Genomic DNA, 144,179 nt, shown 5'->3' on the forward strand with positions numbered 1-144,179 from the left:
TTGGGAATTTAATACTATAATGTTGACATATTGTTTTTAATCACAGATCTGCTCCTGATCCACCACTATTTATTTGGCTTTCAGGAGCTAAAAAATTAAATAATAGTTTTGGTACATCATTCAGTCTTTCATTAAGTTAGGAGATAAGAAATTCAGCAGATAAATGACTGACATGTAAACAGGAAGTTCATCAATCTCATGTCTTCTTTTTCATTTTGCTCCGGGGGAAATTTAGCTGTATATAAAATATGAAAGTTCGCAGATATCAGCTCAATTCAGCAAACTGGACGGACTGCTGATACTTAAATATCAATCTGCAATTGAATTAAATCAATATTTCAACAAGAACAAAAGCAATTGCAGTCTACTTTGGCTTTTCCAAAAGGTGAAGAGGCTTAGAAAAGGTAAACATGTTGAAATGCAGCAATGAAATCCTGTACAACTCTTGAGCCATAAAACCAGAAATATTTTTTCTTTTCTTTTTTCAAAGAGAGCATTAGTGTTGCACAATATTAGTGTCTGTAAAAGTCCAAAAATGATCAAACAAAATGATGTACAAGGATGATCATATCAAAGATGTACAGTCCACTTGCAGAGAATCATGCAACACTAGGATGGAGTGCTGATGGTCGACTACCTCTTCAACCTTGGGATCATATTAATATTCTACATCTCTCTCAAGGCTCTGTACACAGAGGGGCAAAAACACATTTTTTTGTCCGTCCCCTTCTTTCTTGCTGTGCTCCGCTGGTCCCGACAGACATGTCCCAAAAATAAAAGCCACCCCCTGATGGACAGAGCACAAAGGGAGGACAAAAACATGTAGAGTGAGTAACAGCAAACAGCTAAAAAAGTTATGCACAATATGACTTTGCCACGATCTGATCTATTGTTGGCTATGCTTCAAAGTTTGCTTGGAAGTGGAACAGAAAGTATGTCAGAATATTTTTTTTGGACATCATTACATCAGCGTGGAACACATCGTATTTTGGGCAACGCGATCTTTTGGAAAATTCAATAATATGATAATATGAGCTTTGGCTTCGTGCTAAAACTTATGGGATATGAAAACTTCCAACGATTAATGATATGTAGTTATGTAGTTAGTTGTCTATTCTGAGCAGGAGGCTGAAATGAAAAGACCCTCAAACTTGCAAGTACAGCAGAGGTTTTGAAACAGAGATTTTAGGCAGGAAGACCTTCCTTGGGGCAGCTTATTTTGATGGCTGTCACACTGGAGGATTTTCTCTTTAATAAAATGCTCTTGCCACAAGCTTCAGGCTGTGTGTGGCCCCCTTTCTTATCTTTTGCCAGGGAGAAAGCTTTTCAGGTGCACCTGCACTTCAAGACTTGCATAAAAGAGCACACAAGGACAGCTTTGATGGGAAAAAAACACACAAGCTGGTAAAATGGGATGGATAGACCTTTTTGACATTGGACATATGCAAATTTTTACATGATGATGGCGCTAGTGGCGTCCAGTAAAGTTAAAGAAAAGTCACTACATGAGAACCAAATCTCATGATAAATGATAAATAGCTGCTTATTGGGCTAAACCAGGCCGGGCCTCAGGTCGGTAACTATTCTTATACTGTAGTCATACTATGACATTGGTCTTGAAATATTTGGCATGAAATAGAAACTAAGTACAGTTGTTACTAATTAAACTAATTAAAGGATCTGTTCTATTCGGGTACGGGTTGTTAATTAATGTGGCCAGTAACACCTGTGACGTCTGTTAAAATGGTCTTTGCTAATGGACTATTACTGTTTACAACTTTAGCAGTGGAAGTTCAGTTGTTTGCTTTGAGGCAATTATGAAACCCATAACAGAAGTTGTGCTTTATTTATCACAAAGCAGACTGACTGCGCTCATGCTTACAAGAATTTCCCAACTTTTTGGTCAGTTTTGTTTATCTCAAAGGCTAAGTGGCAAACTTTGCACTGGAAAAACAAAGCCAGTGCTAAAGTGCATTTCCTCTAAGGATATAAAAAAAGTTTTTGACCTCTGAGTATAGACTCTCCCATGACAACAACTGTAGAGGGTCTAAAGCTATTCATAACTCATCTATTGGGATTTTGTTAAGGCCTGTAGCTAGCTGCTGTTTTCTAGGCCTCACTTCTGCTAATTCGAGTCACCAAACCTCTTAAATGAGTTTGTGGTGTTGGTGCCACGTATTGGTCTACTGTGTAGTACAGGAGTCTGTGTGCCTGTGCTTGGATATAAAATCTACAAATGTAGCTTGATTAGCATTAGTCAGCATTAGCATTGTTAGCACTTTCCAAAAATTTAACAGCTAATCACATTTCTTAAAAAAGTTAGCAAAATGTGTTTGCAAACTGGTGAGAACCATCATGGTAGCTAGATCCATCAGTTCAGTAAAGAAATAACTAGTTTGGCCTTTAATGCATTATTAACTTTCTGTCAAAGAAAGTGTAAAACAGATTCAAGCTCAAGATGTTCCAGTTTCATATTTTTGGGCTGCACTTGGCATTTGTGTATTTACAGTTGGCCTGCTTTCAGCATCATAATTAACAGACAGATGTGAAAGCGGTATCTCAGTTATTTAATAAAACCCTTTTCAGACAGTGACCATATTGGGTTCATCAATCTCTTAGATTGGTACACGGTTGTGAGGTGATCTTGTGTGTTTAGACTTTCACCATAAGTAAACAGTGAAGATTACTGTACTTTTCAGTGTTTTTGGTCACAGGAATACTGTTACTATGGTGGGTGCTCATGTTAAACACGTCCACACTTGGTCAGTGTATATAAAAGACACGGGTGTCAAACGTAAAGCCCGGGGGCCAGAACTGGCCCATCTCCAAACCAGCCTACATGACTGTTTGGGAAAATGTGAAGGAGTATAAAGCAGTTTGAGATAAATAAGGACTTTGAACTGTGAATCATCAAAAGTTACTTCAGTAGAATTCATGAATATAAGCACTGCTTTGGGAAAACAGTATAACAGGGCTTCTTTAATAGTAAGGAGAGCATGTTTGAAAGCACCTTAAGTGAATTTCCCAAAATGTTGAATTACTCCTTTAAGAGACACTCTGGGCAACCGAAGTGTCAGAGAAGCCAAATAAATAAACTAAATAATTTGCAACACTACACTGAGCAGCAGCAAGTGCTAAAACTCTGAACTGGAAATCGTTTATGGCTATGACATTTCTTAAATCTGCTTTCATGGATTTAATTAAGTGCAACAATACCTTTCACTGGTTTCTGGCCACTTTCTGTCTGGAGCCACGTGTTTGTCGGTACAGGTTCATTCAGTCTGTCCATCAACACTGTATGTATGAGTGTGTGTGTGTGTGTTCTCTTCATGTCGTCATGTTTTACATTATTCTCCGTCTGTATAAGTCCACAGTAGCTCCGGGTCCGTCTCTGGGCGTCGGTAACAGGGAGAGGGGTTTCAAGGGGGTTTAAGGATCCATCACAAACACACTGTAGTCCAGGATGGTTGGGATTCAGAGGACTGTGAGTGTGTCTGTGTGTGTGTAAAAGTGTGTGTGGGAGGGGTAGTTTCTTTCTTGGCAGTGCAAGTTACCACCCTCACCAAATACATTGAATATAAAGCACTTATTGAGACATCCACAGCGGTCGCAACAGCGAGGGCTCAGCTACATTCTCCGTGCCAAATGTCTTCACGTCAACTTCGATTTGAAATCAAGTGTGCAATTACTGCTCAGCTGCTATGAGCTGAATGCAAATAGCCTTTGCACAAGCTTCCACAGAAAAAAAAAGTGCAACCAAAACACCTATCTGTCACACTCTGTGACTCTTAATAAATGTCATATGGAGTGCACTTGAAGTATAGTGGACTTGAAGGTGTGTTTGAAGGTCGCCATGCAGGGCCGTGCGAGGAGTAATGTAACGCCAGGAACTTTTCCTCGCATTGTCATTCAAAAGTGGGGAGCCGTTAGTCGCCGATGACTATTTGAACACTGCCGTATTTCCAGAGCAAACGAATAACGAGAAATGTCTTAATTCAAAGCAACGGTCATCACATCAAATCAAAAAGGAAGAGATCGAAGTCTTTCTCGGGTGGTAAATACAAGGTGTGGAAGGGGCGAAAATACAAAGTGTCTCGAGAGACTGTCCTTCATTCAACAAAAAATATTTAAAAAACGTCTTTTTCCATTGAATTTCTTCTCTTTGTCTTTCTCTCTCTCTCCTCTCTCCTTTCCATCCCGTACAAAGCTCGGGGACATGATTGTCGTCTTGCTTAGAGATTAGGCTTTTTTTCAACTGCTCGCACACTCTCGGCTCACTAATACAAAAAAAGGGAAGACACGCTTCCAGTCTTTAAGTGCAGTAAGCTGTAAAAGTCTCAAAGGAGCAGAAAGACAGAGAATCAGTTCAATATTTCCAGTTAGTTGTCCTTGTCGTTTGTCAAGTGGTTTGAGAACTGGGGCAAAACGCTTCGCTTGGTCCGCTCTTTGTAGAAGAAATGTGCCCTTCTGAGAACAGGTAACGCCATTTGTTTGATTTCCGTGCTCGAGGTGTTCTCCCCTGCGTTCGTCTTTTTTTTTTCTTCTTAAATACACAATGTACACAAGTGGCGGTTTCACAGTGGAAGCAGAAAAAGCCACAACCATGACTGCATGTTGTCCAAAACACAATAATTAGAAGAGTTCATGTCGCTTGAACACAGTGTATGAGTGTGTATATTTAACATGCTGTGTGCTATAAATGTCTACAGTGAGCCAAACAGCCATTGGTGGAGCGAGAAAGAGGGAGTGAGAGAGAGCGCGGGGGAATTGACAGCATGTTGTTGCAAGAGAGAGAGAGAGAGAGAGAGAGAGAGAGCAGGCATCCTCGAAAGGACAGAGGTAGGTTGGTTGTTTTTTTTTTTTTCAAACTCGGGGAACGGAGACGGAGGAGGACGGGCCTACACCGACGACTCCTCCGGGTTGGCGTCGGGTAGCACGCTTCTCTGCTGCAGGGTGCGTCTCAGCTCTTCCTTGAAGGGGCTGGAGTAGTCGTTCCCACCCATGCCGAGGCCTCCCAGCCCACCTCCCCCAGCACCAGTCCCGCTAGCCCTTTCCTCCCCTGCTGTGCTCAGGTTGAGGCGGATGTAGCCGTTGCTACCGGAGCCTCTGATGTTTGTGAGGCTGAGACGGCTGGGGGAGTGGATGGGCTGGCCGGGTATGGCGCTGGGCGACGCCGTGCTGCTGACACTGTTGGGCCCCAGGGCATGACCGGGAACGATCTTCAGGGAGCCGTCTGAATAATAGTAGTTGGCACCTGTCTCCCAGAAGCGGTCTTCATCCGTGGGCATCTTGCTAGGCACAAAGGTGGGCGGCTCCTTAGGCAGGGTGATGGGGTATACGAGGGTGCTCTCGAGAGGCTTCATGTCTACTCCCTTTCCCAGGGCCAGCTTCAGCCTCCTGCGCAGGTACAGAGCTACGACGAGAAGCAGCAGGCACGCTGCTCCGAGCGTGATGACCAGCACCCAGAAGAGGCCCATGCTGCTGTCCGGAGCCCGTGCTTCCATGAAGACTGGAGCGCTGGCTACCACTGCCACCTGGTAGCGTTCTGTCTGAAACTTGACTCCCTGCTCCTCAGAGTAGCAGATGTAGCGGCCCGCTTGCAACTGGCCCGCTTCAGGGATGATGAGAGCTTTGAGGGTCCGGTCGAAGCGCGGCCCTCCTGCCTCCGGATCACCCAGCTGAAGCTCACGGTCGTTGAGAACCCAACAAGGCTGAGCCAAGTTGGAGACCAGCTGGCAGGGCAGCACCATGTCAGAGCCCACCACAACGGTGACGTTCCTGAGACGGGAGTGCTCTGCGTAGGAGAGGTGGAGGAGGGGCAGAGGGTGCAGGGAAGAGGAGACAAGAGTGGGGGTTAAGTGTCATCCATAATAAATCCATTTCATATTCTGCACTAGCCAGCTCTCCTGTGCTTAATTCAATTTATTCAGCTCAGTTCAAATGTACTCGCTGAGTCCATTCCCTTTACTTGCTGCTGATTTGCTCCTACACTGACAATCAATTCCCACAAGGGGCCACTAGAGAGGTGTCAGCGCCACACTCACCAGGGCTGGGGATGGAAACCGGCTTATCAAACTTGGCTTTTCCCCGGTTGAACCTCTCCAGCATGAGGTCCTGTGAGAGGGAGGAGGTGGACCTGGAGAGAAGAGGGCAGAAAGCAGAGAGGAAGATTAATAATGTTGCAATAAGGAACCGAGAACATTTTAGTAGCGGAAGAAACATGCACAGAATAAGGGGAATCAATAAAAAATGCACAGAAAAATAGTTTTTCCAACACTTTAACAACAAAATGCATTTAATCAGACAGATATTTCAGTAGAAATAAAATAAAACTGTAACAGTACAGAAAGCCAAGGTTACCTCACAGCTTCAGGCTGAAAGTCTAAAAATTTTATTTTATAGGATTTATGCATTTCACTGGCAAATGAAGGAATCTCTGTAGTAATAGGATTCGTAGTAGTTTTTATTTTTATTTTTTTTATTTCTAGATCGATCAGTGTCAAAAACACTAAAGGATGTAAAAAGGCAGCAGTCATTAGAGCCCTGTATCGTTATTTCCAAGTTTCTTTAACTAAAGACGTGATGATTAAATAAAAGAAATCAGTGCAAGCAAACTCAACCACATCATAAAAACAAAGTTCTTTATAGTTCTGTTGAGTTCATATACACTGAGTTCTTTTGCCGACTCACAGTTACTGTGATGCATGATTACTAAGCAGTTTTTGAGTCTCTGGAGACTTTTTAGCTGCCGGTTCCTTGACAGATTCCTGATGAGAGGAGATGATTTGCAAGGTGCGCAGAGACACACTTGCAAATCTGGGACAAACACAGACTTAACACGACACGAGTACCCGAGGCGAGCTGAGATGAGAGGAAGTGTAACTGGCTGGTGTCAGATGCCGTACCGACTCGTCACAAAGGGATATAACCAGCTTGAACTTTTCTTAAGAGCGTAAATTAGAGCCATGTCACTAGTTGACTGGACTGGCGGTGCTGTTGAGATGAATCAGTGGAAAAAAGATATGATCGTTTTCCTTATTAATTATAATTTAGAGCAGTGAAGTGGAAGATAGATCCAATCATCATTAGATAATGATGATTGGATAAATGAAATCAGGCACTGGAATATTCCAATTAGTGAAACAGTTAAAGGGGTACATTTTGTTTCAGGGGTGATTCAGATGCTTGTCTAACATTTGTACATCAGCAGATTCCTTTAAAGCAAATAATTTTTTCAGTATAGTGTGGATGGATGGGTGTACATAGGTACTAGTCTCACCCTCGGTGGAGGTCGATGCGGACGCAGGCCCTACCCTCGCTGTCCCAGGCGCAGTAGGGATCCCGGGCGAGCAGACAGTCTGGCTGAGACTGATAGCGGCTGCAGTTGGCCAAGGGCAGCTGGAGAACCTCAGAACGAGATCCGATGTACAAGTACTTCTACAGAGAGGCAGAAAGAGAAGAAGAAGACAAAGTCCAGATCCAGAAGAAAGATAAACAGAGAGAGAGGGAGAGAGTGACTCAGTTAGGGGTTAGAGGAGATAATGGGATAATCACTCTCAATTACAATAACACTGACCCCCCCCTCCAAATCCAATCTGGTTTGCACTCTTTTCGCAAAATGCTGTTATAAAATGTCTGATCGCAGCTAAGCCAGCATTAATGAGATAAGCACGAAGCTTTAGGGAACGCCCTGTCGGAAGGCCATCGATCGACGGACGCGCTGCTGTAGAGCTGCGGGGACACAGCAGCCGTCAGCACACAGGCTCTGATGACAGCTCAGAGAAGCCGAGAAAACAGAAGGGCCAAGGGTTCAATTCCCCGCTGTGGTGAAGGATTGGAATGACTGTTATTTGGGAAGAGACTTTCAGATTCATCAGGCAACAAATCATCACAAGACAAAGCAGCACTGCCTCCACTGGATACCAATGAGCAAATGATGAGACAACAAAGAGGGAAAGCAGATTCAAAAAGCACACTGAAGGAATGTGATCACACGAAGAGAGAGCAACCAGACAGGAGATTCCCAAAACAAAAAGGAACTTTGTAGCCCCCATCCCCAAGAGACCATTAAGATTTCTCATCTCTCGCAAAGACAGAAAACAATACACCTAGGAGTGTGTGGTGCCATGGAAACAGATGAAAGTTCAAATTCAAATAGTAGAGTAAAAGATGAGGTGAATTAAATGTGGTCTGTTCTGACTTTCTTTATGTATCGAGACACCTGCTTTCCAAGTGTGCAACAGAACCAAATGTAGACGTCACTTCGCTAAAGGCGCTGCTAGAGTCTTTCTGCTTGGTCCATTCGGGGATACTGTGAAGACATAGCAGCCTGCTCTGAAGCAGAGGACACACTCCCTGGTTGTGGTGAAACACAGAAATATGTGCATGGGAGTCACAGTTAGAGCAGGTTGAAATCTATCAATGCTATGGAAAGATGCTTCTGTGCATCCTTTTTTCCCCTCCTTTGGGAACGCTGTCCCACAAATCAAAGTGACAACATATATTGTGTAAATTGCTGGAGTGTTTTCTACTTTATACAACAGCTTACCAATAAGCTATTTAAAAAATAGGGCCATTATACGACTTTATTCAAATGCTTGTTATGAAGTTGTTGCCTTGTTGAAGGACATCATAAGGCAGGCTTAGAGAACAACTCCATAAACAAGGATAATGATCAAAGAGTAGTTTGCATAGGTCGTGTCCTCATTTTGGTTGCTGCTGTATCGGCAAAATTTAGAATTTATTTTTTTGCTTTTTCCATTTTAATTCAGAGATGCTAATTGATACGATATGAAGAGATTCTAAAGAGACAGAAAAGGAAGCTACAGGTGGACTGAATACTAACTGTGAATACTGTCTTTCATTTGTGCTACTGCATCCAACACACTGGTCCTTGAAGGCATGTTTTTAATCTAAATCTGAGTCTGAACTAAATGAAAGCCGAGTGTTTTAAAGGGGCACCGGAGCGATTCGAGGTGTCAGCGTGTTCCAGCGAGCGCGCGGCATGTGGCAACACCTAAAAACATTTTTCCTCCACACCTTTCCAATTAAGGGGCTGTATCCTACATTAATATTAACGCCCACTTCACATACCGATGAGTTAACGGCTTGGGGCTGAGGAAGGTGTCAGATGCTTCGAGCAACACTCAAACTACCAGCATGTTTCATGCGTGCAACACGAGTGTAGTACTGTGAATGCCTTGCAGGAAACACAGTTTCACAGTGTGAGCGGCTATCGCTAACATAAATATGACTGCACAGCATTTAGTAACTCTTTTATTTTTAAGGGTTTAAGTAGGACTGGACACAGCTAAGCCAGAGATGGTCAAGATGTGATGTTTTATTCCTAGTTTGGGTTTCATGGGCACCGTGACTGCTCTTTGGCCATGCAGCCCCATACACAACAAAGTGTGGTGCATTGTGCATACTGATGTCTTTCCATCAGTTTTCTGCAACTTGAGTTGCAGTAGCTCGTCTGTTGGATTGGACCACAGGCGCCGGCCTTTGCTCCCCGTGTCTATCAGTGAGCCATTTGGATAGATACCTCACAAAAGCTGCAGTTCTGGAGATGTTTCATCCCAGTCGGGCAGCCATCACAGTCTGACCCTTGTCAAACTCAAATCTTTAAACTTGCACCTTTTTTCCTGCTTCTAACACGTTAACTTAGAAGACAAAGTGTTCCCTTGTTAATATATCTCACCCACAAACAGTTGCCATGGTTGTTGGGATTTTCCCTGTTTTCTCTGTGTGATTGTAGGGTCTTTATCTTACAATATAAAGCACATTGAGGAAACTGTTGTTGTGATTTGGCGTGAGTTCATCCCTTTTCTTCACTTCACATGTCAGCGGTCTCTCTGGGCTGTGTGAATGGACGTTCACGTGTAAAAACAGCAACAACTGAAACACATCCTGTTGTTGTTTTCTTACCTTGGCGTGGGAGATGGTCAGGCTGTCGACTGGCTGGGCCGTTTCAAACAGCTGGATCTCCTCTATCACGTGGGCCTCTGAACCCAGGATCACCACCCTCTGCAGCCAGCCCTCCGCTGCAGCACAGAGAGGAAGAAGACGAAGAAGATTTGAGCTCACTTTACTTCTGTCCTATTCACATGGCAGTTTTCAATCGAGTTTACTTTGGTGCACTTTTGTTGCAACACAGAACACCCAGCACACCTTTGACAGCAAAGCAGGGAATTTAAATATAAATCATACAATTTTGGCAAATATTTACAAAAATAAACCTGCGCCAGCGCTCCAGTTCATTTGTACCATAGCGATATGTTACAGTAAATTACCCCATGCACCTGTCACTGCATAGCCATCAGTTTAAATATTAATGATCAGCACACAATCACCTGTGACTGCACAACATTTGACATCCTAATATATTCACACACACACATACACGCACACGCACAGGAGCTCATTTAAATATTAATGATGAAATATGATAATGTACAGGCACTCCTTTGGTGCCAACAATTTAAATATTAAAGCACAAGCTGCAAAAATATAACCTATGCAGCAAACACTTTTTTCATGAACTATTGATTGCCAAAGACACAGTGAGTGTGTTGCTCAACTGCTCCTGGTTCATGCTGAGTGTCTGAAAAGCTAGCAAGGCAACAGTTAAGGTTTTATGGCATTTTTTTTCTTGCTGTGGCAAGAACCCCCCCCCCCCCCCAAAACAGGTAAAACTAAACTAACACCACTGATCATATGTCCTTGCCCCTCTGATGTGCTGAAGAGCCGGTATACAAATAGAGAGAGGCCGTAAATGGAGCAGCTGACCTCAGTGCAGCTCTAAGTGGTGTTATTAATTACACCTGGGCTTTTCCTGGTGTGACTCAAAACAAGGCCAGCTTCGCTACGGGCCACACATCAGCATCACGCCAAGGGTCAGACATGTATACAATACCGACATGCTTTAACTGAATACAAAATGCAAGGCCTGCATTATCTTCAAGTGTAACTTTGCGCATGTGAAGGTTTTGTTGACCAGTCAACAAAATTGTGCACTTTAACTACACTTTTAACTACAAAGTACGCGATCATAAGGCTGTTATATTGCAACATCCCCTTTTTATTTTTTTCATGGAGATGTTGGAAGTATCATAATTGTTTCGGCTGCTTTTACAGCCTCCTGTAGTTCTGGTTTAAACACTTCGATTCTGAGGTATGCTTCTTTCCAGTTGAGTAACTTTCTGCCTGTTTCCTGTCTGCTATTGTGTAGACTGTGTAAGAAAAAACCTGACACAAATATATTCTTTGAGAACTGATACTGTCTCGCAGCAAATGGATACACGGGCCTCTCTTTTCACTCAGTAATGAAGTTCTCAGTCCCACACCTCTCCCTCACGAGATTGCCTGCCTTCAGCATCAGCTTTCAGTTTGGTCCAATTTGGTGTTAGCTAGCATGTGAACCTGCAGGTGCAAAGCTGTCGTGCAAATCTGTTTGGTTTGGTGTTTGGTGCAAAGGCTGTGCAGAACATTTTTTTTGAAAACCTTAAGATATATGCAGGCTTTAAATTTTAAATTTAAAAATATTGGCTGGAAAAAAAAAGCAACAGAAGACGAGTAGAAAGTTCCCTCCAACAGAAAAACGTGCATCACTAATGCGCAAAGCCAGAGTGTCATCAATCGTTTTCATCGACATCAATTTGTGATTGAAAAGGTCACGAAAAGGAAATCTTCTTGCTGGAACATCCATCTGCCGTACTGAGCTCCAGCTCAGCAACAAACTACAGATGAATTTAAAAGACTGGAGGTGCTCCTGGCCCTTCAACACCTCGGGTAACAGCATTTGAAGAGGTTTTATTTTATTTTTTTTAAGTGGTGTGTGGGGAGCTGATGCTGGAGGAAGAGGAAGAGGAGATCCTGTGCTCCTTTCATGTAGGGCATTGTGAACAAGTTTAGATCCCTGGTGATGAAAGGTATTTCAGGCACAGCTGGTGGGGTGACCTTGATGTGTGTGTGTGTGTGTGTGTGCGTGCGTGTGTGTGTTACGTGCTGACATGCGCTTTCTTCTGTGGTCCTCTTGATTACGAGACTGTCACAGATAATGCGAAAAGCTAACCCAGCAGCCAGAGGGGGGCTTGAGAGATGGAAATACACATACAGGCATAGCAAGCAGAAGGCATATCACCGCACTCGCCTCTCACGCCGTCACAGACCAGTGTCGGCTAATCCCTCAATCCCACAGCCTGTTTTCCCCCCCGTTTAAAAACAGTGTTGTCAAGCACTTCTCCTCCTCTCTCTCTCTCTGTCTCTTTTTTTTCACATCAGCTGTCGCTATGCCGTCGCTAATAGCTAATCAAGCCCGCAGCCCAATTGGCACTGCGAGCGCACGTCTGCCAAGGGCCCCGTTGAGTTTGTGCCGTGAAGCACGACAAGCGGGGATGACTGCACTTGCCTCAGAGAGTGTGAGTGTGCATATCTGTGTGTGTCCATTAGTAAGGTGCTAGCGCCCGCGCGTGTGTGTGTTTGTGTCGCAGCAGCAGCGGCCATGTGTGTGTCCGGGCTGGCCTCACCGCCTGCCAGCAGAGAAGCCCCGAGTCCGCTGTTGTCACACTGTCAGTGTTGTCCCAGTCACTCTGTCTCTGCAGTGATCTGAATGATAAGTAGGGGAGTCTTTCCATTCATGAGATGGGCTGCATTCAAATTCACATTCCCTGGAATCCGCTATTAGATGTGTATTATCCAGGATTAAGGCTCCGGGAGGGCGGGCTGATTTCTGATCCAAAACAGGACACCTGCGTATGGGCCCAATGGCTACTGACTGGAGATATTAATTAAGTCGCGGGTGTGTAGACGTTTCCTTTGATGCATGAAGACGGATCTCAGCATGCAAATCTAGCCCCTAATTGAAACTCAGCTAAAGTCTGGCCAGATGGCATGTTGTTTTCGTGCTACCGTACCTTATGCCAGTACCTGTTCCTCTGTGCTGCCACGGCCCGTAAGCTCTTATCTCTATGACAAACACTCTATGCATGTCATATATTTTCACCGGCCCGCTGAGAACACCCCATCTCTACAGATGGGGGTCAAAAAAATAACAGAAACATCATAAATCATGAACACTGTGCAGTCTGCTTAAAGACGATGATTCAACTTTATCGCCTTTTTTCTTTTTGAAGCTCCAGAGCAAGATGCTCTCTTGGCCTCTAGCGCCGCAGTGAGCGGAGACGGGCGGCGAGCTGTGAATAGTCGTGTCAGTGGGAATGGAAGCAGCGACTGCAGTTGAAATGTCACAGCATTAGTTAGTTAAAGAGCAAAAATTAGCTGAAGTGACAGTTGAAGTGGAAGCGCTGAAAGCAGCCGAGAAGTCGCTGGAGGGGTAGGGGGCATTAAAAGACTTGAATTATTGCTTCAGTTTAAGTGTAGCAATGGAAGCAATCAGAAAAACAGTTGAGCAGTGGGAATAGAATAGGCTCTGAGGAGGGAGTGTACACGATTGGTGATGCGTTTTCCCCCCAATAAAAACATCAGTGTTTTAGCCAAACACCCATGCCAGCATCACGATTCATTACCTGTGCCGATGAAGAGCATGTTGTACGGCCTCTGGTCCAGGGCGCTGACACGATCCACCGCCAGCCTCGTGAAGTTGACGCCCTTGGTGAGCAGCAGGAGGCGGCCCAGAGCTTTGTCCTCCATCAGAGGGTGCTTCTTGGCAAAGTTGAGCGTGGCGTCAGGCAGCTGCAGGGAGCTGTTGTAGCCGTTCTCCCTGTCTGAGTTGGTTATACACTGCAGTAAAGAGAGAAAAGAAGGAGGGACAGGGGAGGGAAATGAAGCGGGGAAAGGAAGGGAGAAGGATATGAGGAGAAAGTAAGAGGGCCAGGAAGGAGAAAGAGGAAGAGGAGGAAACTTCTTAGCTGCAGCTGATACAGGTTGGCACGGTTAACTGGCTTACAAACCAGTGCCCTCCCTCCACCCCTTCCTCTTCTTCAGTTTTGCTTCGCACTGGCTCTCACCTCCGCCTGCTAACACCCCTTCCTCTCCTTCCTTTCCTGTGGCGCTGGATCATTATGTCCTTGGCCTCCAAGCTACGCCACATCACCCATTTTCCCTCCCTCCTTAACTATCCCATAGGGACTATTTTCCTGCTCTGTGAAGCTGTCTACAACTTGATCAAAAATTTAAACATTGACATGGGCAGTTTCTTACCGATCCCGGCCGCGGTGTGGGGACAGAACCCGTGTAGCGTCCCCACCTCTGGGACGCCTCTCTGTACTCCTTGTAGGACCCTTTGAACACCTCCTTCACGTTACTTATCTGGTACTGACACACAGCTGACACGTCCACGTCACCCCTGGAACATGGCAGCAACATGGGGGAATCGGTGATGTGTGGCAGTAATAATCGAGACAAATTACCTGTCGTACAAGTCAGCGAGACACACTCAACAGGATGTGAACATGTACGTTTAAAAATAGCAGAATCCAAAAATACCAGGCAATGAAGCGTGCTGCTTTTAAACGACCCTCCCGGTAATCACAATGTAGTAAATAGATATTAAATGTATGGTCTAAAACTGATTTGTTGACACATCTCCACTGTTTCCATGGTGAGGCACAAATTGATGCACATGTACGAGGGTTCCTTCATACGCCAGTGAAATCCATCAATTAGTGCCGTGACTCAGGAAATGCATTTCATTTAATGGTGAGGTCGGGGATTCGGGAGCTCTTCAAAAATTTTTTTTTCCCCAACACATTTTCAGACATCCAAGTGGGACTCAAATTGGGTATTGACGTCTGACACAGACACATTAAATTATACTTTTACTTGATATCTCACGAATATCTTTAATTTCCATGCTCATTCACCGGAATGAAACTACCCCCTCCACTCGTTTTTTAATTCCACTCTCAAACTGAGGCACTGACAGACAGGCATATAACTGTGAGCAATCTAAGGAGCTTGGAAAGAAAAGCGTCTGGACTTCTTTAAGTTTCCTTGAAGACGTTTCACCTCTCATCCGAGAAGCTTCTTCAGTTCTAAACAAATTTAAGCCCTGTGGGAGTGTCCCCAAAAGGGTCCTGCACCCCCTATTGATCCTCTACCTAATCACATGATCCAAGGTGTGAAAACGGCTACACTAATCCGGATCAATTTGAAAACAGCATTTTCGTTTAAAAACGCTCCACACTATTGTTTTCAAGCGTTTCCGACCAGTTGTTCATCCACACTGCAACCATCGAAAACGCTATGTTCCTGTATTACGCATGAGTGAAATGTAAGACAATTCAACCTGTGTCATTTCTGTCTGCTGTTTATTTACTTTCCGGCTCTTTGGAAAATGACTGAGTTTTTTTAATCGGCCAGACAATGAGGAGTTGTTGCTGCGAGTAAGACAAAAGTACAAAGTTGCAAAAGTGCTATCTGGAGCATGTACAAACTGATATTAATCTTTAATAGGGCTGTCAAAATTGAGAGCAAACAAAACAACTGCTGTATAATGCCCTCCGCTGTCTTTGTTTAATTGGTCACATGACTGCATCATTTGACTAGAATACGTCATCGTTTTCAAAAAGGCTCCAGGTGTCGCGGTCCACACTGCGACGTGAAAACGGCATTTTCAAATGTATCCGCTGTGGAGAGGTTTTTCAAAACGCTGCGTTTTCTTTGACCAAAAACGCCGTCTCAGTGTGGACGGAAGGCAAAAATGGAGAGAAAAACATGCGTTTCCAAACAAAAACGTATTAGTGTGGACATGGCCACAATCAAAGGTTTTGGGTGAACCCGCTGTGAAACCTGGCCCCACCCTATGATGCGATTTACTGAGGTCAAATGACCCAGGGTGCGAGTGGGCGTTAAGGCGCCAGAGAAGGGATCTCAAAACTGGATTATAGATGGCAGACAGTTGGTGTTGTAAGCCCCGCCCTCTGTTCAAAGATGGTCGTTCACAGTGGACATAGACGGCTTCTTTCACTCCTCTTTCAAACCATCTGTCGTCTCTGTCCAAAATGTGAACATCGGCATCCTCGAAAGAGTGACCTTTGACCTTTAGATGCAGAGCAAGTTTGAGCAAGTCAGAAAAGTCGCAAAGTCCGAATTTACAGCTATTGCTATTTAGCTTTAAACGCTCTCTCCATTTTTTCTTTGCAATGTGTGTTTTGTTTTCTGAAAGGCCGAGTTCATGAAGTCATATGATGCGATGTCCTCTTCCATTTCAGAACAGTGCTCCTCCTGTTAATGTGTGACAGAGCTGCGGGTTTATAAGGTCAACGTCACAACCAAAGGACAGCGCCGATGTCTTAGCGAGTTAAAACGCAGCCCTATTCAGTCACATTATGGCTTGAGCTCCCGAGTCATCATTTACATAATGTCCAATTATCTTAATGTTATCTCTATCAAAGCCAGGGGGCTTTAAGGAAACCCCAGCAAGTCACACACAGAAAGAACGAGGGGATTAGGCTCTTTTTTTTCTTTTCAAGCAGCAGAAGGAACTCCGAGCAAGAAACAAAGCTGGAAGTTCAAAGCCGGTTCAGTTTGCGATATGATATCTTACTGAAGAGCACAAAAGACTCACATCAAAGGGCGCTGCCTGGAGACAGAGAACGTTTCCAACTTTCTGAGGACAACCTTCCGCCCTCGCTCCAGTTTCTTTGTTGATTAGTAGCTCATTAACACGCTGCCGTGATGCCCAACAAACAGCCGTCTTTACTCCGCTAATAATGCTGGAGTAACTTCTCACAGCTGAATCATGACTGTCAACACCCTTTTAATTAACAGTTTGTAGTTTAATTATTGCGCTCAAAATGACTTAATTTTCATCCCACTGTGTTTGAAATGGAACAGCAGCGAGTGGACAACAGCACGGTGTGTTCACGAGACATCTGATTTACTCAGGGTGGATTTCTGCTCCTATAAAATAAAGCAGTTGCTAAAACAAGATATATAAATACTTTGATTGGACCGATCACTTTGGAGTCATGCATGATTTTAAAGACCTTTGTCTTGCCGTGAAAATGAATGCTCGACAAGCTGATGTAATATGTTTGGAAAATGCACCCACCATTGTTCAAAGCTAAATTAAAACCACGAGACGTTTAATCTCTAATAAAAGCAGTAAAACATTTTCAGGGACACTCAACTCGTATTCTCTCAAAGTAACTCACATTAATGTCAGCTAAAGGCCTCATTACGCAGGAAATACCTAATCACGCAAAGTACATAATTAGAGCCATCCTCTCAGAGTGACCATTGGTTTGAGTAAGAGGCTGACAGGTTGGCAGATGACAGCTGATAGCATATGTGGCAATTAACTTACATCTATTTGGGTTTTAGTTTGAAACAAAGTGATGTCTGCGGTCTCTTTTGCACCGCTGTCGTTCCGACTTACCACTGAGCGTGGAAGATGCCGTAGAAGGTGGTCCCCCGCCAGTCCTGCCCCGGCAGGGTGAAGACGGCTCTCAGGTTGTTGAAATAGACGTGACGCTCTGGGAGGGAGCACTCCAGCCGGGCTTTCTGGAAGGTGGTCCACTTCTTCTGCAGGGTCCTGGTTCCACCCAGATCGCCCTGAGAGAGAGCACAAATCAAATCTTATTTATGACTAACGATTATTATTTTAGGATTTTTTTAATGCTTATTTTTTTAACCCACCGTTTGCATTCAGTAACACTTTAATATAAACATAAATACGACTTAATACGAATAACAGCAAGGTTTGGGACCAGTGGACGGATTTCATATTCGTTTTCTGAAGCAAGAAACATTTAATCTCGTTTTAAGAAGACTAAGCACTGCAGTCACTTTGTGACAGCATACTTGCTTTGCCTAGTTCAGATCCAGCTGATGTGATGTGAAAACTTCAGTGCACGTACACCGACAATGGCATTTCTTTTCTTAATAGAAATTCAAAGATTCAAAGATTAAAAGACTCGATCTGACCTGATCCGATGAAAGAGAGTACTTTATTTTTAATCGTTTTAAAACATGTTCAGAGAGGATTTTTCAGTTTCCACTTGATATTTAATCAAGTAGCTGATTAAAACCAAAGAGTTGTTTTTTTTAACTGTTTGAAATAAAAAATATATATATTCTTGAATTTTAGTTTTAAATACTAAACTTTACTTCTTTACTTTAGTATAGCACTCCCTGTATATACGCAGGTTCTCTGATGGCTCCAGCAGCTTATCAAGAAACGACTCCTATTGATTGTTATTAAGCGATTGTACATGATAATTAATAACAAGTCTGCAGAAGCAGTGGAAATACTGTGGGATGATTACTGTGTCTATTTAACGATCTTAACAGAGGATACCAACACAGCAGCCCTCTGCTTTCTTATCCGGGTAAAAGCCCCACAGTCACATGCTGAATGTAGAAGTATCGCCATGGTTACCAAATGGTGCCCACTGTTACACACACAACACTGAATACGTTTTAGTTCTTAGACACACCAAAACTCTACCGTGACAAAGTATTGTGTGGCTCGCTTTGAGCTGGCTGGCCTCTCTCTCTCCTTCCTGTTAGGCTGCCACGAATTCTGCATTTCATTGGCCTCGCCTTCACCCCACAAAAGCCAAATATCATCCCAGTAAATACACTGTAATTACTCTGAATATACATACGAAATTTTTTTCGCATCAGTTGGCTGACTGAGCTTCTGTGATGTTGAAAAAAGGATCTGAAAGAGCTTTTATAGCCTGAGACGTTCAGGTCTACCCGAGAAAATTGAAGATAAAGGCACTAACAATATTAACTTTTACAATAAAAATGGAATCTATATTGACGAGCGGTCTATTTCTGTATTGCTCTGTGGGCACAAAAGAGACGCATTTGCCTCATTCCTCTCATTTTTATTGTCCTCAGTGATTGCAGATGTGAAAAAAAGAAAAAGCAAAACACAAAAATGCTCATTTTATAGCAATGAGACATAGATATTGTGCTCCTGCTGTAATAGGGGTATAAGCAGAATGTGCTGAATTATTCATTGCTGTAGTACACATCATGTAACAGCATCTGTTTCTAATTTCATTCAGAGAGCTTTATTGTTCATCCTCGCAGACATTAAAGGGCGCTTCCCATAAACCAGAGCATATATTCAACACTAAATTACATACATCTCCATCGACTATTAGCAATCTGTTTCCAGCTTTTATAGTTTGCCTGGTTTAAAAGATGCTAAGATTACATGGCAGCATAAGTAAGTGTAACGTGACACTCTACTTCTGTAACGGTAACTGAACGTCTCAACTCTCGTCGACTCGCCTCATAGCAGAAATCACCTCTGTCTGTGTCTGGCCATAATCACTGTGGTGTATCAAACCTAATCAGTTGTCCTAATGAGGCCATTCATTAAGCAAATTAATGCATTAATTACCAAATACATCTATGTCAGTGCAACTGTCTCGGTGTAGCACATTGTTAGTAAACTGGCAGTGAGCTGAAGTTCTGTTGCTCTTGTTACAAAAACACGCGACAGCTGGCTTTGTGCAGACGTTGTGGGTTTTTTCAGTATTTTTATAGCAGAACATGTTCATATGATCATGAAAACTTCAAATGCACATGAACAGAGCAATGCTGTTTAATTCAAACTTGTATGCCAGTTGCTTGGGAGGTTTGGCATTGACTAAATGTGCTCTTGATGCTTGAGCTGGAGGTTTTATGATTGCTACTTTTAAGCCTCTAAAGAAAAAGTTCATTTAAGTAAACAGATGTGGTTCCCACGTTATCTCGCTACTCATTTGTGTGCGCTCAGTTTTGTGTTGTGAAAGCAGTTCTAGAAGATAAACAGATATGTGAACAAACTGCAAAATCTGGGCACTTGTGATCTTCATACAGCATCCACTCTGGTTTTTAGTCATTACAAAGGCAGTTCTGACTCACTTCTTCTTTTATAATGTTTAGGTCTTGTGATACAAACACAGCGCCATCGGGATGAAAGCATATAAAAAAAAAAACAGGCAGCCAAATACTTATTCTCCAGATACTCTATTAGTTATACCTTAGTAGTACTTGGTTGGAGCCCCTTCTGCACTCAGAACTGCCCTAACTCTTCAACGACAAGATACTGGAAACATTCTTTGTTGACACGACAGCATCACACAGTTGCTGCAAAGTTTTCGGCTGCACATCCATGATGAGAATCTCCACCACATCCCAAAGGTGGCCATTTGGATTTTGAGACACTGTGGTCGTAAAGGGATGGACATGCTCAGACCACCCGGTCTCGCTGCAGCAACCACGCCATGCTTAGAGTTACCTAAATCATCCTTCTTCTCCATTCTGATGCTCAAATTGAACTTCAGCAGGTCGTCTCGGCCATGCCGACATGCCTGAATGCGCTGAATTGCTCCAATGTGACTAGCTGACTAGATAATTGTCATTAATGAGCAGTTGCAGATATATACCCGAGAAAGTGGTCTATCTGAGTCACTAATTCTGTGACACTGTGACAAGAAATTCTTCATTATCAAAGCAAAGACAAGCGCTAATTAGCTAATGTTAGCAATATATCTAACACTGATCCATGCGCTGTTACCTTCAGGCTCATTGTAGTTTGTGAGTATAGTCCTTGGTAAAGGCAACTAATGACAAAATCAATGTGAACAGGTTTTATTACATAAATTTAATCATAATTAATTATCAGTTTAAATGCTGCACCAATGACAACATGAGCTGCTGTGGAGTCATTGATGAGATTTGACCACTACTCTTTATTTGACAAGGTTGGGTTAAGGGTATTGTGGAGGTATAAATCTTTCATCACTGCTTTGCTAGGAGGAGTGGCGAGTTGCTAATGCATCTGAGTGAACAACCAGGAGAGACTTACTTTCCAATTTGTACCTATAAGGAAAACTCTGCATAGTCGATGTATTTACTCTATATGCTGTTTATCATTTCAATCAATTCTGTTGGTTGCTTCCTTATATGGGCGCCTCCAGCTGAAGCCTGTAACTGTTAGCAAGTGCTGCCTCACATTATTAAGTGCTCAGAAACAGCTGCCAAAACAGCTGGAGAAAATGGAAAACAGCTGATTTCCAGTCAAGTGTGCATGAAACTACAATTCTGCAGTCAAATCCGTCCCTGTGCACTTACAGATTGATTACTGTTTGAATGAGTTTGTGTTTTTCCCAATTAATAAACGCCCACAGGTGCCAGGTTAAGGCGCTACTAGGAGATTCTTAATTGAATCTGTTCTGGGATCCGTTTTGATTATCCGCTGCGTCAGGCGTTACCTTGCAGACGCGAGCCACCCTGGCCACGTTGGGCTCGGTGTCGCAATCCAGCTCCATGGCTCGCTCGGTAAAGAAGAAGTAGATCTTGTCGTCGTCGCCCTCTTTACTGCCGCTGCTCTCCCTCACCAGGGCTGAGCCCACAAAGTCAGGCTCTGCACATGCAACACACACAATCAGAATCAGATATTTACATGGAAACACGGAGACAGCCTCGCTCTGCAGGACTGAATCACAACAAAAACAGGTGTAAGCACAAAAGCTTGACACCTCTATTTCATTCCCTGACACCCTTTCTCACCTCTTTGTCTTCTGTCATTTTCTGTCATCGCTCTTCTTCTTCTTGGCCATTTTTACTCTCTGTGTCTCTACCTTTTTGTTAATGGTCCATTTTCTGTGTGTGTGTGTGTGTTTGCGTGCATGCGCGTTTTTACTTTCTCTAGACACCGTTCTGTTTCTCAGATTGTACTCCTCATTAGGTTCTGAATGTGCAACAGCAGATACAGACAGTTTTGGACTCGAGCTGCTGGAGGCTTTCAATTCTACAATTTTTATGCAAACGTGTATTTTTTTAAATTGCAAGGACACCGTGGTTCCCCAGATGGACTGGTGTTTTCAGTATTAAAGCCTCTGAAGCCGCCTTTTAAATCATCACAGTGCACTACAACTCTCAGCTGAAACCCAGGCCAATTAAATGCTTTTAGGCTGGTCAGAATTGCTTAAATTAAGATGAGGCTTGCTTCCTTGCAGGTCGGCTTTTTAATAAAAGCTCTGTATTAGCATGAATAATGAAAGCCCTGCCTCAGCTGTATGTTCCTCTTCCCTCTCTCCCTCCTCCGTTCCCCTCATCAGTCCCTCAATCTTTTCATCAGCAATCCTCATATCTGTCTTTCCATCACATATTTTTTCCTGCTGTGATTTCATCCTCTCCTCTCTTCTTCAATTCTGTCCAAGTGCCTGGCTCCTCTCCCCCCACTCAGCCCCCCCTCAAGAGATAACGTCCTTCGCTGCAGCCCAGGCGCGGTCTTCATTTCCTGCAACTCAGTTCTCTTTCTCTTGTTCTTTTGCATGTTTCCTGCTCTTTTTTTTATGAAACTCTGTTAAAAGGAAGTGAATGTTATCTCCCTCTATTGTGATTTTTAAAAAATGGAATACAAGTTTAATTTGTCAGTAATGTTGTAACTTGGGGGAAAAAGACTGAATATTATAGTTTAATTCAAACAAAAGTATGCATGACTTGACATTTTTCTTCATCTTTCTTCTGAACACAGCAGCTGGGATTGATTCACACAGGATGAAAAGCGGGTTTCTTACACATATATAAATAACTACCTACAAGACTAACAGACTAACAGTGTGCAGAAACCTGTTGTGTAGTTCATCTTTATTGTGTTTTATATTTGGCCTCAGTTGTTCCACATTTCTATTTACAGCCTTAATTTACAGATTATGGCTTGACTTTTAACAGAAAATGTAATATTTTCTGGTATATTAGAATTTATTTAGAATTTGCTAAATATCTGAAGCATCGTTCAGCAGCCGGATCCATGTGAGAATCTCCCAGGACAAAAGACTTTTGCTCCTGCTATTCTCTTTTTCGTCCCACCCTGTCTTTCCTCTTCAGCTTTGGGCTCATAATTTCTTTCTTCTTTGCTCTTTGCCTTATGTGTTCATTAAAAAAAAAGAAAATCTTACCATTGAGCCAAGCAGGCAAGTATTCGCTCTTCATGCTGTAATGCTGTTGGCCCAGGTTTCTCAGAATGACTGGCTCTGTACCCAGGAAGTTGTTGAGTGTTGCCGAGTACAGCTCCTTATCTGTACCAACAAAATGCAAGCTTTAGTTTCATTCTTTTTTAGTGACTATTGTACCGGCTTACAATGGGAGAGGGTCAGTGGTTCAGCTGGGAAACACAAATGCAGGACGGTGAATGGGCGCCTGTAGGTTCACTGAAGCTGTCCGCAGTGAAGGGAATGCAGCGTGCAAGTTAAACTGGACTTTTGGACTCTCAGAGCAACAGTATGGCGAGAAAACAGATGGGAAATTCTGCATGAGCAGTTTGTCGAGATTTGATGGACATTTAATGCTTCTTTTAGAGCTGTAAAAACTGCGGGGCTGTTCCCTTCAGTATACAAACTGCTGAGATGGAACAACAGAAGCTGACTGTGTGTTTTTGTTGATAATAGAAGTCAATGAATTTCCACCTAGGGATTTGTCTTGCTTTTTGGGATAAAGTGATTCTTTAACAATCCTAAATCCGTTCAGAAAGATCCAAAAACTTTTACTACTATTCCTCACACATGAATATATACATGGCTATACTTACCCACTATAAGGCCAGTGTGCCCCTTGGCGGGATCATACGGGCATTTTCCCTTCCCATCTTCCAGGGCTGCAGCGTTGAGGGTAAAAGAATCTGCATTCTGCAAACGTGCAAAGATTCACACGCACATAATGAGGATCATCAGTACGTATTGACCTACATTGCACAGCTGCAAGGTCTGTCTGTCCGTTGCAAGGACCAGATCTTCACAGCTCGCCATGTTGTCTTGTTGCATCAATGTCACACGATATGCGTGCACGTGTACGCGCACGGGCCTTCACACGTTGGGCTAACCTTTGCCTGAGATGCTTATTTTCCATTGCATTTATTTTTATTTTGTCACACAGTGGTCTTTGCCTCAGGTCAGGTGGCAGAAATCTCAAGTAGACACCTGTCAGCACAGGCTCGCTGTGACTTGCTATCTACGGAGCTACACGTGTACTTACCACGTAAGTGCATTTGGGCTGGAAGGCGTAGGTGCCGCAGGTGTAGAGGAGCGTGTGGTTGTAGCTCTGGAGGAAACGGATGTAGTTGAAACACTCGGTCTGTGAGAGAGTGACGAGGAGTTATTTTCAAGGCAATCGGAGCAGTTTTATCCTCGGCTAAGGGGAGAAACCTATTCCACCACAAAGACTTTCAGAATACTTAACACATCCTCTGAGATTTAGCTTTACTCCAAAGCTTTGCTGTGAATTCTTCTGGATCCTCACCAAACTTGAAAATGCTTCCAGATAAATTCATGTATTAAGAAGGTGCAAAATCAGCCTACATTTACTTTGATGATTTACTTTGATATCAGTCAATATAAACGTGACAGTCCAGTGCCCAATTTAGGATACACTCAAGGTGGTGAAACAACAGAATCATTAAAGTAAATGAGAAAGATGCCGATACATTTAAAAAATATGTGTCTAAATATCAGAATCATTCATGGGAAGTGCCCGTTATTGTCTGCACTGTGACGAAGAATAAAGCTCTTTGAATGGAAATGGAAACAGACGCTCACACATGAGTCATTCTACTGTAGTAAATAAATCAGTACACCAAGTTTATCTTGCCCTCCAACGAGCTTCAAAACAATATCTCTGTCTCGAGGCAGTAATATGAGCAATGTGATGTTTTTAAATTTAGGTTTTCAGCTCAATGCGGTCGCTGATGTAGCATGAGATGTGTCTGGCAGATAGTCCTCCATCAAACTACAATGCTACATAAAAAGAAAACCAATTAAATGTAACAACAGGCATTTTTAAATGCCATATGGTGATTCCTACGTAGTAAGTAAATTAACACATGAAAGCACTGTGAGATATTTTTTATAGTAGATAGTAGATCAGCAGAATAAAAGATGAAGAACAAAAGAAATGTTTACAGCTCTCCCCATCACAGCCCAGCATACTATGGAAAGAGGAGTTTTCGATCTTCAGAAGGTAAAGTTTGAGTATGCATTAGGTTCTAATGAATATTTAAAATTGCTTGAGTCTTTTTAAATCTCCAGTTGCACTAATTTCTAAGCATATAAAAATATCTTTTTTTTTTTACTTCAGTTGGAGGCCGTTTTAGTTAAAGAAGTGCTACTGCTGCTGCTATTGCACTCCAGTGAACTATTACGCCCTTACTCCTTTAAACCCCATCAAAAGTTACGAATGATCAAGAGAAGCTTTAGCTTTATTTCAAAAAGCGCTGTGTGCTTCTATAAAATATTTAACATGACTTCTTGCAGATCATGCTTCCTAAGCAGTGAGAGGTTTTTGCTGAGACTAAAGTGCAGAGCTAGCAGGGACCAATTTACACAGTTTACAAATGTACCATAACTGGTGGTGAGAACTGGAGGATGCTGAATTTTAGTATTATTACAGTGCTGAATATAATTGTAACAAAATTTTCAAAACCAAAAGACCTATTGAGGTTTGTTTGGGATTACTGTGTTACATCTTTTATATGTCATATCAAGAAAAAATACATGTATTAAAAATAGCTTTTTGCTAAGAAATAGGTAAGAAGACAACGCTATAATGGAAAACCTTGGGGACTGAAGAAGCAAATAAAAAAAAAAAGTAAAAAAACCCCCCAAACTGCAGTTCCTTTAGTGGCCACTTGGAAGTTTCTCCATAGCTCCAAGGTTGCCCAGTTTTATAACAGATGGAAAAATACTTACAATCTGTCAGTTTGGTACAAAAATTGATGCTCTTTTTAAAGTAATTCCTTCTGCATAACAACTGTACATAGTATTGTTTTTTAATACACCTTTTTAAGTTGTCTAAAAGCCTTAAATGTTTACATTTTAAGGTGTCTGGACAGTTTTACAAACAGGTGGATGCTGACAAAGGTGGCTGCACCCTTCAGCATGACCTTCCTACATTTTTAATTGAAATGATCTGCCTGTGCTCCAGTTGTGGTGAATGGAAAATCTAGTATTTTTTGTGTGCTAGGCTATTAGGCACTTGCTGGGATCTGTGCAGTACAATTATAGAGTTGATGAATTTACCTTGCTAGCACTCCACCCTCTTGAAAACAACAACAAGAACAACAAAAATTGCTTTACAGTGGTTTGCAGTCTGTCTGTCTTCATCAATATAAAGGTATGGCCAGCCAGAGGTGAGCATAGCTTGTCATATTTATAGCCTGGAAACAACCTGTTAGCTCCTCTACAGCTAGCTAGCCAACACGCTAGCTGTTTGTTGCCTACTTAATTCATATGAAATAAACCACAGACATGTTATATACTGGGTTGCTTAGTAACGTAAGAAATAACCCATGTAAAATCACAGTTACACAATAGTAGATAGCATCATGTCAGCTGTTTCCCTCCACTTCCTCTGTTAGTGTTAGGCTAAGCTAAACAGCTGCTGTTTACATGTACTGTAACTTTCCCACACAGATACAGGATTACTGTTAATCTTTTTATTCAACCCTTGACAAAAAACAAAATGTGTTTTATTTACTTGTGTTTGTTATAACATAATTGTAAAATGGGTTATATAAAAGCAGGTTGCCTTGCAGTGCAACCAATTTTTCATAACATTCCATCATTGTTGGAGAAAGACTTCAGTATCTCTTTTGTTGCTTAACGTAAAACACACACACTGAACCACCTTAAAAGTTGCTGACCCTGTCTGGAAGATGCACGTTCTCTGTGTGCTAATGTAATGACTGGAAGCTTTCCAGTCTGAAATCCCAGACCGGTTTGATAAACTGTAATTGAGTGAGTAGAGGAGTGAGTAATGTTTTCATGCTCTTAGAAATGATTGTCTTAGAAACTACTGCTGCGCTGCCCTTGAGCAAGGCAGGTAACCCCAACAGCCACGTCAACTGAGTTCTACATTACCTGGTTGTTTTTGCCCTTGGCAACACATTCCCTCTTCTTGTCCTGCGGAGCTGGCCAGTCAATCTGGAGAAAGGAAAGAAACAGATGGAATGATGTTATTTGCCTTTTGCCCACAAGTAATATAGCTGTAAGTGTGCTGTCTATCTGTATGTAATATACTGTGTACATACTGCATGCTGTAAATAGGGAAAGAAATTGCCTCACTTGTCTCTAATAAGGTGCACACCGAGACACAGTACCGCAAAAAACAGTCCTTTCCTTTTTTGCCATTTTGTCTAACTCAGCCACTGGGCTCTGTATTCTTAACCACTAGCTGCAGTAACTATAGCAACAACCACCATCTCACAAAAGCAGTATATTTGACAAATACAGTATAGTTCAAAATGTACAAATCTCAAAGATGATCTCTACCAAGAACTAATGAGAGTAGATGCACTTGGATGCTAAGAAAGGCCTAGTTCAGAAAGATGTATTACACTAGTTCTGAGCTAAAGATACAGTAAAGTTAATTAAAACAATCCACCAACTGAGCTGCCCAGGCGGTGCAGAGAAAAGCCACGGGGTTCTTTCCCTGGCAGTCGTGTTCCTGCCCGATCAAACACGCGATTTGTGTTAGGTAGGAAGCCGTGAGGTCCTTACTGCGGAACAATTCTCTGATGATTGTAGCATTGTTTAAAGGATCAAAGACAGACTGAAAAAGGTTCAAATTTAATGCACTTGTACAAACTACCTGTCTAGCTGTGGGCTTTTATCCTCCGAAAGGTAAATTTTTTTGGTAAAAATGTAGGGGGGAAGCAAATAAAAAAAGGAAACATGCACATTCTTTCACACTTTATACGTCCATACTTACTGTTTAACAAATAAATGTCGGTAATTATTTACAGTAGCTACTTTTTTGAAACTGTAACACGTGGCTGAACTTTGCTTTGTGAACACAAATCCAGAGTATGAACTCTGTTTACTAAGAGGTTTCCACACCATTAAAAATAATTATACCAGTCATTACAGGCAGAGAGCAGCAGCATATTCAAAATTAAACTGATTTACTCGACTGGATTTGAACCAACAGCAGTCAAACTGGGTTTTTGCCATATAAACACACGCATAGATAGACTGCTGTTTAAAAATGAGATACAAGTTAAAGCAATAGTGGCTTTTAATGGTAAAAAAGTATGTTTCTTTATTGGTTTCACAAATGTACTTTGGTGTTAGTAGCCCTTATTGAATATTCTGTGTTCACTAGGCAGATGATAGAGCTCCAGTGGTCAAGGTTTAATAAGTGAATAATCATCAAGATCAGTGACTATGAAATATCACCTGTAGGATCTGCAGCTTTAACTAAAGAAAGACCAACTAAAATGAACCAGTCCAGCAGCTTAGTGTTGCTTCCTATCCAGTCCTCATTAGTCACCAGTCATCCCAAGAATTTTTTGCAATTCCCCCTAACACATTAAATATTAGAATAACTATACATTCAGATGGTAGTACTAGCTACCCTCAGCACCAATACCTAATGGCTTATAAAGACAAACCCTATCTAAATCACATTAATGCACTGCCTTAATGATGTGCAGCAGCTTTTAAAACCCTGTTCAGAATTGGCATTAACATGCATCTTGGGAGATCTGATCAAAGCGGACAGCTCCAAGCACACCAGTTCACACCTGGCATTAGAATGCATCTCCACATGTGTCTTGAGTGGCCACTTTTGATTGGATTTCATTTCCCCACTCTATATGCAAATAAATGTAGAACTTACATCATTTCAGTCTGCAAAGACCAAATACTCGTGTCCTGCATGGGTCAAATTTTCCAAACCTGTCCTCCCCCGCAACTGCATAGCACATTACTGGAACTGACCTGTTACCTCCATTTAAGATGCGGGCCCACACCGACGTGCTATTATAAGTCCTACAACCTGTGTCGGTGAATATGCACGCGGGCTACACAATCATTCCCTTCAAAGCGTTTTATTTTGCCTTGCACAGCTGGCCGGCAGCCTTATGCAAAATGAATGTCTAATAATATCCTAAAATATGAATTGGTTTATTTAAAACTATGATACAGCTTCAAGAGAGTCATTTAAAAAAATTGGACAACTAAAGATTTGGTTGAATAGCTGCATACAAACGGCGATATTTGGATATAAGGTCAGTTAATAACTGTCATTAACTATAACAGCCTTACTGACTATAACAAAAACATGTAAATCGGTGATGTCCAGCAAAAACATGACCAGCTGTGAACTGAGCGGTGGAAGGATGTGATGTTTCATAATTGAAAATAATAAAAAAAAATCTGGCAGTTGATTTGGGTGCTTTTAATGATCTGTTATCAGTAAAGTCATCTAGATGTTAATGCTGTGGTACAGCCATTATTTCTGCAGAAAACAAAACAGCTTTTGTTCCTATCCTGTCGCCCCTGCTTTTGATTCAATGTCAACAGTTTGAGTTGTGAAGGACCAACCTTCAGTTTGGCCAGGACCAATGTTCCCTCTAAGCTGTGCACGTCTCTGCGCACAGAAAATCTGCGTTGCGCACAAAAAAAAAAAAATCTAACCTGAATTGAAATTAAAATTAAAACTTTAACAATTCTGTTTTGCGGTGTTAGTCAGTAAGTGACTGGCTGCTCCCGTATGGGATTAGAACGATGCCACCTTATCCCATAGTCCAGCCAATAATGCGATTCACATTCGTATCAACGCAGCTAATCAACGTGGTTGACAGGCTATGACAGCGTCCGTTTGTGCCGACACTGGTGTTTTAGCTAGCAAAGCGGCGTGGCTGATGTGGAGTGAAGCCACGTTAATGACAACGTGTACAACCATTGGAGATGTGAGCAGGAGAGACGGAACAATTGATGGAAAAAGTGTGGACTTTATACCAGTTTTGATTTTGTGTTGATAGGCCACGTAAAACCAGAGTTATGATAAAAATATATGCAATGTTTGGTTTTCTTCCTGAATTTTATCGTTGTTTATATTTACTGCGGGAAGAAACGGTAAAAACAGCGTTTTATAAGGAAAATGCTCGAAAGCACTCTCCGCCTGTGAGCAAAAACAAAACCAAAAACCCACCCTTTCATATTCGTCCATGTCGACCAATGAAAAAATGATATGGCAACGTGGCATCTAGTTGTTAAGAAACGGGGGGAAGTTTTAGGAGTGACGGTGGTGTTTTGAGATGTGAGAGATTTGAGACATTTATCGCAAATCTTGTGAAGTGAGTGTGTATTGTAGTCAATAGTTTTGTTGTGTGTGTCAGAACAATGAGGCGACTGCTGAATGTTACAGGTGTTACAGGAGTGATACATCTCCTGTTGTCAGGACTGCAGGTATCAGGCTGTTGTTCTCCTTTATCTCATAGTGGACAGAAATTATCTTTTGGAGTGGCACAAATAATTTGTGTGGCATCAAATTTAATGCAGAACAGCTGATTGTTCTGTAAATAGTTTGAAATGTTTGTTTAAAAGCGCATTGGCTGCATTAAAAAAATCAACAACTTTGCAGCTACCAGACCTCATACTCATAATACAAGTCAGAGCTTATATATATATATATATATATATATATATATATATATATATATATATATATATATATATGTATACAGTGGGGCAAAAAAGTATTTAGTCAGCCACCGATTGTGCAAGTTCCCCCACTTAAAATGATGACAGAGGTCAGTAATTTGCACCAGAGGTACACTTCAACTGTGAGAGACAGAATGTGAAAAAAAAATCCATGAATTCACATGGTAGGATTTGTAAAGAATTAATTCGTAAATTAGGGTGGAAAATAAGTATTTGGTCACCTCAAACAAGGAAAATCTCTGGCTCTCACAGACCTGTAACGTCTTCTGTAAGAAGCTTTTCTGTCCCCCACTCGTTACCTGTATGAATGGCACCTGTTTGAACTCATCATCTGTATAAAAGACACCTGTCCACAGCCTCAAACAGTCAGACTCCAAACTCCGCCATGGCCAAGACCAAAGAGCTTTCGAAGGACACCAGGAAAAGTATTGTAGACCTGCACCAGACTGGGAAGAGTGAATCTACAATAGGCAAGCAGCTTGGTGTGAAAAAATCAACTGTGGGAGCAATCATCAGAAAATGGAAGACATACAAGACCACTGATAATCTCCCTCGATCTGGGGCTCCACGCAAGATCTCATCCCGTGGGGTCAAAATGATCATGAGAACGGTGAGCAAAGATCCCAGAACCACACGGGGGGACCTGGTGAATGACCTGCAGAGAGCTGGGACCAAAGTAACAAAGGTCACCATCAGTAACACACTACAACGGCAGGGAATCAAATCCCGCAGTGCCAGACGTGTTCCGCTGCTGAAGCCAGTGCATGTCCAGGCCCGTCTGAAGTTTGCCAGAGAGCACATGGATGATACAGCAGAGGATTGGGAGAATGTCATGTGGTCAGATGAAACCAAAGTAGAACTTTTTGGTATAAACTCAACTCGTCGTGTTTGGAGGAAGAAGAATACTGAGTTGCATCCCAAGAACACCATACCTACTGTGAAGCATGGGGGTGGAAACATCATGCTATGGGGCTGTTTTTCTGCCAAGGGGACAGGACGACTGATCCGTGTTAAGGACAGAATGAATGGGGCCATGTATCGTGAGATTTTGAGCCAAAACCTCCTTCCATCAGTGAGAACTTTGAAGATGAAACGAGGCTGGGTCTTCCAACATGACAATGATCCAAAACACACCGCCCGGGCAACAAAGGAGTGGCTCCGTAAGAAGCATTTGAAAGTCCTGGAGTGGCCTAGCCAGTCTCCAGACCTCAACCCCATAGAAAATCTGTGGCGGGAGTTGAAAGTCCGTGTTGCTCGGCAACAGCCCCAAAACATCACTGCTCTCGAGAAGATCTGCATGGAGGAATGGGCCAAAATACCAGCTACTGTGTGTGCAAACCTGGTAAAGACCTATAGTAAACGTTTGACCTCTGTTATTGCCAACAAAGGTTATGTTACAAAGTATTGAGTTGTATTTTTGTTATTGACCAAATACTTATTTTCCACCCTGATTTACGAATAAATTCTTTACAAATCCTACCATGTGGATTCATGGATTTTTCTTTCACATTCTGTCTCTCACAGTTGAAGTGTACCTCTGGTGCAAATTACTGACCTCTGTCATCATTTTAGGCTCAAAAGTTCAAGTTATTTTTACTTCCAATAGTGTTAACGTACTGCACAGGTCAATGACTAGGTTTTTTTTACATTTTCATTGTAAGTGGGCTAAAGCAGTTAATTAAAAGTAGACTAACAGAAATGTAAATGCTGTAATTTGATTATTTTAATAAACCATGTAACTTGGATGGATTAGATGGTGACGTGACCACAGTGCACACGTCTGATGTCGCTCACAGTGGTCCAAGGGATCGCTCAGGGAGTTTGTGTGTTCGCTCAGACACATGAAAAATTAGAGGGAACATTGGCCAGGACACATCCATGTAGACCAGCGTTCCCCAACCGTACCGGTTCGTGAGTCCTTTGGTACCGGGGCGTGACAGTTGAGGCTCGGGTGTCAAATTTATGGTTTACAGGATTTTTATCGGTTTTTAGCATCCTCATTTTTATCGTTAACTCAGTTTCCCTGGGTCTTTTCCTGTGTGTTATGAATAAATATTCTATTTTTTTGTACCAGTACTGGTTTTATTTTGTTGTATTTATCCACGACACCTTTAAGGCCGGACATAAACCAGTCCGTGGTGCAAAAAAGGTTGGGGATCGCTGATGTACACAGTGCAGAAAGAATTTGGCCACATGCTCTGAATGTGGTCTGAGAGGTGTGGTCTCATTGAATATTGGATGCACTGCTTAGGTCTGTTTTACAGTCCAAGACACACACCATATGAGCAGAGCCTTAGACAAGTTTATCAACTTAAAAAAAAGTTTCTTTCGAAAGATCCTACAGTTTTTTTTTACAGTGTGGTTATAATACAACAAAAAAACCCATTTATTTTGGGAAATAGCACTATTACAGGGCCACTTAGTTTCAGCATTTTGAAATGCTCTGGTAGTTATCGGCCATTACGTCAGCACAAATAACGCTACCGGTGCTTTGGCCATTAGCAAACCCGCGAAAACAGAAGTGGTTCGCAAGTAACAGAAAAATATTGGTTAAACTATTTTGAGCAAAGGCGTGTGGATCTGCAAATGTCACATCATGTAACGTACCAATGGGGTCAGTTATTCACAAATTAAGAGCAGTGTAATAAGTTTACTGTGTGGAAGTGGGCTCTGAATTGCCAGAACAAGGTGAACTGGTCCATAAATGGAACTGACTGAAATTCATGAAAGAAAATTATTCAATGAAATAATCCACAGTCATCACGGGGAAAGAAAATAACTAAATAATGCAGAAGAAAGCACTTCAAACACAGATGGGAGCTGCTTGTCTTGAGAAAGTCTAAATGCTGAGAAAAACATCCCTAGAAAATATCCAGGGAAGAAAGACAGACAGCAGCAAAGAAATAAAAGAGAAGCAGTTAAAGCAAAGAAAGGAGGGGGTGAGAGAGTGATGGGCAGATGGTGACAGAGGGGCTGGACTATTCCCTCGTCCCTGTTCAGTTATTTTTCTGACTTGGCTTCTTCCGTCTACATTGCACACTGGGGGATGACAACAGGTGATCTTATCATTACTGTAAGACTCATAACCCTCACTCAAACAGCCTGCGGCTGAGCCAGGGTCTGTCAGTCTGTGTGGGTATGTGTGCGCATCCAATAATTGCTCATTACAGCAGTAAATCAGATAGCAATCCCCAAACCGCTGCAGGCTGCTCACTACACCTTCATTGCATTGCTGTAATTGTATTGATCGCAATATGGACCAATTATTGAGGGAACAAAGCAAACCCAGATTGAGCCTTTGAGGGTTTAGCATCTCTCTGTGTGCAAGTGTTTGCGTGTCAGGTCAAGTCAAGGGTATTTATAGAGCGCTTTAAAGAAACAGGTTTACCCCAGAGTGCTTTGCAGAAAAACAAGATCCACAAATTAAAACGAGGATGGTAAAAAAAAAACAAGACTGAATGAGTGCACCACGAACTCTGAGGAACAGGACCAAAGCCTGGGCAAGGATGTGTGCGAGTGCCTGTCTACTCCCACAAATTCACAGTGGATATGTTTGTGCTGATAGAAGTGAAATATTGGAGGCAATAGCTGCACACATTATCATCTTAATATCTGGCAGCTTACTTACAGCATTGCTGTGTGCAAATTTCAAAATAAGACTAGTTGAATAACCTTGCAAAACAACTGTAAATCATGATTACAAAATAATTAGAGCTTTAATTTTATAAAGACCATTTTTAAAATTTGCCAAGATGGCTCTTATTTATGACTGTACCAGTCTGAAGATATTTTATTGTATTTTTTAAGGCTTAACTCAGCTGAGGGATCTATAGAGCTAAAATTCTTCTTTTTTTCTAGCTAGCTAGCTTAACTAAAATAACTGCTAGCTAAACACACATATCACCAGACCTTCAGCCAATATTAAAGCTAACTTTGTCATAAAACCATTTTTATGACAAAGTTACCATTAATACACTTTTTGTTAACCACCTACTCTGTACAATGTGAAGTGCAATGCTGTAGCATCAATATACTTTGGTAAGGATAGCTATGCTACCTGATAAGCTAGCATTAGCAAAGAGCAGCAAGAGTCTTACAACTTTATAATCTATCATACTTTTATCTGTACAGCATTATGTTCAAGTTCCTGTTTGAATTAGGATCATGCTTTTTAAAATCTCCTTGTACTTATCTTGCATGCTTATGTTTTAGTATAAATTCGGTCTTTGGCTCTACATAGCCAATGGGATCAGTTATTCACAAATTAAGAGCAGTGTAATAAGTTTACTGTGTGGAAGTGGGCTCTAAATTGCCAGAACAAGGTGAACTGGTCCATAAATGGAACTGACTGATGCTAATACAATGGTGTGCTGTTTCCTGCTCTTTCAAAAAAAAAAAAAAAAAAAAAGCTTAAAAAATACATGTGGGCCAATACTAAGGCAACACAGTTTCTTTATTGAAATGTTGACACACTGGAAGCACACAGCTCTTAATATATTTTATTATATTCTTGGCCCTTCGAGGATTATTACATTTTGAGAATGTATTCATTTGCGTGGCAATTTTTACAATCTAAGCTTCAATGTGGCCTGCAGTGTTAAGAAAAAATACAGGCCAGACTGACAAAAGACCCAACAACTAGTATTACTCAGTCGACTTTGTTATTGTACTATAAAGTCCTTTGATTGCCTGCCAGAGTATGTCCAGAGTATGTGCTCTCAAATGTCATTGAGTCCAAAAGGAAAAAAGAATAGAATAAGGTCATTCTGTTAGTTAACAGACTTCAAAAAAGTGTGGCACAGGCAGAGATTATGTTTAATGTTTTCTTCCCTGTTCATCCAAGCTGAACCTTCATAATTTTTAAAGACTTTCTATAATAATTCTATCACACATGATATCATAATTGAATTTGGTCTGTTTAAATTAAGTATTTGAAATGTGTGTTTATCTCTGCGGCACTCTGTACCAAGTCGTGCGGAGGATGTTTTTTGTTCCTGAACTGTCCATCATGAAGCAGTGTGATATTAAATCTTATGTGTTATCATTTAATTTGTTGCATTTCTACAAAAGAGTTTGAGAATGCGTGGGTGTTTGCAGTGGCAGTCGGGTGGTAATTATTTTTCTTGAAATCCTTCCTTGTCCTTATTGAACTGTAATGTATTTGTATCTCTTTCACTGTCAGAAAAAAAGCTTTTAAAGTGCATTCATGTGCTTATGTGCGCTTTACCTGTGGCCTTAGCTGTCTGCTAATGTCATTGGGGTCCAAGGCGAACAAAGCCTCCCGTGCTCCGACGTACAAGACCCTCTCGTGGTCAGACAGAGTCAGCATGCTGTAGTTGAACACTCCCGGCACGCTAAACCTGGCCATGCTGTCCAACACATCTGGATCAGGGGACACAGAGACATCGGTGCATTACATCACATGATAACGCATAGCTGCATTTCTTTTGGCTGATCTGTTGACAGATGAATAACACCTGAGAGGAACATTTCACACTCTCCTTCGTGAAATTTGTTGATGTCTCAGCTCATTCGCACCTCCAAGCCTCACCCACTCCACCGCCTATAGATTAGTGTCATCCACCACGATTCATCTCTCCCACATCCTTTTGCTAAGATTTCGTGTTGTGCCAGCACACAGCCATTAAATGCTACCCAACAGAGTGCTGCCTGTGCCATGAGAGGTTTTTTTGGTGTCACTAAACAAAAAGTTGATACATACTTTTCGGTTTATATTCATTAAAATGGTCTGAGAATGAACTGCACGTCGACTGGTCTGGGCTCTGTTTTTGTGGCATCATAAAAATATCCCCCCCCCCCAAGATTTAGTTTAACTGACAAAGATTTTAATTAAAACAACACAGCTGAAGTTAGGAAGGAGGTCAGACACGTCAGGTCTTGAAGAGTTTGCTGAGACTACCCACAATATCTAGCTCGAAGATCTCCTGTAAATTATTCCTGCACGATGGAGCACTGCACAGAAAGCTTCCCAAGCTCTGTATTTACTTTGAGAACCTGGAGCAGAAGCCGTGTCTTCGGGGAAAGGCTGATAAGTTCCAGATCTACATGTCAGCAGCGAGATAAGGCCGGCGTCTATTTAGAAAAGCTGTGCAAATAAACAAGAGGCAATGATGCTCTCTCAGACCAGCCCTTGTTTTGATGAAGAGTGCATGGGTGTGTACCATTACACCCAAACATTATGAATCTAATAGCACAGTTTTCCAAAATCTAGAGCTTTTAAAGGGAGCATATCAATGAATGCAGATGATTGATCTAGGGCTGATATAAAGACTGAAAGAGTGCACAATCTGCAGAATCGCAACTAACTTTCAACGGCTTCAATCAGCCGGCGCTTTAATGCAAGTTTTAAAAGTGCGTTTGCTATGAGCCAGAAGCCGAGATGTTTGTATTCATACACTTGTTCAATAAAAATTCCATTAGGAGAGGTAGTTTTCAAATTGAGAAAATCGACTAATCTTGTTTTGGAAAACAACTTAAATTGTGTTTAGCCTCAATTTAACACAGCTTTTAGGCCAGAGATTGTTAAAGCACTTATAAACTCAGCATTGCAGTATTACAAAAAGAAGAAGAAAAAAAAAATCCTCATTCTTTGAAAAGGAGCAGAGTAATCCAGGCTATACAGAGCAGCAGTACACAACAATACAGGGATTTAAAGTTGGACCTGTTGGCATTATTATTTCAAATGGAAAATGCAAATGAAAGCGCGATTGGAATCTTGCACTCCCACACGTAGATCACATTTTAATGCAAGGCTTTACGAGCCCATATAATGCTTTGTTTATACAGCTTTTTGCACGTGTAAAAGGTCTGCAAACCCCTCAAAGCAGTCTGCTTTTTATATACTTGCCAAAGCCATACGTCTAACTTTGCACAGCACAACAAAAGTTTTGCTGTCAGCTGCTAGAGAGAACATTCACTCCTAGAACTTGAGGAAGTGAAGACGCAGTGGCTTATTTATTTTTGATGGCAGAACCTTACATTATTATAACAATTATAGCAATGTTATCAGAATCAGAATCAGAATCAATAAAGTATTCTGATTCTGATTCTGATTCTGATAACATTGCTTGAACAGAGCTACATCTCGACATTATGATGCTGAGGGACAATTAGAAACTTTTCACATCGACTTTTGTGCTACAGTGCACTCCATGCCGAGCTGGCAGTGTTGGTAGTGTACCCCAACCATCCACATGTGTGAAAAGGCGACTTGGAGAGCGCAATCTAACAGACTAATGAAATATTGCTGTAAAGAAAGAGATTCGGATATGCATCTAATATTTGCACAGCTCATCTCTCCAGAAAGCCTAATGACATTTTTGAATAATCTTTCTGACAAACGGCGCTCTGCTTTTACCGTTACCTTGGAAATAGGAGAAATAAATGGTCTGACACAAGAAGTTTGGTAAACAGTACTGTTACTAAGTTGCTTTTGCAGGACTCTGCCCTTGTTCTGAACTCAGTTCTGGTCTAAACACAAAGGGCTTTTGTAAATTGAGTGCTGCACCTATAATCAAAGAAATAGAGTACAACCTGTCAGTCAGAGGAAACTGTACGAACGCATAATATGGGAATTCTAGTTATGGTCCTTGTAGCACACTCTGTGAAGTGGCTCCATAGTGTAGTGGTTTACGCATTTGCCTGGTTTGATCTGGGGAGGAGACGTAAAAGCTTTTGGGATTGTGTCAAACATGTGGAGGCACCTGCTGTGGTGCCCCTTGTAAATAAAAGAGCAGCTGAAAGTAGCGCTACATGGTTATATAATCAATCTAATGCAGCAGTCCCCAACCCCCGGGCCACAGACCGATACCGGTCCGTGAGTCGTTTGGTACCGGGCCGCGAGAGTTGAGGCTCGGGTGTGAAATTTAAGGTTTTCAGGGATTTTATCGTTGGCTCGGTTTCCCTGGGTCTTTTACCGTGTTGTAGTTGTGTGTCTTATTTTGAAAGAAATATTTACGCGTTACCATAGCGACCAGAGAGCATTAAGGGGCAGAAAGGAGGACGTTACGCTCAATGTTGTTGGCGCATTTCACGAGGACGCTGCTAATAAAGTTACACACAGTGAATTTGTGTTTACTATTATATTTACAAAATACCACAGTTTTTGTCTTGGTCGTATCATTTTATTTTGTTGTATTTATCTGCAACACCATAAAGGCCTGTCCGTGAAAATATTGTCTGACATTAAACTGGTCCGTCCTGCAAAAAAGGTTGGAGACTGCTGGTCTAATGTGCTTATATGTTCTTCATACTTAGTTCATGGACTGTATGTGAAAAAAGCGTCATTGTGGACTACTGTCTTGAAGCCTCGCATTGAACATTTTGCTCGTGGTTCTTTGAAAATAAAAGACGTAGGTGAGTGCTTGGACTTGTCATTAACCCTCTCAGGTCTACGTCATCGCCGTGATCCTAACCGTTAAGTGCGTCCAAGTCATCAGAGGTTAACCACCTTTTATTCTGCATTAAATCTGTATTGAAGACACAAAACTAGCGACTGAAAACATAACTAATCAGGAAATAACGTCTCAAGTCAGACTCTTTTTCTTCTATTCTTCTATACAAGTCACCCCCTGCTGGCCATTAGAATCCCTTCTACAACACAAGGCTGGTTTTCTTTCTCAGCTGTTCCTGCAACTACTGCTGTAATTTGATTAAAATGACAAAATATTACTTAGCTCTTGTCAACTCAAGCTATCATCCTTTGACATGAAATAGCTGAACTGATTTGATTCATTCCAGGATTGTTTAATTTGTTGTGGATTACTTGCAATTTGGGGTTGTTTGTCTTTTTTTGCTGCTCACAGGCTGACACAAACAATCACAGAAAGATTATGACAAAAATCACAAAATGTTCTCTCCGAGCTCCCATCTGTGGAGAAATAGCTACAGTCGACTTTTTTTCCATAAAATTTTTAAAAAGGCACAGCTACTGTTTTGCTGTTCGCTCTCAGACGCACACACACACATGCCTACATACACGCACCCACATATACACACACACATGCGCGCGCACACCATTCAAATCCCCCGACAAGCATACAGACAAACTAGTGGTGCAGAGCAGAAGGGAAAGCTGAGACAGAGACGAGAGGAAAGAGAAAAAGGATGGTGTTTAGTTTTCATTATCCACACTCGTGTTGCTTGTAGTGTCACCTTGTTCTCCTGCTCCTCCCCTCTCTCGCTTTATCCAGGCTGATAGAATGTGTGCAAAATGCGAGGCGACGACAGCCAGCGCCCGCACGTAATGTGATCTCATATACTGAATAAGGATATTTCTTTTTTTTTGTTTTCTATGCCACCAGTATTTTCACATTTTCGCCTTTTCCCCCCCGCTTCAACTGAAAATAGCAGCTGAAATCCAGGGAGGGAGCATCAGGAACCGGTGTGTGATTTATGGTGTGACTAACTGCTCATGTGATGCTGTGGCCTACTTGGGACTAAATAGACTTATATACAAGGAGAAGCCTGTTCTGGTTGAAGGAGCACGCCATGTGTGAGCGGGTTTGTGTGTGCGAGACGAGAAAGCGAAGTTAAAAAAGAAAAAAAAAGGAGACATTTTGTAAGCTTGAGAGTGTAAACTATTTAATCCTTACAATGCCCTTGCTTTTAAGGTTCAAAGCCTTTTTTCTATTCTCTATGACCACTTGATACCAAAAACACAATAATGCTGGCACTACAGTTAAGCAGAACAAGGACAAGGGAACATCCCTAACAACCATTTAACCTCGCCCCTGGCCCAAGATTGCTTTGTTATCTAAGACAATTTCCAAAAAATGCATTGTTACAGCCAACTGGTGACACATTGTCCTGCTTTGCACAGACTTTGATCTCTTCTCCTTCATCTCAAACATATTGAGGCAGTGTTCCACATCTTGGTTGGCTCTGATTCTGTGAGTTTCACAAGAAATGTGTTGCTCTAAAAGGAGATGTGCTGACCTGTGAATGCATCCCTGCTGAAACCCAGTGATGATTGAAGACAGGAGAGCAGCTGAATTAATGGTTTAACAGCTGCCGTGACAGTAATAAGGAATACATACTGACAACTGCACACTTTGCTCAACATGTCACTGTTGTTGTTGGGATATAGTCATCCTGCAGCTACATCCTAGACAGGAACGTTGTGAAATCTGGCACAGTGATTGAAAATAGTCTCATTACACCTCAACTATTCTAGATTTCTTAACTATCTAACTAGCATTTATGTAAGGAACCATGTGTCTGGGGTTTTTCTTTTGGTTAAAGCTAATTCAATGAACCCCAGCACATCAGTTTCTACCATTACCATCACCAGATTATATGAACTAGAAAGTGACGGCCTGGTAACTACTGGGTGCTACTCCCTGACTGCTTGCAATTAGCTGCAGGTAGTTGCTGTAAAATCAATTGCTAAGGCCCCATTCACACATGACCTAGAGGGCAGTCAGTGATCTCCGGGTAACCGCCTATCACTAGGTGAACCTGGCTGCCAAAGGAGCTGCACCAAGAACTTCCTTGTGATTGCTTTGGTTGCATTGATTGATGCGGTTTGCATGGAAGAGTTAGATTTGTCTGCATGTCCCTGCTTACTGAACAGCAAATCCATTGCTTGAAAACCCATTTTGGTAATGCACAAAAAAGTATGATTTGATCATTGAGGGGCTCTGGGGCAAAAATGCACTCTAATAACTGGTGCAGACACCTGCAACAGATTTCTAAAAGACAAAATAGATTATTGTCCATTGATCATAGTTAAAGTACTTTGAGTGTGAGCTTCAGACCCTTGAATTAAGTTATGTATGTCTTTATTTGCTGTAGGGGCAAAACAGATGCAAAAACATAGCAAATATACCAGGTTTTTAAACCTCCAAGGTCTAACAAACCAATTTTAAAGCAGCATTTGGACCATCTTAGACCACTGAAAGCCTTTAATTTGGACAAGTTCAGCTTAAAGAAATCCCAAGTCGTAACATGTTTTGAAGGGTACAGAGAGATGGAAGGGAGGAGTGAAGATATAACCAAAGGAAGGAAGGGGATAAGTAGTGAAGTCAGCTTATTATCTGAAGAGCAGTGGCGTATAAACATTGGGGGGTATGTGCGGATGAACGGGCTAGATGAGAGTGAGAGGAGAGAGAGGGAGAGAGCGGAGGAGGCTTCCTCGGGGGAGAGCTGAACACATCTGCTGTGTTCCACACGGCTGGGCAAAAAAACTCCAGAGCTGACATGTGTACTGAGGTACACATACACACACACATTTGTGTGAAGGTTCTTGGCAACACAAATCAGTGCGCGCGTAAACATGCACCCACAGTGAATAAACACAGTAAAAGACATTGCACTTGCACACACACACATGCGTTCAAAGTCCCAAACAGCTCTCCAGGGTACCTGCTCAGTGACTTTAACATCCCTCCACCAACAGATGGAAAGTTTTGCTCCGAGTGGCCTGTTTGAAGTGATCAGCGGCTCTGTCATTAAGAGGCGATGTGGGCACGTGCGCTTTCCACCTTACACTGCACTGTGGCACCCTGAGGCTACCTGTGGGGTGCGTGTGTGGCTGGAGGTCGCAACCTCATAAGAGAGAGGGTTTGTTGACAACAAACACAAGACTTGTCCACAGGTGGTATGGTTCATCTCTGTGTGTGTCAATGGGACGGGAAAAAAAACTCCATCTACACGATCAGAAAAATCCTGAAGGAAGTATTTTGTACACACGGCATACAGAAAGGCGTCTTTCTTCTCTGAAAAGAACTCACTGTTCTTTAGACTGAATGTTATTTAAAGCCTGACACTTAGACTATTTTCAGATTTTTCCATCATTTTAAGGACCTGGTGATTGTGTGTATGTCTGAGGGCGGTTTGGGTTAAATTACAAGGCCTTTGATGCCTGGATAAAACAATCACAGGGAGCAGAAGAGAAGTGAAAATAAAAGAGTGCAAATAAAAAATGAGGAGCAAACATGAGGGGAGGTGTAATGAGTTTAACAGGCAGGGGAGCAATACAAACAAAAGAACAAACAGAAAGCCAGAGAGCCTGAACAGTGCTGCTAGAAACTGAACTTCGAAAGATCTTGAACCTTGAAATCAATTCAGTTGATGAAAAATCATCTGAAAACAAAATCTGCAAAACAGTGATTTGATGACTTTAGATGTCAAACAAAGGTTTTGCAGTTTTTAGACTAGTGCCTGATCGAACGAGGAAATTTAAGACCGATATTTGGTGATTTAAAACCTGATATATCAGCGGATATTTTTCGTCTTTCAGACACAGAAAACATAAACAGAGTTCTCAAACATTTATGTGCAGTTATTTTTGAGACCTTACTAATATCATGTAACAATGCAGTTAAAAGTTATGTCATGGATCACTTGACCTTACTGGGATCAGCTGATTGTTGTGTTTGTGGTTTTCCAAACAAACCACAAATACAACAACCAGCAAGTTGCAGAGTGCCCTCTAGTGGACACATTCTAGTGTATTTCTCTCTTCAAATCATCTTTAATTTTTAAATGATTCATTGGTTTCGTGGTGGACCACTGGAGGGCTCCACTCATACCCAGTGTACAGGAAGTGTGTTGCTGAGTTTTGTGGCGCGATGTAGTCAGTTGTTGTTAGGTCAAGAACAAAGTTGGCGTGAGAAGTGAGAGCTCTCGTGTCGTCTGTGTTTACCTCCACAGTTTATTGATTTATCGTTACATATCCTGACACTAATATATTAACAAATATTAGTCAATCTATATTGATTTGCTTACTTTTGGACCTGAGCCAAGTTTACAAAGAAAAGACATTAAACTGATCTCGTTGCAGCTCTCTTTTACATGTGACCAATCGGCGCATTACACGTACGTACAACTCAAGAAACGAATGTTTGTGCGTTTAAATAAGCCTACCCGGATCAGTACAACGCCACAACGTTGAGCTGTGTTGCACAGATGTGTCAGCGTGTCCTTGAATGCACCGAAACAGGCATTTCACACAACCCACATAAAACGACTGGAGTGTTCTGCAAAACTATCAAGTGGATGGCACAGTGCAGCGTACGAGAGGAAAACCTTGTCAAGGATGAAACGCTTTCATTTGTTTACTTTCACGTCATAAAAGTTTAGCAGATCAAAAGCCATCTCTTAAACATAGTATGTTATTGTTTCTTTGGATACAAAAACAAGGACAAAAATGTCTTCTTTGATCAAGTAACACAGATGAACTTAAACCAAATGCTGAAAGAAATCAAGATGTGACTGCATTTCATTCTGTATGCAAATGTGAGCTGTGTGTGTACTTGCTTGCATTTAGACCCATCATATGTGTGTATGAATGTGCACGACTCACTAGGACATGTCACGGTCAGGTCAAAGCTTCACCACCCTCCCTAATCTAAATCAAGCCAAGCTAGTCCAAACAGAGCTCCATTGAAGAGGCGGGACACGGGGAGCGCCTGTTGCTTCATGGCCGGGTGAAAAGCTCTCAGTCCGGGACTCGCCACTGCGGTCAGCTTCCACCAGCCTTCCAGCCTTCCTCTCACTGTCTGCTATAAATACACCCAGCCTCTTCTTATAGCTTCCAACCGCCTAGCCACTTGCACACTAAACTGTGATTAAAGGCCTATTTTAGGGGGCGCTTTGAAGCAGCGACAAAACGGCGAATGAGAGGCAGAGACAAGACAGACAGAGGAGGGAGAGACGCCGCTCAGCGCCCCCACACAATCATCCAGATAGACCCTAGCGTGTGCACAGACCTCCATAAGAGCAGGCACCCTTTTTGAAAGAATAAAAACAACACTGCTCTGACAAAGACACACACACATGCACGCACGTACACAGCAAAGCTTCGTCTGCTCAACAGAAGTTCACAAGGAAGGCAGGTGTACGACAGAATGAGAGCATGAAGAAAGACAGAGACATTAAAGGGAAAGATATGCATACCCTTACTAGCTGAATCTACCTATTGTTATTTAGGGCTCATTAACACTGAGCGAGTTTCATTGGAATTCATGTCAGGACCGACTCGATGCTGAACAAAGCAAAATAATACCAAATAAAGGGACAGGTTTTAAGGTGATACATTTCTTGTTTCCACGTGTAAATCCTTGTTTGTAGCATCTGTTTTCTGTAAAAGCTTTATTGTTGCCGCTTTTGATAAACAGTCACGCCTATAGAGCGCTCAATTCAGGAGAATTGGAAGACAGCGTGATGGAGTGGGAGGGGAGGAAGTGGTAAAAGTGGATTAACACAAGAAGAAGTGAGCCCATTGGGGGTGGGGGTTGGTTTTCAGGGGGGATGACGAGGCAAGATGAAAGGAAGAGGTGGGGGCGACGGCGGTGGTGGTGAACAGCCTAGCTCGGTGGGGTGTCGCCACTGCAATCCACAACAAGCAGAACAAATCAAGAACCGGTTGAAGTCAAGAGTACAGTTTTTCCATGCGTCATGGTTCAGCATGTATGAGCCTTACAGCGACGGGCACCAGCTGTGGTGAGCCAGGCCGCTTTGTGCACAATGCTGTGTTGATGACACACACAGAGAGATACAAGGGAGCCTGTGGAGTGGAATGGAGTTCGGGATTTTAAAGGCCACAACCTGCAGTGATTTCACAACAAAAGACACAAAGACTATGGAGAACTACAGTGAAAATGTGTCCTCATGCTGTACGCCAGCGGTCCCCAACCTTTTTTGCGCCACAGACCGGTTTATGCCCGACAATATTTTCACGTACGGGCCTTTAAGGTGTCGCGGAACCGAAAAAAAGAAGATTTATTCCTAACACACGTGAAAAGACCCAGGAAAACCGCTGAAAACCGATAAAAACCCTGAAAACCATACATTTCAAACCTGAGCCTCAACTCTCGCGGCCCGGTACCGGTCCGAGGCCCGGGGGTTGGGGCCCGCTGCTGTATGCAGTTAAATCTGGTTTAGACAGACACCAGTGGTCTGAGTGTATGCGTTTGTCCTCTTGTGTCTATTCATTTTCAATTCAGCGGCAAATTCTATTCAGGAATTTGCTGCTCAGAGTCTTGCTGACTGTAGTATTAACATTCAGCCACCTCAGTGACAGCACATTCCAGTTCTGACATTTCTGACGAGTATCATTATGTAGTACTTAGTTCAAGCATTTTTCTACTCATTTAATCACAGTGCAGCTGTGTAGAAGTGGACCTTCTATGCTCCATATTTTTATTAATGGACTGTGCTTGAACAGCCTCGCTTGATTTTACAGTTCAAAATATTCCTTATGTGTCTTACGTTGGGTTTCAGTGAACCCTCCCATCAGTTCATCCACAGTCTGAGAGAAGCATTTTATCTGCTCTCCCCTTCCCTACAACTTTCTTACTAAGTGATAATTGCAAAATAAAGATCTGAGGATATGGACGGGGGAGCTAGAGGTGCCAGAGATGACCATATTAGCGATATCTGTTCTCAGTGACATCATATAGATGCAAAAATAGAAAAAAATACTAGTCGTTGTCCTCCCTCAGCCTCCTACTTGATGTTTCTTCTTGAGTCATTACATCCACAAGATTTTTAGAAAACTTGACCTTAAACGCATTATCTGTACATACACTGACCTCATTGTGTGAAACACAATAGGAATATTTAATATGAGCATGTGCCACTTTAACCCCATCAGTTGGCAGGCCATGAAAGAAGAAAGCAATCAAATCGACTGCTTAAACAACCCGTGAGGTGTTGTGCGTCATTCTTCATAATCTAAAACCGTTGCATACAGTTTGCGTCCCTCACTGCTGCAAAAAAAAGGTCCTTTGGATAAGAGTAACCTCAGACTGGCATTTTCATTTTAATGCACATGCCCACTTGCCCCCACATCAGCCCTCACAAAGTCAGAACGACAACAGAGAGCAGCGCAGGTCTCGACATTTGGTCCCGGCTGTTAATCTTCACCGACCAATCAGCACAGGGTCAGTGGATGACTGGCACTCAAGCAGATAAAAAGCTATGATGAATCTCCTCCTTCCATTCCCTCCCACTTTTGTCCCCCCACCATCTATCCTCCCAGTCACGCACAGCCTCTCTCTGCCTCCTCCTCTCCCTCGCTCTCAACCACTCATTACTGTAATTGGAGGGTTTGAGGAGATAAGGCAGAGAAACAGAAAGAAGGAGGGTAAAGAAGAAAGAAGGTTGAGAGAGAGAAGAGAGAGGTTTCTGGAGGTCAGAGGCCCAGCCCTTTTCCAATCTGCTTCTACAGAGTGTATGTGTGTTTTTTTCTCAATCTTTCTTTTCTTAAATCAAGAGGCGTACATTTGCTTTGGCCTTTCTTTAAAGATGCAGGGCTCATTTTCAGCATCAAAGCTCGCTAGGTTTTCAAGCATAATATCAAATTTGTAAGGGCTTAGATTCTACAACTTCTTTCTTTCTTTCCTTCTTTCTTTCCGTACAGCTGTGTTTTGTCAGATTTCTGGCTTACCGGCCTCTGTCATTGGGCTGGGGCTGAGAAGTTTATGTGTGGTTGTGTATGAGCGTATGTGAAAGCTAAAGCCATGGAATAAAATATGGTGTTCAGCAGAGAAAGTCAGTAAGGACTGGGACAGACGGTGGTGTTTTCAGCTAAAGCATTTTCTGTGGTCAATGGAAATTGGTCAGGTTAAGTGTGTGAAAGTAGTAGCTTAAAGCAACATAATGGATACTACAATCCAATCGAATCCAAAAAAGCAGGTGCAAAAAGAAGGACAAGGTCAGATTTGAGGCGCACAGACAACAGATATCTGAAATCTGTTCCACTTGTAAGATTAAGTAGCGAGGCGGGCAGAATGTTGCCAAGAAATCCCACAAAAAACGCTCGCCTGGTGACATGACCCTAACAGATGTGTAGACCTGGGTTAATGTCAACTTGACAAAATCAAAAAACAGTTGCTTGTTTTGAATTAAGAGAACAGCACATTCATTTCAATATACTTCCACTGCCTTATAGACGCTAAGGGAAGGTTAATTTAAAATAAACCCTATATTTGGTTTCTGGCTTTTCTGCCATTTGCACTACCACCGCACATCATTTCGCTCTTTACCGTTATTTGTACAAATGCCACCTACAGTGAGACACCTGTGCAAAAGTTGTTGCACTTGGAAAGACTTGCTGTGTTCCCCAAACCTTTTTTTCATCACCACATTTAAGCCCAGCGTGAGCACAGAGTGACAGGGAACTGTAGCAGAGAGGAAAAAGCTGCTACTTTTCATTATTCATATAGGCTAGTGCAGTGCACCAGTGCAGCTAAATTAAGCTGCCCTGTTCACAGACTCCAGTGCTATTGTTGAACTGTATTCCATTAAGCTCTTTATTAAAACTGACAATATATCATGAGCTAAAACTGTGTTTGTTCCTTCCAGCTGTTTGTAGGAGTCTTTCATTTAAATTTGTTAAACACCTCTGGCAACAGCAGGGTCAATTTCAATTTTAATTGCACCAAATCACAAGAGCATACACCCTGAGACACACTTATATTTTAAAGGAAAAGACCCTATTATATTAGACCCCCCCCCCCCAAACAATTAGATGTCCCCCTCCATCCCAAAAATGCACAATCTAACCCTATTTTATTTTACCCCTAGTTTGCTACAAACTACTACTAGAGAATTAGTTTGACCCATTGTTAACGAATTAGGTCCTCCGGGAACCAGCGGGCTTCTAGTGCCTAATGGGTAAGTCAAAAAGTAGAAAAAGCAGACAGCATCTCAGTATTCATGGGTAAGAAAACCTTTTGCGAAAAAGGATGAATGAGCAACTTGTACAATATGAACATAAATGTGAAATATTATCCGTATAAAAGGGAAAAAGAAATCAAGACACATGCACTACATCAGGGTGCAGAATGAGAAAATATGAGCGAAAAATGTAAAGTATGTAAATTTTCAGCACTCATTAGCAGCTCCACGAGGGCCATACATAATGTGTGTACATAAAATGTCTCATTAGAAGCCAACAGTGATTTCTTTCCCCCCCCTCCACTAATGTGGCGAGTGGCTGGTGAGGAATAACAACAGGCCTAAAATTTCAAATGTCAACATGTGACTTTAAAAAAAAATATAAGAGGGGAAGAAGAAATAGAAGAAGAAGAGGGGAGATAGCGAGACACAGAGAGAGGATGTTTGCTTTTCTTCTCCTGCAACCCCGTGTAAGCCTCGTTTAATTGCAGGGTGTGTGAGGGGGGTGGGGGTAAATATTATCTCTTCAACCATCTCTCCCCTACCATAACCCAACTCACTCAGCAGCACACACACACACACACACACACACACACACACACACACACACACACACACACACACACACACACACACACACACACACACTCCCCTCCTATACCACCTAAAAGCTCCAAATCCCTCAGACTGTCAACCAAGCAGTATACACACACGTATAAACAAGGGGAGATTAGATAGGCAGATTCACAACTACACACACACACACACACACACACACACACACACACGGACATCTCCCTCCAAACAAATACGTATAAACAGAACGGCCCTCCGTCGCTCTATATTTTCCTTCCGTCTTCTTTTATCATCGCCCGTCTTCTTGTGTCTGTCTAACACGCACACGCGCTCACATGGATGCTTCGCAGAGATGGTTAGGTGCAATGTGAATTGCTGGGTGAACGGCCGGCAGTTTGCGTCTGTGTTTTCCTCTCTCTCTGTCTATCCTCTGAAGCTACTTTCTGCCCTTTTAAGGCAGTTACTGACTGGCCTCTCTCCCCAGTCTCTCGCTCACTTTCCTGCTTTCTTTCCATTATACCTCCCCTCTCTCTCCCTCTCTTTTCATTTTGTCTCTCCACTCCAATCCATCGTTCCCTCTTTCTGCAGCTGTATCCCCCCCCCATTTCTCTCCTATCTCCTTCTCAGCACTGTAGCAAGAATCTATCCATATAAGTCATTTAACCCAGTAGCAGGGCCTGAAAATCTCATTTTTTTCCTTCCCCTCTCTTACCAAGCGAAGAAATCTGTCAACAGGTATGATAATCCTGCTTGTTTCCAATGCAACTCATTTTGCATCAAGAATCTCACTGCACGTGAGAGCCACACTCAAATCAGAGATGACGTGACGCGATCTGCCTTTCTCCTATGTTTCATGATGAGATTTTTATGATGACTTTTATGACAGAGGCCCTCCCGATATGAAAGCGAAGCTGCACGAGAAACCACGGGAGTTGTCTTTCAACACACTTTTTTTCTAAAAAGGAAAAATGCAAAAAAAGGGTTATTTATTCCTTGGTAGCAGATGTCCCCGTTTCCCCTGTCTGGTGTGTCTTCGCCACAAGTGTATGCCAGCCAAAGTGTGTGCCGGCTAGAGTGCAGCAGCAGAGATCTGTGCTGCTCTGTGCCAGCGCTGGCTTCACTTTGTCACAACGGAGCATTTCACCACAAACTATCAACACCCTGCTGATTGTTTTTTCCCCCCATCTTCTCTGTCCTTACATTACACCAAAAACGCCAGTGATGAGGTGTTGTAAGGATATAGAAAAAAAAAGAAAAGGAGAATGGGAGTGATAACGGCTGTGAAAGAAGCTTTTGAAATATCCCCACGCTCCTTCGCCGCTGCCGCTACCGCCGTGCGCACCATTCTCCTCGAGAGCGGCTGAAATCGAAGCTGTTTGTGAAAACGCCATAAGAGCATTTCAGGTTCATACGATGAGCCGCGGCACACAAAGCAAAAGAAGGGAGGGGAGGGATAAAAGGCAAAAAAGAAAGAGCAGGAAGAGAGAGAAAGGGAGCGAGAGATATGGGATGAAAGGTGGGATAGGTGGAACAGAGAGGTGAGAAAATATACTTTTTCACAGCTTTTTCCCCCCCCACTTCTCTTTATAGTATTTCCCTAATCCCCAAGAGAGTGAGGCAGCTCTTCTCCCTGGAGGGATTAAAAAAAAAGACTATTTCTTAGCTCGCAACAATTGGCATTGTTCAGTGAAGAAAGCTGGGTTTGGCTGCAGAGGAGAGCTGAGATAAATGGTGCAAATTCAGCTGAGCGCTAGGATTATACTGATGCATTGTTTCACTGAGGGTCGATGTGGGCCTTATCTCAGAAAACCTCCACCTCTGATATAACGGAGAAATCCTCCTGATTGTTGTTATGGAATACATCTGTCCAATTATTGGTTTTGTATCCGATGCCTGACCAAATAAGTCATTTCAGTGACTGATCTATCAGTCTAATAAATCGACCTTATTGGCTCGGTCAGAAGACCGCATAAAAATGAAACATTTCTTTTAGAGGATTCAGTCAGTGGATATAATATCAGGGATGTGTAAATGTATCACCTTCTGTAACACTGGCCAGAAGTGGCTAGGGATGGGTATCATTTAGGATTTATCCGATACCAGTACCAAATCGGTACTTTTGAAACGATGCCGGTGCTTAAAGAATGGAGAACACAAAATTGGCCCACAAACCTCTTGGCTGTTTTTTTGTAAAAAGATAACAATGTTAGCCTTTTCTGCAGCTATAGGGGATTTATGGTATCACTCTTGGCTGGAAGCAGTGCTTAATCAATGGAAAAAACACCAATTTTGTCCAAAAACCTCTCATGTTTAGCTGTTTTCCACTTTTTCTTTGGTCATTTTAGCCTTTTTGGCCAGGGTGAAGGGAGCATCTGCCATCAAACAAGAAGACAGCCGCATGTAACTACGACGGTGTTTGCTAGTTCACCTTACATGCATTAATGTAATAACGTGGTTAGCCTACTCAACGTAAATTACACACGAACAACATTAAGCGACTCACGCAGAGAAGAACGGCTGCTGCTGCCATCATCCGTCATCATTTCTGCAACACTGGCAGGGCTAGGGGCCAGGACTCTCCTCTTCGGGTTTTTGGGGGATGTTGCTCCAGGTCCGATAACAGGCACCACACCCGCAGTAGATGTGCACGGTGTGAGGTCTCGCAGCAAGCTATCAAATACGGTGCATTTCTCGGCTTTTAAAAAAAACGCTATGCGTCGCCAGGTGTTTCATCGGATTCGAGGAGTTACCTCCTTTGCACAGTATCACCTTAAAGCACTTGTTGCAGGCTGCTGAGTTTGCATCTTTTGCTGTGAAATATAGCCAGAATTTGACCGCTTCGCCTTGGGCATTTTTAATCTGTATCTCTGCTTTGAAAGAACGTACGTACCTGGGCCCACCTACTATCCTCGGAAAGGTAAAACGATTGGCTAGAATCCAAAGTGTATGACATCTCAGGAAAAAAAAGCACCGAAATAAAGCACCGAAATGTGTGCTGCTTTTCGGTCTGGTTACTACCGATTATGTCAGAACCGGTGCCATAATAGCACCAGATACTGGTACCCATCCCTAGTAATGGCTTGTCTTAACAGGGCTGATCTTTGAAGGAATGCAGAGAATTCAATTTGGAGGAACTTATAGTGCCTGTAGGGCAGGGATATTTATGGTATCTGTGAGTGCATACTGTCAGCAACTTTGTATAAAAGTGTAGATGAATCCGAAAAGTCAGGTTGATTTGTCTTAAACCTGAATTCTTTCTAAAAGCAAGCAGGAGGTGATCTGTGACTAGATGTCTGTGACGTCTGTTGTGTCCTTAGGGTCAGATCCACGCCTTGTTCATCACATACAGTTTCAAAATACAAAGATGAAAATGGTGAAAACACCCAGGTCGAGGCTTTAGTATTCACAGTATATAGTTTATCAACACTATCACTTGTGTGTGTGAAGATATCAGGTGAAAAAAACAACCTATGCTAAAGCTTGATTGTAAAACTGAAAAAAAAAAGTAAATAAAAAATCCCAGTACATGTGATTGTTTCCACTTGGAGGCACATAAGCTTTAGTACTCTCTCACTGGGCCCACCCATGGGTCCCTCCTTGGCCTGAAGACAATATGTCAGTATGTCATCCCAAAATTATAACTTACTCCATCCCTATTACAAACTATCAGCTCTTAATTCACTGATCGCTCACCTTGATTTCGAACAGTCTTGCGCGGGATCGGGTTCCAGTTGAGGCCCAGCGATTTCTCCCATCCGACCAGAAACACCAGGAGGAGGACCTTCGTCCCCCACATACCTCCTATGGGAGCTCCCATTTGGCGCTGAGCGATGGATCGAGGGATCAATCAGTCGATCAGAGCAACTTGAGAGAACGGCCCAGCTCCTGGCAGCGTGCCTGGAGCAAAAGAAAAAAATCACATCAGCTGGAGGCAGCAATTCACTTCATTTTATTGGCTTAGCTGCTTATCAGAAACAATTTTGTCAGAGCAGTATTTACAACATGTGCATTTTTCAAAAAGCCACACAAAAGAGTTCACACACTCAAGCCGCTCTGAAAGATAAATGTCTCATTTTGAAAAGATGCAGAATATATTTGAACACTGTCATCAAAATCCACAATAATGCAAAAGAGGAGTGAGTTATGCAAATCGTTAAAGCCTACAAGGACATAGTTTTAATCGCTGTACGTGCCCCTGTTTGTGCCTGTCTGCCAACATAAACAAACTAAACATTTTAATGACTTTTGGCCAGGAAGGTTAGCAGCAAAGTTTTTTCCTGCCTCTCCCTCGCTCCGAGTGATAATCCAGCTATCGCCACTCAGAAAGCTCAGAAATAGCTTATCGCTAAACTCTTGTCAAGCCAATTCAGCGGCAGTATATTAAGCCGGGGCTGAGTTATCAAAGTTAACTGGTGCTGGCAACGCATCAAACGCCAATGTGGTTGGAAATGAATGTCGAGACAAGGACAATCCAATAGCACTGTGTTGTAAATGAATTGGCTTATACATAATGAACATCGAGTGTGCGGCTAGGACGTAGCATTACAGTCCAATAATGGTGCCTGGTGATTGACTTGTTATGATGCTGCAGGTAGGATTGATACATGAGCTATTTCACATTAACACCACACACTTCAAACTCTGGTTTTGTATGCCTGGAGGGTGTTAAACCCACGGTAATACCAAATGAATGCGTAAATCGGTCTAGCACCAAATTATTAAATAATACACAAACTCAGGAAGCTAAAGATTAAGAGACAAGCTCTTTTTGACTGATTTGTTGGCTTAGAGGTCAAACAATTAATCAACTTTTGGAAGAAAGAAAATCTCACTACTCGATCTGGTCACACTTATACTTTATTAAAGTTGTGTGATCTTTGTGTGGGTATTTTGCAGAATAAAACAGAGTGAATGGAAATTATTAAGAAAAGAAAAAAGCATGTATATATAAGAAATAGAAACATTTCTTCTCAGAAAAGGCTGCACATTGTGTCTTCCTGCCACGTCTTAGGCCAAAACCTGCAATAGCTTCAGGTTGGCTGCACCCTGATCTCTGTGGCTCTGCTGAGGTTGAAAACTAGTACATTGATTTTGTTCATAAGGTTGTACACACAATAAGCAGCAGAAGAAGCTGGCAGGAAAAAGAAAACTGACAAAAGGGGAACGTGTTTTAAAAGGTTACAAAATTTTCTAAAGCATCAGATACCAATTATGAAGCTGGAAACTGGGTTGCACAACCTCTTTGAAACACACAAAGGTCTCAAGAAAAGCGTACAAAATACTCTCTTCACAGTATTCGTTAACATTTTTTTCTCTTGTTTACTATTTCTTTACCTGTTTGTGATTATTTGGGAGACTCTTGGGAACAACTCTAAATGTCATTTTTATGTGCTGGACAGCAGCTGAAATATACAGAACTTCCACACACAGACAAATGCGCGCAAACCATCTGTAAGCTTCCCCCTCTGCACCTGCTGCTGCTGTGCATCAGCGAGCAAAATGGTGCTTTTGATGATGCGTGCTTATTGGAGAAGGGATCCAATTGACTTTTAAACAGGTGCAAAATGTCAAACTTTAACCCAGCACAAAGGCAGAAACCACCTTAGTGTGCTTAGCACGCAGTTTTACTCCTTTGCCCACATCTATTCCCACGTGTGAATAATACATTCCAGTGCTGGCAAACAAATATTTGGTCTATTTAGGGGATTGGCAGGGGAGGTAATTGAGATTTAGAGATCTGTGTGTGTGTTTGTATGTGTGTGTGCGGTTTGAGTGTGTAAGCTCACGTCTGCCCAGTGTGACAGTTATTGATTACACTTTTCAAAAGTATAAAAAAGAGATACCCCCACACCAGCCTTCTCAATTAACACGCCTTTAATTGAGCGTGCTCAAATGCTAGGTTGGGGTGCGGGCTCTCCGAGCTTTGCCATGGCAGGGCTACCAGCTTTATTGGATCGATGCTGGAGGCTTTGGTGTAGCCAACGCTTGAGTGAGCAGAGAAGAGATTGAGATGGCGGTAGAGAAATGGAGAAAGAAGAAGAAAAAAAAATCTCCCTCATCATCCAAGGGTTCCATCTCCAGGCTGAGAGGTAACGAAGTGAAGTAGACATCCCGAAGGCTGGATTAAGCGAAGAAGCAGCATGTAAATACTACAGAGGGGGAACGAGGAGGAACAGAGCGAGATGATGAAGAGGGATTCAAAGCTGTCTCGTCTGTCTGCAGAAAAGCTTAAAATTTCTGTATACCTTACTCTCTTTTCCCTCCCCCTTTGTCTGTCACGTCTTTTTTTGATCATCTCCTCTTTAATCTTCTCTGCTATTTCAACAACGGAACTGTTTAGCATAGAAAATATTGCCAGTAAGGTAAAACCGTCTTTTAGCTTGTGTAGTGTTTGCAGTAGAAAGCAGAAGTGCACACTGCAATTCATCCTCGAAGGAAGAACTTGTCACATGGTTAAGCTTCCAAGGCAATCAGTGCAAATATGATCACATGATTGTCTGACAAACTAACAACATGGAGTCGTAACAGTTCAGTGTCCTTAAAAAAGATGAACAAAAAACAACTCAATATTTTGGAATCTTCAAAAAGAAAATCTAACAGGATGCTGGTTTAGCTCAGTGAGTTGAGCGGGCGACCACGTGGCCTATGACCAAGAGCGGCCGGCCCGGGTTTGAACTCGAGCCACAGCCCTTTGCGCATGTCTGCCCTCGATTTCCTGTCTATTCTTCACTAAGTCTATCAAATAAAGCTAAAAAGGTCAAATGTAACTAATTATTTACGTCACATGTGTTCTTTTCTAGTTTTGGAACACGTGACAGCATTAAGTCAAGTCAACACCAGAGAAGTAAAGAGATTTCAATTTTCATATATCAAAATAAACCGTCTCATCTTGTATTGTTGTTTTTCAGAGCTGGCCCAGCAAAGAATCTCTGAACTGTATCCCAGCAGTGTTTGCACTCTCCCGGCCCCTGTGTCGGGTAAGCAGCTCGGCTTCGGTGAGTGCAGACATGCAGAGTGCCTGTACAGTTACAAAAATTTGAGCATAAATTTACCAATAATTTTTTTAATGGTAATGCCTAATTTTTGCATTTATACTATCACAGATTAATTTTCTCAAATTCTCATGGTCAAAACATCTTCCTGGAGAATTTTTTTGTCCAAATTTGTTGTTATTATATTATATTATAGTGAAAAATAATCATTATCAACTTAATAAATACATACCATCCATTCTAATATTTTTATTCAAATTTTAAAACGGCATCACACAGACTTTGTCATTATTGACTTGTAAAAGTATATATATATATATATATCATATAATAATATAAAAAAGTAAAATATAATATATTTATATCACCCTTTGTGTGAACTTATAACAGTCACTTTGAAGAACAAGTTTCAAGAGCAGTCAAGTGCAAACATCTTTAAAGTGGAATGTACAGTATAGCATTAACTGATACTACAATACCCATAATACATCTCTAAAAATTGCTCGCAAAAGGTCAGACATGCTTTTGAGAAGTGTGTCTCTGTGTGTGTGGTCATGTTTATTGTGTTAGATGGGTGCTTTAACCTCAATGTACACCAACACACGGGATTGTTTGATTGTGGGGACTTGGTTCTATGGCAAAGCTTAGCATTATGTTTAGTTTGGGGTTTCGTGCGTGTTTGCTCGAGGCTGTGGGAAGCTTTAGAGACGCCTTATCAAACAAGATATCTGGGACGTTTCATTGGATGTAACAGGTTTTATGTAATGAATAGACACCTTGGTCTTTTCTTCCAGTTTACTTAGTTAAGTGAGATATCATCAAGTCATACTAATCTATCCCACACATCAATGCATTTGAATGATTTAAGTGCTCTAATAAAAACCATACAATGCTGACAAAGAAAACCAAAGCATTCTCATAAGTGAGAACAAATGGTAAAATATGCACCTGCAGCAGTGTTGTCTATACAGTATTGATGACGACTGAAGAAACACTGAATATTCCAGGCTAATTTGTGGGAAGCTTTACAAAAGGGGTGGTTGAACTCTGCCTGTTCTGCGCTGTTCGTATTTTTTGTGTCATAGGAAGCAAGATTTAGTCCGACTCATTCTCAGTGACCGAATTAACTCACTTGCTCTGCCTCTCCCCACGACCTCTTTAAGGTCCTGTGGTGTCGCATAACTCTGCAGGCGGTATCAAATCATCTTTTAGCTGCTGGTGTTGTTGTTGAGCCTGGTTTAGCTAATGAGCTGAGACACGGCAGCTTAATAATATCAGTCAGCGCTCCACAATGGAGGGCTCATTAAAACATACAGAGAAATAGGCCACATGTTCTGATTAGGTTACAGAGCTCCTGCATGGGTCTGTTTTATCTTCGTGTCTGTATTTTTGTTTCTGTGTGTTTTTCGAGTGTGCTTAGAGGTAAGATGAGCCCCTGTAGGGAGAAGCTACATAGCTCTGATACTTCGAAGTGTGTGAACGTCAGCCCTCCTCCGTCCTCTTAGAACACTTTATCTCTTTTCCCCATTTTCCTCTTCCTGCCCTTCATTTTACCCACCTACCCTTTCCTGGCAGCTTTTTCCTGCCCCAACTGATTGCTAGTCTTTCCAGGCATTGTTTGACTTTTAACCCCAACCTCTGACCTTTTTGCACGCTACTTAAAGCCAACATCGCCCACCGCCCTCCATCCAGACACAAGCACACACTTAATGTTATTTAACCCCCACTACCCCACCCATGCGCAAACACAGACAAGTACACACAGACTCACACAGACAGGATATACTATAGGACAGCCCCCATCCTTCATTCTGCCTTCATTCAAAACTATCGCAGAAGCTACCGTCAGCTCCCTTCCTTCCTTCCTTCCTTCCTGCTTCTCAACTCCAACCTTGTACCCTCCCCTTTGTCTGCACTTTTTATTGCTCCAACAGCATTTAAAAAAAACACACACACAAATGAAAATTCTCACAGCTACATAAAGGCTTTTTCACCAAAATGGTAACAAGCTGGATCAAACGATTTCACACCTCATGGACGAAGGGAGTTAAGACCGACTCAAGGACTTTTATGCTGCGTTCTCTTCACTTTGAAATCATCATAGCAGGAAGCTGGAGCAGTGCTGATGCATTAATGGTCAGATGTGTGGGCTTCTTTTTCGTTTTTTTGTGCCTGCAAAGGCTTATCAACATTCAAAAAGGATGTTTCCTGGTACCAAAACAGTCTTAGTAGGTTGGTCTTTAAAACATCAAGAGCACGAGAACACTGAAACAATGAAATCCAGTAACGAAACCAACATAAAACAATACCTTAGAGTTAATTTGGCTATAGCAATGATTACTAGAAATAACAAAATAATACCTGAAATTATTCTGCAAACAAATAATTTGCTTTATATCAGGTTTTAAGATTTTTTTTTTACAGTTTTATTTCAGTTTTTTATGTAGCGCCAGGTCACACAAACAGTCATCTCAAGATACTTCATAGTAAAGGACCTACAACATAAGGGACAGATAAGATGATCCCCTGTGAGGAAGTGCTCTGTCACAGTAGGGAGGAAGTGCTTCCTTGATGTGCAGCTTGTATGAATGAATACCAGCAAAAACAATTACATTTCTATAAGTCTCAGCTATTGCTTGTGATTAGAGCTAACCAGCAAACACAAAATAAACACCTTCAGAGCTCCACATGTTTATAGTGCCGCTGTTGACGTGATAGCAAGCTGACAATGACATTAAGTGCTACTTGCATAAACACAATTTTATTGAAAATGGCATCTATGTTATGTTGCATAATGACTGGGAATTATCACTTCCAGTCATTATGGAACATAACATAGACTGCCAGTGTCTTTAAACAGGGGAGTATCAGGCAGTGCACCACACCTGAATATAGAAAAACACAATTTATTGATGCACTTTGCACATTTCCTGCACTCCCTTCTTTATTCTCTTATAGACTCTGTTTTTCCTGTGTGTTGTTCGCTATCTCTCTCTTCTCTTTCCCTTCAAAGCCCCAACTGATCTGATGGCTACGCCTACCTGGTTCTGCTGGAGGTTAAAAGAGAGTTCTTCCTGTTCACTGCGTTTTCTGACTGGGAAACAGCCAATCATTGGAGAGCTCTCTTAACATTTTAGGGCCACTTTGAACTGGTGCTATATCATTTAGCTGAATGTGAGAAAATGCTTGGCAATAAAATTATTTTATGGCAAACAGATTCAAGTAATAGACTTTAAACGTTCATTGATGTTGTGGCTCGGACTATTCAAAGAAGGAATTTCTATTTCTAACAGCTGGCAGATGTTTCCTAAAAGAGGAATAATTTCATTTATGGGTCAGTTCAGCTTCAGTTATGTTCAGATCGAGCTCCCAAAGACATCAAATTAAAATCTTTTTTTCCCCAAAATAACTTTTTTTTTGGACATGATTTAGTTTTTTTTACATGAGATCACCTTATTTCATTTTTATGATTTAAAAAGCATTCTAAAGGGTTCATAATGGTGTTTTAAACTCTGTGAATACAACAGGGAGCCTTAGAGGAAGCTGTCATAAATTATTTTTTTCTGCTAAAACCTTTTGATTAAACACCAGCCTTTAAAAACACAGGTCGATTAAAAACATTTTTTTAATGGTCTAAAATCATTTCTTAAAGTAAAGCTTTAGTTAAATGCCTGGAGTTTAAATGTTGTGGTGATACATCAAAGGAAAGATTTTAAAGTATGGAGCTTAAGTCCTGAGCAAAACGGTTATAAAAACAAAGCAAAAAAGAAATATATCATGTTTCAGTGAACCTGCAAAATTGATGACTTGTGGGGAAGGAAGTCATGGACTTGTTTGCTATTTTATCTCAGTCCTCTAGAGCCATGTGTGCAACCGGACTTTGGAGGAAGGGGGTGGGAGACCCCACTGCTCTATGGAAGTACGGTGAGAAGCTAGATCCAGTCCAGAGAGCTGGACCTAACACATCTGATGCAGTGATTTCACTCAGAGTGTGGCACTAATGGAGTAGACACTGACAGTAAAACACACACACACATTCCCACTCCATGTGCACTCTCCATCTGAGAGTACACAGACGCAGGTGGTCACTTAAAGCAGGTAGAGTGTGTGTGCGTGTGTATGTGTGTATGAGAGCCCTTCTGGTTTGCATATACGCTTTAAAGCAATATCAAGCATGAGCAAGCCTTCATTTAAGTGACAGAATAACTAGCATATCAGTGAATAGGTGTAAACAAATAAGTGTGCTGAGTCTCTTTATGCTGACCAGCGCACAATAAACAGCTGTGTGTTTTCAGTTGTGTGTGTGTGTGTGTGTGTGTGTGTGTGTGTGTGTGTGTGTGTGTGTGTGTGTGTGTGTGTGTGTATCTGAATGGTGATGGTCTTTCTGATACATCCAATACCTTGTGAACGGCTCCTAAACGCTATTTGAGCTCCTTTAAAGCAGCTGTCATCAGTATGTGAGCCACCCATCAGTTTTCATGCACCTGAGAACATGATTTGCCACAATTTTCTCACAATTAATGATTTGCTAAACAGCGTTGGGGCATCAAGCAGTTCAAAAACATCAAGTTAATGTCATTAACTTTCTTTTCACATGGTGATTGGAATTTACTTCCCATTGTAATTACCCCAATTTGAAGCAGAACTGAGCAACGCATTTGACTTTAAATGACCTCTTTCCACTTGATGGAATAAAAAAAACACACAAACACACACGAATCCTGTGAGATCACAGAGTAACATCTTAGCCTCCATCACTGCTTACTTCCCCCAGAGCCCTGCTCTTTCATGTCCCTCCCCTGGGAGATTTTGCCAGCCTTCAAAACTCTATCTTTCCTTTCATCCCTCCTGTAGCTCCCCCTCATTGGCACAAACTTGCCCCCCCCGTTCTGTTTTGCCGCCTTGTCCGTGTCATGGTCGGCTGGTCAGGCGTGGTCGGCTTATAATTTTTTAATCGGCCCTCTGATCTCTTCCATCAGTGCCAGGGGCTCCAGCTGATTACAGATGAAATGGATCTGATTTGGACTCTGACTGCGGGCCAAACACCTGCTCAGACCCGAGGAACTGATAGAAGAGGAGGACAAGGCGAGATGAAACCAGATGCGCTGACGTGCAGACGCTGACGACAGCAGGACCATCTGTGCCTTTGGTCTGCGACAGCGTATACACGGTTGATGGAAGCAGACTGTGGACGAAAGACTTGGGGATTGAGCGTGGCCATTTAACACCTACAGATTTCTCAGTGCAAGCCGTGACAACACCTGAACCCTGATTCGAGTCGGTCACGTGATGTAACTGTTGCAAATATAAAAAAAGAAAAAAATCAAAGGTAAATTGAGCTCAATCATTTTAACATGCTGGAAAAGCTCCCGATCACAAATTAAAGCTGCAAGACTAAATATTTTAGATCAACAATGGCTCAAACAGATACATGCATTTGGAAGGGATTACCATCCTAATGAACTCATGGAGACCTGTCACAGGAGCTGCAGTTCCCCCCTCAGCTTTGGAGGCATTTTAGCATCTTTTAGCTAATTGTTTTGCTTTCAGGGCTTGCAGCTTTAATGTTTTAATTGAGGCTCACCCGTCTTATCAGCTTTGTTGCCATCCACAGCAGGTAGCAGTGAATGATTTAGCAGCTACGGCTTCAGATATTTCACTGAAGAAGATAGAAAATAAACAACAGCTAGAAGGAAAGTGAATATTGGATATTCATGAAGTGACAGCTACAACTTCAAATGAATGCTAATGCTCCTCCGTGTCTGCAGGATGTTTAAATAGGCAATTGTATGCTAACACAGTAGCTGTATCAAATATATTTTGAGGGGTATCTGACTGAATCTATGAAATCCCTTTGCAGCAATCATTATCTCCCTCAAGGAGATGGCAACCAACCTAAGACAACATCTCAAGTTTAAATTATAGTGGGGAGTTTTCACTGCATATAAATGTCTTTAATCACCGGTACTCCACCCTGTGCCCTTGAGGTCCAGAGTTTAATCCCGACCAATCACTAAAACAGTTAATTGCATCACTGCGTCAGCTTCTGTGGTAAAATCCATAAAATGAGCAAACCTTGTCAAGATCATAAAATTCAAGAAAAAAAATGTATGTACTTGTATAGCACAGCTGGACTACACTTTAAAAGTGATATATTAATCCGGGTGAATGCAAAGATAAGGAAAAACAATCCAGCTGGGGTTGACAAAGATGTGCTACAGGAAAACTGATGGCATAGAACAGGGATGGGCAACTCCAGGCCTCAGGTGCCGGTATCCTGCAGGTTTTATATATCACCCTGGGTCAACACACCTGAATCAAATGATTAGTTCATCACCAGGCCTCTGGAGAACTACAAGACATGTTGAGGAGGTCATTTAGCCATTTGAATCAGCTGTGTTGGATGAAGGACACATCTGAAACCTGCCGGACACTGCCACTCGAGGCCTGGAGTTGCCTACCCCTCGCATAGACTGTACATAAAAGACGTGTTGAATGTTACACTAATGGAAGAAGCCCTGGTGTGAAACCTGGTTAGATCAGTTTTGCTGTAGCCATCCGGGCGTGTCACAAAGCGTATACTGTTTTTTCTTCTTTTTCTCGACTCCCACCTGGGCCATTATTTACCAAACGAACATCATGTTCTATTCAATAAACCACTAAGTGTTTATTGAGGTCATAGAGTATGGCAAATGGGACCTTTTCCCATCCAGCTCCAGTGTCACCTGACTTATTCAAGGACTAGAGGAGGCGGGCCCTGCTGGCTAAATGAAGCTAAATCTGCTGGTCCACCAAAATGCTCATGCCAGGCATAAATAAGACTGACAACACTTATTCCATTTACAGAACACCTAGCTGCCCCTCACTGAGTCTGGTTCTACCAGAGGTTTCTTCCTGTTAAAAGGGAGTTTTTCCTTCCCGCTGTCGCTAAGCGTTGTCTCATAAGGGAGTCATATGACTGTTGAGGTTTTGTCTCTCGATTGTAGGGTCTTTAGGACATTGAAGTGATTGTTGTTCTGATTTGGCACTATATAAATAAAACTGAATTCAATTGAATATATTAGCACATTTATATAGTCTATTGTTAAGCTGAAGGCTCTTTGCTCCTCCAGCTTTCTGGTCAACCCATCGATTAAGAAAATTATATCAAAAATGGTCAACTAAACATGAACTTGAAATCTAAAACGACAGTTTAAAGTTTATCTACCGTTTGCCTCGGTTGTGGGTGTATTGATCTGTTGGCTGTCTGTTTAAGTAGCACTGCGTGCTCTAGCTATTTTCAGTGTGCAACTAGGTCGGTAAGAGATTTATTGTAATCCTTTAACCTGAAACTAGGTTTTTAATTTACATGACATTTAAGAAATGTGATTAGTCAACAATAACCAGGTTATTTATGCACGGGCAGACACACTGTCTGTTTTTCTCTCTCCCAGCCTCTCCATCTAACTCTCTCTCTCTCCTTTTTTTCTCTGGATGACCTTGTGCTGACAGCACACATGACTGCAGCGAGGAAACGGTAAAATCCACGTGCACTCTGCCCTGCCGTGACCTGCCTGCCCTGTGTGCAGGCCCAGGGGATGCTGGGATAGTGCAGTCTGACCTGTCATACAAAAGTGTGAGCACACTCGTCCACGATTATTGTTTGGTCACAGGTCAATCCGCCTTGCTCAAGGTGGTGGACTGGTTTGTGAATAGAAGGCTGAAACAAACGTGGACACAAAGAAACAATTTAGGACTTGTTTTTTTTTGTATATATCTACGTACTTCTTGAAATGGAAAGCAGACGTGTATTCCAACGCATGAATTCATGTGCCCAATAAACACAGGTGCTGTACGCACATACAAAACAATAACAGGGATGATTTATCACGTGTCGTTAAGTACTCCCGCAGTTGCGCACATTCATTTATTTCAGAGTTACCACTCACATATGTTGCAACCTGCTCCTCACACACCAGCGCACTAATCAAATCACTCAGGCAAATAGGCTCGTTGTTCCCTGCCAGCCAGATTCAGACAAACAAAAAATCTGATAAACTTTCTCTGTTGTATTTCAGAGCTCATTAAAAAGTATTCACCGCTGTATGATTCCGCGCTGTAATCAGCTCTGAATAATAGAAATGGTCGTATTTACGCCTGTGGGCACCCGATGTTCTGTCTCATTTCAGAACAACAACTGCGGGGCATATGAATGCAAACTACACTACGTGCATGACACACACACAGAAACACACACACACACACTGTCTCCCTTTCTCTCTGGCTGCCACTTGCTGAAATACTCTCAGTGTATTCTAGCTTGGGGGAACCACCTACTATGCTCCTAGGGGGGCTAATTGTCCAGTAGCACTCCTTTGCTTTCCCTCCCACTCTCTCTGTCCTCTCCCTTCTCCTCAGGTCTGTACTTTCGGGAAGAGTTCAGCAGTTCATGCTGAGCCCAGAGCCCTGGATCCCAGTGAGGTGCCATAGGGCATAAAGGTTGCACCTAGCTGGACTCCTATACGAGCGGCTCACACATCTCTGCGGTGGTGGGAGGTGGGGAGGGTGGACACTGACGGAGAGATAAGTGGAATGACAGACGATATTTGTCTAGGACTGAACGGGTGAGACACGACTGTTGTGTAAACGTTTAGGTTTATGATAAGTTCTCTTCTCTGGGATTTAAATTTGTTTTTCTTTTTTTGTTGTTGACATCTAAAATTGCCAGCTGCATGTCAAATGCTAACTGTGGTCATTTTTCTGTATAGCTACTTTTTCTAGAATTTACGTCAGAAGTCTGAATGCATGGCATAGATAGGCATACACAAGACCACTACTGGGTGCATGTCTACTCTTTATTGAGTTGCCCTAATAAACAAATACATGATTGGAGAATGTCCTAAACAGCAGAGAGAGGGGAAAAAAAACATTTGTCATGAGATGTCATCTTTTAGCCTCTTTCTCACCAAAGCCACAAAGCTGCTTCTCTAGAAAAATGGTTATAAATGTCAAACAGGCTTTTTATAGCACACAGGACAAACATCAGACCTTTTACAGATTTCAGCACCAAAACTGGTCCATAAACATCACAGAGAGAGGAAAATACACAGTTTACATTGCTTTTAGTTGATGGAGGCATGAAAACACATGACCTTTGTCGAGTTCAATTCAATTCAATTCAAATCAATTCAATTCAATTGTATTTTTAGGGCCAAATTACAACAACAGTTGCCTCAAGGGGCTTTATATTATATGGTAAAGAAGAAGAAACCTCCAGCAGAACCAGGCTCAGGGAGGGGCAGTCATCTGTCACAGCCAGCTCCAAATGTTGTAAAAACTGTGTAACATTAACACTGGTTGAAGGGTGTATCTCCCATCTTTTCTATATTGTACTTGGTTTTTATAAATGTTAATTCTGATATATCAGTAAATAGCTAATATCAGCCAATATATGGTCTGACTGACTGTCAGGACTAGGGATGGGTATCGTTTAGGTTTTATCCGATACCGGTGCCAAATCGGTACTTTTGAAACGGTGCCGGTGCTCAAACCGGTGCTTAAAGAATGGAGAACACAAAATTGGTCCAAAAACCTCTCATGTTTAGCTGTTTTTTTGTAAAAAGATAGCAATGTTAGCCTTTTCTGCAGCTATAGGGCATATATGGTATCACTCTTGGCTGGAAGCAGTGCTTAATCAATGGAAAAAACACAAACTTTGTCCAAAACCTCTCATGTTTAGCTGTTTTCCACTTTTTCTTTGGTCATTTGAGCCTTTTTGGCCAGGGTGAAGGGAGTATCTGCCATCAAACAAGAAGACAGCCGCATGTAGCTATGATGATGTTTGCTAGTTCACCTTACATGCATTAATGTAATAACGTGGTTAGCCTACTCAACGTAAATTACACACGAACAACATTAAGCTACTCACGCAGAGAAGAACGGCTGCTGCTGCATCATCATCCTCATCATTTCTGCTACACTGGCAGGGCTAGGGGCCAGGACTCTCCTCTTCGTGTTTTTGGGGGATGTTGCTAACTCCGGGGTCCGATAACAGGCAACCCACCCGCAGTAGATGCGCTCGGTGTGAGGTCTCGCAGCAAGCTATCAAATACGGCGCATTTCTTGGCTTTTAAAAAAACGCTATGCGTCGCCAGGTGTTTCATCGGATTTGAGGAGTTACCTCCTTTGACAGTATCACAGTATCAGCTTAAAGCACTTGTTGCTGCTGAGTTTGCATCTTTTGCTGTGAAGTACAGCCAGACTTTTGACCGCTTCGCCTTGGGCATTTTTAATCTGTAGCTCTGCTCTAAAAGAACGTACGTACCTGGGCCCGCCTACTATCCTCGGAAACGTAAAATGATTGGCTAGAAGTGTATCACAGCTCAGGAAAAAAAAGCACCGAAATAAAGCACCGAAATGTGCGCTGCTTTTCGGTCTGGTTACTACCGTTTATGTCAGATGGCACCGGACACCGGTACCCATCCCTAGTCAGGACTGATTTAAATGACAATTTAATGACATAATCCAAGTTTTTACAAAACAAAATTAACAGGAGCTTAAAGCTGTTCCTAGAAGTCTTTGTTTTTCTTACATACCTGCCACAACAAATGTCAAAAACTATCAAACTCTCTGCTAGTTAAAGGTAATGCTAGCATCTAGTGTGTCATACTTTAGTTCTACTTGTCATTCCATTTAAATTGCTGACTGAAAAACAACAAATGTTAAGAGACTCTTTTCCCCGAATCCACAACAATGAAGGTACCCTTGAGAAATGCACTTAACCCAGCTAGAGACACAGTATGTTCAGCGACTGAAAGAAGGGATAATGAAAGGCAGCTTTTGGTACTGGGCAGTTCCCAATGGCTAAACTTAGCAAACTGTGGTTCTACCGGGCAGCTCCCAGGAATGAATGAGCATTACTGTAAAAAACGCAAAGCAGGACATTTTGGAAGAAGCGTGTGCACACTCAGCAGAAGCAAAAGCTATCGGATCGGTTAGCGAAATCAACAGTCATCAGCTAAAAATGCACCTGGCAGACATGTAGCGGAGACAGAGATTTATTTATGAGAAGGAAGGATGAGTGAAAGGTGAGAAGAGTGAGAAGAGAGTAGTGGGCCTTGATGGGCTAACCCAGGGTCTATTAGAGCCTGATTGGAACCATTAGGAGAGAAAGGCGATACACGAGTCTCGTGCAGAGCCCCTCCGGCCCAGCACTGCATTAACCACAGCCTGCTCTCTACTTTGTTGAACACACGGGCTGATCGATAGCAATGAGGAGGAAGGAGGGGTAGGAGGTGGTGAAGCGAGGAGATGGGAGGAGGGGAGAAACGAGGTCCAGGTTTACGGGAAGATAAGCTGGGATCAATAGAGAGACACGGACTGCTGCGGCGTGGAGAGAGAGGACAGAGGAATGCCAGATGCAGCGGGTTCACACTCATCAAACTTGATGGAGGGGAACCTGCATGCGAGTGTGTGTAAAAGTGTGTGTGACAGGGCATTTGGGCAAGATTCATCTCTCGCCTGTCTGAATATAACCAATGACCGCGTCATATAAATGTCCAAATAACAAGCACGGCGGGGTCGGCGTGATTGTGCGGAGGCTACCAGCATGGCCTCACAGAAAGAAGGTTTGAATTTTAATCCTGCTTATCAGCTGCGGCTGTCTGCATTTGCATGTCCTTCCTGCGTCCGTTAATTGATTCCAAAATCGCTGCAGGTGTATATGTGTGTTTGAAAGGTTGGACAAGCAGTTACGAAAATAGATGGGTAGATCATAGTTGTGGCTGGCATAAATGAAGGACAAAAGTAAAGTTTGGATAAATAATGAGAAATTTCCTACTAAATTCTGCAGTTGCAGTAAAAATGCAGTTGCATATACACTGCAGTTAAACTCAACACTTCTTAAAGAGGCTCTGTATTTTTATTCTTGTACATTTGCAAATTTGTGTTTGCTTTAGACCCTCAGTTATCCTACATCCTGCACCCCTCTGACTGGCTGTCCCTTGCAAACAGAAGGTTTGAATAGCAAGGCTAGGCTATCCTCTCTCTGTGACATAAAACAGAGCCAAAAACAGAAAAAAACTGTCGGAAATCGAATGTTTAGAGCAGTCTGAACTTACCTCACTGTTTAAAATTTTGTCCACATGAGCATCTGCCAGTGTAATAGGACGCATGTGACAGAAAAAGAGACAAAGCAAAACGGGTCCACTTCAAAGATTGTTCTCATATTAAAAACCAACAGAGCCGTTCAAAAGCCAACACTCTTTAGGCTAGTGCAAAAGCTTTTAACGTGAAGCTTTGTTGTGAAAAGTGTCGAGATAAAAAAGAAAGTAACATAAAAGCAGAAGCAGTTGGAATTAATTAGTAGTTAGCGTTTTACTTTAAGCTGTGTGTGAAAAAAGACACATTCGCCTTTATATAATGAGGCCGAACCTCCTCATTATGTAAAGTGTATTGTATAATATGATGCATCGCTTTGCAGCTGACGGGCGCCATTCTAAGTCATGCTAAGCACGAGTATGTGATTTTTATTAACAGTGGACAAAGCCAGAATAACCCTTTCCCCATTTCTATGTATTTCTCCTGTGCTAAGTTAATTGGACAGTGGCTTTATTTAGCTTATTGCTCAAAATGTCAAGCTATTCCTTTAACTATCCACTAATGAATTCCAATGCTTTCTATTTTGTTTTCTTTAGTCCCATTAAGGACCTAAGATTTCCTGCAGATCCTTCTCATTAAAAGCATACCAAGAAAGGATTACACGTCTTTACAGTAAATGCTGGAGGGCTATCAACGTGAAACATTTCTGCAGGAAGTGTTGAGTTGGAAATTGGAAAGGATTGGACAAAACAAGCGAATCAAAAGGGGATTTCTGTAAGCAAAGAGAAATGAGTATGTGGCGGAGGCGTGGCCCCGGGCGCAGCTGCAGGGGAGGAGTGGAGCGGAAGGCTCAACGGGGCGGCGCCGCGAGGCCGGTAAGAACAGCTGATATTGTTTATGGACTAATGATGGTCTCCTCCGCTGTGTTTATAGTGAGACGAGGAGGAGCGGCCAGGGAGATCAGCTGGGCTCCAGCTGTCAGACGGTGCGACTGAGTCAGCTGTCAAAATACAAATATATCAATAAACGTGGAAGTTGGCTATACCTGCCTGTGTGTGCGTGTGTCTGTGCTGGGTGTACTCTTCAAGTGGTGCCGAACCCCAGGATTAGTGCCGGTGGGGAAATGTCCGACCCACAGGCCACGCCACCCGCCCAGCCTCTGCAAGTCTTGGCGCAGATGCTGGCGGAGATGGCGACGATGAGCCGGGATCAGGCGGCCGACCAGCGTGCCCACCTGGCCGCGCTGCGGGAGCAGACGGACCGACAGACGCAAGTTCTGGAACGGCTGGTCGGGGCCGCTGCCACGCCGAAGCCCTCGCCGCTGTCGGTGTCGGTGCCCCGGATGGGGGACGGGGACGACCCACAAGTTTTTTTGGAGACCTTCCGTGCCACGGCGGAGGCTTGCCAATGGCCGCGGGAGGAGTGGGCTCCGCGGCTGCTCCCCCTGCTGTCTGGGGAGGCACAAACAGCGGCCCTGAGTCTGCCTCCGGCGTCGAGGAGCAGCTTCCCGGACGTGAGCCGGGCGGTGGTGGACAGGCTGGGGCTCACCGCCGAAGACCATCGCCGGCGGTTCCGGGCCTGTCGGCTGGCTACAACGGACCGACCATTCGCCTGGGCCCGGCAGCTGCGCGACGCGGCGGTGCGCTGGCTGCAACCGGGAGCATCGGAGGGCGAGACGAAGCTGGTGGACAAGGTGGTGCTGGAGCAGTTCACGGAGGGATTGCCAGCGGAGACGGCGAGATGGGTCCGGTGCCACCGGCCCGCAAGCCTGGAGGTAGCGGTGACGCTAGCGGAAGACCACCTTGCCGCTGGAGCAGGGGAACCCGGGGACGCCGGACGGAGGCTGAACAAACAGGCCCCAGTGCCGGCCCCGAGACGCCGTGTGCCGGCACCAGGGCAGGCAGAGCGGCTGCCGGCGCTGAGCCCCACTAACCCTTTCGCGGCGTTGGTGCCGTCCAGGGCAGCCGAGCCAAGTGGAGCCGCCCCCGAGCCACGGAGAGCAGCACAGACGCCGGGGCCGGAGTGTTGGAAGTGCGGGCAGCCGGGGCACCTGAGGAGGGATTGTCCGCTTATGGAAGTGGGGCAGGTGTTTCGTGTTGCTGGCGCCCCAGCACCCTCCCCCGGTCCAGGAGGGACATACAGTATTCCGGTAAGGACTCGAGGGGGTATACGCCAGGCGTTGGTGGACACGGGCTGCACGCAGACCCTCGTACACCAAAGCTTGGTTCGCCCCGGGGCATTGCTGGAGGCAGAATGGGTGGAGGTGAGGTGTGTGCATGGTGACGTTCACAGGTATCCCATAGTGCCGCTGTTATTAAAATATAAGGGCAAAATGCATAGAGTAACGGCGGCGGTTAGCCCGCACCTGTCGCACCCCCTGATTCTGGGTACCAATTGGCCGGGGTTTCATCAGCTACTGGGGCAGTACGTGGGGGTGCGATCACGACCGGAAGCGGGGTGTAGCGTGTGCGCGGCATTCAGCGGTGACGCGGGGTCGTCCGACACCGACTCCGGGGGGGAGGAGGCCCCGGAAGTGTCCCCCATGGGTGATTTCCCACTGGAGCAGTCTCGTGACGACACCCTACGCTCAGCCTTTGACCAAGTGATGGCTATTGATGGTCACGTGGTGCGCCCTGAGGCCGCGCAGACCTACCCGCGTTTCGTCTTATTAAATGACCGATTATATCGAGTGAGTCGTGACACTCAGACAGAGGAAACACACACCCAGTTGTTGGTGCCGCAGGGCCGCCGGGAAACGCTTTTCCAGGCGGCCCACTATAACCCCATGGCAGGGCATATGGGCTACGAGAAAACTCTGGAGCGAATAACGGCCCGATTTTATTGGCCGGGCATCCGAGCGGATGTGCGCCGCTGGTGCGCGTCCTGCCCGGACTGCCAACTTGTTAACCAGCCGGCCATACCGAAGGCGCCGCTGCGCCCTCTCCCCCTCATTGAGGTCCCGTTTGAGCGCATCGGCATGGACCTCATCGGGCCGTTTCACCGGAGTGCACGCGGCTACCGCTTTGTGTTAGTCCTGGTGGATTACGCAACGCGGTACCCGGAAGCAGTTCCGCTGCGCACCATCTCTGCAAAGAGTGTGGCGCAGGCACTGTTTCAGGTCATCTCCCGAGTCGGAATCCCGAAAGAGATACTGACTGACCAGGGCACGTCGTTTATGTCTCGTACACTGCGGGAACTGTACGAATTACTGGGCATTAAATCTATTCGGACCAGCGTCTACCACCCTCAGACTGACGGGCTGGTGGAGCGGCTGAATAAGACTTTAAAGTCCATGATTCGGAAGTTCATTAACGAGGATGAACGCAATTGGGATCACTGGCTAGACCCTCTGTTATTCGCAGTGCGGGAGGTGCCCCAGGCCTCCACGGGATTTTCTCCCTTTGAACTGCTGTTCGGCAGGAGGCCACGTGGGGTGCTCGACCTGATTAAAGAAAGCTGGGAGGACGGTCCGAGCCCCGCCAAAAATGAGATTCAGTACGTGTTGGACCTGAGAGCAAAACTCCACACTTTGGGGAGGTTGTCACGGGAGAATTTGCTCCAGGCTCAGCAGCGTCAGCAACGCCTGTATGACAGAGGGGCTAGGCTCAGGCAATTCTCACCGGGAGATAAAGTGCTTGTGTTACTCCCTACTTCCAGCTCGAAGTTGCTCGCCAAGTGGCAAGGACCCTTTGTGGTCACACGGCGAGTCGGGGACGTGGACTATGAGGTCGCTCGGTCGGACAGGGGAGGAGCCACGCAGATTTATCACCTCAATCTCCTCAAACTGTGGCGAGAGGTTGAAACCGCTTCTCTGGTGAGCTTGGTGAAGGAGAGAGATGAGTTGGGGCCGGAGGTGCCAAATTCTATCATTCCCGCCTCCCTCCCTTGTGATGACCATCTCACACAGGCCCAGAGAGCGGATGTTGTCGCGTTGCAACAGCGTTTTGCGGACGTGTTCTCCCCCCTGCCCGGCCGGACGTCCCTCATCGAGCACCATTTCGTGACGCAGCCTGGCGTGACGGTGCGTTCACGGCCCTACAGGCTCCCGGAGCACAAGCGAAAAATCGTGCAGAGGGAATTGGCGGAAATGCTGAGGATGGGAGTAATAGAAGAGTCGCACAGCGCCTGGTGTAGCCCCATCGTTCTGGTGGCGAAGAAGGATGGGTCTATACGGTTCTGTGTCGACTATCGCAGGGTGAACGAAGTGTCACGCTTTGATGCCTACCCCATGCCTCGGGTCGACGAGCTCCTGGACCGGTTAGGCACAGCCCGCTTTTTCACGACACTGGACTTAACCAAGGGCTATTGGCAGATTCCCTTGTCTGCCGAGGCCAGGGAGAAAACGGCCTTCTCCACTCCGTACGGTTTGTACCAGTTCGTGACACTTCCGTTCGGCCTGTTCGGGGCCCCGGCCACTTTCCAGCGTCTCATGGACCGGGTACTGCGTCCGCACGCAGCGTATGCTGCCGCCTACCTGGATGACGTGATCATCCACAGCGACACCTGGGCGGAGCATGTGCTGCGGGTGGCCGCGGTCCTGGAGTCCCTGAGGGGGGCGGGGCTCACGGCCAATCCGAAGAAGTGCGCGGTTGGACGGAGGGAGGTGCAGTATCTGGGGTACCACCTGGGGGGCGGGCAGGTGCGTCCACAGGTGGAGAAGACGGCGGCTATCGCATCCTGCCCGCGCCCCAGGACGAAAAAGGAGGTGAGACGGTTCTTGGGGTTGGCGGGTTACTATCGTCGCTTTGGTGCCGGGGTTTGCGAAGCTAACCAGCCCCCTGACCGATCTCACTCGAAAGGTGCCCCGGGCATCCTGGTCCAGTGGCGGGGCCGTGCAGGCGGCGTTTGTGCAGGTGAAAAAGGCTCTCTGTGGGGAGCCGCTGCTTCACACTCCTAACTTTTCCCTCCCTTTTGTTCTGCAGACTGACGCCTCGGACAGAGGGCTGGGAGTCAGCTGTCAAAATACAAATATATCAATAAACGTGGAAGTTGGCTATACCTGCCTGTGTGTGCGTGTGTCTGTGCTGGGTGTACTCTACAGAGTACGACATGACTCTTGCCGTACTGATGGAATTCGTAGGGAGGAAATGTCATTACAGCAAATTTATCGGTGTAACAGTTTAACACAGAAAAGTGCTGAGTCTGCGTTAATTGCAAATAGCATGAGCAGCAAATTAAAGAGGAGGTAGCCGAACGTAGGCCTGTTTTTCGGTAAAGGCCGGCTTTGTTGTATTAAAAAAAATCAGTTCAGTGTTCATTGAATTTATTGTGGTGTCCTACACGTGGCTCAGGGAGCAGGTTTGTGTTGTGGGTGTTTGCATTTAAGCACAACACATTTATCTGTGCATACCCGACACCTGTCAGGCTGGCATGATGTGCATAACCTCTGCCTGCACGTTGCATGCATTTTTCTCCTCTTCCTCCTTCTATCGCTCTTTCAATCTCTCTTCTCCCCACCTCTGCTACCCCCCTACTCCCCCCAGCTCACTCGGCCTGTGATGGCACGCTGTCAGAGAAAAAGCTATTTATGATCGGCAACCAATATCCTCACAGAGATAAACACACACTGTGAGAGTGATAGGTAGAAAGAGAGGGAGCACCAGAATTATTAGAGAGAACAAGGGATAAGCGAGACGCGACAGTGCAGGAAAGAAACCTGCAGAAGACAAAAAAAAAGAAAAGAGGAACGTTGCCCTGGGCTGATTACTCACAGCTCTGTGTTTATGAGTACACATTACCTGGTTGATATCAAGGTATACAAGTGCATATGTGCATGTTTAAACAAGTTCCCTCTTTGGCTAGTGCGTGTCTAAATTCTGGGAAGAGCAAGTTGGGATACAAATTACTTTTTTTATCGGAGGCAATTTACTCGAGTCTGCTGTGCCTCTCACTCGCTCGATCAAGCTGACAACTGATTGTAAATGAGAGAGCCCTTCATCTTACACACATCAGACAAGAGGTGGCCACCCACTGAAACACAAACACACGCACATAGTGACATCCAGTGTTCTATGACAAGGGCACGGGTTTTGCTTTCAGAAGTAAACAGAGCACAGTGAGGTGGTTACAGAAATAACCCTGGGTTCTATGAATGGAAGAGCAGCCATCTAATGTTCATACCCTGATTACACTGATGATACTCAACTGCAGCACCATAATATGCAAACGAGCCAAAGAGAACTGCTTAGTTATTTAACATGCTTTACAGCTACAATTAGGAAATATTTTTGCTAGGCTACCAACTGCTACTGTTTTTGTCTTGTATGCTAAGATAAGCTGTAAACGACCACGGCAGACCCAGTGGCATTTTGATGCTTTTATTAATCCCTACACGGTTGCTGTACATTCGCACTCAGAGCTGCAGCTCTCCCGCTTCCAGCTCAACATAACACCAACAACCCAACCACAGGACCCAGTACAATATTTAATTCGGCGGGGCGTGATTGCGGATGCCGTGCAGGTGCGTCCGCCTCCTCTGCACGGCACCGCAGGCCACGCCCCGCCACATAAGCTAATATATTTCTTTATTAATCTATCACTTTATTCTGAACTAAGAGCCAAAAGAGTGGCCTTATTGTGGTCATCTGAGTCCAATTACTTCAATTGTCCTGTTCCCAGTATATTTACGTTATTGCTTGCTTACTTTTCCCTAAAGATGTTCCCAGTAGAGCACACAGCTAAATCTTTTGGCCCATGCCGTCTAACACCCCCAACAAAACTTCCACTAATCAGATGATCATGGCAGCCCGTTTGTAGCCTGAGAAGTGATACCGAAGCGATCGTATTAGTATGCGATTGTACCTCTACGATTGTTGTGAGCGCTTTAAAACAACTTTACATTTTAAAAATTGAAACCCAACAAAGATCTGTGAAGTTTCATCAACTTCTCTCATCTGATTTTAAAATGCTGGAACACTCAGATTTCAGAGCAAATCAAACTAAAATTACTAAGGCAGAAATTCCAACCTTGTGCTTTGTTGCATTCAGCCTCAGAAGACGGAAATAACGATAAAAGCTATCTTCAGTAAACTTAACCTTTAAAATCTGTGCACAGCTTGTCAGATTCAATCATCCATTTCTCTTTTCTCCTTCTCTTTCTTTTCTCCCTTTGTTTTCCACTTTTCGACTTTCAGATAAATATGGCCGTCTTTCCTTCCACTTGCACATACACAGTCAGGACAAGCTGCAAACGCTACGCGCACACGTACACAGATACACTTTGTTACAGACGTGACCTTCAGTGTCTTTCTTAACAAAATGCTTTGAAATCTGAAATCCAATATCCTGCCTAAATTCACCTTTTTCTTTCTGTTTTGGTCACCTTTCTTTTTCTCCTCTGTCATACATTTTCTCCATTTTCTTTGTCTCGCTGCAGAATAATTTCTTTCTGGGAGTTCCTGAAAATGGTTGTAATTTCCACGTCCTGTTTTGACAACTGCTACCCTCCCCCCCGCATGGTTTTGCTTTTTCTGCTTATATTCACTTTCTTATTTCTTTTGATTCCTCGCTCATTTTACATGCCCCCCATTCCTCCTCCTGTTCTATTCTCTGATTCATGCTGTCAGTGAGAGATAGAAAAAGATGCCACTGTGTTTTTCTTCTCCACCCTTTGTTCTGTTTTTACTTTCTTACTTGTTTTTCTTCTCCTCCCTCGCGCGTCCGTGTGCTCTCGTCGTAATCTCTCCTTCAGATGTTTTTTTGCTCTGTCTTGTCTTCGTTGTGAATGTTGACTAGAGACAGACGTCGCACATGAAGGTCACATTGGGCTAAAGGAGAAGAAGAGGAGAGATGTAATGAGTGGCAGTGCTGGATGTTGGGGGTGGATATGTGAGACTGACAGGTCAGCTTTAATCATTTTAATGTCTCTGTCAGACAAGACCTGCTACTGCACATAATTAGAGGTCTCCACACACACACACACACACACACACACACACACACACACACACACACATTCAAAACTGTAAATATACTTCCTACCTGCACATCCACGTACATGAAACATGAAAATCCTGATCAAACAAATATGTGCCACTTGGTGGTTTTTGTGTGTGAAATTTGTGGTTTTGGAAACTGAAGTTTAGGCCTAGTTAGTTACCTACTCTTGAAGACAAGCTAACACAAGCGGAAACATGCTAGTAAACCACAACAGAGAGCCAGCATGACAATGTAGTACATTTTACACACTATCCTTCGTAACCGTAACTTACTCTGTAACTTCCTGTAAGGGTTTTGTTTTAATCACCAGATTTAGGCTTCAAATATAGGATTTTTAAGACTGATAGTGACAATAATGTGATAACATTAATATTCAAAATATTCAATCTTAGTATATAATATCCAATATTTCTTTTTCTTTCAGACATACACAACACTAACAGATTTTTCTGACATGTGTATAGTTACTTATTTATTCATTGTTGTGTGACATATGTTGCCACCAGGGAAGTTGCAGACTGCCCCCTGGTGGACAAATTAGGCAACGTTGAAACTCACAACATAGTTGAAGGGTGTTTCTTTGATCTCTTCTGTACTTTTTAAATGTTTAATTATTTGGCACTTACAAGTGATGATACTGACAGGTCAGCAAGTAACTAAAATGAGCCAATAATATCAGTCCACTGGTAAAATGGTTGGGCTCCACTGGCCACATCCTAAACAGGTAAATTTTCCAAAACAAATAAAGTCTCTTGCAGTTTTCTATTAAAAGATTTTACAAATGAATGTTCCAAACAAGCAAATATGCTACAAAAAGAGGCAAATGCTAAGCATCTCTAACTTTACCTTTACTTTAAGCAGTCATTATCACAAACATACAGGTTTCACATACACAAATAGAAAATGCTGAAAGAGATATAGAGTAATAAATGACTTAACAGAAGCTGAGCCCAGACGTGAGCTCACAACAGCGAGCTTTGCAAGAAACAGAATAAATTTGAGCAGTCTGCTTTACACTGTACCACTGAATGTTCCTTCATATGAACAGTATGAAGTGAGTATGAAGATTAGGCTTGGAGCTAAGTTCCATGCACAGAGATAATTGCTTGACTCAATTTTATTGCAAGGCTTTTCTGGTTTTGATCACAAGATCTTAGACATGAAAAATAAAGCCACACACACACACACACACACACGCCCCTGATCCCTCGAGGCTCACATTCACAGGTTCCCGTAGTTCATAGTGCAGATCACATAACTGACTACAGCGCCTTCGCCAGTGCGTGCCGGGATTTGTGTGTGTGTGTGTGAGCAGAAGCTGAGATTCATGTCAACATCAATGGCTCACTAATCACAATGAGGGCGCCAAGGGCCAAGCAGATGCTGTCAGTAGCGTATGGGCCGGCTAGTGTTACAAAGAGGGAGCACACAAAGCCAAGGCCCAAACCTCTGACACCATCATACTTCATTCCCTACTGTCAATAAACTAGAAACTGAAAACTCTGCTACACTCGATGAACACTGTGCTCCACTGTATCGACTGGAAAAGTTGTGATGTTCATCAAACTTTATTGAACCAAACACACACACACACATACAAAAATTAAACTGCACAGAACCTTGGCATAACTCCCCCAAAAGGGAAAAAGTCAATCTTCGAGAAACTTCTCAAATTTAAACTTTTTGGCAAATTTATGGTAATATTGTGACAACCTTGAGACTGTGAATGCTCTTATGTAAAAGCAGAACTCTAAAACCTTTCATGACCAAAAAAATCAACCGTGTTGTAATCTTCGTTCAAAGACACTTTTAAAGCTACCCAGTTGATTATTATACGTATAATAAGTAGGAGAATCTTCTTAAACCATAAAGATGAATGGAATCCTTCATGTTTTTTTGTTGGCCAGTGAAGATATGAAACCTGCTACTGACATGACTTTGTTAAGGAGGAGAACACCCAAAGACAAGATGAAACTCTTCTGATGGTTTCAAGGAAGTAAAGAAGCAAGTTAGGGATAAGTCCAAAACTCTGTTTGATGGCAGGTCCTTTAAAATCAAGTTAGGTTGATTGAATGTGCTGGAAAGCAAATTTAGACTTAATCGGAAACCTCACGCCACTGAGTAATCCGCCATATGAGCATTTCTGTGCGTATATGTGTGTCGACTGCTTCTGGTAGAGCATTTAACCCTCTGGTGAGCGCCTCCACCTGGGACTGAACCAGTCTGTTGAAACCGTAACAGCAGCAGAATCACTTTAGCTGTTATTGGGGGGAGAAAAAAATCTCCAAAATGAAATATAGCATTGCTACTAAGGTCACTGGCTCTGTTACCTACAGAGCAGGATGAATTCAAACCCATGCACATGTGATTATGTGACAGCACAGCAGCACGCTGTCCATCTCTGGTGTATTTTTCCTAAATAAGTAAGTCATCCAGACCTCAGCTTTCCACTGGCTTCATCCAGGAGAAAGCAGCAGCCAAATCCCTGCAAGTCCACACAGACATAAATGTGCAAAAACATCTACACATTAACTAAAGCACACTCACACACACATATGCACACGTGAGGCCAAAAACTAGGAGGAAGAGGAGTGGAGGAGGAGGTCTGGCTAAATAGCAGGATTTCAAGAACATCTGCACACGCATACACATGGACACACACCTCAAGCCGCTGGCTGCCTGTGTATTTGACAGGCAGCACAGTGAGTGGCTGTGTGGAAGCCAGCCAGCTGCTTGTGAATCAGCAATGACTAACAGTTTACACCTGCACTTTCTGAGCTAATCGCCTGCATGCTTATTGTAAATATACATACACTATGTACTTGTGCGCATGTGGGTGGATGTATCGCGTCTGTGTGTGCCAGCACCTGTATCTGTGTTCACGTGTTTGCCTGCATGCCACCACAATGAGTTTTCCCCATCAAGCTCAACTGTGACAGCCTGGGCCTCTAATTGCTTAGCTGCAAATTTGACATTGTCTAAGCTGGCAGCACCCTGATGAGTTGAATAAAAGTGGAGCGACATCGTACCCGTCACTTCCCCCGATCGGCCTCGACAAGAGCACAACTCCGTGCTCCGTTTGATCGCCGCACAAGACAACGCAATGGGATGCTAATCACATGCAAAGGCCAGAGCTTTGAGCGTGTGCCAACGTCTGCCTTGTAAGAGCGCGCGTTCACGTTGGTGTGCCAGTAATGGCAGCTCTAATCAGTGGCAGGATTGGAAGAGGCATGTGGCAATAAAGCCCAACAAAATGCCTGCCATTCCCTATTAGATGCAAGCACTCTCCGAAAACCTGGCAGACGAAGGGCGTACACACAAACGCGTGCACGCACATACGTATCGGTGTTGGTGGACATCTGGCCAAGGTCAGAGCTAGATCTGAGCTGTGAACGCCTACTGCCAACCCCCACTATCAGAAAAAAATATCCTTCGGGGGAAAAAAAGAGCTGCAAAGCTTCACACCACAAGCTTTGTCCTCCAGAATGATTTACACATAAACTCTGACCTCTCTAAGTGCAGCCCATTACTTGCAGGTTGTGATTTACAAGCTAAAATTAAAGATGGACGCAATTCGCCGAAGCCATTATCAGCGTCACTACACGGCGGTCAATTCATACAGAGATCTCTCGTGAGAGTCATTCCTCCATACTCAACTGAAGCATTGATTATTCAGAGTACCATAGAAATGACTGATACAGCAGACACTGCATTTATCTTCCCCGTGCTTCGTCCTTTATGTGAAATATTGCGTCTGCTCTGTCTTACTATTCCCGTTACAAGGTTTAACAGACACGTGGCTTTAAAGAGTAATAATGGCATCTTTGCATAGGTGGCTAATGTAGCATTTTGAAATTGATATCAGTCTTGTAAGATGTATCTTATGGCTATAGAGATCGGTTATAAGCAATTATTAGAAACATTTTGTGGGTTCATAAAGTGTGAAAAATCCCTTTAGCTGGATCACGATGCCACTTACCTTTAGGTAAAGGTCATCAGAGACGAATACTTAATGGATTCCTAATGCTTTCAAAATACCAGGTAATCATAGTGTCTCAATGAAGCGACGACCTGGAGGGCTAAAAAATTAAGCCTATGTGGAGCTGCAGTTCCACTTAAGGCTGGTGGCGAAAACGAGTCAGTCCCCACAGATTCCCTTATTAAAATGCTCGATTTTACAGCAACAAAAGGCACATTTAAAGCCTTGTCTCCATGGTCACAACAACTCTTCGGTGAGTAATTTTAGTATATAATAACTCGCCCATTTGGATTTTGCTGAGGTTTAAAAATTAGGGTCATGGTCGCTTTGACTGATAGGACTACCAAGGCCTCACTTCCTGTACTTTGACTTACTGATCTGGACTTTTTGACTGTATTTGACTGTGTTGCTGGTGCCTTTTGGGGGAATTGCTTTGTGGTACAGCGGATATCCAAGATGTTGAAATATATTTCTGCTCTTAGCACTGATTAGTGGGTATTTACGTAAGCTCCAGTGGCGCAATCGGTCAGCGCGTGGTACTTATAAGACAGTAACCTGCAGAGAGATGCTGAGGTTGTGAGTTCGAGCCTCACCTGGAGCACAGGCTTATTTTAGGGGCAGGAATAGCTCAGTAGGTCGAATGGTGGCCCCATGATCGGAGGGTTGGGGGTTTGAATCCACTGAACAGCTAACCTGAGGTACCCCTCAGCAAGATACCGTCCCTACACACTGCTGCCCACTGCTTCACACCGTTTCTGTAAGTTGGCTACCATGTAATTCAATTATAGTTCATTTATATAGCTGCAAATGACAATGACAGTGCCAAATATTTTAAGGTACAGACCAAGAAAACAATGAAATGACCTCCTGTGAGCAAGCATGTGGTGACAGTGGGAAGGAAAAACTCCCTTTTAACATGAAGGAACTTCTGGCAGAATCAAGCTCAGGATGCAGGGTGAGAAGCGTTCAGCATTCCACACATACTGGTTAAAAACATGCAACAGATCGCTAAGCACTAGAAAGCAACAATAATTGAAATTTAAAGCATCTCATTTCTCTACAGTCTCAGAGATAAGAAATGGAAAACGACCGTGCCCATTGTTGTGGAAACCAAACCATATTTCTGCTATTTATATTTCATGACTGCTCTAACTTTTCAGAAAAAATAAAGCTCTGCCAGCTCTGAACTTTGTAACTGCAGCCCACAGCGCAGATGCTATCAAAGGCTTTCGCTCTGCAGTCGACCAGAACGCATCAGCCCGGTGCCCAAACGAGCGGCTCCACCTCCTGTTGTCTCTGCATTGTGACACCCCCTCCCCACATTTGTTGGTGTTGACAGATAAAGTGATGGTAATTGTGATTTTCTTTTTCCAGTGAAGTGGGACCCTTCCACTATCATCCTCTCATTTCCTGTGTGAAGAGCGGCATCTGCGTCGGTGCTTTTGGCAACTGATATCGGTTTGAACCGAGGAGCTGTGATTGTTATTCTCACTGTGCCAGAACCCACAAGAGCCACAGTGGACACAAAATACTGAGCAGCACCTGGTGTGCGAGCAAAACCGAAGAAGAGACACACTGAGAGAGAAAAATGCCCCCATTTGTCGATGTATTCCACAACGCAGCGCTTCGTATTCCCACACAAATAAAAGGGATGAACTCATCCTTTTAGGCAAAGGATTTCATTCACTGGAATTAGTATAACTGTATTTCTGGGAAAGCCCTTTAAAATGACTGGGGTGAGTGTGTTGGGTGAGAGGTTTCTGAGTGCGAGCATGCATGTGTGTGTGTGTATGAGACATCTGTTTACATAAGTGGGAGGATGTGATGGTAAAGCCCTGGCTTGGGCCCTGGCCTTTTCACAACAGGGCCCAGAGCAGAGAGGAGATTCATCCCAATATTTGTCTCACTAAGGAGTAAAGCCAAACAAATCCGTCCTGCTAAGGCGCCCTCTGATAAAACTTGCAACGTTCCATGCACAGCTTTTCCCTGGACCACTCTGACTCCAAGATCTCTTCTTTCCTCACTGAGCACAGTTTATGGGTGTCAAGTCGCAAGTCAACTTTTCCATCTCATTAAATGCTCTATCTGAATGGAAATGCTAAAAAAAAGAGCCATAATAGAAAAAACAGCAAGTAAAAAGGTTATCTTGATGCCAAGACCAATCTTTCCTAAATACTGCCTCTTAAAAGTCACGTTTTTTTTTAAATATCCCTAACTTGTCTTAAATGCTATGCTGCATTAATTCATATTTTAGAGAGTTATAACGTTTTAGCATCAATCAGCCATTTGCTTTGGTTTGACAGCCTGTAATGTCACTGTTTTGATTCATTCATACATTAGTAAGATTTTAGGAAAAAATGAAAGAGCTTTAATAAATCCAAATGTGCCCTTTCAGCACAGCAGGTATCTAGACACTTAGCAACTAATGGGGGGACATTGTGGAGCATTTAGCAGCTAAAAACCACGGTGGAAGCTTCTTTTCATCAGTCCAATGTTGTTCCTACATGTTTTCTGAAGGTTTGGAAACGACTACATTATATAATGATAAGAAATCATGGCAGTCACTCAGTGACAGTAACTAGTCAGGTGTTTTGAATAGTTACAGTACCATGAGTACCTTAATACTTTCATTTAAGTACTACTCAGTATGTGTCACGGTTAGCGGGAGCTGACTGTGCGAGAGTTTGAAACGGAGAAACCAAGTGTGGACACAGAAGGAGATGAAATTGGGGTTAAACAAAAAGCGAGCCGTTTATTCTGGCTGATAGGGGCGAGAGCTAACTGTGGGAACTACGAAAAACTATGAATCAGCTATGACAACCGTGATAACTATGATGATTATGATGACTAAGATGACTATGACTACTGTGACATGACATGACGTGACGTGGAGGGAGGTAACACAGACGACCTGACGAAGACTGCAAGAAAGCACACAAACTAAATACACACAGAGGAGATTAGGGAAAGTGGGAACACATGGGGAAACAGCTGACACAATTGAACATCATGCCACGACAGGGAAAAGTAATACTAAGCACAAGGAACACGGAAACAAGCATTTCAAAATAAAACGGGAAATATGGAGAGGCGCAGACCTGACAATACCGGCTTGACAACATGAAACATATGACAGACTAACATGTGGACACGGTGAACTCACGAGGAGCGCGAACACTGTAGAACATATAGAGGGAAAAGGGAATTTGGAGATGAAACATGGAGCACAAAGAGATACTTCTAAATTAGAAGTTATAGTAGAAACGAAACTAGAATGAAACTCAACTGAATCCTAACTAATAATACCAACCCAAAAACGTAACATATAAACATGACAAGACGCAGACATGACACGAACTTGATAACCGACCCACACAGACATGAAACATGACAGGTAGGAGCTAACAATGACTTCGTCGTTTTATATGTACTACAATTTAAGGTAGTTGAAAATCTTATTATGATAGTTGTAGCTTATGTAACATAGTGCGAACATTGTCACACATAGAGCGATTTTTACCATCTGTAAGTTAATAAACACGACAATTCCACATGTTACATGCCTGTATGTAACTTAACAAGTGAAGCCTGTGAGTCCATTGTTTACCTCAGCATGCCCGGTGTAAAGCATCCAAACTGAGGTGACTTTTAGAGGCTATCCTGAACTTTCTGGCACCAAACTCTGCTGTTTTTCCTGCTGCCTCTGTTAGCCTTTGTTAGTGGTTGTTAGCCCCAATTAGTTACTGTTAACCTCTGTAAACTGCTGTTAGCCTCAGTTAGGTGCTATTTATGCTGCTTTCACTGAAACTTTCTTTAAAATGTCATTGTTTGACATTGTCAAACTTGGGCAATTAGTAAATAAAATCTCATATAATGTAAGAATGTCATCAAACTGTTTAGCGCAAGGAAGCTGGGATTTTAAGAGCACTCGAGTCTAACGTTAGCTGTCATGAAGCGAGCTTCTAACCAGCTGTTGTTGTTATAGCTGTGCAGAAACGTGATCATTTGCTGACAGTATATATGGTGATATATAGTTTAAAAGATATTCACGACCTTTAAATCAAAACTAACTTTCAGTTTTAGACATATTTTAGTGTTTAGAGTAATCAGATTCCCCCTTTTGTGTTGCAGCTCTCAGGAATGTGGAGGAGAGTTATCAGTTCAGTGATGGCCTCCACTGTATGGAGCTTTTTGCTGGCTTGGTTTTGTTCCACTTGCCTCCTTAGTGAGAGAGGGGGGTCACTGAGTAGCCTGATTCACTGGATCACTGTGTAATAAAACGGTTTTTTTTTTGAATGAGCCCAATTTACCAAGATTAATGCAAAGTAGTTTGGATAATTAATGAATAAATAAAAATAGGGGTTAGAAGGAGAAAACAGAAAAAATAAAGAGACTCTTTTTTTCTTGTTCTCGCTTTGATCCCATCATTTCCCTTTGTAGTCCTCTGCAATCATTAGATACCTACACACACACACTGCCTCCTCAGCTGTGGCTCATTTATGCAAAGTTTCACAACCTTTTACGTCAACATTTCGAGAAAAGCGTCTTTATAATCAGACATGCATGGGTGTCGATAAGAAGAGAGGCATCCATTAAAAGCAAAGTTTTATCCCCCCTATGTAATTTCACTGAGTTTATGTGCGCTTGAAACCTCGCTGGATGACTTAGTGTTATGTCTCAATGCCTGAATTACTGACGGGGACCTATTACGGGGGAGTACAGGGCAGAAAAACGGCGCCTGGCACTGAATAAGTAAACTGGGTAAACACGCAGTGGTCTTCAGCACACTCTGTGATTTTATAGACTCATTCAAGGTCAAAGCATGTGTGATTTTCCTTGTTCTTCTCCTGTGGAATAACCAGAGGTAGGGATATCCTGTTTCATTAGCTTTCCTCTCACTGCTTCTGCCGCCGTCTGTCCAACAAAATGTAACTGGCTGCTGCAGCTGAAATAGCAAATACATGGGTGGAGGATTATTGACAGAGAGGGAGGTCAAAGAGTAATATATGTGAGCGAGGATCAATTCATGCATCTACTCATATGTGTGTGTGTGTGTCTATATGGTCCTACGTGCAGTGCATCCCACTGGATCTTATTTGTTTGTGCTTGCCTAATTTGTGCACATGTGCATACCTGCATGTGTAGTGTGTAGGTGGTAGTAAAAGCGTGAGCTCAGAGCATTATCTCATTTGGTGGCTCTCCCGGGCTGCAGGACAACGCCGTCCCTAATGGCCCCAGTGTTCATTGTGGCAGGGCAGACAGAGGGCAAAATGAGCTCCGCCATCTCCCTCCTTGGTAACCACATTGCCCCAAAGGACCCACTGCTTGCCAGGCTGTCCCACTCAAGCGCCGGCTTCAGCCCTCTGGGAGAGACACATGGGCTGGCTCGACAGCTAAACAAATTAGATCACCCTCAACCACTGAAAACACCAACTCAACCTAACCTGACTTCATACATTTCTTAGAGTTCTGTATTAATCTTTAATGGTATCTTAAACTGATCATAAAGGAACCAATTTTGTCATTTACCTTGAGTAAAAGTTTCTTTTGAGCAGTTTACAACTGCTCCTGCAGTGCAGCCGTACGTTAGTCCACGCCAGACTTGGTTTGAATCCTGTCCAAACGAAGCAGCCACACCACATCAACACAGGAAGACACAATCAACTAGAACGGTGCATCCCCCTGCAAGGCCAGTGCCCAATTTTGCAATTTTAAAGATAGAGATCCAGACTAACATTTACAAAGTTCTTCCTTCTTCCATGCTGCAATTCCAAGTTTTGCTCAGCTTGGCAGGCCTTGCAGACAAACTAAAATAAACGCGTTGAACGCATGCCTGGGAATGCTCAGTGGGAGTCATTCTGTTACCTTAAAAAGATATCATAAAACTAAAATACGTGCAGAGGATGTTTCGCACTTTCTGCAGTGGTCTCTGTTTAAAAGTTTTTGAGTGATTGTTGGAGCCAATTAGGTCAGACGGCAGCAGTTGTACACACTTCTGTATCACTGTGTGGATGCTGGAGCTAAACCTAGAGGGGACTGTCAGAAAACATCAAGAAAGCTAAAGATAGGAATGGAGACAGGTTTAGCTGACAGATAAAACTCTGCACCCCCCCCCCCACCGAAATACAGTGTTCAACAGAACGCAACAGAAACACTGTCAAAAGCCAACAGGCTTTACATAGAGACTATTTCATTGCTAGAAAGTAGTTAGGACTAAGAAATATCCAAAATAACAGGCACAATGACTCCAGTCAGAATGGTCTGTTGCAACCAGGAGAGACGTGCTTTTGCAATTTGAGTGAACTGAACCTTAACTGACTTACAGAGCTCGATTTACAGAGTGATTTCAGCCAGGAATGCCCTGCACTTTGAAGGAAGTTACTCATCCTTCTATTCTTTCGAGGACATCTGTTCTTCCTTGCACACACAGCAGGTGACTGACGTCTGCACACGCGCGCGCGCACACGCAGAGGACTCAACCTGTTAGCCCGACATAATGAAGCACGTAATCACATCCACGGACACTGAGACACAAAGGAGTCATATCAAGAAGGATTATCCCTGTTACGCCCACCCACACACAGACACCCACACACAGACGTACACAGATGAGCTAGCATGCACGCAAAAGATGGCAAAGACGCATTATGAGTCCAAATAAGCAGAGTGCAACCACCGCGGGATCACAAAGAGGAGGGATAAAGCTGGCACGAGAAGGTGCAGAAACACATACATAAACACATGAATCCTTTTTTTCCCCCCTCAAAATAATAATTATTTTAAGAGTCACAAAGAAGGAGGAACGAAAGACGGAAAGAAAAGAAAAAACACACACACACACCCTCTGTGCAGCACAGGCTGAGGTCATCTTTATTAATAAACCCTCTGACAACAAACACACTCACATCAAGGCCTTCGCCCTCCCTCCATCCTTACTCCATGCTCCCTCCCTTCCTTAGCTCCTTGAGAAATGGCAATTGCCAGACTGGCTCAGTGGGAGGGTGTCTGTAACCACACACGCATGCACACAGACGCATGCACACACACACACACACACACACACGCATACACACTGCAGGATGGCCTAGAGGCAGCATGTCAGTGATCTGTCAGGGGGTAACAGTGCGGAGCAGGTGTGTGTGTGTTTGTGTGTATATGTTTTGGGGAGGAAGCAACTACAGAGAGGAAGACCAAACAGACAGGAAGTTTAGCCTTACACACACGCACACAAACACACACATAAGAAACATGCCCCGGCTCATTTGTTCCCCCTGACAGGAGAGGAGAGGGATGGTTCTCTGCAAGACGTGCCTGAGGGAGGAGGAGCAGCCCAGTGTCACTCCAGTCTTGCATTTGGGTGCTTGTTGAGAATTTCCTTGACACCACAATGGTACCCTTTTAGCATTCGACTTCCACATGTAGGGTTAAAATTGTGGAAAAGGTGTATTCTAGACCATACCCTTAACTTTTCCTAACCCTGACCAAGTGCTTTTGTTCCCTAAAACTCCTATCCTGATGCCAACGAGCCATGGGCTCTGATAAAACTGCGATATTTCACGTAGCTTGGAGGGAATGAGGAAAGCAGGTGAACAAAGCCAAGAATATGTTTTCTACGCGTATGTATCTGCGTATCCCCGTCTTTGTGTGTAATGTTGCTCTGTGAGAGTCCTGTGCTCTGCGGGGCTCTTGATGGGAGAATAAAGGCTGCAACTCTGAGCATAAGAATTCTGGGTAATAGCATCAAAGCAGGTGTATATCTTTTGTTTGTTAGCAGGAATTCAAAGCAGGAGCAAGCGTGCTGCTGCAGGAACACGTGAAAGCACGAAATACAGTCAAGACAGGTTTCCCATTCTTAGTTGTTACAAGGCCATGAGGGATGTCAGTTCCTTGTATCGGCTCTGTGGTCTCAGCAGGCAGGACCACACCTTGCACAGGATACTTCTTGAAGGGTGGCAACCATTGCAGCTCATAATCACATCCCTGAGCCGGCTCATCTAGAAGCTTTAAATCCAAAGAAGCAGTAGTTCAATTAGTTGGGCCCAAATTCTTTGAACTATCCAACTGCAGATCAAAATTTGTAACTTTTATATAAACAGAATCAAGCTCACTTCCCTTAGAAATTCGTATTCAATAACTTTCAGTTGTCTATATTTGCAGAATGCCGGTGAGCATAGGTGATGTCTGAAACATTTATTCACTCACCTTGAGATTTTACTCAATTTACTGGAGTGCTCTGTGACCCTGGGTTATACAGGGAGTGCAGAATTATTAGGCAAATGAGTATTTTGTCCACATCATCCTCTTCATGCATGTTGTCTTACCCCAAGCTGTATAGGCTCGAAAGCCTACTACCAATTAAGCATATTAGGTGATGTGCATCTCTGTAATGAGAAAGGGTGTGGTCTAATGACATCAACACCCTATATCAGGTGTGCATAATTATTAGGCAACGTCCTTTCCTTTGGCAAAATGGGTCAAAAGAAGGACTTGACAGGCTCAGAAAAGTCAAAAATAGTGAGATATCTTGCAGAGGGATGCAGCAGTCTCAAAATTGCAAAGCTTCTGAAGCGTGATCATCGAACAATCAAGCGTTTCATTCAAAATAATCAACAGGGTCGCAAGAAGCGTGTGGAAAAACCAAGGCGCAAAATAACTGCCCATGAACTGAGAAAAGTCAAGCGTGCAGCTGCCAAGATGCCACTTGCCACCAGTTTGGCCATATTTCAGAGCTGCAACATCACTGGAGTGCCCAAAAGCACAAGGTGTGCAATACTCAGAGACATGGCCAAGGTAAGAAAGGCTGAAAGACGACCACCACTGAACAAGACACACAAGTTGAAACGTCAAGACTGGGCCAAGAAATATCTCAAGACTGGTTTTTCTAAGGTTTTATGGACTGATGAAATGAGAGTGAGTCTTGATGGGCCAGATGGATGGGCCCGTGGCTGGATTGGTAAAGGGCAGAGAGCTCCAGTCCGACTCAGACGCCAGCAAGGTGGAGGTGGAGTACTGGTTTGGGCTGGTATCATCAAAGATGAGCTTGTGGGGCCTTTTCGGGTTGAGGATGGAGACAAGCTCAACTCCCAGTCCTACTGCCAGTTTCTGGAAGACACCTTCTTCAAGCAGTGGTACAGGAAGAAGTCTGCATCCTTCAAGAAAAACATGATTTTCATGCAGGACAATGCTCCATCACACGTGTCCAAGTACTCCACAGCGTGGCTGGCAAGAAAGGGTATAAAAGAAGAAAAACTAATGACATGGCCACCTTGTTCACCTGATCTGAACCCCATTGAGAACCTGTGGTCCATCATCAAATGTGAGATTTACAAGGAGGGAAAACAGTACACCTCTCTGAACAGTGTCTGGGAGGCTGTGGTTGCTGCTGCACGCAATGTTGATGGTGAACAGATCAAAACACTGACAGAATCCATGGATGGCAGGCTTTTGAGTGTCCTTGCAAAGAAAGGTGGCTATATTGGTCGCTGATTTGTTTTTGTTTTGTTTTTGAATGTCAGAAATGTATATCTGTGAATGTGGAGATGTTATATTGGTGTCACTGGTAAAAATAAATAATTGAAATGGGTATATATTTGTTTTTTGTTAAGTTGCCTAATAATTATGCACAGTAATAGTCACCTGCACACACAGATATCCCCCTAAAATAGCTAAAACTAAAAACAAACTAAAAACTACTTCCAAAAACATTCAGCTTTGATATTAATGAGTTTTTTGGGTTCATTGAGAACATGGTTGTTGTTCAATAATAAAATTATTCCTCAAAAATACAACTTGTCTAATAATTCTGCACTCCCTGTAGACTGTATACAAAAGATGGTTTAAAAAATGTCTAATTACACAGAAATCTTGGGTAAATGTCTGTGCACTTCCTGATACGTTTATGGTTTCATTCTCTACTTTTTTGATGTAATTCATGTTATTTTGTGAATCATCATTATAAAGATTATGATGATTTGCTGAGACAAAGTCTGTCTGAGCTTCACAATGGCCTTCATTAACCAAAACACTATGTGATGGTAGATGCATCCATCATTTATACGTCATGTAGAGGCCGACTCTGCAACAGCAGGGATCTTGTTTGGCATGGAGTGCTGAGGCCACTCTAAACATAGCGCACATGGATGCTTGTTTGATGGCTTTCTATCCACAGTTGTGGTCACAATTTGGGGTGTGACGGTTCTGAGATCAAGTCGTGGTTCTGTCTTCTCCGTGTACAACACACTAGGAAATGTTATTGAGCTCTCGGCATTAGCAAAGCCCCTTTAAGACATGCACTGCGTTCCATTAAACTGACAGCATATGAAGATGTCAGCTGCATCTAAATGCAGCCTTACTAGTTTGACCCGAGTACAATTTATGTGCAATCTGTTCCAGCACTGTAGCTAAGTGCAGGAATGCTAATGATATGTTTGCTTTGTGGGGAAACTGTCTGTTTTGCCCATTTTTGTCAAAATAAAAGCAGATTTTATGTTGGTGTAAACAGCTTGTGTGTATATATATATGTGTGTGTGTGTTTGTGCACCTGTAATAACATGTTAATTAGCCATGTAATCAGTTTCAACTAATAGGGACGTGGAGGTGTTCTGTGAGGTAAATGACTGGTTGTAATGCTTGGTAGTCTAGTGACAGCTTTACTCTGTAAATGTGAACTGTATATACAAACAAATAATATTTTTTTGTTGTCCACGATGCAATTATGAACAAGTGATCATGCCTGTGGTAAAAAGCCCCCCCACCCCTCCACTAAAATAATGACTGTGCTCGTTCCAGAACATCTTTCACAAGGAGTGACTTATATAACAGCGTGTTTACTACAGCGAAGCTCAGGAAAAACAAACGCATGAAAGCTTTATGAACTGGGTATATGTTTATTCACTGGTGAGCTGTATCATTTTGCTAGAGTGAAAAAACCGTTACAAGATGTACACTCTGTGACAAGATAAATTATAAGTCACACTAGATCGTCAAGGGAGCTTGGGAACGGAGCATGTGACACATTTCAACCTCAGCAGATCGTCTTGCTCTGTAAATTCAGAACAGCTGGCAAATTTCACCATTCGCTCTGGTTAGGCTGCATTTAACGTTCGGTTCAAAAGCAATTTCTTTTTCCACCTCAGCAAAGCTGTTTTATGGTATTTGTGCTTCTTTTGGATGCAACGGAGTGGAGACATGGCAAAGACAGGGAGGGTACAAACACGAATGCTGCCAGCTGGTCCAAAGCAAGCTGAGCTGTTGGTATGAGTTACATCGCTCAACCCTTTTAAAAGCACAGAGACGTCCGCGTTTCTACAACGAGGGCTCACTTTCTGGTGCGCTCTGACAGGATAAAGTAGTTGATGCTGTTGAGGGAGGCTTATAGGTGTATCATGCTAAACAACATTCACAGTCGCTAAACAGTAAACAACTGCAGGCCCAGACACCGTGACCAACGAGGATTATATGACCTCGTCATGAGATCACAGAGCCCGGAGCCGATTGCTCGATGTGCTTTAAACTGTCAGGAGCAGGGGGAGTCGAGATGAAACTCTCCACCCAAACCCTTGACTCACTCACATTTGATCCATTTCGAATGCGAACCTAACCGGAATCAATGGTGCGGTAATGGAAAGCGAGAAACTGCGTTAAAATGTAATGCAACCTGTTAAATGCTTGCCGTTCGATGCTGAATGCTGAATGCATTGCCTGTAACACTGTAAGATTAAATCTCTTCAGTTGATTAGGGTAAGGGAAAGGAAGACAACGTTTGATTTGAATTCGTAAATTTGGATGTTTATTGTGTTAGTCGGTACTTTTGCCAGATAATTGTGGTTCATGGATTTTTGAGTTAGACTACAAAAGAACAACCAGGATTCAATTTGTTCTCATCAACTTTGAGACGTGGCCTTTAGATGTGTGATAAGGAAAGATCATACAAACCACATTTTTTAAGGTGGGTTTGCAATGCCTTATGGGAAGTTTGACTATAGGGTTTTACTGCATACAGCACAACACCACGTTATGGAGGCTCAACATATTCTGGCTGTTGCCGCATTCATTTTCTGGAGTCAGGAATGGCCGTTTTGGGAAGCGAGGGTGGAGCTAGCTAATTTGGTTAGCAAACCTTACAGTTTGAGTGCAAGGTGCAGACAAACATATTTGTTAATTAGTGCTAATTCATCAACTACCAACATGTAAAGGCATTCAGGCTAGTTCAGTGATATGAATTAGCACCAAGTAAGGCCTACTAATAGCAACTGGCTAGTGCTTCTTACCTAGCCTAGCAATCAAAGCGGCTTTGCACTTAACTTTAACTCAGGCCTTGGTCACAAAAGCCTCAAAGCCTGGTCAGTTTTTATCTTGCAACCACTGGTAGCCATGAAAAATTGATCTGCAAAATTGCCCCAATGGTGGTTTTGGCTTTCGTAACTGAGTCCCTCTCATGACTTGAGTCAGGGGCGCCACTGACTAACCAATTGGTAGCATGAAGTCTGCTGACGACACATTTATGGATCGCCTATATGTAAATGGCCTGTATTTGTATAGCGCTTTACTTAGTCCCTATGGACCCAAAAGCGCTTTACACTACATTCAGTCATCCACATTTTCAAACACACATTCACACACTGAAGTAGGTACCAAAAAGTACCTGGTACCAGATACTACAACCGAATACCCTGGAAACTGAGTCAAACACTCTGCAAACACTTACCAAACACTCTCTATTTATAAGAGTGAAACTGTTGAAAAGTGTAACACAATCCCAGAGACTGTTTGCTTTTGCTGTATAGTTGGGAATTTATAGAAACTGACTCGCTTTGGATCCAGCTTCGTGTGGCCACTTGAGGAACTGCAGCTTGGGTTTAACAGGCTGACAGCCTAGAAGCTGTAGAAAATAGATCATTACTTCACCTACATCACAATAACAGATGAGGCTCAATAAAATCGTCTTCATCTAATTCTAACCCAGACATAAAGTTCAGGATCTAGAACCTGTAATTTATTCATGCAAACTGTCATCGCATGCGGCTTTGTCACTGGGAAGCTTTTTCAACTTTCCATCAACTGTCACAAATTGCAGACCATTTTGAATAATATCAACATAAACAAACCTTTATGCGGAGAAATGTGAAGCTCATTGGTAGCCTGAAACATGCTGTCAGCCCTCGAATCAAAGGCTCAGCAGTCAATTTAAAATGGGGGGAAAAAATGTTCTCAGTCTGCAATGGAAGCCACATCTCCACACAACCAACGCCAGTGTCGGGCAGCATGTTGAGACAGACTGGCAGCATGTAAATACAAACTGGCCTGCTTAAAAGGATGCGTCAAATTTAAGAGAAATCTGTCATTCTGTTTTTATGATAATTTAGGCCCATGCTGAGAAATTCAAAAGCACTGTCTGCATTCTCCTCATTTAAAACATGAAGGCCACTGAGGTAAATAGTTGCAACAGTAAAATCTAAACAACAAACCACAGCACTTCAATCAACTGCTCTTACAAAATAAACACAGATTACAAAATTACTAGAAAGTACAGTTCAGCAAGCCCTCGAAAAAAAGCATTCACTGGTGCTACAAGTCAAGGCAAGAGACGAGAACTAGGCCATTTTATTGCTGCAATGGAAAAACAAAAGCGGCAGGGTGTCTGGGTGGCAAACAGGGAGTGGGGAAAATGACAGCAGTATAAAAAAAATCAAATAAAGACTAACAATAAATGAAGTGCAGACGAGGACTGTGGTCACCAAGCAGAAGTCAGAGACTTTCTGGCCACAACAATCACACATTCTGCCACTCCATTTTTTATCTGCCGTATTCGTTGCTTTCCTATTTTTGTCTCCATCACTCTATCACACTTTTTCTGACTGTCTTTCATCATCTCAGACACTTCTCAGGCTCCTGTTCTCCCTCTATAACCTTTCTTCATTTCAACCTCCATTGTCTTTTTTCCTCCCTCTCCCATATTCTGACTTTCTCTCAGCCTCCTCTTTTCCAATCTATTTAGCTGCCTGCCACTGCATCTCTGTCTCTGTTGGGCCACTTTTCTTTGAAGTCATAATTCCACACTCTGGGAAACACAGTTATTTGCATTCTTGCCAGAATCTTGAGATTGATACCGCTCTCATGTCTGCATGCTAAATACGAAGCTAAAGCCAGACGACAAGCTAGGTAAACTTAACATAAAGATAGAAAATAAGGAAACACGTGGCTCTGCTTTAAAGATGAAAAAACAAAAGACAAAACACATATACTGGTTGATTAGTCCACCTAACTCTAAATATCTGTAATTATCAGTGTTCATGTTCATGCAATTAAACCACAGGTTTCCTTTTAGATGGATGTTTTTATTTTGTGAAGAGTAAGAGTCGCAATTAAAAAATGATGAGCCATGTCAAAGTAAAAATGGTTCAACATTTTTGTTTATTGTTTTCCCAAACTAAAAAGTACAAATTTGTTTAGCATGTAGCCTTTCACCTAGCTTAGCATACTGAATAAAAAAAAAACAACATCTACAATGGCTGAAAAATTAGCTAGTTTTAGCTAGCAGTTATTTTACAAACTGAGAAGTACTTCTTGATCATTTTTTATCCACCAAGAGAAAAAGATTTTAGAGTAAAGATATGATGGTAATATATATTAGTTTGTATCTTACTAAAAAAACAATACGCTTCAGTTTTACAAGCTTCAGAAAAGATCACACCTCAACACATTCTTAGTTATCATAAGAATGGCAACCTTTGCATATGCTTGTACTTGAGTTGGATTATTTATTTAGTTAGGGTGTGTTTCTAAAGCCACAGTAATGTCTCTATATTGACCTTACAGGAAAGGATTTAATTCCTATAATTTTTTTAAAGAACTGATGAATAGCATTATTTAATGATTGAATGAAAAGCTTTATTAAAATGATTTATGTTCAGTTCACTCTTTATTTGAAAATTCATCTTTCAATAAACAAACTCAGCATTAACTAGCATTAAGCAACACGAGTACATACTTAGCATATCAATACACACTGCACATAAAGGTTCTTAACCGCTATTATTCACCTCATGTTTGCACACATGTTGTTCACACCAACACAAATGTGCTCTGAGAAAAAAGAATTTAAAGAAATGCCCAGTTAAATGACACTAACAAAACTAGGCTAACATATGGCTATGACATAATGATCAGTCATGAGGGGAAAATGGTATTCCCCAACTGAGTGTGAGTGATTTCTGGAGGTTACAGTTGCTAGCATGTAACTGGTTGCATAGATCTGCACAGTCCTGTACTGAAAACCATCTTGCTATTGCTTTGGACCCTAGCAGGTTGCCACAGTTTACAGTAGATTGTATGGCAGATGCTGGATTCTTTGTAAAAATTTGAAAACTACTTGCCAATAAATACTAAAACTGTAACAAGTGCATCACAAACTGGAAACAAAGAATGTCTACCTTCAAAGTAAAAGTAGTATCTTAATACAGAAGCCAACACATTTCAAAAGCCACGACTTTTACTTTGAAGGTGAAATTTCTCTGTTTCCAGTTTGACTCCAGTTTTTTTCCCAGTTGCACTAAAGCTTGGAGAGTAAATATTGATTATTGCAGGCAAGTCAATCTGCTGGTGTCCACTGTTAACTAGGTTTTTGGTGCAGCACCCACGTTTCACCCAGCAGCAGCCAGCATCCTCCATCATCATCTCACCAACCGCTTGGATTGGCGTTTGGTTGGCGGGTTGGTTTTTGAATGGGTTTCCTTTGGTTGCCTGAGTTTGCCAGGTGATTGCTGATTGGTGTCTAGGCCTGTGTGCCTGAGGCCATTCCAGAAGCTAGTAATTTAACCTGAGTTTGTCTTTTTAATTAAGCTTCTGAGCTGTTGCACTGAACTTTAATATTGCCTATTTGGTCTATTGACGCCTGGTGCTGGCAGCTGTTGTGGTGATTCCTTTTGCATCATGATTTTTCTGTTAGTTTAAGTATATATAAAAAAAAGCTAATTTTATCATTTACTAGTGAAGTGCTTGTTTCATGACTGAATGCAGACTATTCACATAAATTAAATGATAAAGAATCAAACAATTCCTTCTGCAAGACGAATCGATTGGTTCCAGCTGCTGGTACTGCAAAATGCAGCAAACACACTCACCCACTCACAGTGACAGCGATACACCCTGATGTCTTTGTAGTCTGGTATCAACACTAAGGCGCACTTTCCCAGGTGTTTGAGTTTCTGAGTCAAAGGTATTTCATAGTGAATGAAACAGCCCACAAAAGAGAAGCACACAGCGTGCTTCAAAAAGCCTTCATACTAATTACAAACTGCCTGTTTGTGATGGGTTTTTTAAAGTGTGGGAAGTGTGGCACATTATGACAGAACAAGAATATGTGAGATCAGTGTGATGAGTGCGTGTGAATGTGTTGGAATGCTGCAACCCATGTTTTCAAAGATTCTACAATGGATGCCCCCAGCCCCCCGTGTGCATGTGTGAGCATGTGCCCACATCTTAATCTCACTCAGACAAACCCAGCAGAGATTGTAGTAAATGCTGTTAATAAAGTCTAGCAGGAGATCTGTCTATCATGCATGTAACTGTGCTAACACATACACAAATACAGACACATGATATGGAGATAGCGCTAGTATAATTAATAGTAATAATAATAATAATAATAATAATAATAAATAGTAACACTAAAATTACAGCCTTTACGCACATACACAGGATCAGAGACAAACATCCACACATCCGCTCACAAAGAGACAAAGATGCACACTCACATATATTCAGACACAAAGACCCACACGCAGACAAGCTGACAAAAACATTACCAGAAATACACACAGACACGCACACACTGCGACAGACGGTGTGGGTTTGACAGCAAGCAGCAGATCCACCACTGCCACTGTGATGCACAAAGCAACCCCACTGATCAGCGGCACAATCCCCATGTGCTGCCAGCGCAGTGGCAACATGCTGCGACGGTGAACGCACCTTTGTGTGCGCCGCATAATACGGCAGGCGTACAACGCTGCAGCAGCTCATGGACAAAGCATTCGAGCGTGTCCGCCCAGCTGCGCGTGACAAAAGTCAGAAACACACAGAGCACCGTGACGGCTCTCACACAGGTTGTCGTTCATGAAAAAGTGTGAACAAATGCAAAGGCGCTCACGTTAAAAGGGGCTCATAAGCAGTTCCTGCTCATGAGTAACCAGAGGGCCGCAGCCATGAGTAAAATGGGTGTAGCATTAATTCTGAATCTGGTTTTGGTGAAGAATCTGCAGAACAGATTGATCAGAAGTAGACTTTTCTGAGTCACTGCGATGAGGCTGTTTACCAGCCTTGTGAGTCTGTCATGTGTCATGCCATAGTGCGGACCCGATGACACCTACTGCAGCAGGAAAGACGCTTTTCAGTACTTGAGCTTGTGCTCATATGGATGCAGTCAGACCAATAAGCAAAGGGAACCACTGAGCTTTTATGGTAAGGTCCTCAGTGTATGATTGAGAACCAAGAGTACAACTGAAGCTCTTATATATAATTCATAGGCTATAGCCAGCACCTGAGGATAGCATAAACACATGTGAAAGACAAGGAGAATCTGCCTTACCTAACGGCCAAACCACAGCAATCCACACATGCTGTCAATTAATTTGAAAAACAAATTGTAAAGAAACTAAACTAAACACACACATGAGGCCTACAGAAACACAAATTATAGTTTTTGCACTTTCGGATGGAGATTTAGATATCTATTACGGCAGCTTCTCCAACAAAGGCAACGAGAAAAATACAGACACACGCTCAGCAAAACCCACAACCCCACCCCTCCTTTACCAAGCTAAGCATCGGGGACACACTCTGACACACTCAGCCGAAACCACACAGAGACCCGCCGCGCAGACAGACACGTCAGTGCACGCACACACAGACAGACACAGCAGCTAACTTCATTTCAAAATCAATTAATTAAAAAGCACAGTCCTCTCCCACAGGGAGTGAAAGACAAATTTGAGGATTTTAATCCTGGTACACAAATCAGAGCTGTTCGGCCACAAAGATATGAGAGGACAGGATGGATAGAGGGATGGACTGTCAATGAATTTTAAGAAGGGAAGCCCATTTAAAATGGTCACATCTATCTATCTATCTATCTATCTATCTATCTATCTATCTATCTATCTATCTATCTATCTATCTATCTATCTATCTATCTATCTATCTATCTATCTATCTATCTATCTATCTGAGAATCAGCAGAGAAAGCAAGCAAGACAGAGGCAGAGTAAGCCTGCTGTAAGTGCCTGTTGTTGGGGTTCATCAGCACCCCCCTTCACTCCCTCGCCGTCTCTTTGCATTAGCTTTAAGGCTTTTTCGAAACAGACCTTATTGATTTTTTGAAGTGTTGAATCAGAGGGCTGCCGCGTTTATCTGTGTGTGCGCCTCTGCGTGATTTGTGTGTGCGTGAGAGGGTGTGTGTGCACCCTGGCTGGTCTAACCTCAGGCAAAAAAATCATAATAAAGAGTTAGCTGTTCTCTCCTCCCTGGCGTTCCTAAAAAAGACTTTGCCTAATAGGTACGGGAAAGAAAAGAAAATAACACTGGAAGATAAACTGAGCATGCAAAAGTGTGCGAGCAAATGCGCACATTTGGCAGTTAATGTGTGAATGTGCTGGCGAAGGTGAGATTGTGAGCAATTGACAGAAAACACCTGGCCTTCGGTACTCGACGGACTGTTTGAAGGAGCGCTGAAAGCATAAGTAGTATAGTATTCACCTTCTTCCCTCAAATAAAAGTAGCAAGTAATAACTATCAGAATAGATTTCCTTTAAGGTTTATCTTGGTAAACATCGTATGCAAGACTACCAGGATGTGTCTCTGCAATGCGCCTCAAGGAGGAAACACAAAACTAGGAAGAGGCTTGCTTGATTTTGATAATGTTACTGTTGAAGCCTCGTGCAATGTTCAGATAACAAACTGCTTCTAATTTTCCACAACATCAAACACTTATTTAACAACAACAATTAAAAAACAACATTTTTTATCAGGCAGCAACCTCTGAAAAGCCGATCAAACATAAGTGGCAAAAAAATCAGTTCTGCAAACAGCCACAGGAGGCCGTCACTCCCTCTGGGCTCCCATGTTAAAATGGCCATAGTCAGAACATGTGTTACAGTCTAGTCCAAAAAAACTACTTTGATATTTGTAGCTTAATTCTGCCTTGATAAAGGCTGAACAGGGTATAACCTATTTATAAGTTACCCTTTTGGATTTTGTTAAAGCTTAAGTTAGACATGACTCTGATTGATGGCTGTGCTGACAGGGGTAGCTGTAGTTGATTACTGTCACTAGGGCTTATTTCTGCTAATTTAATTAATTTAACTGGACTTTTGGACCCTATTTGGGATGTTGGTGCATTTTTGAGCCTCTGAAAAATAAAATGGTCTGTTTTGAGGTGAAGCTGATCCGAGAAGTCAAGAGGTCAAGAGGTTCTGGTGGGTGAAAATTTAGTGTTGTATTAGCTCTGAATAGTGTTTTATACAGTCAGGGATTATTAAGAAATTACAGGGTCACAAAGCTTTGATTGTTCCAACTTAACATTTGAAGAGACGCAATTTATGTTAATTACCAAAAGTAAAAGTCCTGTTTTATGTAAAGTAGCACCTCTCAAATTTTAGAGTCAGTCACACTAGAATAACAATAAGACAGCAAACTCCTCTTGTCTGGGAAAACTACAGCGCGATATCTGTGGATGAGTTTCTGTTTGTCTGTCAGTAGTTAATATGACAGTCTCTTTAATGTGAATTTCTGTGTATGTAGACAATGACAAATCTGCAGACACAACAGATTTGAGACTTTTGCTAATTTACCACAGTTAACTAGCGTATTATCATAAACAGATAGCATGTAATTGCCCGCCCGACCCCATTTAATCACAGACTGATTGGAGACCGACTCCATCTTATCGCCATTTTACCGTTATCTCTGACACACTAACGTCAGTTTGAAGACGGTAATTGACTACGAGTCATCACAGACCTGGCGTCCGCTTTCAAAGCAGCTATTTCAGAGGCAGTAAGATTTCACACAGTCGCAATAATTTTGGCCGGGCCACGGTCTCCAACCACTGTTTTTCTAAACTGTAGCTAATTGTTCAGCTAAACTTATATAGCTTCACATGCTGAACTACTTGATATGTGCTATAAATGCCTCAAAACTATCCATAACTTCAGTAGTTGATTAAATATTTCAAGAAAGAGTTTTTATTTATTTCTCCAAACACAAGATAAAAGAGTTTATCTCTATGATAATGAATGGATCCTCATAGAGAGATCGTTGAAAAACACACAAAGAGTGGAGACAACAGGGGCGGGAAGAGAATAGGAGACAGTACCGAGAAATAAAAAAAAGAGTGGTAAGCTTGAAAAAGAGAGTGAGAAGGCAAAAGCCAGACTGGAAATTGATGGTGTAATTGTTGACTGCTGGTCAGCTCTTATCTTGGTTTCTCAGGGCCGTTGTCTGGGCAAGCCGGCTTCCTTTTTGCTTTTCCAATTGCCGTCTCTCTCTAAGAGTTGACCAAACCTGGCAACCTGAACACATTTCTCTATTTTTTTTTACCTCTTGCCAACCTTTCCTCTTGTATTCATCCCAGTCGAAATCCCTCTCCTCTTATCTTCTTTCTGTCGTATTATTGAGGCCTCATCCCACTGAGCATCTTCCTTTCTTTCCATCTCTTTCTTCAAACGAGTCAGGCTTCATGCAGAGAGCAGTGGACTGGAAAAGAGCAGCGGGAGATGGGTGAGAGCGCAACCAGCCTGCGGGTCAGAGGTGAGTCTGCAGCAGGACAGGGGGTAGGCGAGAGGGGCCAGTCCAGAATTGCCCCTCAACAATAGGGGCTATTGTGTCTGCAGCTGCTCATACAGACAGACTCAAAGGAGGATTTAGTGCTAGATTTCAGGTGAGACCATTAAGGTGCTAACAAGAACCATAGCATGGCCTGAGATAAGCTAAGTGTGGAAAAAGTGAATGAAAGAAGCTCAACAGGAGTCTTAAGAGGAGAAGACTGAAGCCGTCTTCATGATCAGCAAACGTTATGAGGATGTGTCCCGGTTTTTAAGCTAACTGCATGTGGAACAGTGTTAGATATCATTGCATTTACTGGTTAAACAGTGAGTTTAGCATATGCATGAATGATTCACTCCCTGCATTGCCTCTTTCTTCACGGCTCTTGTTTAATAAATCTTTTAGATGGTACTTGTGACATGATACCTCTCTGTTGCAGTATTAGCAGCTGGTATGAAGACTGTGCCGTTGTCTAATTTCAGTCACAACAGATGAAGAAAGAGATCGGTGATTCATGGACGTGGATCAAGGTAGATACGTCACGCTGAGATCCATGAGGCAAAATGTGATTAGTCAGACAGGGGGCAAGTCATCTCACTCCTCTTCATCGCACATTACATTGTTTTCTACAAATCACGCTGACTCCTTACTGAGACGTCTCCAATTAAGGCAAAGATATAAACCACAGATGTGTAGGCATTTGAACAGTATGGCGCACACACTGCCTTCCATCCTCTTTGCACTGACCAAAAGTTTCCTGTAGTATGTGAAAGAAATGCTTGGTTAGTAGAAGTCTACCTTGACTTTTCAATAAGGTTGGATAGTTATCTTTGAATTTAGAAGTGCTACACTGGGTAAACACCTGTATTTTCACCTGAGAATGGTAATAAGTAACTAATTTTCCTACAGGCCGAGCTAACCCACGACAATCACAGGAGGAAATAAAGCAGAATAGCGCTCACCCTCCTTCTAGCTACGAAAGCTAAGCTACTCCCACACACAAGCTCAGTGGAGATCTCAGAGAGCAGTCATGTAGGGGCCCTCCTGCTGCCGATAAGCCTCCACTGGCCCTTCTGTAGAGCCTACCCTGGAGAGAGGCCATTAGCCTGGCTGCAGCTCCTTCCTGGATAAGCTGCAGCTTACCAGCCGACGAGCCGCAGGGCAACTTTTTTTATTGTCCTTTCAAAACTTTATGCGTGAGTGTGGGGCGATAGCTTGGGAGGGGTTGCGAGTGCTGTAGCCTGCAATCCAGCATGTGTGTGTGTGCATTCAAGTTGTGCCCTCCCAGCACTTCCTGCACTAACGGCCGGTCCCACGGTAGGAAAGGCGAGCTCTATCCGACCAGAACAATGCCAAAAAAAGGCTGTCATAAAAACAAACTACCATGCTCTGGTTAGCACGGGGGGATGCACTGCATCTGGATCATTATTCCCATACACACAGTCTTAGTTATGCAGGGTTTGAGCCAGTACTTTAACTGTTATCTTCTGCTGCTGGCCTGGACACATTTACATAGACTATCCAGGACAAAATAATGAATGAAAACGGCAAGAAGCAGCTGAATATGCATACTCCATGCACACACACATAGCAATGCTGCAACTGACAGTAAACAATGGGAACCTCCGTATACACAATGGCTCAGAGCAGGACTGACGTATCACCAAGACCTGAATAACAAAAGAAGGGAACAACTCCAGTGGTCCTCTCTGCACAACACATCGCCCAGTCAACTGAGCCAGAATGCATTTGCTGACTTGGAACAAGCAAAATAACAAACGGCTGACTAACGTGCAAGTTGGGGGCCTCAGGAAACATGCTAAACAATCTACACGGTGCCCCCGAAACACAGTTGGCTTACGGACAAGGTTTTTGTTTTGGCTGAGCATATTACTATCTCTTCCCCAATCCAGCTTTACAATTTCAGCCTCAGCCAAGCATGGGCAGACCCAATAAGCAGCATCAGATAGGATAGATGGGTCCATCTGCTATCTGAAAAGGAAATTACTAAATAAGTATCAAATATAATGGAGATTTCTTACCCTGAGCCCCTCTTCGACTCGGGAGATGAAAAAAACAAATAGGAAACCCAGAAGCAGTGCAAATGGATTGGTATTGATTTATGTAGCCTACTATAATTATAGATGCGAACAGCAATTAAAGAAATACATCAACATGAGGCAAAAGAAGTGTTTGCTTTCATGCCAAGAGTTAGCTGAGAAGATCAGAAACAACCACTCCACTCTCATGTCAGAATCACAGTTCTTGACCCAGTGGTTATCGTCTTTGCCAACTGCTATAACAACAAAGTGTCATAACATTTCTTACTTCAGCTGGACTTGCTGTAGTTTTGTCCTAAACAACAAGCGTTGCTGTTTCGAAAATATAGTCTACATTGCTAGATAAGCTACAGAACAGGAAAAGGAAGTTCAGCACTCAAACACAAACAAAATGGCTGCCAAGATGGTATCTGTTGTGCGGTTTGAAACTTGCTATAGGGCACTTTAATAGTTGTGAAAATGATGATAAATTATTAGCTAAATTATTTTATCAAGCTGATTTGTGGTTTCTCACTTTAATCTTCAATGCATATTTTATAGAAAGTAGTAAAAGAGTCAAGAAGTCCGTAAACTTAGCTTAGCAGGAAACAGTTAGCCTAGCTTAGTCAGAAGCCTCCAAATCCCATCAGCTTTCTGTGTTTTGCTCTGAACAAAAAGCTAATATATAAATTAAATCTAAGCTAAGAGTTCAGTTCAGGATTAGAGAGGTGGACTCTGTGGTTTTTGTTATTTACTCAGGTCAAACATCAACAGCTGTAGTTTTACTGTTCCACAGCACTTTAGCAAGTGATTCTGCTCACAATCTATGGCTTTATAAAACTGTGTGAAATTGACTGACTGAAAATTGTATTTTTGTAATTTCAGATTTTTCTTTATGCAATTTAGGCTACACACTTTACTAATGTACCGATAAATATACATTCACAGGCCACTTCATTAGAACTTAGAACTTTTAGAACTTTTATTGTCATTGTACAGTTGCTTGTAAAGTGAAATTCGGTACACATGTTCAACTGCTTGCTGATGCAAATATCTTACCATCCAATCACAACCAGCACGTCATGTGGCTATGGTCCAGGCCACCTGATGAGTTCAAGCTTAGCATCAGAATAGGAAAGAAAGGTTGATTTAAGTGCTTTAAGTAGCATGGGTGTTGGTGCCAAAGTATTTCAGAAAGTGCTGATTGATCTGTTTTTTTCCATACAAACATCTGTAGGGATTACAGAGAATGGTCCAAAAAAAGAGGTCAGAATTTGGTGTAAACACCATTAAAGTGTGGCTCCATCCCGCCTTGTATCAATGATTCAGGCTACTGGTGATGGTGTAATGGTGTGGGGGATATTTTCTTGGCCAACTTTGGGCCCCTTAGTATCAAATACTTTGGAATGTGGTGGAATGGATGATTCGCATCAAGGATGTGCAGCCAACAAATCTGCAGCAACTGTGTGATGCTATCACGTCAATGCGGATCACAATCTCTGAGGAATGTTTCCAGAGCCTTGTTGAATCAATGCTACGAACAGTTACAGCAGTTAAATGGGTCTAACTCAATACTAGCAAGGCGTACCTAATAAAGTGTCTGTGATTGTATATCAGCCATGATGAGTTTAAGTCTAAATAGCAAGTGTTCATTCTTCTCTGATCATAGTTAATCTGTGCCGCAGCTATGTTTGTAAATCAGATGCTTTCACATTTATACTGAGTGGCCTGCACTGCAAACCAAAGATGAAAAGGAATTTCAACAGTTGTGATATTTCCAGCTTTTTCAGCAAGCGAATCCTGAGTCTTGACAGGCCGAAGATATGGAGAGGACTGAAGAGATACAGAAAGGAGAGTAGGCAGGAGAGACCAAGCAGGACAAAACCACAGAGGCTAGAAATGAGGCCTGAGAGAATGAGAAGAAGAAGTAAAAGAAAGTGTGAGGGAGGAAGACGAGCATAAATCAAAAAGAGAAAGGACAAAATCGGAGAGGGAAGAAGGGATGAAGAGATGGATGAAGACAGGGAACAGATAACCCCGCTACAGGAGCTCATGGTACCCTTTTATTCACTGTCCTTAAATATTCTAGTGCAACACACACAATAACACATTTGTCTTTATTTCTGTGAAGTCATTAGGCTGAGATTATTCTCAACATTTAATCTCCAAATGTTCTTGTTTTATCAGTAAAGCTGAGGGTAAAATGAATGTGTGCACGCTATATGATTAGATAAGTAACAAGAGAGGAATTTACCATTAGTTGAATAATCTTCCTCTTCAAATGTGACGTAGCAAAACAACCTGATTTGAAGACGTTCCCAACGAAAGGCAGGAGAAAGACGTTTCCACACTCAGTGGTGCCACTCTTGGCCATGGCTCGACTATTTCCTGTGACCATCTGAGAAATACAGCTGTTCTCGGGATTGCGGCTGTTGATTAAATGTGTTTGTGTAGCACGTTGCGGCACTGCATCAACAACTGTAGCTTCAAGCTGTCATAAAAAATATCAGCTGTTCAGTTTTTATCTGTGAACTCCGGGCTGTTGTTCCTGTAGCCCCTCATTAAGGAAGCGGGGGGAAAGTGCGCTGATATATTACGACAAGTTTCACCGTAAAAATGGATTTGTGAAACGTTTGGCGACTCTATTGAGCTACAGAAGTAGATTTTGTTTTATTCTTTTCAAATGTGTACCACCTTGTCATCACTATATGATCTTTTAGGTCTGCATCCTATCAAATCTCAGCAAGAAAGTGATCGAACTTGCAGAAATATCTGCTGAATTCAGCCTCACAACTTTCACACTATTCTTTTAAATAATCTTTAAAAGAGAGATGCACACTCCTCTGTTGCTGTCCGCCAAACGTACTATGTTATATATATGCATATGTATTTGTTCTGTATCTCAAGTAAGCAAAACTCAATTTAACCTTCTAACTCCAAGTGTCCTGTTTTACATAAAAACTTGGACCCAGTTATTGTTAGATACAAACACAAATAGCGTAGCTAGCAGGCACCAGATGGCCAGTAGTGGTCAGCTGGTAACAAACAAGCAGGTCAGGGCTCTCCTCCACCTCCATTCTGCCCAGCATAAATAATGCAGAGGACTCGAGCTACCAAGAGAAACTCCACCGAACTCCTCTAAAAGCCTCGAGTAACTCTCCGAGCAAGTCCTGAAAAGGGGTGTTTACTTGTGGTGAAAGAAAAAAAGAAGGGGCAAACCTTTGTGTCATAGCAGGGAGCTACGACACAAAGGTTCTGTTCATTCATTTGTGTCAGACAACAGTAATTAGATCTGCGTGATGACTGCACTGCATTCTGACATCTTTAAAACTGCATTGATCAAAGCCGGGGGGGGGGGGTGATTTCAGGTCAGGATGAAAAGCTTTGATAAACAAAACTTCTATATTGTAAAAATAATGAAAATCTGGTGCAGACAGCTATACTAGCTGCACATATTTGCCTCCAGGACCAACATTCTGCTCCATATTGGATTTTCCACCAGTCTGACTTTCCTGGAAACACTTTTCGTCCCTTAGGGCTTATTTATTTATTGATTGCCCCAAAGGATGATGGGGGGAGGGGGGCTGGCTGCATCATTCACAGAGGGTGACATGTATTTATTACTCCTTTGTACTCTGTATTCTGAGCGTAGTGAATTTTTGGCAATATTGTTAATTTTTTGACAATAATGTCAGTAAGACTTCATTTAATTTACCTGAATTGATTTGGAGAGATGAAAGGAACATCTATAACAGCTGCTCCCGGGGCATTCAAGGTACTGGCACAACTATTAGAGCCACAAAAAAGGATTACCCTAGTATCCTAGCATAGTTTTCATTCACAGTAGACTGAATGTGCACTTGTCTGTTCAATTAAAGTCGAGCTATATAAGTGGTAAGGGTTTACACTTTGGCAATGCAAAAATGACCTCATCATGCAACTCGAGTTGAGCCGAAACGAGTGGAGGGGGTGTATGTGAGCGTAAGTGGGCAAGAGAGATAGAGGATGAGAGCGAGAGAGAAAAAGAAAAAGCTCAAAGGGAAGGGTAAGTTGCAGAACAGAAAAAGCTTCTCCTCTCGGAACAACTGCAATCACAGCCGCAGCCAAAACCCCCCCCGGATCCATCCTTGCTGCCTAACGGAAACTTCTCAGCAGGCCTTAAAGCAACTGAGACGGAGGCTGGAGGTTGTGCAGTGGTGTGTGTACCATTCAGCATGAGCACAATTTGTGCTCTGCGTTACAGGAAGAGTGCCATCTGTAGTACTTGGACAATAAATGACGACCACGTCAGTTTTAAGAAACGTCAGAATTTGCTGAGACAACTAACATGCTTGTGTGTTTTCTTAGTGTCTTTCAATGGTAATGCATTCACATTAGGAAGAAATGCAAATGTGCAAAGTAAAGAAATCCAAAGTTCTGTCGCATTTTCACACGGCATGCTTAACTGCAAAAACCAATGAGGTGCTTTATGGGATTTGAATATTTAATCTAGTATTTAGTTTAGAAATGGAACAACAAAACAAGTTTTTGCAACACATTCAATTTATTATATAGGCAATTCATTACCTTACTTAAGCTAATTACACTTGAAATGAGTTGTTTTTAATATTACTCGCCATTGAACACGCCAAACGATAGTGAAACTATGAAAACTGTAAAAGTCCTTGATTAAAAGTTGTTTTTTACTGCTGCAACCAACACATTTCAAAAAACACAACTTTAACCTTGAGGAAAACAGCCTCTGTTTACCGGTTTGTCCTGACTTTTCATAGTTTCACTAGCGCTTGGAGGAGCTTGCAAGTGTTTGCAGACGAGTTGGCATCTTCCATGCAAACTACTAGCGACTCAGGCAACCTACTAGCAACCAAAGCAATTAAAAAGAGAGTTTTGAGTGATGCACTTGCAACCACTTTGCAACTAGCAACTGCTAGCAACCTCCAGCAGCAGTTGCAAGATGTTACCAACCATTATCCAAACCACTCGAGCTTCTGACCACCTATCCTACAAAATTCCTCTACAGCAAAGACGACAATAATGCACTTGTATACCAAACAATACAACAGAGCATGTGTCATTAACACATAGAGATTTTTCAATATTAGCAAGGCAACAATTAGCAATATTAGCAAGGCAGTTAGCACTGACATCACCATAGGTGCTGACGATACATCCTCCTACTGATTTAACATTTTATAGTGGTCCCCTCCCTTCCTCCAAATGTCCAGAATGGATGCCAAAGAGGAACATAGCGTTGTTCTTTCAGTTTTTTAGTTGTAATGAGTGCACCAGCTGGGCACTTGTAGTGCACTTCATCTAGCAGTACTTATAGACTCAAAACAGGGGAAAGGCAGGGTGTAAGAGCAGAAGTAAATAATTTTAGACATATGCATTAGACAACAACAAAAAATGCATAAAATGTGACCGGGTTTAATTAAAGGCGCTCAGCGTTTGTGATTAATGTGCTAATGACATGCTAATGTGTAACACTATGTTAATGTTTGAGTTTCATGTGTGTGATGTTACTCTTAGGAACATGAAGGCACATCTTGCGCGCGCGCACACACACACACACACTGTCTTATCCATACAGCATAAGGTTTATATCACTTTGAACCTGAACCCTGACACATTTGCCACAGTGTTCCTTTAAACACCTTCTCTAAACATCAGCCTTTCCAGCCCATACTTGCAACACGTTGTTCCCCTCACACACACACACGACCCATCTGCTTCAGCTCTCCGGACCTTGCATCTGGCCTCCCATGAACCATATCTCTGTTTAACACACACACATACACCGAGGAGCTCTAAAAAACCCCAACAGAATCAGTGCGATTATGTTTGAGCTGCATTAGAACACAGAGGGCATAGCTCGAAATGTGAACTCTTTGCACCTCAGCAGGAAATACAGACCAGTGTGAAACAGAAGAAACAAAACAAAATCTGTTTCTGTGAGATCCTTTTTTTTTTTTAAGCAAAGAAAAGCAGATAGACTAAATCGGTCCTGGGATGAAAGGACGTTTTGAAAAAAAAAAAGAAAAAAGCCTACTGTGGGAAGCTGGCACATCAACTGTTGCTCTGCAAAAGACACAGAGCCTCCAAGGAAATTATGATGAGCGGATTCAGATCCATACCTTCGTGATACACCACAGCCGGCGTGAACACAGGCTCTGTGTGTTCCCGTATGCAAAATGAGTTACATAATCAGCAATGATCCCATCATTGTTGCATTTTACTGTGTTCAGCTGCTTGTTTGTGGGCTGCAGTACACGTCGCGCTGACGTGATGCATGTGACACTGGGGTGACGATTAAACGCACGCAAACGGGCGGGCACAGAGCAGACAGGAGGCATCTGCCTCTGTCACGACGTATGGTCTATGACGCAGTGTTGACCCCCACGTGTGGAAACTGCCTGTGATTTGTTCTTTGTTGCAGTTTTCCGATGGGACATTTAAGAACTTTGGGGCTAATGCTGCAATGCGCCTCTTAAGAAACTTTAACAAGCATTTTTTTCATTCTGTAAACAAAACACTCACATCAGTCAAAGCGAATCAGTTGCAAAACCTTGGAATAGAGGGGACCAGCATGGATGGCATGAAACCCAGACAAGACGGGAACACACACACAAACAGTAGGAGACTTTCCACATCAGTCAAGCTTTTATGAAAACATCAAATGAAGCTGGGCACGTGCCTGTAGAGGCATTGCCATTTACATGTGTGCGCTATCAGCCTGGATGACTGTGTGCCATTTCACTGCATGTGTATGAGGAGCAGCTTTAGGAGTGCATGAGGGGGATATAGGAAGGAGGCTGGCTGTCAGGATGTGGAGTCCATTGTCTGTCCAACAATGAAGAGATTGAGTCGGCAGGAGTCCTGTGGCTCTCTCAATAGAGGCATTAACATCTGGGGCGAGAGGGCTACAGTGTGTGTGTGTGTGTGTGTGTGTGTGTGTGTGTGTGTGTGTGTGTGTGAGAGAGAGAGAGAGCGACAGAGTGTGTGTCATTGTTGCGAACACCCTGGATAAAAGTGGATTTTTAAGTTTGTTTTTTTTAGCCTGGGAATAATGCAGATGTCAGGAGGAATCCTTCAACAACTAAATTGGTTTTGAAAGATCTCTCCTTGTAACCCGCTTCACTGCCGAATAATCTGTGCAATACTGCGCGTGCCTTTAGTGAGGATTATGTGTCTACTTTTCTTTTTTCCCCCTCAAAGTCTGTGAACTTGATTTATACCAAATTAAAAGGTGGGTGAATTGAATTTTGGCAGGCTTATCCACTGCTACATCCCTCTGCACGGCAAATGTCAACTTGCTAACTCTGATTTCTACTCGCTTATTGCTTCCATTAATCTTTGCAAATGACACAGTGACACAAGCGGACGCACAGAGACCTGCAGAAGCCACCCGCCCACCTGTGGTACAGGGAAAGGGAGTCTCCTGTGACAGTTACACAAATATCACAGTCAGAAAACAGATCCTCAAGTATGATATCACTACTAAAAACCTATCTCCTCTGTCCCACATGGCAACAGCCCTTTGCAGGGACCCCCAATCCAACACCCTTCCTTCCTTCTTCTAAACTACCACCTCCTTACACCAACCCTCACTTCCTCACTGTCCAGTGTGGACACACGCCCCTCCTTCCACCTTCCAACCCTCCTCCTCCTCAGTAATTACAATAATCACTCAAGTGAAGCTAATACTTATTTCATTAAGGCAAAGGAAAAAAGAAAGAGAGGGAAAGAAGAACAAGGAGGAAACCACTCCAAAGTAATATCTCAAACCAGTGGATTATTGTCACCATAAGAGCTTCATTTTTGAGTATTAACTGAGGGATACAGGCAGCAGTTGAAGGGACTCCTTTCTTTCTTTCTTTCTTTCTTTCTTTCTTTCTTTCTTTCTTTCTTTCTTTCTTGGCATCTGAAACTTAAAACCTCTTCACAAATCTAAAATCCACACATGTGCACAAGTGCAGAAAACTTTGAAATCTACAAAGCAGTTTCCCTTCGCAGGAAGACGACAGCGGCCACAGTGAGTGAGGATTACGAGGGGGATCTGTATTGATGTTATTAGAGGCGGAAAAAAGCACTACCAAGCAAAAGAAGGTGCCTAAAAGTTTGTCTTGTCAGGCACCAGACTCGCTCAGAACTTAAGAGCCTGAAATACAGGCAGACACAAAAGAGATCATTCTCAGACTGCTGCACCAGTATACACCGAGAGGTCAGCTTCACGTTGTGCGTTTTTGCTGCACGGTAGCATTGCCGGGCTGTGATTGTGGAGGTGCAGCGGCAGCACATTACAGTAGATGCACAGAAATACAGTAGAAAAAAGCCCGGAGTTGATTCCCTTCCAACTGCCCCTGACCGCAGTGCGCTGTGTTTACACAGCGCGAAAAGGGGATAAAGTTGCATCGCATTGAGCCCCAAAACTGGCAACCCAAAACACCCCAAATCATCTGTCTATACAAACGCACTGCACCTTAGATGGTGCTGTTTTAGGAAGAAATTTTAAAAAACGTGGGCTTCTTGGCAACAGTTGGAGATTCGGACGCTCCGGGGTTTGGGATGTTTTCTGCCTCTGCTTGCTTCGTTAGTGTGTTAAAATCCAGCCGTCTCACAGCGCTGGAAGCAATATTGCCGAGAAATAACGAGCGCACACTTACCTTATTATTACGGTGATGGTGCTGATGATCACGGGCAATGCGTCCTGCGCTTTTCCTCCCCGCTCTCCGTCCTTCTCTGACGACTGGAGCCAGTATCCGTTTCTGCCTCTCTGTTTCTCTCTCTCTCTGCTTTCTCCGTTATCTCACGTTTGTTTTTGAATTTGAGTTATAAATTATTCCACATCCTCATCAATTTCTGATGCTCTCTCTCGCAGTTCCTCTCGTGTCCCCTATGCCTTTTTTTCCTCCTAAAAATGTTTGGACTATAAGGCAAATCAAGCCATATGATCCTGTCATTCAGTTTTTCACACAGAACTGGCTCTCCGCGCAACTCCCTCCCTGGGCTTTGTAACACGAAACCAGGCGAAGACGAGGAGGAGGAGGAGGAGAAAATGAGGAGGAAAGGGGAAAAAGCAAAGAAAGAAACGAGAGCGTGGATTGAATCCACTATCTGGGACCAGCTAAAAGGATCTACCCGCCTCTCTGTCTCAGAAGTTTCGGCAGTCCGTACCAAGCAGATATGTCAGAGTGGTCGTCGCGCTGCGTCTCTGTGCCAATGTCCAATGGAAATGATGTATATGGGAGTGTGTGTGAGGGGTGCGTGGCGCTGCAGCGTGTGTGCGCCCCCAGCCTACTTCTGCAGTACGCATCACAGCAGGGACCTGAGAGGATTTAAAAAAAAAAAAAAAAAAAAACCCAAAGAAGCACACAAACAGGTCTCCGCCCATTAGCCCCTCAGAACAAGGGTCAACAGCAGAGGACCCCCCGGCAGTCATTAGATTTACTGTAGAACACGCACGTTTCTTTCTTTCTTTCTTTCTTTCTTTCTTTTTAAAATAAGTCTGCCCCAACCTGAGGTCAAAGTCCCTTTATACCTCCGACTCCATACATCTGACACCCAGGACTTGGGTGGTGGTACGCCACTGACCACCAAGCTTAGCATAAGAGGTGGGATCCAAATATGATAGCAGTGATATCAACACTGGTCTTGGAATCGGACTGGTACTAGGATACGTTGTGCACAGTTGTGTTAATTATTACTTTCCGGGAATTAAAAAATACATCTCAATAATAAACAATGAAAAAGGTCTGAACCTTTTTGTGTTGACTGTCACATCTACTTTATTAAAAGTGAACAGCGCAAATGAAAACAACCCAAAGTGTTTTAGAAACATTCCAGGTCTCAAAAAAAAAAAAAAAAATCCCAGTTTCAAAACATGAAAAGCTGAAAGGTTTGTTTTGTTGTGTTAACTAAGTATTGTGGAAAGTAAAAATCATACTTATTAAACTATGGTCATTAAAAATTTTTTTTCAGAATTTGCAAATTGTTGATGAATCCTAAATCAAACAAAATTTGCAGTATCGCACGGCACTGTTTAACATCTCTTAAGCAGATGTTAATGCGGCATTATAATTATTATTTCCTTTAATAAAGTTACTAAACTTGTTGTCAGATGAAGTCTGTAACAAATGTTTATTTTTTGTATTCATTCTCTAATCGTCTCATGAAAATAAAGAAACATTAATCTTAGTTTTCTAAGATTTTGTAATCTGCATCTCCTCTGCACATTTTAATGATGCGCTTATTGATTGCTCTCAAAACTCAAAATGCTGCTCATCTGCTGCCGTTATAATAAATGCTCAGTCTCAGCAGAAGAAGACAGATATATTTAAGTATGATATTAAGTGGGGTAAGTCTTGGATTCTTTTACTAGTAAACGCAACATTATTCCCTCCGATATGAGTTAAAGTCCTTCGTCATTCATGTTTAGCTAATTTGAAAGCCTTACCCTCACTTACCCAGTTTAGGGTCACTGAGGGCTGGAACCTATCCCAGGTGCCATTGGGTGAGATGTGGGGTACACCTTGGACAGATCTCCAGTCTGTCGCAGGGCTAACACAGAGAGACAGACAACCATTCACACTCACATTTACAATATGGGCAATTTAGGTTTAGGTTGGTAGTCCATTTGGTGGACTGCTAAGGTCACAAGTCCATTTCTGTCCTGTGACGTACTGGTAAATCTGGTGTCACTGTGCTGATTATCACAGCGAGGCTAGCGACCACACACTCTCACATCCATACCTATGAGCAATTTGCAATCAACAGGTGTTCTAAAGCGGCGTCCACACAGTAGCTGTAATAAATTAGCAATTTCAAACAACAAAGCGAAATAACCACTTGGCGATGTGAAACAAACAGGTCCCAAGATAAACTTTTCTCAACTTTGAAGCGAGCGATTGAAGTAACTACAAACAAGAGTGAACAATGCTGTTGATTGACATGTGGCAATGTAGAAAATACAGAAGAGGGTTACCTAGGCAACCATAGCCTTGAATGTTCTGACAGCCAGCTATCAGCTAGAAAGCAATATATGATGAGCAAATCTCTTCACGTGTGGATGCCCTTTAACAAGCATGTCCTTTCAATGTGGGTGAAAGCCAGAGTTATAGAAGAAACCCACGGGAGAACAATCAAAACTCTACACAGAAAGCCGACCACGAGGTGCATGTGCTATATGTGGGGCAAAAGTGCCAGCACGCTCCACCGTACAGCTCTTGAAAAACAAAACTACTCTGAATCACTTTAATCAAAGCAGCAGTCTCTGCTGTGTGAGTGGCGCTCCCAAAACAGAATCCTACATTTTTCGTAATGAAAATCTGAAGCCATGTCTTTCAAATACAAAGGAGTTTCTATCAAATAGTATCAGTTGATGTAATTGGTGATTTTAGGGCAGAAATAATGTTTAACTTCTAAACGGAAACATACACTTAGGCTTAAAAATAGTCCAGATTTTTTGCAACAATACTAAAGTAATCATCATGCTTTTGTTCTCACAGGTCTTACAATCAAGATCGCCTATGGGAAACAGGATTTATGAGAATGGGCAGAGGTAGAAGTTAGCAGTAAGCACGCTAGCTAGCTGACATCTGAAAATGATGTGATATTCTGGCTGAAGCATTTCTATCCATCCATCCATCCTCTACTGCTTATCCCTGTCAGGTTTGCGGGTGGGCTTGAACCTATCCTATCCCAGCTATCTTAGGGCGACAGGTCAGTCTGTCGCAGGGCTAACACATAGACACAGACAAACATTCACACTCACATTCACACCTTTGGGCAATTTAGAGTTCCCAATTAACCTAAAACCACTAAATGCATGTTTTTGGACTGTAGGAGGAAGCCGGAGTACACTGTGCTAGAAGTATCTCTAAAAAACAAAAAAAATACACTTCGACTGTAATTTCAGACATAAAGATAAAAAGCTATATAATCGTAGGTTTTTGGAGGCATCGTGAAGTTAGGCTAGTTGAAGTACTTTATGTGACGTTGCAGCTAGCTACATAGGTATTTTAGCTTTAGGCTAATACGAAGACAGCAGCACAGGTGACATATTCAACAAATTGAATTCTTTTATTTGACAGTACAATGAGTTTTTGGGACAGGGTCTCATCATACGGTAGAAAAATGACACTCTTTGATTTATTTTAGTTTTTCAGGCTTTTTAAAGAAATGACAGCTATCACTGAGCGGTTAAGATTCTGCTGAGAGTCTGCAAAAGTTGCAGGGCTGCTAGTGTCAGGATGTGTAGCTTGAGCCATGGGGGCTGTCATTAGTGACATCTGCCCATATCTACTGCCGGTGCTGAGCACTCTTCCCTTGTTTGATGCTTGAATGCATATCTCAGGAGTACGATGACTGACAAAGGACTGAGAGGACTTGCACGCATGTACATCTATCATCATACTGGAGCCGAAGCTGGGGCCATTTTGTTTGACAACAGGGGAAATGCAGAGTTACCTTCAGATTGGGAGGAAAACTATTTCTTGATATTTTCCCATCAGTTTTTTTTTTTGGTTATGTCTTTTTGGAGGCTGGTTTGGTTTTTGTTGTCGCATCTACTTGACCCTGTTTTGTGCAAGTTTTCATGACATTTCTGTTCATAAATGTGAGACTACAGACGAATTGCACATTTTTCTGAGCCATATCCAATATGTGATGTTGTGCACTTGGTTGGCTTTGGTCTGTTGTGTTGGCTGCTACTCTAATTAGATTTTTAGGGTTTGTTGTATTGGTAAGATTAGCGAAATTTAAAAGCATGAATCACTGTACTATGAATTTAAGTTTATGCGAATAGCATTAATAAAAAGCTGTACAAAAGTAGAATGACAATTGAATAGTTTTTAAGCTTCTTTTAGGTCTGAAGCCTAATCCAAAAACAAGAAATACAGCACTGCAGCACATTGAAAAATAAGAGCCTCTGCCAACGCAGGACCCAGAAACAGTGTTGATCATCACTTAACAACTGATAAGAAGAAATTACTCTGAATGAGTCAAAGCCATTGGGAAATACTGCTACAAATATTTCATCTAGTTGAGCATGCTGACATTTCCTTTCTTCCTGTCTGTTCTTTTTTTTTTTTTTTTTTTAATAATCACTGTTTTCGGATAAGGCTTTACCCTTCTGTTGCATTCATTGTATTTTTTAAGCAATCTGATGAATTTTAGCATGTTGGTTAATATAATTACTATGAAATAACTTACCTACTCCAATTGTTTGTTATTGCAGTGACGAACAATGAACTTGCGATCTCGTTGCCTCTGAAAAGACTGCTTTGAAGTTGCAAGTTCCAAGCACCTACGATGCATCAAGGTGAAGATAAGAAAGTGAGTCTGCAATTGGTCTGCAACTGAGTGAGGTCAAACTGTCACTTTTGTGGAAATTGTTAGTAATAATACAGCCATTAACTGCGGTAAATCAGTGGAAAATGCCAATCTCTTGCCGCCTATTGCAAATTTGTTGATAGAAAATCACATTATTGCAGACTGAACTGAATGAATAAAACAAGCAGCACTTAGATCAGAGAAACAGTTGTGATGCAGAGCATGCAAACACCAGTAACCATGCAGAATCACAGCCAATGAGACCTGTGTCCTGCAGGTTCCCCTTTATGCCTAAATCCAGATGTTCTGGTACAAATACACGTAGGCTGCTAATTTCAGCCACGCTTTTTAAGATATAAAATATCTGATATTAGGAAAATGATCCTGAGCAGCATGAACAAACACACAAGACTGGACAATAATCTAAAAAAAGACTTAAAAGGAGATTAAAAGGCGAATATTAGAATGATAATCTCTGAGGATTAGCACAGAAAGTATTGCATATTATTTTTTATCTCTGTGTTTTTCCTACCTGTTCAAGACACCGTGGGTCCTTTTGACCCCAGCATAAATAAGTAAACAAAGACTAGGCTGCTAGAAAACCATCGTTCCATTACTGCAGGAATATATTTGCCTTACTGTAAAACCTGTAAACCTCTCGGCCATGCTAACCCCTCTGCAACTTCTACAGATGGTTCCACGTCCTGCACCGTTTTGCCCAAATCCTCGCGCAGACAGATTACCAAATAAACAGGGCTGAATTATAGTGCTCGTAATCTCAAACACACATCGGGTTGCAGACGATCTGGCACACATTTGTTTGGCTTGAGAGTTAATGAGTTTGGATTTAGGACACTAATTTGGAGTCAGACTCTCGTACGGCAAGTGTGTTAAAAACAGCACGCTGATGAAAAGGAGAAGTAGCACGGCCTCAGGCCACATCAAGAGACTCTTGGAAAAGAAAAAAAATGTGGGTTTTGTGCAGGGAAGTTGTTCTTGGGATGGCGAGCGTGGCCTTCAAGGAATTTAAATGAAAAGAGAAGCCACTCGCAAACAAGCAATCCCAAGCAGACCTTGACCTTCCACTGTATTTTTAACGCCTCCGCCAGTCAATAACACTTCAAAATGAAAAAAAGGGACTGTGATGAAAATGAATTTGCACGGATTATTTGGACCCAAAGTTGGATTAAATAGACTTCAGATGTATTATGTGAAGAGGCAGTCAAGTATGAAGTTCCCTGCGCTGACCTCGAGTTCAATTTGTTGCCGGTGTTCTCTCCACTCTCTGGGAGTTTCAGTATAGTGAACAACTTCATGTGAGTTTTTACTTGTTCTCTTATTCAATTTCCTATATGCTGAGCCAGTTTTATGACCCTCCGGGCCTGCAAAAGCCATTCATATCTTACTTTAGAAGCCCATGCTTCTGCTCTGACAATGCTGAGGAATTTCTGCTACGCTTAAAATCTTTAAATGTGTCAAAGCAGCAGCTCCGGCTTTAGTGTTTGATCATATATTACTGTTATATTCATTCTCTAGCTTTAGTTTTTGCACTTACATGGTCAGATATAGGTGTCTGAGCTGTCTGTCACGGGAGCACGTTCAGAGCCTGTCTGGCTCTCTCTTTCTTGCTTTCATTCTTTCTTTTTCTCCAACCTTTAAAAATGTATCACGTTTCAAGCTAAACTGTGCCGGAGTTTAATTCACACCTCCACCCCAATGGGAGCCTTTTATTCCCTCTTTTTTTGTTCGAACACCTGTGGTGGGCGTGGAGGAGCACTCAATTTGGCTGCGTTTCTGTTTATCAATGTACAGCCGTCAACATAATGAAAGCAAAAACTTTCTCGCGTATGCCAATGCCATCGCTTTAAGCATACGGCCCCGAGAGTGTGAAAGCATAAATTACAAGCTAATGGCTGACAGAGCGGCAAAGAAAGATAGCGGCTGATAGCGAGTCAGGAGCTCTCGCTTACTCTGATTTTCACAGCATCTGATAAACAATAACAAGGATGTGCAAGTAACTGCCGCACTGCAGTGGCATGTGTTTTTTTTCTTCTTCAGAGAAATTAATATGAGATGATAAAAAGATGCAGATTTGTACTATCATTCAGAATAGCTTCAATAGCTCATCTCAGCCATAAAAGTCTGGAAATAAATCAAAGGTTTGTTAAATGTGTGCGCCTCACACTCCAGAGAGTTAACCCTCTATATGGATGACTGAGTACTGCAGACTACAGACCACAGTAGAGCATCTAAGACTACAGGGCTGTGGGCCAGACATGATTATTTACAGCACAAGGGGATATCTAGGCTTTATGTTTTTTCCCCCCATCTTCCACAACACAGTGGCTTCCATTTAGAGAATAAATCCTGAGGTCATTGCTTAGTGGAGAAGAGTGCTAATGTAGGACTTTCTCCTTCCAAAGTAAAAAAAAGTGTCCCCAACCTTTTTTGTGCCATGGACCAGTTTATGTCCGACAATATTTTCACAGAGTGGCCTTTAAGGTGTCGTGGATGAATACAACAAAATAAAACCAGTACCGGTACCAAAAAAAGAAGATTTATTTATAACACACTTGAAAAGATCAAGGGAAAATGATTCACGGACTGGTACCGATCCGTGGCCCGGGAGTTGGGGATCGCTGCTTCTTTCTGGGCTACGTTGAATTTTTCACTGGATAATATTACTACAGGCATGTTAACTAGAATTTGATTTGCTGGACGTCTACTCAGGCAACGTTTTGGCGTATTGCTTCCAGGCTTACATTGTATAAGGGACAGAAAAATTGGAAGTAATGCTCCTTAATCGGAGTACAGCATCAAGTCAGTTAAACCTGCGGGATATTGATCTGGTTGGTTAAGTAGCAGAGGGGGTTGTTAATCAGTTTCAGCTGCTTTGGTGTTCATGCAATTAACAACAGGTGCACTAGAGAGGCAACAATAAAACAACCCCTGAAACAGGAATGGTTTTACAGTTTTGCATTTGACCAGTGTCAGTGTCACTACTGGTAGCATGACGTGATACCTGGACCCTACAGAGGTTGCACAGGTACTCCAACTCTTGAAGGATGGAACATCAAAATGTGCTATTGCCATGTTTGCTGTGTCTCCCAGCAAAGTTTCAGGAGACAGGCAGTTACTGTAGGAGAGCTGTTGAGGACAACAGAACAAAATGACTGGGTTTGCATCAGAAGTTAGTGAGGGCGGTTTCCATCCACGCAGCGACCCTCGGAAAACCCCCAGAAACTATTCTAATGGTTGTGAAACAACAATCAGACTGAGGTGTCACAAAAATCAACATTAATGGTCCAGGGGAGAACGTCAAATGTTGTCTTTATGGGGGAAAGATAATAAAACAGCACCGATATCACAACAACAGTGTGGATCAGTCAGGAAATGAGAAAAAATCTGCCCAAAAAGATATAAAGCTGTCTGGCCAGTGGATTCCTGTTGTTTGCTTTGCACAGGAGTACAAATTATAGCTTTCACACTAACCCAGCCGAACCAAATAGATTAAGTGTTAAAGCACCCAAAGGTCTTCTGGAAATTACAGGGGGACTCTTGATACTTTTCTAGGATGTTGTGGTCTCGCTGGGGCAGCACCATTTCAGCAACAGTCAGAACTGTTCAGCTCCATAAAAGAGAGGTAATGGGTAAATTCAGTGATGGCCCTCATGAGCAACTCCTCCTACCACCTACATCCATAACCAGCTCCTTCTGTGGCTTCTCATACTTCAAGATTTGCTACTGCACATCGGTGTCTTATCCCAACACTCGCTCCTGTTACCTTTCTAATTTACTCTGTACATTTTTAATGCATCGTCATTGTGTTTTGCCTTTCTTCATCTGGTTACGCTTTACAATTTCTTTGTTACTTATCATTAAATTGATCCTTTTGTGCGAATTTTCTTGCTAGCCTGAAGAACTGATTCAAAAGAAAGACATGGAATATCTACACTTGACACTCAGACGTGAATCAAAAGGAGAGTGTAGCTTAATCCGCACAGGACGGTGTGTATGGGCCTGGCTCATGAAATCCAGCTCTTCATATAGTAAACGTAGGAGGGATTAACTCTAGTGATTCACAATTCAGGTCAATCTTTCCCCGGCAACAACAGAGAAGAGATTTTGCCGGTATTGATGGAAACTAAACCCTAAAGAGCTTCAGCTTCGAGGCAGGGCCAAAAGAACAAGAAAAAAACAGCTTCCTTTGTATTGTTAACCGATGGATTCAAAATGCTAAATCACTGTTGCTCCACTTCTAGACCTTACACGTCCTAGCGCTGTTGGTACAGAGGTAATATGAGTGACACGCAAGCAACAGGAATACTGTCTGGCAAAAGTAGAAAGCGGGTCCCGGCAGTGAGAAAGTGGGGTAAAGTCTCATTACGAGGCAGAGCACAGGTCAGGTCCCATGAGCCTCTGCTCTCTTTTTTTCCTCTCTTTGCTCTGCTTGGACTTTTTCATCACAGTAAGACATTAGGTTTACTTTGGCTTAAATTTAGAGCTGGGAAACAGTAATTTTGAGCAGCTACCTCAATTACCGCGAGTAACCTTTTGGTCTCACTAGTACAAGCTTTTCTGTAGGACAGAGGTAGTCGCAACTTTTCAGTGTCCTTTCTCTCTCTCGCTTGCAAATAGACGCCGAAAGACGCAAGGTGTAAATGTAGAACCCCACTGTGGGCTTGTTCAAGTCTCGGTACTTTATACTTCAAATGAAATGATGGATATTGACCTCAGATTAGGATTAGGGTGTTAGACTATCAGGTAGATCATAAAGAGATTGAAATGAAAAGTAATGAATGGGTTTAACACCGGGCGGTGGCGGCTTGATTCTAAACGACAGAGAGCCAGAGTTGTCATAATCAATCTAAAGATCTTTTCGCAACGTTAGCTTTTTGACAGAAAACCGCTTTCAGCCGCTGCTGATCTGTCACATTTCATCTCATTGCAATTTCATGGGTAAACATTTGTGGAACCAAGTGGAGAAATCTCCCGTCTTCATCTGAAATGGATGGCCCCAAATGTTTCATTGCCTTTGGTAGTCGCCCGGTGGTTAATATCTATTGAGATGAGTGTATTAAAGCATGCCCTATATGATGAGAAGCTCCCTCCTTTCCCCCTGACAGAATAAGGAAATTACAGCTCAACATAACATCATTTCATTCAACTTGTATATTCATTAAGTGGAGATACGAAGCGACAAGCGAGGTTTTAATCTCGGCATTTTTAGAATGGAAAGAAAAAAAATCGGCCCACAAATTGCTTTTCATTAGCTTATAAACGCGCATCATCTTTTTTGATCGAACCTTGAGTAACAACCGTGGCATTTGATTAGAAAAGAACTGGGCTCTGTTTTCCTTAAAGAAAAGTTTTTCAGTTCAGGAGTGGGTTTTTCTCCACACAAGAAAGGAGCTTAATTTTCTTTAATGTCAGGGGGGTGATAGATCAGCTCGATGGCAGAGATAAACCACTGGTTCAGCCCTGAGTTTCTTTCACTTAATTTCGCAAAGTCTCCGAGCCTATAAATCAGCACTGGATCTCAGCTTAATTCAGATATCTGCATAGATCACCTCGCCGCTTTTCTTTCTCTCTTTATGGGATTTATCATCTTAAGTAGAAAGGAATCGTTTTCAGGTGGTTATTAAATTTCTTCAGTCCCTAAATGAACACGTGCTGCATGTCAGTGCAGATGGGTGGTGAAAAAAACTGCTGAGCGAGGCAGAGCCGAGTCACTCGGGACCTTCTATCTTCTGCTACGCCCCTGGCCCCCAAGCTGGCCTTCTGTAGCAATCGAGTGCCTTCAGTTTTCACAAACTCCGCCACGCTCTTTTCCTCAAAGTCTGCCTCACGAGTCTTTTTTTCGGCAGCTCTCCGTATGCAAAACCACCGGCAAACATGAGAGAAGTATTGCACAGGCAGCCTACCTCCTACACTGTTCTGTTCCTTTACAGAAAGATGCAGAAAAATACAGTTACAGTTACACCTGAGTTCTGATACCCTCATTTTGGATGCCAGAAGGTAAGCCAGTGTCTGGCTGAAAACAATTCTTGGTTTAATAAAATGCAGCACTTCTTTAAAAGGCCATTTTCCGCCTCAGGCTTGTTTGTGGTTGGCTATGAATGCACATTATTTGCGTGCACTTTTTTTTTTGCCGCCTGGAGAAAGCTGCCATGAATGTTGACAACAGCCAGCTCTACCAGATCCTGCACTGACCATGTGTTTCTGTAGCTTTTCATCCACAGCTGGATTCAGTTCGCATTACTCAGATTTTAACGAGGCTAACTCCGTGTTCCAAAACAACTCGATAAATCTTAGCAGGGTTTGAGCGAAAAGTATTCAGTATGCTGTCAAAAAACCCTCTGATGTCTGAATGTGGTACTGGTGTGGAAATACACCGTCTGGATATCCCAAATTTTTGTTACTACCGTATGTTTGCTACCAGGCAAAAAGTCTAAAGTCTAGACATCAACCAAGTCTGTAGACATTTGTGGCTCACAGGCATCTATGGAAAGCTTCACAGCAATCCAACCAATAATTCTTAACTGTCACCTGCACAGGATAAACACGGTAGGTTAACCGACAGACACAACAATCGATAGCAACACAACAACCGACTGCTAACATGGCCGAGGATAAGTAAATGCTACACGTGTGTTGAATGAAACACAAAACGTCTCACAGATGGAGCCATGTTGTATTGGTGGATTGGTGAAGGCATCTGTGCACAAGAACACGGGCAAAGAGGATTACGATCCTACCACCCTGCGTAAATCAGGCTTGTTTTTGTGTGTCGCTTTCCTTTTCAGTGTCATCTAATGCAATCATCCTTCAATCAGTGTTCAACGGTGAAAATCTAATCACGCTGGTTTAAGGTTTTAGAAAGCCATCTGCTTTAATCCAATTCTTGACAAATATCTCTGTCACGGCGCTCCCTCTGCCACAATAACTACTAACCATTTCAGTGGGCTAATTTTACGGGTTCATCTCATTAGGGAGGAGACAGATGTGAAGGGTTGACAGTGTTTGAATTTTGGAGACAGCCGGTTATACCTCTCACACCCTCGCCCATCCCAGCGGGGGAATATTCCACCGCTGTGGCCACGGCTGGCTCTTCGGGCATCTGGACAACGACGGGCAGACGCTGAACTCCTTTCTGCCTGCCAAGGGCCCCTGCCTTACTCCATATTTCGCGTTCCCCGGAGCCTGGGCGTCGGAATGCCTTTCCGAGCATCTTAAAGGGCAGCTCACTCAGCCGTGAAAAACAGTCGAAATACTTACACTTGCCATAAATACCCATAAGCCAGGCAATCTTTCATGCTTTATAATGTTGTCCTCGTGAAACACGGCAACACTGAAGGCCTCTGATAGGGAAAACAAAAGGCAAATGACGGACCGTGCCCTTTTGTAATCTATCAATTTCTTCTAGAGCCTTTTGTCCTTCGAGCTGTGTGCAGCATGCAGGCCGGGCTGCTCACAGCTGTGATTGCACTGCCCTGAAAATGCCTGGGACAGTGTCCGAACTTGCTCAGCTGCATTTATTCGATGACCTTTCAGCCGATGCCACCTCGACTGAGACGTTCCCACGGATCATCCTGACATATCTGCTTCCCTGTTACAAAAAAGGATTTGTCAAGTTAGTGGAAATCTCTATTAGACAGTCCTGTAAAACAAAAAAGTGGTGTTTACAGGCAGCTGTGGCATTTACACGGGGGCCATAGGATCGCTTAGCGATATTTAGCATTTCCTGGCACTCTGTAAAGCTACTGGAGTGTCTCCATCCTGCTGGGTAAGTGAGTGGACTGGTACCATTAGCAGATAGACTGTGGGCACTGGCTACAAACTTAAGACCCATTGTTAGAGGAGCAGTTTAAATACCAGCATGTTGTTAATACCCCCACACGCTGATTCACACATACTGCCTCCTCACATACACAAGAGAACACGCACACGTCAACACTCCTACCTTTGTGCCTTTTTTTCCCAAGGAATCACCACTGTAATTTCCAATAGCCCCTCTGTCTCACTGTGTGTGCGAGAGAGAGAAAGAGAGTGTATGTGTAGCAGTCAATACAGTATAAAACAGTTCTTCTCTTGTAAGAGAGGTGAATTGTGCTGTACAACCACTTAACCCTCACTCCCCCCTATGCCAACCTCCCATGGCAGTCCCAATAAAACCTGGATTATTTTTGTAGCTCAACGTATGGCTGCTGACTTTACAAGCTCCCCTCCAGCTCCTGTGTGAGAGACTTGAGGCAGCATATCCAAAACCATCAATGAAGGTCTATTCAGCTGGGAGGAAAAATAAACACCCTTACCGATCCATTTTCTTTTGCTTTGCTTCAGTCTGGTAATATAAAGAGCACCATTAAAGCTACAGTTCCCCAACCAAGCCTGGTGGCTTTCCTGTCCTTTCTGCAATCGCCAGCTTTATCTGTAAATGTTTTTACAGTATGAAAGCCCCTTCCTGTCTGCTATAATGGAGGGTGGCAGAAAATTTTGAATCTTGAGAAACTATCCGATTGTTCAGTCTGACGTCACTAGCCGTGTCTGGGTCTAAACTTCGCTGCAGGTCCATATATCAAACGATCACTATGGCATTACTGAGAGTTGAAAAACTGTCTAAAGTCTTTCATCTTTAATAAAATGATCAGCGTTCTGCTCTACCAGGTGTAACAATTGAGTTTAACATCCAGGCATCCATGAAAACGGAATTTATGACATTTAACGGAGTTAGAAGTTAGCAGGGAGTTAGCTCGCTAGCTTCTATCTAAATACAATATAGCATGTCCTGACTGCGGGGTTTTGGAAACAAATTCAAACGTACAGCTCTGTTATCACTTTCAGCATAAATGAAGACAGAAAACTAAACAGCAGTGACGTTTGTAGGGTTACTGAAGTTGGGCTAGCTGGTATATAATGATGTGCTACGTGACCGCTAGCGACACAGCTATGTTAGCATAATATAAACAAGCTAACTTTTTTTCCACTTGATAAAAGTTAACGTGAGTGTTCTCGGTGGTCAGGAACAAATGTAATCGCATGGCAGGATGCTGTAAAAGGACCAAACTTCAGCCAGGAGAACAACTGAGATAATCCATCCACAATACGAGGTTAGTCATTCATATACTGCTGCATGGGCTGGGCTGTAGTTACATCCTAAGGTTTTAAAAACTGAGCTTAAATAAATGATTAGTGGTAATAAAAGCCGAGGGAGGTCAACAGTGATCACTGACTGTTTTAGGAGCTTTTTGAGATCAAATAGAAGAAAATACATAACATTAAACATGTTAACAACACAAAAGCCATATTAAACGCAGACTACTTTAGACCCGGAAGTAGGATTTGTCGCGTCATCACCGAACAACCGGATAAGGAGTTACGTGAGAAAGATCATCTTTTGACATTAGAAAATACAACAATTAACTGTGATAAACTGCCAAAAGTCACAGTTCTCTTGCCAGACAGCAGTCTGTGATGCCTCGTTCAGATCTTCAAAGCAACTTTAGTGCGTTAAAAATAAAATGGCAGTCTATCAGTCTGTGACTGAATGGGGCCTAGACGGCAATTAAATGCAAGCTGTTTGTGATAATAACTGTGATAAATCTGCAAAACGCTCAAATCTGTTGCCATCTGCAAACGCATTTACATACACAGAAATTCAGAGTAAAATTCACATTAACCAGTTGTATTCAAAGTCCAGCCAAAACTTCACTGGTTTGAATCACAAAGTTCTCCACTTGGTTTGTCACAATGACAGACACTTTTATATATAAATATCACCAGAACACAGTAATTTGGTACCCAGCTCAATAAGGAGAGATTATTAGAAGGAACTGAACATGATTTATTTATATACAGTATTCAGTTTGAGGTATTTGGTGGTTAGACTCCAATGGCCCATCACAGCAGAACGGAATCCCAGCGGAGATCGGGATAAGTGCAGGACCCCCCAGAGTCTAAATGCTGCTGTTGAAGATGAAGATGGAGACTTTAATAGAGCCTGAGTGGCAAGGAAGAGGCTGTGATGGGGAGGAGGTGGGGGAATGACAGATCAGCGGTGAGTACTCGGTTGTACGTGAAGGCTGATTGGCCTGAAGAAGGCAGGCAAAAAGATGACTGGATTAGACTAGCGATGTCACATTCAGCTTGACAGCGTGGGAAAGTGGAAGTGACGTAAAGCACAGATTAGCTGCCAAAACCTGGGAAGCAGATGGATGTGTACCACAGATCTCTCTGGTTGAACTTAACCAAAAGCTTCATGTAAGTTCTCTATGGTAACAAGATGCATCAGATTGATTGTCTGTGTCTATAAAGTAGATGGAAATTATTTGCAAGCTTTCACAAGAGGCAACCAATTAGACTGGTTGTCTCTCGCCAGGCAACCAGTGGAATTGCCTTGTGATCAGAAGTAGTTTCTTAGTTGGTCAATCAGTGTACCTTCACTGCACCTACTTGCAATTGGTCACTGAGTGCAAAAAGAAATTCAGTGCAATAATCACAGCGAGATTGCCAAACAGCACAAGGCGTTATTTTTACACTAGCTGGCCGCTTTCTTCTACTCAATGAAAAATTACGTTTAAGATCTGACTAAACAAATCGCTGCAGGCAGGCTCTGGATGTAAACTGATAAAATGTTCTTGTGTACACTGATCAGGAATAACATTATGACCGTGACATGTGAAGTGAGGAACACTGATTATCTCTTTATCATAGCACCTGATAGTGGGTGTAGATTAGGGCACAAGTTTAAATTTTTGTCTTCAAAGTTTATGTGTTAGAAGAAGAAAAAATGAGGGCAGAAGAGAAAAAGAATGAGGGCATATTGTGATGGTTAGACGGCTGAGTCAGAGCGTCTCCGAAAGTGCAGTTCTTGTGGGGTGTTCCAGGTCTGCAGTCAATGTCTATCAAAGTGGTCCCAGAAACAATGCTACGGTTTTGTTGGCTAAGATACCACTGATAGAAACAGGAAAATAAAAATTGAAATTGGCTAAAATAACATTTTACTTTTGATTAAAATGTTAAAATTTGTTTGAAATTTGCACGTCACACTTTGTTTTTTATTATAACATTTGAGGGTAGAAAATTGAAGATAAAATTTGGATTCAATATATAATTCATGTTACTCAAAGTCCATATTATATATGGTGAAATGCATTTTGTAAAGAGGAATACTTTCAGTTAGAGACACATATCTTGGACAATACCAGATTAGCAGTATAGTATGACAAGATGACTCTAACTCCTGAAACTCAGATTTTCCAGCCTGATTGAAAATGCTTTTTTTTTTTTAAATTCCACATCTCAAAAAATCACAATTATTTCTTTGCGCAACCAACAACCCCAAACTATCAAAAATACTCAAAGGAAAAATTGAAAAAAAAAAATAAAAAGCTGGTAGGATGTTTTATTTTTTTGCATTTTCAAACATCACTAAATTCAATACAGTACGTAAAACTGAGGATTCGTAGGAGGTTGTGCTTGAAGTTTACTACCATTACAGCTGAATATGTTGTAGTAGACAAACATTACTTTACTCGAATTACAGTTCTATGTATATATTTATATATAAATTGCCCTCTATTCTTCAAGCTCGGGTCCTCTACCAAAGGCCTGGGAGCTTGAGGGTCCTGTGCAGTATCTTTGCTGTTCCTAGGACTGCGCTCTTCTGGACAGAGATCTCCGATGATCTCTCGCTTAGCTTGGGAGTCACTGCACCGAGTGCTCCGATTACCACTGGGACCACTGTTACCTTCACCCTCCACATCTTCTTGAGTTCTTCTCTGAGCCCTTGGTATTTCTCAAGCTTCTCGTGTTGCTTCTTCCTGATGTTGTTGTCATTTGGTATCGCTACATTGATCACTATGGCCGTCTTCTTCTGCTTGTCCACCACCACTATGTCCAGTTGGTTAGCCACCACCATTTTGCACATCTGTATCTGGAAGTCCCACAGGATCTCCCATTTTGACCTCAGGACTTCCACGCCATACTCAGCACAGATGTTTCTGTACACTATGCCGACCACTTGGTTATGGCGTTCCATGTATGCCCTGCCTGCTAGCATCTTACACCCTGCTGTTATGTGCTGGATTGTCTCAAGGGCATCTTTACACAGCCTGCACCTGGGGTCTCGCCTGGTGTGATAGACCCCAGCCTCTATGGATCTTGTGCTCAGAGCTTGCTCCTGTGCTGTGTAGGGATGGGTATCGTTTAGGTTTTATCCGATACCAGTACCAAACCGGTACATTTGAAACGGTGCCGGTGCTCGAACCGGTGCTTAAAGAATGGAGAACACAAAATTGGTCCAAAAACCTTTCATGTTCAGCTGTTTTTTTGTAAAAAGATAACAACGTTAGCCTTTTCTGCAGCTATAGGGGATTTATGTTATCACTCTTGGCTGGAAGCAGTGCTTAATCAATAGGGAAAACACAAACTTTGTCCAAAAACCTCTCATGTTCAACTGTTTTCCACTTTTTCTTTGGTCATTTTAGCCTTTTTGGCCAGGGTGAAGGGAGTATCTGTTAGGTGTGGCTGTGTGCAGGCAGGAATAGGACCCAAGGTGCAGACTCCGGAGACAGATGTGAACTCAAAACAACTTTAATGTTAAACTCAAATATAACATAACTGGAAAAATCAAAATAAACTTACACCAGGAGGAATGACAGAACACACAGCTAGGAAAACGGTAGATCGCGACACGGACACAGAGAAACACAGGGCTTAAATACACAGAGGGAGCAATCAGGGAATGGGTAACAGGAGGGAAACACAGCTGGGGCAAATCAGAACTGACGAGACCAAAGAAGCATAAACTGAACACACTGAGAAAAGACAGAGACCTTCAAAGTAAAACAGGAAACACATAACACAGACTGAACAAAGACACAGACTCACATGCAGGCACTACAAAGGGAACAGAGACGTGGGAACAGGGCAGACACAAACACTGACTGAACACGGGGATATAGGAACTTAAGATACACATAGACGCGAACTAGACAAGGGGATGCAGGTGATAGGGGAGACAGAGCAACAAAAGACGACAGAGACATAAGCCATAAGACGGAACTCAAAGAAACCAAAAACTAGGAAGTATAAATAATATCAAAAACTCAAAAACCCTGGGTCGACGACCCAGGCATCCTAACAGTATCTGCCATCAAACGAGAAGACAGGCGCATGTATCCACGACAGTGTTTGCTAGTTCACCTTATATGCATTAATGTAATAACACTTTTAGCGTACTCAACATAAATTACACACGAACAACATTAAGCTACTCACGCAGAGAAGAATGGCTGCTGCTGCCATCATCATCCTCATCATTTCTGCTACACTGGCAGGGCTAGGGGCCAGGACTCTCCTCTTCGGGTTTTTGGGGGACGTTGCTAACTCTGTGTCCGATAACAGGCACCACACCCGCAGTAGATGTGCTCGGTGTGAGATCTCGCAGCAAGCTATTAAATACGGCGCATTTCTCGGCTTTTAACAAAATGCTATACGTCACCAGGTGTTTCATCAGATTCGAGGAGTTACCTGCTTTGACAGTATCACAGTATCAGCTTAAAGCACTTGTTGCAGGCTGCTGAGTTTGCATCTTTTGCTGTGAAGTACAGCCAGAGTTTTGACCGCTTTGCCTTGGGCATTTTTAATCTGTAGCTCTGCTCTAAAAGAACGTACGTACCTGGGCCCGCCTACTATTCTTGGAAACGTAAAATGATTGGCTAGAATCTAAAGTGTGTGACATCTCAGAAAAAAAAAAGCACCGAAATAAAGCATTGAAATGTGCGCTGCTTTTCGGTCTGGTTACTTCTGTCTTTCAGTCCAGCTTTGTCCAGCTGCTGGTAGGATTTCATGGTGTGCAGTGCCTGTTAGAACTGTACAAACTGTCTTCATTTGTACTTTGAGTCCATCTATCCGCTCACATATAATGTATGCACTGCTGCACCAATTTTCTATTTTCCTATCAACATACCGTATAAAGAAGTGAGGGGTGGTTTAAGACTTTTGCACAGCACTGTGTTGTTAAGGTGTTGTACAAAGTGCAAGTGCATATTTTACAGCTTTTCTAAATTAAGACCTGGCTCCAAAGAAAATGTTATTGAAGTCTGGCATAAGACCCCTCCCCCTTCCCCAGACCAATTACTTCTATACCGTCCCTAATTTTCAACATATTACAAAAACACGGGTTGTCCACTCTGGTTAGTCTCGTTGACCGCTGACAATAGATTCTCTTAAATTATGGGGTCGTTTCGCAGTGATAAAGAACCAAGCCACTGTCAAAGAGGGATATGATTAATAAGCTAGGTAATGTAATTCACAAATACTTGGACTCCTTTCTCAAAGAATACATTAATTTGCTTATTACCTGCTCGGGATAGAATTTTATACAGCACTATATTACCTTGATGTCATAACTAAAAAATTGTCACTTGCATCCTCTTATCCTTTAAAATTGGGACTGAAATTAATTTCCCTTCCTCTCTGAGCTGCTTGATAAAATCAAAGTCGAGAGAATATCTGCTCCAGGCAAAGCCAACTTTTCAGCAATTTCTCATCAGAGCTCGACGAGATGTGCGAGGAGGACGATGACTAATTCTATGAAAATTAATCAGGGCAACTGCATGGGGGTGGAGTGCGTGGGCTGGGGGTGTATTTCCTGGATAATTCAACTTTTAATCTTGTATTTAGAAGTGGCGATAACAAAAGTAACGACTTATTTCTGTGATTGGAAACTGTAATGTAGCATTACTTAAATTGAAATCATAATTTGTTGCGCTCCATTGTTGGGCTACACTGTGGGGGGAAAAAAATGTGGAGACCGAGTCGGGGTAGGATGGGTGGGTGCTTCAGGGGGCTGCTGCATCAGCATGTGTGCAGTAATGTGATAGCAAGGTCTGGCAACACAAAGAAAACACAGCCAGTTCTCGAACAAGCAAGTAAGCCTGTTACGGGGGCACATGGGGGGTGGTACATGGTGCAATGGAGTGGCGGTGGGCGGGTGGTCTGGACAGCATGGCTTCAGTAAATTTTTCTACTTTCAAGTAGTCCTGAAATAGTCTTAAAATACTGGATTTCTAAAGTACATTAAATATAAAGGTGTGACAATGAGGGAGAAATAAAGTCAGGAAGCTTTGCCAACATCTGCTGCCAAAAGAAGCATTTTTTCCCCACTTTTTAATCTCTTTTAGTGCCATATGTGTCTACTTTTTATTTTACAGTAGTTGTCATGCTACCATTTTATTACTCATGAACTGTATTTTTCATGGATCCTCTGTGCCCTAAAAGCTCAGCATATCTCTTTGCTGTTCGATTTCTATCATGAAAAAGCTTACTTTGGCTCCAATCTTTTTTCTTTTTTCTTTTTGCCAACCAGAGAAATATCATTTCTTTTGTACTATAAGTCATATTTATGACTGGAAGGAAGGTTTTATGTGGAGCACTTGAAGGTAGAGCTACGCTTCTTAAAGTCAAACCTGGCTCACTTTCAGCAGCATTGCATGCATAATTTTGGAAGTAACAGTTGGTTAGTGGGTGACAACGCACCACCAGGGTTTAATGTTGCCTTCGTTAGCTCAGCAGGATAGCACATGAAGCACTGGAGGCTTTTGCTTGTTGAGGTCAACTTACAGGTAAGTTATTTACGTTTGCTGCTATGTGGTAAATACTCCACGATGCAAAGGAGAAAAACTGTCACCAAACCAAATGTAGCTTCTGAATGTAGCCTGTGCTACTTCAAAAGAGCACTTACTGCATATAATGTCCTTTTTAAAGTTCTGTCTCTCTTTTTTGCACAGCCAAATAGCGTCAGGTCACATTTCACTGCGTGTTATATCTGTATAACCATGCCTGTGACAAGTAAAGAATCTTGAATCTAGTTATCCTAGGATGGGTAAGCAGGGCCCAACACTTCCTTGTATCTGCCCAAGTACAGAAGAGTTAACTTAAAACCTGAGAGAAGTGGGAAATCTATCACATTTCATCAAGCAAGAACAGAAACAGGGTTGGCAGGCAGCTGCTAGTGGATACATGAACGACGGTGTAAGAGAGGCAGCAGCAAAATAAAGGAAATCACACAGGATTTTGTATGTCAAACATATGGTAATTAATTGATGTAGGCACAGTGGGCTTATTGTAGTTTCTGGAGTGGCTGGTAATCAGTGACCACAGCCACACCTATGCATCATAGTCTTACATGGAGTTTGAAGTTCCTGCTCCTTAAACATTTAAACAAAATGAACAGAGACAAGTTCTGTTAGCAAAATGTGTTCACAACATGCTGTTGAAATGTGGAAGAATTGCTAACGATAAACATCTTTATATGGTGATGCATTTTACCTGAAGGTAAATTTTGATACTTTGCGCTACACTTTATAATCCCATTTTGAATCTGCTTTATGTTTTCTAATTACATTTAGCACTCTTTTATGGCAATACGTTAGTCTGAATGTTCAGCTGCTATAACGTTTACAATATTTTGAATTGTTCCAGTGTTTAAATCAAATGCCTGTATTTATGTTTTAGTACTTGAGAATGGCACTGACTAGATGCTCCAGCTGTAGGCCTGTGGGGGTGGAGTGGGTGGTCAGGCAGGACAGATGTGTTTAAGCTGGAAAAGAAAGCAAAGTAGAGGGGGAGGGGAGGCGCTCTCATCAAAACACTTCCTGGTTCTGAACTTAAATCCCCCCTCCGTCACTCCCTAGGGTGGTATCCGCTAACTGGGCTCGGTTTTTACCACGTGACGGGCACGCATTGTGCTGGTGCTTCAAAAAGCAGGCTGCTACTGTGACTGTGGAGAGTGGAGAATTTAATAACCAACACATATGGGATGAATTGGGTCACTGTGTGACATAACGGCTTCATGTGACTTTTTTCACTCCCTTATACACATTTTCTACTGTTTACACACAAGCACACATGTTCAAACACACACACACACACACACACACACGCACACACACGCACACACACACACACTGTTGTGGTGTCAGACCGACTGGTGGGATCAGGTGGTGATGAGAACAGGACATGGGACTCTCCACTGGTGACCTGGATATGAATACACACATGTACCTCAGATACCTCACACATAGATACACACACATGTACCACACACACACTGGGCAATGTGTTGCACTGTTCAAACTCTGTTTTGACTGCGACAATAAACACACACTGCACACATGCACGCACACACCCGTGTGTTGTGTTTGCATTTGGCCTGATCCAGTTGGGTAGAAGAGGGAGGGGAAAAGAAAAAACCTTTTGAAATCTGAAACTCTTCTCCATCAGCACCTCCTGTGCTCCCCTCCACCAGGCTGGGAGCAGAGCAACAGGAGAAGGAGAACACGGGGCTCTGTTGTCTCAGCCGGAGCCCTTCGGATATATTTTGAACCCCTTCTCCCAACGGATGCAGCAGCATAGAAGCCTTGTTGAGCAGCATGTGAACGGACTGCTGACTTGATTGTGGCAAGCAATGTGACTCCTTACTGTAACAAGCTCGACCTGTGCGTGCGTTTGAGATTCATGTGATGTGTGTCTCAACGTGGGCAGGAAAAGATTTATTCGAAACTTCAAATAATACCAATAATACCAATACTTAATATTAATAGAGTGTTGACAGGTACAAATCGAAACAAATGAAGCTTCTCAAACAGGGTATGTTTGAGAAGCCTGCTTTGACAGAGGTTTAGCCACTAGCAAGACATCTCAAGGTGATGTTAGCAATAACACACTTGGAGATTAGTACTAGCAGTCAGTCATTCCCATCTAAGTATCAACAGCAAGAAAACTAGACCTACATATTGATCTTGTCCACCTTGTAAAGCTCTCTCCACTAATTAAAAGCTGATCTGATATTCCACTTCTATCAGGCCTGGTTCGCTCACTCACCCCCTCTGATTTTCCAGCTTCTACTACGACTGCCCTCCTGGGTTTTTCAAGTCCTCCTATCCATCTGTGTCAATAATTTAAAAGCATAGGCAATAAACAGGCTGGTACTTGTTTAGCGCTTTTCTACTCAACTATGCACTCAAGGCCCTTTTTACTATAAGCTTCATTCTGCCAGTCACACAAGCACGAAAATTCTCACACATGCTCACATGGAGATATCGGACCAGCTCAGGCCTCACTATTGGTAGACGACCAGCTCTACCTCCTGAGCCACAGCCACCCGTAAAACATAGATGTAGTTTCTGAGACTGAAAGGGAAGCCAGTGGATAATTGGATTCTTTTAAAGGCCAGCAGGGGGTTACTTCTAGGAAGGTGGCCCTCAGCTCCCTAGATCTGTGACCTCAGTAAAACTTTCCTGATAACATTAGGAGCTACTTTGCTAGTTCCCCATAATGCTGAATCCATCCATCCATCAGAAGTCTTGAGTCATCCCTCATTTCTTTGTATTTTGCTTCAGGGAGCCAGACCTTCTTGCAATTTTTAAAGTGGCCTTGAGCAATAGTTCTTCAGGCTTTCTGAAGGTCAGAGGAACATTTTATGTTTGTTAAGACACTAAATATTGGCCTATCATTCAAGCATAAAAGTCAAGGAATGAACCAATGAACCATCTTTGGGTAAATAGTTACTAGCATCATTTGTTTCTATTTCTTTATTGAATCTACAAAAATAAAATGCAAAAGACAACTCAGTTTGACAGGCACAAAATAGCATTTTTGTGCTAACAAGGTGATTCCCAAAGACCTATTATATCAGCATAGTGTGCAGTCTGACCTCCAAAAATGAAGAAAACTGGACATGTGGAGGACAAAAGAAGACGCAGGAGGCCTAAAAAAAATTAGCCCCAGCAGATGAAAAATGTCTGTGAGAAATAGGGTTAGGTTCTGTTCCTTCAGTTGATCAATCCACAGCTTGCCGAAGCCCCTCAGACCATCAGGGTGGCTTTCAAGAACAGGTTGGGTTAGCACAGAATGGATACAGGGAGAAAAGTCTGAGGTTTGCCACATTTCACAAGAACTGACTGAAAATCTGTGGTAACAGGTCTCATAGAGCGATGAATCAGAATTTGAAATTTCTAGTTCAAAGCACCATCGGCGTATACAGAGGGGATTAAGACAGAGGTACAGTGAGTGTCTGCAGCCATCTGTAATACACTGTAGAGGTTTGGGCCTGCATTTTAGGCAGTGGTGTTGGGGATGTTGTCAAAGTTGGTGAAATTAGGAACGCAGAAAAGTACTGTCAGATTTCGATCCAACATGCAGCACCATCTGGGAAGCATATGATTGGCAGCGGCTACATTTTTCAGCATGACAATGATCCAAAAACACACTGCCAATGCAGGAAACGGATACCTGGATAGAAAAACACACAGACTGGCCTCCCCAGAGCCTGAACTTCAACATTATCGAAGCAGTGTGGGATCATCTGGACGGAGAAGTGAACAAAAGGCAGAAACATCCAAAGAGGAGCTTTGGGGACCTATTCCCAAAGACTAGTAAAAGAAATTACAAGAAAGATTGCCTAGGAGAGATGAGGCTGTGGTGAAGAATAAAAGTACTGACTCTGAGGCTAGTTAGACAAACTCTGATTTGTGTGCATGTTTCAATAAATTGCTACACGTACCTGCCATTTTCTTAGGAAATAGAAAAGGAACACAATCCAACATCCAATTCTTATATTAGCACACGTTAAACTACCTCCAGAAAATTACTCTGCAATCAGAAGTTTCGGGTATGGCTAAGCATTGGGATGCCATAATTGCTCAAGCAAAACGCTGTGGAGGAAAAATAAACAAAAGGAAAAACAGAGGAAAAAGGGCAATAGGAATAGATGTAGCTGTACATGATGTAAATTGACTAATCCAATGTAATCTCCATGCAGCCACTGAAATCTGAAATTATGTTGGCAGGATGGGTACTGTACATTTGGCAGTGACTGATTAGACAATACAACATCAATCTGCCCATAAATACATAAATTATATCAATACAGAACAGGATGAGTGAATGAAGCGAAGCACAGCGAGCATTCAATCGGAGTTTAGGAATCTGCTGAAGTACCGATGAAGTAGACAGCGTAGACTGATGAAAGTTGAGTCAAAGCTGAGAACAAGCTGAATCTGATGAGCACAGGTTGAAATTTCCCAGAGTAGTGAATGGGTATGATGTAGACACCGACGCGGATTTTTACTGGAGCAATACCATCATCACATCAACAAACTCCCACCTCTTGATTTGAATTGAATTCCTTTATTAGTCGGACTTGGTGTTATCATGGCTGCGTGTGTCCAAGTCACCGTTGCACATTAGCTTAAATATTCATAGTTAACAATCTCTGCACACGCATTAAACACTCACATCCTGCATGTATGTGTGTGTGCATCTCTACCACGACCTAAATTTGCGAATATCTTCAATATGTTTCGCACATCGTGAACATTTGTGACATCTGGAGGCCCTCAAGGTCCTTCTGGAGCTGTGGAGATCTACTTAATGCACAGCAGCTAGTGGAATCCCACTCTGCTCTGGAAGTGAGCGGGCATAAACAGGAACCCCTGGGAGCTGGTAATATGTTAAATGATCTGACTCCGGTCCTGCTCAACCTTATCCAGCCAAGGCAATAAGAGATATGAGATGTGTGTGCTCGCACATCTCTGCCACAAGAGCTGTGCATGTGTGGGTATTATGAGCACCGCCTTGAGATGAAAGACACTAAACCAAGAGAGAGAAGAAAACGGTACTGAGGAAAAAGGATGCAAATTACTAGGACTGGATGAAATCGAGCAGAATTTGTTCCTTTGGAGGGGCGCGTGTGGCACGAGCATCTCTGTGCGAACGGTTCAAAGGCGACTGATGTGTGCCCGCTGGCTGTAATGCAACCACATACACAAAAAGCACAGTGTTATCCACCTATATGCATGATAACACGAAAGGTGTGGTTCAAATAACACAGGTTCAGAGAGCAAGTGACAGCTGCCAGTGAGAACACGTCAGGCTGAGACTTATCGTCGGCTTGTCCTCCACCTGCTCTGGCACACTGGAGGGAACAGAGGAGATAGAAAGAGCATGGGAGATATTGAGAGGATGTGAGAAAAGAGGATTTAAAAAAGAGTGAGTAGGAAATAGAATAAAACAGACACGTGTGAAGGGGAGTGGGGCGAAAGGGAACAGGAGACCCAGAGAGGGAGAAAAACAGATAAGTAGTGCATAGAGGGGTAGCAAGTGAATGAGAAAGGTGCTGTATCTCAGGAAAGGGAGAGCGCTAGACGAGGAATGAAGCTCAAGAGGCAGAGAAAGAGAAAAAGGTCAAATGAACAAGAACGATAGCAACAGTGTGAGAGATAGACAGCAAGAGGAGGGTGGGTGGCAGGGAGACAGAGAAGTGGATGTCTCAGGCCATTTCCTGTGATGATAGCCAGAGGCTTATTTTTTGCCTCTCTCAAATCCAACCCCCCCTTCACCCAACTCCACCGCCCTCCCAACTAACTGCTCCTCTGCCACCCGAACCAATCAAAACCACACTCGCTCACAAGCTGGCATACAATTTGATTGCGAAGCGTTAACCTCTGTCTGGCTACTGTAAAACGCACAGCAATAATGAAGTCCGGGAGCAACACATGTTTCCCAGCCTATTCAGATTTGCTCAACAAGTGACTGCTCAAAAATAATTACATCTCATTTTATTCATTGTCAGTGAATTACCTGCTTGAGTGCTCGCATACAATGGCACCCTGAGATGTGGATACATGGGCGGTGCTGGAGCTGTGGGTTGCAGAGTGTGTGTGTGAGCCACTGTATGTTCATGCGAATGACTGCATATACATGTTTTACTTGTTTCATTTGTCTCTTTCAGAACATGCCGGTGTCTGATTATGACTCTCGGCATGTTTCTATAAATAACGACACATGGGCTGTTCTGTGCTATAATTAAGGTACATTATTGTTTTCTCTGTATTTTCTGTTGATTCCCAATATCTTGGGAATCAAGCTTTATTGCCCCATTACAAATCAGTAGCTTAGCATTTGTGACAATATATAATATATGTGACAATCTCAAAAATCGACAGTGCGCCTTATAATACGGTGCGCCTTATGTATGAATTCTGGTTGTGAACCGATTTTATGTGGTACACAGCGCTCAAAAATCTGTCAAAAAATGTTTTAGTTCGACTTTGCTAAGCTACAAAGCCGCAGCGCTTGATGGATTGTGGGAGCATTACGGCTACTGTAGTGAGGAGCTTCACAGGCTTGGAGTAATCTGGGTCCAAAACTCCGTCTTCCTCGGGTCCCAAAGTCAAATGAACACTGCGGCATCACTGAGAGTTAAAAACTGTCCAAATTCTTTCATCTTTAATAACATAATCAGTGTTGCTGATTTACCAGGTGTAACAATTACGTTTAACATCCAGACATCCGTGAAAATTAAATTATATTTAATTGAGTTAGACGTTAGCAGGAAGTTAGCTCGCTAGTTTCCACCTAAACCTGATATAGCATGTTCTGACTGAGAGATGACTGAAAAAATTAAAATGTACAGCTCTGCTATCACTTCCAACATAAATGAAGACAGAAAACTAAACAGCAGTGACGTTTGTAGGGTTACTGAAGTTGGACTAGATAATAATGTGTTACGTGATCGCTAGTGACACAGCTATGTTAGCATAACATAAACACAGTGAAGCTGGAGGATGAACGCTAACTTTTTTCCACTTGATAAAAGTTAACGTGAGGGTTCCCGATGGTTAGGGACAAATGCATTCGCATGGCAGGATGCTGTAAACAGACCAAACTTCAGTCAGGAGAACAACTGAGATAATCCATCCACAATACCAAGTTAGTCATCAATATACTGCAACAACATGTGAATAGAGCAGCTGCGAGAGAATTCAACATTAATGAATCAATGGTACGGAAGTGGAGGAAGCAGGTAAGCAAGGAGTAAAGTTTGACTATCTTACTGTTTTGTTTCGCTTAATGTGCGTTATAGTTAGGTGCACCTTATGGTCCGAAAAATACGGTAGTGAGGACAATTAGCATGACCTCCTGAGATCTGCCCACTGAACTTTTTTGGGGATTTCCCTTCTGCTTTAGAGGTAATACAGCCCACCCAAATAGATGAGATATCAATGGAAAGCCCGGGATCTCCTCTATTTAGTACATCAAGACTGTAATTGACAACAAATGGGCATGACAGAGGACATACATGAATAGGCTGGTTCTCTTGAAAATATAGCCTGGAAACAGCTTTTGTTTTTTTTAAATAATACATGAAACTTTCAGCCATGAGTTGGAGTTGGAGGAGGAGTGACTGTAGATGCATGGATATAAAGCTAGCTCTCACTTTTATTTACTGGAGTATTTATTTAATTTACTAATTTTGGCACTTTTGGTCTTCCATAAAATGCTGCCCAAAGAACTACACAGGCTAAAAAGGCACAGAACCAGCTGTGTTTCAGAAAGATCACACAGTGCAAGCCTTTAGTTGTCTGATTTCCTATTTATATCTTTATATGTATGCATGTGCTCACACGTGTACTAACCTTTTCTTTTCATGTGCCTGCACGAACCTTGTGTTTTCCAGTTGGCTGTTTGTCCAGACTGCTGGAGGGTAGATGACCAGGGAGGTGGAAGATGTAGCTCTAAATATTTAATATCATCCATGCGCTTTTGTTACCCCGCATTAGACCCAGGCAGATATGAACACCCTGACTGTTATGACCAGGCAGTGTCGCACAGCATTTAGCCGGCAAACCGACAGAGAGACAGGAAGGTACAGGGGAGAATAAATCTGGAAAATTGGTCTTCCTCTCTCTTTGGATTTATTTTGTATGTGAGGCAGAAGTATTGGTTCGATAAAGTGTGCAATAAAGTGAAAGAAGTGTGGGCAGTAAGTAAACTCAAGCTGTTCCAAAGTGCCTGATAACTGACTGGAGAGACTTCTTTAGATACTAGCGAGCAAAAAAAATATGATAGTATTCAGACATATGAAAGGTTGGTATGTAAGTTTAATTATGATGTAGTCCGAATTCAAAGAGGCCAGTTTTAGAAAATATTTAGTACAAAATAGATCTCTTTAAACCGCCAACTGATTTTTTTTCTTCTGGTCTCTGACCCATATGGTAAAGAAATAGAAAAAACATATAAAAGACTTGCATAAGACGTGGCCTACTTCATATAATGAATCATATAAGGCTTATATGATTTACTCATGAAAGTGGCCACTTTCTCAGTAAGCATCCAAAACATACAAGTTTCATTTATATAATTTTTCAAGGGATCTTATATCTGTTTTCACTCTTGTATGCTTTTCATACAAGTTTCACACAAGGCAGATACAACTTTTATAAGATTTATATATATCTTTTCCATATGGGGAGGGTGAGACTTGCTTTCCGTTTACAAAGTAGATAAGGTGAATTTGTTAGTAAACTGCTGCTTATTTAGCAACATTAGCATTAGCACGTTGGGTTCTGCTTACTTGAGAACAATGCCGATATTCACTGTTCTTTTTTTCTCATTTTTGTTCTTTTGGTTTCTACCTACTATCTCTTTATTTGCTAAACAGGCTGTTATGTGTTGTTTGGTGCAAAGTTATCAAAGTTAGCTAGCTAGCTTGGGCCAGTGAAATGGTCACGGTGCTAGCTGTAAAACCAAAACGAGCTGAAAGACAGCAAAAGAGAGAAAAAAACAAACTTAAGTCAAGTCAAATTTATTTTTATGGCACTGTTCAGACAAAATGGCAAAAATGGTCAATGACAAAAGCAACAAAGATAGACATTTCAAACATATAAAACATATTTATAACATATATATGACACAACGTAAAGCAGGCAGAAATAATCATGACAGAAATATAACAATAATAATTAACAATGAGAAACACAAAGTTGTATCTAGAGTTGTATCACATGGTCACTGATGCCTGTGTATGTCTAATGAGTTAATGTCTATTGTAGATGCATTCTTCACTATTATTCCCGCTACAAAATTGGTAAAAGCAACATAAAAACATCATGGTTTCTTGATAGCATGCTTCCAACAAGAAAGTTTGAGTCCTTGATTTAAATAAAGGGACAGTTTTTACTGGTGTTCAGGAAGATTTTCAATAGGTGAGAACAAGCAAAACTTAAGAGTTCACATTGTTTTGTTCTAATTGAAATGGGACTAAATGGAAAGCGTGTTCCTGTTGACCCGGGAGTTTTGAATGTTTTGTAAGACACAAGGAAATTTGAAATGTGACTACATCCAAGGCTGTTTAGTGCTTTGTAAACTAGTAAAAGTAGTTTTACTTTTTGAATTTATTCTTTTACGATAGAGGAGTAAATGTGCTCGACCTTTTTGGTGTTTGTTAAAATTCTTTCTGAAGCTTTCTGAATGAGTTTTTTTTTTTTTACTAAAACCTGTAAATTCACTGCTGTTCTAAACATGTGAAAACATGTTTTTCTTCATCTGCTTTTATCAAACATCCTGTCCTTTTTGCAACATTTTCTTTGGCACTGCTGTTGTTTGAATTATCAATATGTATACACACTATCAGCAAACTGCTAAAGTCAATACACAGCAGAGAGCAGTTTGGTAAATTCTTCAGTGAAGTTTGCAAAAGTACAACATTTTTAAAGCATTCAAAAGTTCCATATGACAGCTCTTTGGAGTGGCGTTTATTTTTGTATACAACGTCTGTTTCTTCTAATTTCTGCCTCATTTATGAAATGGAAGCTTGGAAGAGCTGTTTCGAGAATACCCACAGCGCTGTTGTTTTCATTTAGCCATTGGTTAAGAATTGGTTAACTGTTTACGAACACAAAATGAGGAATATTTTTGGACATAAAATAATTTGCCAGCCAGAAACCAACATTTACCAAAGCTATATTTAGATTAATAGAAGTATTACCTATTACAGTGTTTTGCTAGAATAAAACAGAAATTATTAGACTAAACGTTTTAGCCCTTTAGGTGCACTTGGTTTATTCTCTGTGGGTAGTACTGACTTACAGTCAGCAGGAGACAGGTTATTCTTTTTCAGGGTGCAGGGTACTTTGTTAGATTAATAAGAGTCACTCATCATCTGTAATAGCCACTATTAAACTGTGCTCTACAGCTTGTGTTGTTAAAGGGTCCATTTGAACCAAACCACGATCTGGTCCTACCCCTATCCAAACAACATAAAATAAATGAAGTCAAAAATAAAAGTCAAATACTAAATCCACTCCAGAAATTTATCCTTTCTTTTTTCATGTTTTTCATGCATTTTTGAAGTCGTTTTTTTGTGCCAGTCAAAAGCAACAAAGATGTGAGTGGGCGTTAAGGCGTCTGGGTAGGGATCTCAAAACTTGATTATAAATGGCAGACAGTTGGTGTCGTAAGCCCCGCCCTCTGTTCAAAGATGGTCATTCACAGTGGACGTAGGCGGCTTCTTCCACTCCTCTTTCAAACCATCTGTCTTCTCTGTCCAAAATGTGAACATCGGCATCCTTGAAAGAGTGATGCCCGTGGAGGTGGCTCTTCTATGCTGTGCCATGTGTTTATGAAGTGGCTGTTTGATTTCTCCAATGTAGAGGTCTGAGCATTCCTCGCTGCACTGCACAGCATACACTAGCATACACGAGTTTTGTCTTTGGGATGAACCAGTTTTTGTGTGTTGGTTGGCCTGAAGTACACTGGGATGTCGTGCTTGGAGAAGACTCTCCTGAGTTATTCTGATACACTGGCTACATAGGGGATGACAATGTTGTTGAGTTTCTCTTTCTGATCCTTACTAGTTGGTGTCTGCTAACTTGACGAAAGCCCAATTAGGATAACCACATTTAAGAGCTTCCTTTACGTGTGTGTTCCCTCTTCTTTCCTTCAGGCTTAGAGGGAACGTTTTCTGCCCGGTGTTGTAGGGTCCTGATTACACCAAGTTTGTGTTCCAGAGGGTGTTGGGAGTCAAAGAGGAGGGTCAAATGGTGGAAAGTCCCTAGAACTGAAGAAGCTTCTTGGATGAGAGGTGAAATGTCTTCAAGCACCTTAAAGAAGTTCAGACGCTTTTCTTTTCAAGCTCCTTAGATTGAGCCAGTTGGTTGCAACTCTACCAGGATTTAATAATAGTTACTCAAATGAGCTGCCGTGGGCTTAAAAGGGTTAACAGAAGACAAAAATGTTCAGACAGTCTTCATAGTGAATGTTTGAGGTATATTTTTCCATTTCGAGCTACATACTGATCTTATGGATGGAAACAAAGTAGTGATACATATCGGTATCGATACCATATTGGTGTCAATAGTATCAATATTTGCATTGATCTGTCATCTTTAAAGAGGACACACATATTAAATTCAGTTGTTAGATAAATCAGTATCCCAGATTAGGTTAGGAAAGGTTGTGAAGGGCCTTGAAGGTGAGACAAAGAAGAAGCAAAGTTCCTGAGATAGAACTTTATTAATCTCTCGGGTGGGTTCCTCTGGGAAATTCGACTTCCAAAAAAAAGCACAGCAATGACCGAAGTTACAGTTACAGAATTGTTATATATATATATATATATATATATATATATATATATATATATATATATATATATATATATACACACACACACACACACACACACACACACACACACACATATATAAATACAGAGACAAATATAAATAAAATATACAAAGGGGATAAATAGAATAAATAGGAATAAAAAATAAAAATACAAGTGAATTGCACATTTCAAGTATTGAGTCTATTGCACCGTTGACTATTTACAAAAGTATTGCACAAGGTATTGTACAGTGAGGTGAAGAGGCACTACAGCTTAGTTGTTCCCCCCTCCTTTGTCCTCCTGTTTCCCCTCCCTCTCCCCTCCAGAGAGGAGTTAAACAGTTTGATGGCGTGTGGGACAAAGGAGTTTTTAAGTCTGTTAGTTCTTGTCTTGGGGAGAAACAACCTGTCACTGAACAGACTCTTCTGGTTGTTAATGGCCGTGTGCAGAGGATGCCCAGCATTGTTCATAATGTCCATCAGTTTCTTTAATGTCCTTTTCTCTGCCACTGTCACCAGAGTGTCCAGCTTCATGCCGACCACAGAGCTAGCCTTCCTGATCAGTTTCTCCAGCCTGGATGAGTCCTTCTTTGCTGTGCTGCTCCCCCAGCACACCACAGCATAGAAAAGTACTCCAGCAACCACCGACTGGTAAAACATCCTCAGGAGCTTCCTGCAGATGTTAAAAGACCTCAGCCTCCTGAGGAAGTACAGTCGGCTTTGGGCTTTTTTATACAGGTGCTCTGTGTTGCATGACCAGTCCAGTTTATTGTCCACCCACAGCCCGAGGTACTTGTACTTGTTGACCACCTCCACCTCCTCCCCCTCTATCTGAACCGGCAGTGGACCTTCTCTGGACCTCCCGAAGTCCACAACCAGTTCCTTAGTCTTTGAGGTGTTGAGTTGCAGGTGGTTT

The 144,179-nt window shown here is 42.6% G+C and overlaps 1 protein-coding gene and 1 non-coding gene across 3 annotated transcripts; one reads left to right on the forward strand and one right to left on the reverse strand.

The window, feature by feature from the left end:
- Window positions 1–4,161: 4,161 nt before the first annotated feature.
- sema4c (sema domain, immunoglobulin domain (Ig), transmembrane domain (TM) and short cytoplasmic domain, (semaphorin) 4C) lies at window positions 4,162–111,784 on the reverse strand. 2 transcript variants are annotated; one of them, XM_026188234.1, is made up of 17 exons: window positions 111,145–111,784; window positions 75,338–75,471; window positions 67,726–67,757; window positions 52,329–52,532; window positions 35,641–35,795; window positions 26,826–26,888; window positions 23,947–24,045; window positions 23,504–23,600; window positions 22,875–22,994; window positions 21,183–21,334; window positions 17,342–17,517; window positions 14,161–14,305; window positions 13,527–13,740; window positions 9,928–10,043; window positions 7,280–7,437; window positions 6,045–6,136; window positions 4,162–5,794 (listed from the first exon to the last, which is right to left on the reverse strand). In XM_026188234.1, the coding sequence occupies exons 4-17, from the start codon at window positions 52,450–52,452 to the stop codon at window positions 4,899–4,901; spliced, it is 2,607 nt and encodes an 868-aa protein (XP_026044019.1). In that variant the 5' UTR covers window positions 52,453–52,532; window positions 67,726–67,757; window positions 75,338–75,471; window positions 111,145–111,784; the 3' UTR covers window positions 4,162–4,898. The 2 variants fall into 2 exon arrangements, with proteins under 2 accessions (XP_026044019.1, XP_026044018.1); XM_026188233.1 differs by lacking the exon at window positions 67,726–67,757.
- trnai-uau (transfer RNA isoleucine (anticodon UAU)) lies at window positions 80,130–80,223 on the forward strand. The gene is made up of 2 exons: window positions 80,130–80,167; window positions 80,188–80,223. It is a non-coding gene; the product is annotated as a tRNA-Ile (tRNA).
- Window positions 111,785–144,179: the final 32,395 nt, after the last annotated feature.

This window comes from Astatotilapia calliptera, chromosome 12 (genome assembly GCF_900246225.1).
Source record: "Astatotilapia calliptera chromosome 12, fAstCal1.2, whole genome shotgun sequence".
Lineage (NCBI taxonomy): Eukaryota > Metazoa > Chordata > Actinopteri > Cichliformes > Cichlidae > Astatotilapia > Astatotilapia calliptera.

Excerpts from the sequence above, each read along its gene's own strand:
- sema4c (XM_026188233.1), bottom strand. The coding sequence starts at position 52,452 with ATGGGAGCTCCCATAGGAGGTATGTGGGGGACGAAGGTCCTCCTCCTG. Across the intron at positions 24,046-26,825 it reads CCAAGGGCAAAAACAACCAG|ACCGAGTGTTTCAACTACAT; the intron begins GTAATGTAGAAC and ends ACTCTCTCACAG. Across the intron at positions 22,995-23,503 it reads GCACACTGGCCTTATAGTGG|ATAAGGAGCTGTACTCGGCA; the intron begins GTAAGTATAGCC and ends TTGTTGGTACAG.